Raw genomic sequence first — 144,179 nt, forward strand, 5'->3', positions numbered from 1 at the left:
TCATTCCACCAGAAAGAAGGTACACGGCTCGTGTTGCCTGTATTTCAACCATGCTTAGACGATCAATACCGCGGTTCGATCGCGTCCGCATTGTTACTTTCTGCCAGGAAGGGCTCCCAACGAGGGAAGTGTCCAGGCGTCTCGGATTGAACAAAAGCGATGTTGTTCGGACGTGGAGATGATACAGAGAGATAGGAAGTGTCGATGACGCCTCGCTCAGGCCGCCCAAGGGCTACTACTGAAGTGGACGACTGCTGCCAACGGATTATGGCTCGGAGGAACCCTGACGACAATGCCACCATGTTGAATAATGCTTTTCGTGCAGCCACAAGACTTCGTGTTAAGACTCAAACTGTAGGCAATATGCTGCATGATGCGCAACTTCACTCCCGAAGGCCATGGCGAGGTCCATCTTTGCAACCATGACACCATGCAGAACGGTACAGATGGGTCCAGCAACATGCCGAATGGATCGCTCAGGATTGGTACCACGTTCTCTTCACCGACGAGTGTCGCATATGCCTTCAACCAGACAATCGTCGGAGATGTGTTTCGAGGCAACGCCTTAGACACACTGTCCAGCGAGTGCAGCAGTGTGGAGGTTCCCTGATGTTTTAGGGTGGCATTACGTGGGTTGAACGTACGCCGCTGGTGGTCATGAAAGGCGCCGTAATGGCTGTACGATACGTGAATGCCATCCTCTGACCGATAGTACAAGCATATCGGCATCATATTGGCGAGGCATTCATCTTCATGGACGACAATTCGCGCCTCCGTCGTGTGCGTCTTGTGAATGACTTCCTTCAGGATAACGACATTGCTCGACTAAAGTGGCCGGCATGTTCTCCAGACATGAACCCTTTCGAAATGCCTGGAATAGGTTGAAAAGGGCTGTTTATGGACGACGTGACCCACCCACCACTCTGATTGATCTACGCCAAATCGCCGTTGAAGGATGGGACTGGACCATCAGTGCCTTAATGTACTTGTGGATGGTATGCCACGACGAATACAGACAAGCATCAATGCAAGAGGACGTGCTGCAGGGTATTACAGGTACTGGTCTTTACAGCAGTATGAAGCACCACCTCTGAAGGTCTCGCTGTATGGTGGTACAACATGCAATGTGTGGTTTTCATGAGCAGTAAAAAGGGCGAAAATGATGTTCATGTTGATCTCTGTTCCAGTTACCTGTACAGGTTCCGGAACTCTCGGAACAGAGATGATGCAAAACTTCTTTTGATGCGTGTATAATCAGTGTAGTGTATCACAACTGCCAAGACTGGAGAAAGGGAACAAACATTTCAGTGACCGGACGGACAGGTCATACTGTTGTGGAAAATAAATAAATGGCACTAAGTAATTCGGAACACGGTTCGCCCGCTTGGCAGTCCAACACGATAACAGCTTACCCACGACGCCGTTGCTATTTTACGCTGCTCTTTATTGCTCCTTTTGTAATTCGACCGTTTACTTTTTCACTTTTCTGTTTTGCTTTTTTTCACATTCCAGTCCACCTTCTTCCTGTTACCATGCTTGACCTGTGTTCAGTTTTTGACGGGCTATCCCCTGGGCCACTTTACCTCTAAATCTGAGAGGGGTGCGATGGGGAGTTTCGCTTGTGAGTAACAGGTTCATGAGACACATTTCAGTACTTCTAAAACTGGCCAAGTCGACGGTTGGTAATGTTACCATGAAGAGCAAACGTGAAGACAGAATCGCAACTATACAAAGACTAGAAGAATTCGTGAACTAACGGACAGGAACCGTACAGTATTGCGGAACATGGTTGAAAAAGATCGCAAGAAACGGGCGTAAGGAATTAGTGGAGCGTTTCAAAGTGCCATCGGTAGAGCAGCTGGCACAATGACTGCGCGTTGGGAGCTCCACATAAACCACAGATTTCTATAATCAATGCTAAGGGACGCTTGAGGTAGTGTCACTGAACACTGGACGATTGGAAACGAGTGATTTGGAGTGATGAGTCACGCGATACCTTCAGGCAATCCGATGGTAGAATTTGGGTTGGGTGGATGCCTAGAGAATGTTGGCTGCCTTTTTGGGTAGATGTTTATTTTTTAGCCTTTAACCATGTTTTCCATCTAACAGGCTTCGTCAATTAAAGTTACGCATGTACATGTACTTTTTAGTTAAATACATGCAGTTTTTAAGACATTTCTAAATTGATATTTTTCGTTACATAATTTACATTCTAGTATATATCATTACATATCCACACATCATACATAAATAAATACAGAATTTCTTCCGTGATATATTATTTGCATATTAATTCTGTAAGCACACACATGTTCTTTTAAAGGTCGGTACCATTAATAAAATGGTTTTTTGACGATAGATAAATTGTGTGCTTCAAAGTAACTGACCACAACTTCTGAAGTTCAAGTACTGTAAGACAGCCGTTTCATTGCGTACATGTTTTCTCCCCATCTTCAGTAATATGGCCGAGCGAGGTGCCACAGTGGTTAACACATTGGACTCGCATTCAAGACGACGACGGTACAAAACCGCGTCTAGCCATCCAGATTTAGATTATCCTTGGTTTCCCTAAAGCACTTCAGACGAATTCTGGGATAGTTCCTTCGAAAGGGCACTGCCGATTTCCTTCCCCCAGCCTTCCTTAATGTGAGCTTGTGGTCCGCCTCTAATGACCTAGTTGTCGACTGGACGTAAAACACTAATCTCCTCCTCCTCCTCCTCCTCCTCCTCCTCCTCCAGTAATATAAAACAACTGCTCCTATTTTTGCTTTTTACCCGTTGCTACCAGTCACCTAGGGCTATTCAAGACACGTTCATCAACTGCCACCTGACACCCACTGTTGAGTGTAGGTTGCCACTACATTTCTCCATTCACTTCAATTATAGAAACCCATGTTGCTCGTACATGTTTTCTTGTTTCACCAATACATTTAGTGATAGAATGTATACTCAGTCTTTGCTTGCCTTTTGGAATCCATTAAAGAGCATCCTTGTTCCAGCTAACCACCAATTTTACCTGGAGCTATAAATCTCACCGCCCTAATTTCATTTTCAGTATAGTTACACTTACCTCTATCGTCCCAAAAAATGTCTCTGAGCACTATGGGACTTAACATCTGTGGTCATCAGTCCCCTAGAATTTAGAACTACTTAAACCTAACTAACCTAAGGACATCACACACATCCATGCCCGAGGCAGGATTCGAACCTGCGACCGTCTATCGTCCCAGTCTGTATCCTAATACATTATTGTAGTGCCAGCAGAGAAGTATGGAAGATGTGCTACTACGATATGCGTCTGCTTTCTGTAGTTAGGGTACAGTCCTCTTAGTGAGTTCAAGAAAAAAAACGCTAAATGCGGAAAGATAGGAACACGTTAGACAGCGCAATGTGCTGTGTGTGGGAGAGGAACGATACAGAGGCTATGATAGTATCAGAAGTACTACGCGACCTGCCACAAAACACCATTTGTGAGGCAATGGTTCAAGGATACTAACATTCCCAGAATGGACTGGCCTGTGCAGAGCCACGGCTTAAACTCAGTGGAATACATTTAGGATGTATTGGAACGGTGACCCACTCGCCTTCCCTGGATCAGGCTCGTGAGGAAGACTGGGCCACCGTTACTACACGGACAAGCAGACACCTCGTTCCCCCGCAGAGTTCAGCCCTCATATAAGCGAAAGGTGGACACACACCATATCAATGTCTGCTAATAGATGTCCAGACACTTCCGATCACATAGTGCACCTGTGTGTGTGATGAGGATGGTCTCGCCACTTTCACGAATGATGAGGACAACACAGACACCCAGGCCCTGGGCGGAGAAAATGGCCGACCCGGCCGGGAATCGAACCCGGGACCCCATGATCTAGAAGCAGCGACGCTAGCCACTAGACCACGAGCTGCGGACGTGAACGTGTGGACTCGAGAACCGTTATACGGAATGTGCTGCTGTCAATTTCGCAGAGTTGGAGTTGCAGAGGACCCGTGCTTGAGTCGTGTGCAGGGGGTCGGTGCGCGCCTAACAGACTAGGGGCCTGCGGCCACCTGCTGAATGGCTGGAGGCGAGGTACAGAGCTAGTAGCTTGCTAGCTAGCTCGCGCGCGCCAACAGGTTTATTTAGGCGTCCGCTGCCGCTGCCGGCCGCCGGCGCGTTAATGAGCCCGCGGCTCTGCCCGGCTCTCGCCTGGGCGCGCGCATTTGTATTCTATTTGCGTGGCTAATAGCGGCGCGCCGGCTATTCCTGGCGCTCTGCCCGACACCGCCGCTGCCGTCCTGTTGTTGTCTCCTCTCCTCTCCTCTCCTCTCCTCTCCTGTCGCACCGTGTCGCTGTCTGCCCTGCTAACGATGCCACCTCGCGAAACAAATGTCCGCCGCGCACCGCCTGTTAGCAGGCGCGTAGCCAGTCGTGTGTGTTGCCTCCCTCCCTCCCTTCCCCCCCCCCCCCCCCCCCACACACACACACACAGACAGAGAGAGAGAGAGAGAGAGAGAGAGAGAGAGAGAGAGATGGTGAGTTTGATGATTTTGATAAATGGGGACAAACTGCAGGAAACGATCCCTGAAACAAAGAGAAAAAGAAGTCATATGGACGGAACGGAAATGCGTTCCAGGGGCGGTCTATCCACTTGAAGGTGAAGATAAGATCTTACACAGTTTAGATCTCAGTGATACACTGCCGGAAGAAAAAAAAAACTACGCTTTGATAGACGACGTCGAAATTGATCCGATGACGGCATATGCAAACTGGGAGATAGTAGATGTACTGATAATACGAGGGTCACTCCAAAAGAAATGCACACTATTTTGGTAAAAATAGTTTTCATTTTGCATGTGTGAAAGTTTTACAGTTTGTAGATACATCCTTCCCGCTGGTTTTCAAACTTAGTTCAACCTGTTCCCGTAAGTGGCGCCGTCACAGCAGGTCTTCAAGATGGCTACACTTGACGTTCATCAGAAGCAACGAACCGAGCGAGGTGGCGCAGTGGTTAGCACACTGGACTCGCATTCGGGAGGACGACGGTTCAATTCCGTCTCCGGCCATCCTGATTTAGGTTTTCCGTGATTTCCCTAAATAGCTTCAGGCAAATGCCGAGATGGTTCCTTTGAAAGGGCACGGCCGATTTCCTTCCCCATCCTTCCCTCACCCGAGCTTGCGCTCTGTCTCTAATGACCTCGTTGTCGACGGGACGTTAAACACTAATCTGCTCCTCCTCCCTCCTCCTCAGAAGCAGCGTGCGGTCATAGAATTCCTGTGCTGTGAAAACGAGACAGTGGGAAATTTCCATAAGAGGTTGAAAAAGGTATATGGAGATGCTGCTGTCGATCGCAGTACATTTAGTCGGTGGGCAAGCAGTTTACGTGATGAAAGCGGGCACGGCAATATTGAGGATTGTCCTCGCAGCGGGAAGCCTCGTACTGCACACACTCGGATCAATGTGCAGTGTGTTTACGAATTGGTGACTGCTGACAGACGCATCACAGTGAACGAATTGTCACGCTACGTTGGGACAGGGGAAGGAAGTGTTTGCAGAATACTGAAAGTGTTGGCGTTAAAAAAGGTTTGGTGCAGTTGGGTTCCCAGGATGTTGACAGTGGCTCACAAAGAAACAAGAAAAACGGTATGCAGCGAACTTTTGGAACAGTACGAGAATGGTGGAGATGAATTTCTTGGAAGAATTGTGACAGGCGATGAAACATGGCTCCATCATTTTTCACCAAGTGGCAATCAGTGGAGTGGCATCATGCAAATTCACCGAAAGAAAAAAAAAAATCAAAACCACACCTTCTGCTGGAAAAGTTACGGCTACGGTGTTTTTCCATTCCGAAGGACTCCTGCTTGTGGCCATCATGCCAAGTGGAACCACCATAAATTCTGATGCATATGTGACGACATCGAAGAAATTTCAAGTTCGACTGAGTCGTGTTCGAGCACATCGGCAAAAGCAGGATGCTTTTCCTTATGCACGACAATGCACGGCCACATGTCAGTCAAAAAACTATGGAAGCGATCACAAAACTCGGATGGACAACACTGAAACACCCGCCTTACAGTCCTGACCTGGCTTAACGTGACTATCATCTCTTTGGGAGACTGGAAGACTCTGTTCGTGGAACAAGGTTTGAAGATGATGACTTCCTTGTGCACGCTGCCAATCAGTGGCTCCAACAGGCTGGTCCAGAATTTTACCGTGCGGGTATACAGGCGCTGGTTCCAAGATGGCGTAAGGCAGTTGAGGGACATGGAAATTATGTGGAGAAATGAAAATATTGTTCTTAAAGGATGTATCTACACAATGTAAAACTTGCAGACATGTAGAATAAAAGATGGATTTAAAAAAAAAGTGTGCTTTTGTTTTGGAGTGACCCTCGTACTTTTATCGTCGTCCGCCAACAGATAGCATAGTGGAGGTGCTACCAGAGCGCTGTCTGTGGCTGCCCTTCGACAGGGAATGTTCACAGCCAGAAGGCTCAATGTGGTGCGAATGTGTGAGGGAAGCAGGCAACTATGCCACAGAGGCGCATTCGTCCTTCCTACAGCCAACTGGATGAGTCTGAAAGGCGTCTAATTGTGGCATTTCTAGTGGCGGAACCGTCCTGTCGAAGAATTGCCACACAAACTGGATGTGTGCTGCGTCAGTTGTGCAACGACGCTGGTATCAATAGTCACGTGAACATTTTCACACACGTAGACTACGTTCTGGACGTCCGCACAGCACAGACGGCCGCCAGAATCGTCGTGTCGTAACGGCAGCTGTGCCAGATCGTACAGCTACCACAGCACAGATAAGGGGGCTAGTGAAGCCGGGTGTATCAATGCGGAGTTTTGCGAAGAAGTTATTGGCGGTGAGACTACAGGCACGCACATCTTTACCCGTCTTCCTCACACACCACAGCAGCGACTGGTGCAATCAGAGGAACACTTACAAGGAAACCTCCCCATCGCACCCCCCTCAGATTTAGTTATAAGTTGGCACAATGGATAGGCCTTGAAAAACTGAACACAGATCAATCGAGAAAACAGGAAGAAGTTGTGTGGAACTATGAAAAAAATAAGTAAAACATACAAACTGAGTAGTCTATGCCACAATAGGCAACATCAAGGACAATGGGAGGTAAAGAGCGCCGTGGTCCCGTGGTTAGCGAGAGCAGCTACGGAACGGGAGGTCCTAGGTTAAAGTCTTCCCTCGAGTGAAAAGTTTAATTTTTTATTTTCAGTTTATGTGACAAACTCTTATGCTTTCATCACTTTTTTGGGAGTGATTATCACATCCACAAGAAAACCTAAATCGGGCAAGGTAGAAGAATCTGTTTACCCATTCGCTAAGTGTACAAATTAGGTGGGTCGACAACATATTCCTGTCGTGTGACGCACATGCTGTCACCAGTGTCGTATAGAATATATCAGACATGTTTTCCTGTGGAGGAATCGGTTGACCTATGACATTGCGATCAAATGTTTTCGGTTCCCATTGGAGAGGCACGTCCTTCCGTCTACTAATCGCACGGTTTTGCGGTGCGGTCGCAAAACACAGACACTAAACTTATTAAAGTGAACAGAGACGTCAATAAACGAACGGACAGATAATAAATTTGCGAAAATAAAGTAAGTAAAATTTTCAGTCGAGGGAAGACTTGAACCTAGGACCTCCCGTTCCGCAGCTACTCACGCAAACCACGGGACCACGGCGCTCCTGAGCTCACAATCTCCTTGATGTTGCCTATCTTGCGCATGGACTACTCAGTTTGTATATTTTGTTTATTTTTTCCATAGTTCCACACAACTTCTTCCTGTTTTCATGATTGATCTGTGTCCAGTTTTTCAAGGCCTATCCGCTGTGCCAACTTATAACTATGAGGGGGGTGCGATGGGGAGGTTTCCTTGTTAGAAGATTGTATGGCGCAATGTGGTGTTCAGCGATGAAAGCAGCTTCTGGCTGCACGCAAGTGATGGTTGGTTGTTCGTACGACGTAGACCTGGTGAGCGCGTTGCCTCGTAGAGTGCATTCGTCCAAGACACAGTGGCCCTTCCCCAGGCCTTATGGTCTTGGGTGTGGTAAGCTACAACTCTCGTTCTTCTTCGGTGTTTCTGGAGGGGACGCCAATCAGCGCTCGGTACGTGCTGAATGTTGTTAAACTAGTTATTTTGCCGTTCTAGCAGTAGGAAAGATAATGCTCGTCCACATACTGTTCGTGAAACTGAACGTGCTCTGCAAGTCGTGCAGCAGCATCCGTGACGAGCACGATCTCCGAACTTGTCTCCAATCGAGGAGGTGTGAGATATGATGGGATGGCAAGTGACTTGTGCGGCTCGTCAACCAATGACTCTTCCATCTACATGTCGAGCAGGCGAGAAATATCATATCCCAGTCTCGTATTGTTCGTGGAAAGGAGGATTGTCGGTATGCTTCTGTGTGGGCTCTAATCTCTCTGATTTTATCCTCATGGTCTCTTCGCGAGATATACGTAGGAGGGAGCAATATACTGCTTGACTCCTCGGTGAAGATATGTTCTCGAAACTTAAACAAAAGCTCGTACCGAGCTACTGAGCGTCTCTCCTGCGGAGTGTTCCACTGGAGTTTATCTATCATCTCCGTAACGCTTTCGCGATTACTAAATGATCCTGTAACGAAGCGCACTGCTCTCCGTTAGATCTCTCTCTCTTCAATCAAGCCTATCTGGTACGGATGCCACACCGGTCAGCAATATTCAAGCAGTGGGCGAACAAGTGTACTGTAACCTACTTCCTTTGTTTTCGGATTGCATTTCCTTAGGATTCTTCCAATGAATCTCAGTCTGGCATCTGCTTTACCGACGATTAACTTTATATGATCATTCCATTTTAAATCACTCCTAATGCGTACTCCCAGATAATTTATGGAATTAACTGCTTCCAGTTGCTGACCTACTATATTGTAGCTAAATGATAAGGGATCTTTCTTTCTATGTATTCGCAGCACATTACACTTGTCTACATTGAGATTCAATTGCCATTCACTGCACCAGGCGTCAATTAGCTGCAGATCCTCCTGCATTTCAGTACAATTTTCCATTGTTACGACCTCTCGATATACCACAGCATCATCTGCAAAAAGCCTCAGTGAACTTCCGATGCCATCCACAAGGACATTTATGTATATTGTGAATAGCAACGGTCCTGTGACACTCCCCTGCGGCACACCTGAAATCACTCTTACTTCGGAAGACTTCTCTCCATTGAGAATGACATGCTGCGTCCTGTTATCTAGGAACTCCTCAATCCAATCACACAATTGGTGTGATAGTCCATATGCTCTTACTTTGTTGATTAAACGACTGTGGGGAACTGTATCGAACGCCTTGCGGAAGTCAAGAAACACGGCATATACCTGTGAACCTGTGTCTATGGCCCTCTGAGTCTCGTGGACGAATAGCGCGAGCTGAGTTTCACACGATCGTCTTTTTCGAAACCCATGCTGATTCCTACAGAGTAGATTTCCAGTCTCCAGAAAAGTCATTATACTCGAACATAATACGTGTTCCAAAATTCTACAACTGATCGACGTTATAGATATAGGTCAATAGTTCTGGAACCGTGCGACTGCTACGGTCGCAGGTTCGAATCCTGCCTCGAGCATGGATGTGTGTGATGTCCTTAGGTTTAAGTAGTTCTAAGTTCTAGGGGACTGATAATCACAGCTGTTAAGTCCCATAGTGCTCAGAGCCATTTGAACCATCTATAGTTCTGCGCATCTGTTCGACGTCCCGCCTGTCCAGACTATACCAAGTATTAATGTGGGTGTTTTAGCATGGCTCGAGACCTGGTGCCTAAGAACCTCTTGTACTATTGATCTGTAAAAGTAATAATTTCGTGTGCACTGTTGCAACAGTAAATCTTGACTGAGCTGGAAACCTCTATAAGGCAGTACTATTTTTTTTACGGTAGTGTAGTTAGCACACATCAGAAGACGACTAGGCAGTTGGCAATTTTCTGTCTGTGTAAAAGTGTTTCACACCCACACTCCAGAGAGCAGTAATGTTGTCCATGACGACGACGGGCTCACACTTGCGTGCTAAGGGCATCCATCCGCCTCATTGCTGTTGCCGATTCACTGTGTCACGGACGTGTCTCATGTAGTATAGCGCTGAGAGGCGGCGGCTCGGTATACCAACCAGGAACAGGTGTACCTGTTCTTCGAATACAGATAGGCAAATGACAGTGATCGGGAGGCAACACGACTGTACCGGGGAAGGTGTCTATATCCGCCAACAGCAACTTGAACATTAACTGTTTGCAACAGTGTTTCGTCCTTTGTGTGGCACAGACTCACTTATGGGAACAAATGGGATAACTTCATACCAAACACAACTGTACTTAAGAAGACGAAAACGAATAGTAGACTGTAGAAGTCACCGTCATTGGCCACCATCTCTGATGGATTGGTGATCTCCAGCAAATGAGAAACGAGTCTTCCTCCACAATTTTTTTTTTTTATAGTGAAGGAAGCACAGATCACGTGGTGCTCTTCTGAAGCGCTATGAGGATCAGTTAAAGAGGAACCTAAAGGAACTTCCTGGCAAATTAAAACTGTGTGCTGGACCGAGACTCAAACTCGGGAACTTTGCCTTTCGCGGGCAAGTGCTCTACCATCTCAGCTACCCAAGCACGACTCACGACCCGTCTTCACAGATTCAATTCTGCCAGTGCCTCGTCTCCTATCTTCCAAACTTCACAGAAGCTCTTCTGCATACCTTGCAGAACTAGCACTCCTGGAAGAAAGGATATTGCGGAGACATGGCTTAGCCACAGCCTGGGGGATGTTTCCAGAATGGTAAAGGTCCCGAGTTCGAGTCTTGGTCCGGCACACAGTTTTCATGTACCAGGAACTTTCATATCAGCGTACACTCCGCTGTAGAGTGAAAATCTCATTCTGGAAACATCCCCCAGGCTGTGGCTAAGCCATGTCTCCGCTCTGCTAAGCCATCAAACGCATACACACACACACACACACACACACACACACACACACACACACACACACACACACACACACACTCACACTCACACTTGAAATGCGATGCAGTAAAGGAAATACAAGAGATAAATGAAAACTCGGATACGCGTATCAGCCAACTACGTAAGTCTCAAAAGTCCTCGTCGTTGATATACTCGGGCTACTTCACTTTCCTTTAACAGTTAAAGTATTTCAGTAACACTTATAGATACTGAAACAAAGTGTTGGGCAAGTGAGACTTCTCAAAGAGCTGGCTGGTTTTCTGAGTTGTTACACATCTAATTTTGATAGCTACCTTGACACGGAATCACTTCCCCATCTTATTTTTGTATTCATACTCTGAAAACTACTTATGCTGGGGAATAACGATTGACTCCATCCTTCAGCGCAATCTGGACTTTCTCTGATCGTCACTGTCATCTTTGCTGGGCGAGATGTAAGTAGGAGAATCCTGATCCTCGACTCTCCTTGGAATACACGTGTTAGGAACTTTCAACTCCATAACGCACAACGCCAGTCGTGTAGACTCTGTTGCCCACATTGATGAAACACATTCATGAAACATTGCATAGCTATTCTGCGCATCATATCCGTTTCTCGTTAATTGAGTCTGGTTAAATTAGCACACCGACGGATAATTCTAAATTGAAGGGGATCACTGCTGTCGGCTATAGCGGGACATTACACGGAATCAGCGGCGACGAGTGAAACTGTGTACCGTACTGGGATTCTAACCCGGGATCTCCTGCTTACTAGGCAAGTGCGTTAACCACTGCGCCATCCGGGACACAGCGTTATCCCAACTAGGCGGACTATCTCTGCACGCCTCGCGTTCGATCCACATTTCTGCCGAGCGCCACCTACCTGCAGTCCCTGTCCATTATACTCCCATTCGCCACTTTGAAATTCACACAGGTCACATGTATTTCTGCATCCGCAGTGAAGAAGGTAGATCAATTGTCCAGCTAGGCATATCAATTATATGAATGCATGGTGTCTGTACTTTCGGACATGGACGACAGAACACACACCACACTTTTCATATGAAGGATAATTCTCCGAAACGGATCTGCTGGGAACTTTGAGGGGGCGTTCTTCGTGTGTCAGCTAAAGATTCTCGGATTCTTAAAATGAGTTCCTCTGACTTCAGCCTTCCGCATGAGTGATTCATATGATCGTTCTTCAAATTATTTCAGTTGAACCCTCTTGGATAAAAATCGAAGGAGGGACGGGGAATGGCATGTACGGAGTTGTCAAAATAAAACTTATCCAGAAAATATTTGTCAATGGCCTTTCGGCAGTGGTAACATCGGTTCCAGTGAGATCACCGAAGTTAGGTAACATTGCCATTTCGAAGTTGCTGATATGTGAAAAAACAGGCAAGGGATTTTAATTTGATGCCATAAAGTAGCATCTCTTTGAAAATTCTTTGTAGTATTTACATACTGGTTATGACACACGCATTAAAAATAAATACATGAAGTACCATACTTCATTTAACAAAAAGTAAATTTCATTTTATCCCTGTTGGATCTTCTGAAATCTGCAGCTGTTAATTATAGTTGGCGAACGATGCAACCAGTCACAAATACTTTTTGAATGTTTTATTTTATTGCCATAACCAGTTTTGGGCTACCATACCCATCACAAGATAACTAACATATTTCGTTACGTAGATGTTTCCGTTAACAGCATGTTGTCTGCTCCACAATAAATTCCAGTAGATGGCGGTTCTTTTTGTTGTGGTCCATTTGGTTTTTATAGCTTCATGTACATGTTCTTGAATACCACCACAACACACACATTGTGCCAGCCGCTGTGGTCGAGCGGTTCTAGGCGCTTCAATCTGGAACCGCGCGACCGCTATGGTCGCAGGTTCGAATCCTGCCTCGGGCATGGATGTGTGTGATGCCCGTAGGTTAGTTGGGTGTAAGTAGTTCTAGGTTCTAGGTTCAAATGGTTCAAATGGCTCTGAGCACTATGGGACTCAACTGCTGTGGTCAGAAGTCCCCTAGAACTTAGAACTACTTAAACCTAACTAACCTAAGGACATCACATACACCAATGCCCGACGCAGGATTCGAACCTGCGACCGTAGCAGCAGCCTGGTTCCGGACTGAAGCCCCTAGAACCACTCGCAAACGCTGTCGGGCTGGGTTAGTACTTGGACGGGTGATGCACTCAGCCTTTGTGAGGCAAACTGAGGAGCTACTTGATTGAGAAGTAGCGTCTCCGGTCTCGTGAACTGACATGCGACCAGGAGAGCTGTGTGCTGACCAGATGCCCTTCCATATCCGCACCCAGTGACGCCTGTGGGATGAGGATGACACGGCGGCCGGTCGGTGCCGTTGGGCCTTTCAAGGCGCGTTCGGACGGAATTTTAGTTTAGAAAATATTTACAACAATACTGACGCGGGATTGAGACTCATTAATGAACTTCATAGAAGATGGAAGCTTCGATTCAGCGCTGTTCTCAGTTTATCAAACGGTGAAACACACGTAGGAGCTCTGTGCGAGGGGTAGCAGAAATAGCGAAATAGCTCTTCCTGTGTGTGAGGAGTATTTGAGTACACACGACCCTCCAGTTTAGCCCACAGGTAAAAATCACGGTGGAGAGGTCAGGCGATCGAAGAGGTCAGGAAAGTAAACTGCCTCTGCCGCTTGCCCTCTCATCACCGAACACGTAATGGATTCGCGACGATGTTGCCAAGTCGGTGCTCTGTCTAGCTGAAAATCATCTTCTGGCAGTTGATCCACGTATGGATTAAACAGTTCCTGGACATAAAGGTTAGCATTAACAGTGTGGTGAAAGAATTGTGTTACTGCGCGGACGCTAGACATTGCGCGCCGTATACCAACCTTGAGATTATGCAACGGCTCCTCGAAATACTAATGGGGACTTTCTGGTGCATAATGACGCATGTATTGTGAGTTCACATTCCCCGACAGGCTGAACCAGACATCCTCTGAAGAAATCGAAAAACTAAGGACCTCAGTAACCACCAGCAGACGTGTGACTGACGGGTTGGGGCATGAAATCGCGGTGCCCCTCATTTTCTGTTACGTGTATTTCTCCTGTTTGTTAACAAGGGACAGTTCGGCGTCAGTCTTATAAGTACTACGTTGAGGCATAGGTTCGTAGTGTTTTTGCTGGTATTCCGGTTGCCAAGTATTTATTTTTTTATTGTCATTTTTTATTTGTAGTTCACGCTTGCCATATGAGATGACGTATTTTGTCGATTGGAGATAGAGGAGCTGTGAACGCTAGAAAAAGGAGTGGCAAATGGAGAAATTGGAACATTTCTGACAAAGCGAGTTCGTTTTTATTTTAGTTTGTTTACAAAACAAATATTTCCGACATACTCTTCTGTTAGAGTTCAGTAGAAGAATGATAGCAGTGGAGGAAGCCAGAAACATTTGCGCCGTGTATTGGAATAATGCCCTTGGAAAGGGCACGACAAACAATGGTTTTCTCGCTTGAAAGAGGATCATTCTGACATTAGTGACTCTCCACGTTCAGGAAGACCTTCGGATTTGAAGAAGATCATTAATCCACAGTGGCCCACTTCAGTGTACTCGAGAACTGAGAAAAACGGTGAGCTGTGATCATTCCACCATCGTGCGACATTTGCATGCAAAATGGGGAAGGTTCAAAAATAGGGTGTAGGGACGCCGAATGCTCTAAGCCAAAATTACAAAAATCAGGTGGTGGCCAAATTGCGTCTCTGTTTGCTGATCATCAACTGGCTCGTGAACAGCACCCACCAGCCGGCCGTTGTGGTCGAGCGGTTCTAAGCGCTTCAGTCCGGAACCGCGCTGCTGCTACGGTCGCAGGTTCGAATCCTGCCTCGGGCATGGATGTGTGTGATGTCCTTAGGTTAGTTTGGTTTAAGTAGTTCTAAGTTCTAGGGGACTGATGACCACAGATGTTAAGTCCCATAGTGCTGAGAGCCATTTTGAACCATTTTGAGCACCGAACATTGCTGTCTTTACTGACGACGGAAAATAATAAAAAGACCTGCGCTTATCCACGAGAGATGATTTTGTGCATCTAATAGCACAGCGACGGTGTGGTGTACTAGAAATTGCTTTTCCAAGGTGTAACCATCACTAATGACATTTATTGGCGACAAATGAGTCGTCTAGCAGGCGCAATCCAATAGCAACGACTCAGAAGACTGTGTGAAGTAATGCTACTCCACGATAGCACTCGCCCGCATTCTGATAGAATGTCAAACGTCATACAGGAGCTGGGTAGGAAAGTCATTCTGCATCCATTTGATCTTGTGTCCTCAGACTTTCACCTCTTCCTCTCTCTATCGAACAGCCTTCAGGGAACTTACTTTCCGTATGAAAATGCGCTCCGTACCTGGCTTAGCGCATTCTTCGCCTCAGAAACAACGTGGTTTCTGCAGCCGCGGAATCGAAAAGTTACCCCACCGTTATAAGACTTGTAAATGGTCAAGGAGAGTATAATACTGATGAGTAAAGTGTCAGTCATGTGTATCTGCTGTGTTTATTGAACTTAAGGAAAAACGCACCAATCTAATACTTTTCGGGCCAATTTCGCTAAACCTGCATTAGGAAGGAAAATGAAATGTTTTGGCATATAGTATCGCAAGTCATTGCATTTTCTCTACAGATATTCAGATTTTTTACAAATTGTCAGCGAGAAAAGCCAACTATCGAAGTACTGCTTCGGGAAGACCGGCGTGTTCGTGTTAGAACGTGTCTAGATCCCATTTCACTGCTGACACGAATCAAAGACGAGTTTAAAATTAATGAATAAGAGATCAGGTCGTTTGTCACGAAATCAAGAGAAGCTCGCATACCGAGCAGGATGGGCCTGGTGCACAAAGCTGTCTACGACATAGTGGCCTTAATAATAGAGAATGTCACCTTGCACGCAGCCCCGTGAATTGGAGTTGGCACCGCAGCGCGAAAATGATACATTACAGTCCTTCCGAGAGACCTCGGCAGTAAAGATCGGCCAACGGGCGACTGCTAAATAAAGCGCGGAGGAACGCAGGAGTGGAAGGCATTTCCCGGAGGCCCTGCTGTCAGCGCGGCAGCGCCTGCTGTGTTGAGGAGCGGCGTGGAGCGGTTCCGCCAGCTGGCAGCGACTCACCGTGCCGGGCCCAGCTGAAGAGGTATGCAGGCCAAAGAGCGAGTCCAGCCTCCAGGCGGCGGTCAAAAGTGTAGGGGACGAAGAATTTCTTCTAGACATCCTTAGGTACGGAATGCACCCTTCTGCAGCTGTGGCCGTAAAACGACAGACAACAGAGCGATTGTTTGTCCGGTAAGAGAACGTGTTTGGGTGTGCGTATCAGTGAGGTTTCACCCACTAATGTTCTGCTGTATTTCTCGAGATTATTAGCATTATTATTATTATTATTATTATTATTATTATTATTATGTTGTTGTTATTGTTGTTCTACATCTACACGCATACTCCGCAAGCCATCTGATGGTGTGTGACGGAGGGTACCTTGAGTACCTCTATCGGTTCTCCCTTCTGTTCCAGTCTCGTATTGTTCGGGGAAAGGAGGATTGTCTGTATGCTTCTGTGTGGGCTCTAATCTCTCTGATTTTATCCTCATGGTCTCTTCGCGAGATACACGTAGGAGGGAGCAACATACTGCTTGACTCCTCGGTGCAGGTATGTTCTCGAAACTTCAACAAAAGCCCGTACCGAGCTACTGAGCGTCTCTCCTGCAGAATCTTCCACTGGAGTTTATCTACCATCACCGTAACGCTTTCGCGATTACTAAATGATCCTATAACGAAGCGCGCTGCCCTCCGTTGGATCTTCTCTATCGCTTCTATCAACCCTATCTGGTACGGATGCCACACTGCCGAGCAGTATTCAAGCAGTGGGCGAACAAGCGTACTGTAACCTGCTTCCTTTGTTTTCGGATTGCATTTTCTTAGGATTCTTCCAATGAATCTGTCTGGCATCTGCTTCACCAACGATCAACTTTATATGATCATTCCATTTTAAATCACTCCTAATGCCTACTCCCAGATAATTTATGGTATTAACTGCTTCCAGTTGCCGACCTGCTATATTGTAGCTAAAGGATAAGGGATCTTTCTTTCTATGTATTCGCAGCACATTACACTTGTCTACATTGAGACTCAATTGCCATTCCCTGCACCAGGCGTCAATTAGCTGCAGATCCTCCTGCATTTCAGTACAATTTTCCATTGTTACAACATCTCGATATACCACAGCATCATCCGCAAAAAGCCTCAGTAAACTTCCGATGTCATCAACAAGGTCATTAATGTATATTGTGAATAGCAACGGTGCTACGACACTACCCTGCGGCACACCTGAAATCACTCTTCCTACGGAAGACTTCTCTCCATTGAGAATGACATGCTGCGTTCTGTTATCTAGGAACTCTTCAATCCAATCACACAATTGGTCTGATAGTCCATATGCTCTTACTTTGTTGATTAAACGACTGTGGGGAACTGTATTGAACGCCTTGCGGAAGTCAAGAAACACGGCATCTACCTGTGAACCCGTGTCTATGGCCCTCTGAGTCTCGTGGACGAATAGCGCGAGCTGGGTTTCACATGACCGTCTTTTTCGAAACCCATGCTGATTCCTACAGAGTAGATTTCTAGTCTCCATAAAAGTCATTATACTCGAACATAATACGTCTTCCAAAATTCTACAACTGATAGACGTTAGAGATAGAGGTCTATAGGTTTGCACATCTGTTCGACGTCCCTTCTTGAAAACGGGGATTACCTGGGCCCTTTCCCAATCCTTTGGAACGCTACGCTCTTCTAGAGACCTACGGTACACCGCTGGAAGAAGGGGGGCAAGTTCCTTCGCGTACTCTGTGTAAAATTGAACTGGTATCCCATCAGGTCCAGAGGCCTTTCCTCTTTTGAGCGATTTTAATTGTTTCTCTATCCCTCTGTCGTCTATTTCGATATCTACCATTTTGTCATCTGTGCGACAATCTAGAGAAGGAACTATAGTGCAATCTTCCTCTGTGAAACAACTTTGGAAAAAGACATTTAGTATTTCGGCCTTTAGTCTGTCATCCTCTGTTTCAGTATCATTTTGGTCACAGAGTGTCTGGACATTTTGTTTTGATCCATAACACCAAAATTTCTTCAGATTTTCTGCCAAGTCAGTACATAGAACTTTACTTTCGAATTCATTGAACGCCTCTCGCATAGCCCTCCTCACTCTACATTTCGCTTCGAGTAATTTTTGTTTGTCTGCAAGGTTTTGGCTATGTTTATGTTTGCTGTGAAGTTCCCTTTGCTTCCTCAGCAGTTTTCTAACTCGGTTGTTGTACCACGGTGGCTCTTTTCCATCTCTTACGATCTTGCTTGGCACATACTCATCTAACGCATATTGTACGATGGTTTTGAACTTTGTCCACTGATCCTCAACACTATCTGTACTTCAGACAAAACTTTTGTGTTGAGCCGTCAGGTACTCTGTAACTGCTTTTGCTAAACAGAAAAATCTTCTCACCTTTCTTAATATTTCTATTTACGGCTGAAATCATCGATGCAGTGACCGCTTTATGATCGCTGATTCCCTGTTCTTCGTTAACTGTTTCAAATAGTTCGGGTCTGTTTGTCACCAGAAGGTCTAATATGTTATCGCCACGAGTCGGTTCTCTGTTCAACTGCTCAAGGTAGTTTTCAGATAAAGCGCTTTAAAAAATTTCACTGGATTCTTTGTCCCTGCCACCCGTTATGAACGTCTGAGTCTCCCAGTCTATATCCGGCAAATTAAAATCTCCACCCAGAACTATAACATGGTGGGGAAATCTACTCGAAATATTTTCCAAATTATCCTTCAGGTGCTCAGCCACAACAGCTGCTGAGCCAGGGGGCCTATAGAGACATCCAATTACAACGTCTGAGCCTGCTTTAACCGTGACCTTCACCCAAATTATTTCACATTTCGGATCTCCGTCAATTTCCTTAGATACTATTGCACTTCTTATCGCTATAAACACGCCTCCCCCTTCACTGTCCAGCCTGTCTCTGCGGTATACATTCCAATCTGAGTTTAGAATTTCATTACTGTTTGCATCTGGTTTCAGCCAACTTTCTGTCACTGGGCCTTGTGATCGTTTATTAATGAGAGCAGTTCTGGGACCTTTCTGTAGACGCTCCTGCAGTTTACTATTAACACATAAATATTGTTATTCCCTGTTGCATTTTGCCTACTCCTACCTTGCCGCGTCTCAGGAGGCGTCTTGTCGGGCCTAGGGAGGGAATTCTCTAACCTAAAAAACCCACATGTGCACTCCACACGTACTCCGCTACCCTTGTAGCCGCTTCCGGCGTGTAGTGCACGCCTGACCTATTCTGGGGGACCCTACATTTCTCCACCCGATAGCGGAGGTCGACAAATTTGCACCCCAGATCTCCGTAGAATCGTCTGAGCCTCTGGTTTAAGCCTTCTGCTCGGCTCCAAACCAGAGGACCGCGATCGGTTCTGGGAACGCTACTACAAATAGTAAGCTCAGATTCCACCCCGCGAGCGAGGTGGTTATTGTCTTCAGTCCTGAGACGGGTTTGATGCATCTCTCCATGCTACTCTATCCTGTGCAAGCTTCTTCATCTCCCAGTACATACTGCAGCCTACATCTTTCTGAATCTGCTTAGTGTACTCATCTCTTGGTCTCCCTCTACGATTTTTACCCTCCACGCTGCCCTCCAGTACTAAATGGGTGATCCCTTGATGCCTCAGAACATGTCCTACCAACCGATCCCTTCTTCTAGTCAAGCTGTGCCACAAACTCCTCTTCTACCCAATTCTATTCAATAGCTCCTCATCAGTTACGTGATCTACGCATCTAATCTTCAGCATTCTTCTGTAGCACCATATTTCGAAAGCTTCTATTCTCTTCTTGTCTAAACTATTTATCGTCCATGTTTCACTTCCATACATGGCTACACTCCATACAAATACTTTCAGAAACGACTCCCTCAAACCTAAATCTATACTCGATGTTAACACATTTCTCTTCTTCAGAAACACTTTCCTTGCCATTGCCAGTCTACATTTTATATCCTCTCTACTCCGACCATCATCAGTTATTTTGCTTCCCAAATAGCAAAACTCCTTTACTACTTTAAGTGTCTCATTTCCTAATCTAATTCCCTCAGCATCAACCGACTTAATTCGACTAAATTGCTTTATCCACGTTTTGCTTTTGTTGATGTACATATTATATCCTCCTTTCAAGACCCTGTCCATTCCCTTCCGCTACTATACCAAGTCCTTTGCTGTCTCTGACAGAATTACAATGTCATCGGCGAACCTCAACGTTTTTATTTCTGCTCCATGGATTTTAATACAGACTCCGAATTTTTCTTTTGTTTCCTTCACTGCTTGCTCAGTATACAGATTGAATAACATCGGGGAGAGGCTACAACCCTGTCTCACTCCCTTCCCAACCACTGCTTCCCTTTCGTGCTCCTCGACTTTCATAACTGCCATCTGGTTTCTGTACAAATTGTAAATAGCCTTTCGCTCCCTGTATTTTACCCCTGCCACCTTTAGAATTTGAAAGAGAGTATTCCAGTCAACATTGTCGAAAACTTTCTCTAAGTCTATAAATGCTAGAAACGTAGGTTTGCCTTTCCTTAATCTTCCTTCTAAGATAAGTCGTAAGGTCAGTATTGCCTCACGTGTTCCAACATTTCTACGGAATCCAAACTGATTTTCCCCGAGGTCGGCTTCTACCAGTTTATCCATTCGTCTGTAAAGAATTCGTGTTAGTATTTTGCAGCCGTGGCTTATTAAACTGATAGGTAATTTTCACATCTGTCGACACCTGCTTTCTTTGGGATTTGGATTATTATATTCTTCTTGAAGTCTGAGGGTATTTCGCCTGTCTCATACATCTTGCTCACCAGATGGTAGAGTTTTGTCAGGACTGGCTCTCCCAAGGCCGTCAGTAGTTCTAATGGAATGTTGTCTACTCCCGGGGCCTTGTTTCCACTCAGGTCTTTCAGTGCTCTGTCAAACTCTTCACACAGTATCATATCTCCCATTTCATCTTCATCAACATCCTTTTCCATTTCCATAATATTGTCCTCAAGTACATCGCCCTTGTATAGACCCTCTATATACTCCTTCCACCTTTCTGCTTTCCCTTCTTTGCTTAGAACTGGTTTTCCATCCGAACTCTTGATATTCATGCAAGTGGTTCTCTTTTCTCCAAAGGTCTCATTAATTTTCCTGTAGGCAGTATCTACACTCCTGGAAATGGAAAAAGAACACATTGACACCGGTGTGTCAGACCCACCATACTTGCTCCGGACACTGCGAGAGGGCTGTACAAGCAATGATCACACGCACGGCACAGCGGACACACCAGGAACCGCGGTGTTGGCCGTCGAATGGCGCTAGCTGCGCAGCATTTGTGCACCGCCGCCGTCAGTGTCAGCCAGTTTGCCGTGGCATACGGAGCTCCATCGCAGTCTTTAACACTGGTAGCATGCCGCGACAGCGTGGACGTGAACGGTATATGCAGTTGAAGGACTTTGAGCGAGGGCGTATAGTGGGCATGCGGGAGGCCGGGTGGACGTACCGCCGAATTGCTCAACACGTGGGGCGTGAGGTCTCCACAGTACATCGATGTTGTCGCCAGTGGTCGGCGGAAGGTGCACGTGCCCGTCGACCTGGGACCAGACCGCAGCGACGCACGGATGCACGCCAAGACCGTAGGATCCTACGCAGTGCCGTAGGGGACCGCACCGCCACTTCCCAGCAAATTAGGGACACTGTTGCTCCTGGGGTATCGGCGAGGACCATTCGCAACCGTCTCCATGAAGCTGGGCTACGGTCCCGCACACCGTTAGGCCGTCTTCCGCTCACGCCCCAACATCGTGCAGCCCGCCTCCAGTGGTGTCGCGACAGGCGTGAATGGAGGGACGAATGGAGACGTGTCGTCTTCAGCGATGAGAGTCGCTTCTGCCTTGGTGCCAATGATGGTCGTATGCGTGTTTGGCGCCGTGCAGGTGAGCGCCACAATCAGGACTGCATACGACCGAGGCACACAGGGCCAACACCCGGCATCATGGTGTGGGGAGCGATCTCCTACACTGGCCGTACACAACTGGTGATCGTCGAGGGGACACTGAATAGTGCACGGTACATCCAAACCGTCATCGAACCCATCGTTATACCATTCCTAGACCGGCAAGGGAACTTGCTGTTCCAACAGGACAATGCACGTCCGCATGTATCCCGTGCCACCCAACGTGCTCTAGAAGGTGTAAGTCAACTACCCTGGCCAACAAGATCTCCGGATCTGTCCCCAATTGAGCATGTTTGGGACTGGATGAAGCGTCGTCTGACGCGGTCTGCACGTCCAGCACGAACGCTGGTCCAACTGAGGCGCCAGGTGGAAATGGCATGGCAAGCCGTTCCACAGGACTACATCCAGCATCTCTACGATCGTCTCCATGGGAGAATAGCAGCCTGCATTGCTGCGAAAGGTGGATATACACTGCACTAGTGCCGACATTGTGCATGCTCTGTTGCCTGTGTCTATGTGCCTGTGGTTCTATCAGTGTGATCATGTGATGTATCTGACCCCAGGAATGTGTCAATAAAGTTTCCCCTTCCTGGGACAATGAATTGACGGTGTTCTTATTTCAATTTCCAGGAGTGTATCTTACCCCTAGTGAAATGCGCCTCTATATCCTTAAATCTGTCCTCTAGCGTTCCCTCCTTAGCCATTTTGCACTTCCTGTCAGTCTCATTTTTGAGACGTTTGTATTCCTTTTTGCCTGCTTCATTTACTGCATTTTTGTAGTGCCCTATGCACATATAAGAAACTGAAACACTTGGCTTTTAGATTTATTCATTAACAACATTGCAGCTACAGTACAACATGTCGACTACATTACTGCAGTGTTATTTCTGCAGTGTAGTTTATTATCTTCACAAATTAATGGCAGCATGGTAATTTTAGTGTAGTTAATTTAATAGGTAAGCTGTACCCAAGGTAATGAGCAATGAATAGGAATTCAAAGTATGCCTGGCTTTGATTGCTAAGCTGAAAGTATTATCTTCACCTCCTTAGCATAACACGTATTAGGTGTGGCATGGTAGTTTAATTGCACACCATTCCGCGTGTTCGTCGAGGATGGGCTGTCGTTTTATGGCCTTAGCTCCACACGCTGCTTTTACGACTGGTGGTCATTTGGAAAATTTTGCCTGAGTCGAGGCCCCTCTAGTCGGGTCTAATCTAAACAGGCTGTTTTTCTCCAACCTGTAAAATACCTGCTGTCTCTCATCGACGACAAGTTTGAAAAAGGCTTCCCAGTGTTAAGGAACTCCGAAATTGTGCAGCGTGTGGCGAGCTGTGGGCTGTAACGTGCTGGGAAGTAAAATTTGACGTTTGCACCAGAAAATACTCTTACTTGGAAACATCAGTTCAAATGAATTACCATAAAAATTCAGATATTTCACCTCGCTTTTTATCAAAAAAAGATTTATCATGGGAGCAGAATGAATGCCTCTTACAGCTCAAAAAATTTTTGAAAAATGGAGAGGTTGAGAATGCTGCTTAGTGAGTAATATTAATTTAGCGAAAAGACTTCCCTATTAAAACAGTATTCAAGCAAATGAGAAACAACTTAAAAACGTTGAGATATCAATAACATAATTACAGGAAGTATGTAAAGCGAAATTTAATTAGCTGTTGTGTTCGCTGTCCACTAGTTCAATCTGTTTCAGAAACACAGTATTAAAGCAGAGAAAAAAATTAGACATATTGATGAGGAAAAGCATTCAGTAAGGTTTAAGAACTGGCTCAGATCAACCAGTGAGCCATCACACCCAACGATTACAACAAGTGGACCCAGTACGGATTCGGAAGGAGGACGGTTCAAATCCGCGTCCGGCCATCCGGATTTAGATTTCCCGTGATTTCCCTAAATCGTTTCAGGTAAATGCCGGGATGGTTCCTTTGAAAGGGCACGGCCGATTTCCTTCTCTAATCCGATGGTACCGATGACCTCTCTACGCTATTAGTTCCCCTCCCCTAAATCAACCAACCAACCCAAAGCAACTTATAAGTACGATTACGAAAGTGAGACCCCAGCTATTTCACTAACAAGTGTGCTCAAAATACTGAACTTCAAAGTCCAAGAATCGTAAACTGCAAGCAAATGCCCATATTGTATCGAGAAATTTAAAAGTGACGATTATTGGTCAAATAAAATGTGCATTAAAATTTTTTCTGTTTAAACAAATCAGCAACATTAAAAGCGGTACCAATGACTTACTGACTGAAAGACTCAGCTGCCTCATTAATGGACTTAAGAAATAAATGAATAAATCAATACGTAAATAAATAAAGAACTAGGAACCTTTATTTTACCCTTGCACTGTACTCGTCTAGCAGACACTTGTTAAACGCATGCACACTAAAAGGCAAGTGCTACCGTTGCACGTCGGTAAAACAACGCAGTTGCTAGTACACCTCCCTTTCAAGTGAGTGCGCTTGGAAACTGAGAACAAGCACGCCACAGGACCAAGGAAGCAGCTCACGTAACATACCCATGTGCGTTCGCTATTGCACTCTAACCGTATACCCACAGACCAAGCAGAAAAGGCGAACCAAGGCGTATTGGAACTCCAGTGTGGTGCTTCTCAGACAAGTGAGCTTAGCAGTCCAAGACCCACTCGCAAGACGGCGAAGTGCCAAGAAATGCTCGTAGGTTCACAGCGCCACGGAATGACCAATTGTGACTCGCCAGGAACTTTCTTCTTCCTACCGGCAAGACTGAACTGACCAAGAGATAAAGCAGCTCGGTATCAGTCACCACGCGCGCCCTCTGTAGAGACGCCAAAGATATAGCGTCGCACTTCCGATGAGCAATCAATAGTCTGAACGGTACACTTCCGCTGTGGTAGCATGCCACGGTGCTTAGTACCAACGCGAAATTACGTACATTATTTACGTACATGTATTCAGTGCGAGACTAACTTCTGCAAACATTAACAATAACGATCAGATGGATTATCCTGAAGGATCTTTTTTATTTTATAGAGTGCTGAAAAAAGGAAACTTCCATAAGGGAGCACCTTGATAGAGCGACCAATATTAGGAGAGTGAATGTACCGGGTGGTTATAACTAAACTTTCCGTATTTAATACATCATAACACGAAAACTAATTACCATTCGATTACCAAACTTCGCAGCATTAATTTTCAGAATATGGGGTGCATGATTTTCATGCGTCACAGCGCCACAATCCAGTTCCAACTATAGCCATCGTGATACATAGTCTAACACACCTGACCAGACGGCGTCCACTTGTTGACGTGTCAACATGATCTTGGACAAAACTAGCAGGGCATTATTGGCGAAGCTCTATTAGCAAAGCGACAGTAATGCTCCAGCCGTACTTACAGAATATCGCCGTCTGAAAGGATTACGGTAGGGTTCTCTTTCTCCACCTGCTGTGCGGAGCATGATGTAATAGTTCGAATCAACAAAAAAATTTAGAAATTTGCGGTAAGGTCTTATGGGACCAAACAGCTGAGCTCATCTATCTTAAACTAACTTACGCTGCCGGCCGGTGTGGCCGAGCGGTTCTAGGCGCTTCAGGCTCAAAGCCATTTTAACTTACGCTATGGACAACACACACACACACACACACACACACACACACACACACACACACACGCGCGCGCGCGGAAAAGGCGAACCAAGGCGTTTTTACATTAATGCTATCAAGTTTCGTACTCGTACGGTAATTTCCGTGTGATCAAATAGTCCGTATAAATTTGAAAACTTAATAAACCACGGAATAATGTAGGTAGAGAGGTAAAAATTGACACACATACTTGGAATGACATGGTGTTTTATTAGAACAAAAAAAGTTGACAATGTCCGACAGATGGCGCTGGACAGCAAAAAGTCAGTGACTGCGCATGACAATCGTGTATAAAAGGAGCTGTAATGAGAGAGAGAATCAGCCTGGCTGATAAACACCTGCTGGAACGCACAATGTTTATGCAGGATGGCGCTCCACCCTATATTGCTAGACGCGTGAAAGACCTCTTGCGCGCGTCGTTTGGTGGTGATCGTGTGCTCAGCCGCCACTTTCGTCATGCTTGGCCTCCCAGGTCCCCAGACCTCAGTCTGTGCGATTATTGGCTTTGGGGTTACCTGAAGTCGCAAGTGTATCGTGATCGACCGACATCTCTAGGGATGCTGAAAGACAACATCCGACGCCAATGCCTCACCATAACTCCGGACATGCTACACAGTGCTGTTCACAACATTATTCCTCGATTACAGCTATTTTTGAGGAATGATGGTGGACATATTGAGGATTTCGTGTAAAGATCATCATCTTTGCTTTGTCTTATTTTATTATGCTAATTATTGCTATTCTGATCAGATGAAGCGGCATATGTCGGACATTTTGTAAACTTTCGTGTTTTTTTTTTTTTTGTTCTAATAAAACCCCATGTCATTCCAAGCACGTATGTCAATTTGTACCTCTCTATCTACATTATTCCGTGATTCATTCAGTTTTCAAATTTATACTCACTTTTTGATCACCCGGTACTTTCCGTGTAATAACGTGTTAAATAGAAAAACTTTAATTATAACCACCCGGTACACTGAAGTACAGAGTATTTCACATGTGATGCAAGCAATGGTGGAACAGCTCTTGGTAGGTAGGCGCTGAGCATTGCATGACACTTTGGCCAGTGTCACTGTTAGCATATCGGTTGTAGCCAACATGGAGAAAATCGTTCAACCATGCAGCTCTACAGGCTGTTGTCATTAGCACCTGCTCACACTGGTGTGCACAGACCCAAACTGAAACATCAAAAAGTATCGACTGACCGATTCAAATGATATTGCTCGGCGTCAGCACTGCATCTGGCTGTTGCAGTCTTTGTGTGATGGGGAGGTTGATGTGAAATGTTCTTTTTATATCTTTGTCAGTCACATCAAAAGCCATTGTTTAATGTGAAAAGTGGGGTGCGGTGTCCAGTTACTGGACAGAACATTTTCTACTAAATCAGAACATCTTAAAGTACGTGAACAACATAGGGCAGCCATTTTTCGAGAACTAACATATAAAGAAAAGTCCTACGATTATTTCATGCAGACCAGTGCAAGAGCATTCACTTTCAGTGCGTCTGTGACATTACAGACTCGGAAAATACCGACACATGCCACAGTATCCGGCAATGTCAGAGCAACAACTGTAGTAAGGTGATGCAGTTTTACCTGCTGGTCTGTTGCTTACGTGCAACGCCGGAAACGGCGCTTGTGATGTCCATGAAACAGATGATGGAATCATTCAAATGTAGAATCTATCTGGAAACTAAAACGATGGTGCGAAACAAAGTAACAGTTCTGTCGATGTAGCGCCTGCGAAGCCAGGCACCTATAACGATTATTGCGACGTATTGAGTTATTCACACTTCGCAAATACCAACAGACAACAACTGCAGCTACGACTCGTGTAAAAATTACTTCGTTGCTGATGCAACTCTACATCGAATTATGAAGTTAGTACTTCGGTAAAAACGCTGCCTGCCACAAACCTGAAATACGCAGAAGACAAGGTCGGATGTTAATATAACTTCGTACATATAGACACCATTGACGGGTTTTGAAACGATTAGACTTCCAGTTCTCTGTTATTGCTGATCCGTCACCAGCTTGAATTAGCGTTGTTCACCACAGTGTGGGTCTCCATCTCAGATTAATATCGCCGGCGAGTAAGGCGGAGACATGTGTACATTTCTCATTCGGCCAGTGTTCTAGAGGGGCACAGTGCAGTTACTCCTTGCCTTATGGTGTGAAGAGCCATCGGGTATGACTTCAGGTAACAGCTGGTAGTGTTTGAGGGAACTCTCGCGGCCCAGAAATTTGGAAATTGGTGTCAAGTTTTTATGGGGCCAAACTGTGAAGGTAATCAGTCCCTAGACTTGTAAACTACCTTATCCAGCTTAAAGTAAGTTATGCTAAGGACAACACACACACCCATGCCCGAAGGACGACTCGAACCTCCGACAGGGGAGCCGCGTGGACCGTGGCAAGGCGCCTCAAACCGCACGGCTGCCCCGCGCGGCGCTCACGGCACAACGGTATGCCGCGGACACTCTGCGTCCTCATGTGCTGCCTCTCAAGCGACATTGTCGTAGTGCCAGTTTTCAACAGGACAATGCTCGTCCACACACGGCACGTGACGCCATGAACTGTCTGTGCGATGTTCAGATATTGCTGTGGCCAGAAAGGTCTTGAGATCTGAACCCGATACCACATGTGAGAGATAAGCTTGGGACATCAGCTCCGCCACAGTGCAACATACACTGCAGAGCCAAAGAAACTCATACACCTGCTATATATCGTGTAAGGCCCCCGCGAGCACGCAGAAGTGCCGCAACCCGACGTGGCATGGACTCGGCTTATGTCCGAAGTAGTGCTCGGGCGAATTTACACCATGGATCCTGCAGGACTGTTCAAAAATCTGCAAGAGTACGAGTGGGAGGAGATTCTTATGAACAGAAAGTTGCAAGGCATCCCAGATAAGATCAATAATGTTCATGTCTCGTCAGTTTGGTGGCCAGGAAGCCATTCTGTAGCCACTCAGAAGAGTGTTCTTGGAGCCACTCTGTAGCAATTCTGGACGTGTGGGGTGTCGTATTGTCCTGCTGTAATTGCCAAAGTCCGTCGGAATGCACAGTGGACATGCATGGATGCAGGTAATCAGACAGGATGCCTACGTACGTGTCACCTGTCAGACTTGTCTACACGTATCAAGTGTTCCATATCACTCCAACTGCACACGCCCTACACTCTCACAGAGCCTCCACCAGCTTGAACAGTTCTCCGCTGACATGCAGGGTCCATGGATTCATAAGGTTGTCTCCATACCCGTACACGTCCAACCGCTCGATGCAATTTGAAACGGGACTCGTCCGACCACGCAACATGTTTCCAGTCATCAACAGTCCAATGTCGGTGTTGACTGACCTAGGCGAGGCGTAAAGCTTTGTGTTGTGCCATCTTAAACGGTACACGTGTGGTCCTTCGCCTCCGAAAACCCATATCGTTGACGTTTCGTTGAAAGGTTGGCACGCTGATACTTGTTGATGGCCTAGCATTGAAATATCGGCATTTTGCGGTAGGGTTGCACTTGTCACGTTGAACGATTCTCTTCAGTCGGCGTTGGTCCCATTCTTGCAGGATCTTTTTCCGGCCGTAGCGATGTTGGAGATTTCATGTTTCATCGGATTCCTGCTATTCACGATACGCTCGTGAAATATAGTACGCGAAAATCCCCACTTCATCGCTACCTCGGAAATGCTGTGTCCCATCGCTCGTGCGCCGACTATAGCACAACGTCCAGTTTCACTTAAATCTTCATAACCTGCCGTTGTAGCAGCAGTAGCCGATCTAACTGCTCCGCGAGACACTCCTCGTCTTACAGAGGCGTTGCCGACCGCAGCGCCGTATCCTGACTATTTTCATCTCTGTATTTGAATAAGCATGCCTATACCAGTTTCTTTGACTCTTCAGTTTATATGAGACCGCGGCCAGATACAACATTTGTGGGGCAGTTTCTCTTTAACATTCGCCCCAAACGAATGAGTGACGTTTGCATTCAGGCCATAGGGAGTGGAACGTCACACTGGTAAACTGTCTTGTGCTGCCATCGTCTTTGTAAATCACTGAAATAACAATTCATACCATCTCTATCAGGGAAGTTTCATTTTATTTCCTCCCCCCTTTTTTGGCGCTGAACTTTTTTGTCAGGTGTGAATTTTTTCTATAAAATATTAAAAACAATTTCCGTTTAGTAATCATTTTTCGTTCCCTGTTTCTCATTCAGGTAACAGTAGACGACTCGGATGGAAAATTTCCGTCGGTTGCTTCTGATAGTTCCATATACAGCTCCATGAACTGATATCATTGTTTTAGGTATAGAAATAATGTCACCAATCGCGTACAATTCTAAAATTTATAGGACCCTCGTAACTGACTAGATCAAACAGCTCAAAACTCATAGAGAGGCAAGGGTATACCATCGCCCGACAGTCCGTTCTTCAGATGGAGGACAAGTGTACTTCAATAGTGAAGTACAATTATATACATCGTATGTGGTCGGTAATGTACTACTGCAAAAGTTTGTTATTAATGACCATCATAGTGCTGCTTAGCTCGCATAGACTGTATGGTCTGCAAGGATTTTTTCCTATTCTTTAATGGAATTTTTATATTGTTCACAAATTGCAACATCATATAACTTTTCACGCTAATGGAGGCCACAAAAGTTTCATCTTTTCCTAATGTACTTCTCACCAAAAAGCTGTTGTACAAGCTGACGTCGAAGGTCTTTGTTAATCCTGCCTTGAAGAGTTCTTGTGGTGATATTTCCATAGAAACTTATTTCTTCACAGGACAAACACCAACTTTCATAGATTTAGGTTCAAAAATATTTTAATATAACGAAATATTTTTATAAAAATTTTCGTCCACTATTTCAGTTCGTTATGGGTTGAACTTTCAAAAATACTGGAACAAGTAATTTTCTATTTCTGTCGGAAAGCCAAAATCAAAGTTTCATAGATTTACCTTTAAAAGTGATTTCATAATGTAATATTTTCGTGAAACGTTTCATCCCCCTTATAGGTTGAATTTCGCGTTTTGGGCTGGGCTATGATTACCCAGTAAGTCATGAAGTTTCCTTTTATATGTAGAGACGGATACATAAGGGTTGTGAGCAATTTTTCACAGGCTTAGCTGAGACGGTATTACTCACCGGACATGTTGCCTGCATCCAAGTGCTGGATACTTCTGCCGATGGTTTTCACCTTCAAAAGAAATTCGCATCGATTAGTCATTTGCTGCACACCAGTTATCCACTCTAATCCGAACTGCCCCCCCCCCCCCCAAAAAAAAAGGTTCAGTTTATTAGTAACATTTCTGCAAACACTGATGATTCTTTTAGTAGCAGCAAATGGCTATGCAAAAAATTACGTTCAGTGCTTCTTGATGTTTTCGTGGCGCAATAAATGGTATTCAGAATTTCAGGAGTGCAACCACAGAAACTGTGCTTCTTCTTCTTCTTCTTGTAATATTTCGGCCTTTACTCTTCTGCTGTCCCCGACGGAACCGGTTTCTACAGTACTCGTTTCGCCATTTTAAATCAAAGGTCGACAAGCGCCAGAGACGTTGATCGTAGGCAAAGAGCCTGCTTAAATGGAATCTGTGGTTATGCGGTCGACCACGCTAGGTTATCGAATCCCTGTTAGCTGCACTGTAGCATCGTCTTTGCGAGTTCATTAAAGAAAACGTCGGATTCCATGATCTGTCCAGGATGAAACCACTATCGCTGTTGAATAACTTCTTCGCCAGTGGAATTTCAACTGCTTCTTTCACCACCCAGTCTCGAAAAGATGAAATCAAACCTACAACTTCGAAATTATCATACAGCATCGAGTGACCGGTGTCAATGTAGTGCTTCGCCACAGGTGATTTATTGTGCTGTAGGAGCTGGAGGTTCTTAATGAACTCCACGCATGTTTAATGGACTGTGCGAGTCAAAAATCGCATTTTCCAGAGCAGTACATCGCCACTGGTTACTCTGTGCGGTATGAAATTGTAGCGTCGACTTGTTCTTTTTGGACTTCGTGGCGAAAAAAGCAGTTACGAAGTGTTGAATTAATAGAGACGGCGGTTTCAACCTGTAAGACTCATGGAATCGGGCACTTTCTTCAATAAACTCGCAAAGACGTCGCTGCAGTCCAGCTACCGCTAATATTGATACCTCAATATCGCAGGATGAAACGACCGCGTAGGGATAAATTAAATTTATGCGTACTCTTTCCCGCGGATTAACGTCTCTGGCTTTTGCATATCTGTAGCTTAAATGTCGTAGCTAAAGTCTGTCGGCTCACGCTCAAAATGACCGATAGGTATACGATCGGAATATCGGATGGAGGAGGAGGAGGAAGAGGAGAAGAAGAAACGTTTTTCTGGTGCTGCACTTCAGATGCTTAATGAATCAGTTATTTTCTGACTTTTTTTGTACCTTGCTACTGAGTGTAATTATTATTATTATTATTATTATTATTATTATTATTACTGTTATCCGATTTCACAATATAATATTTTAAATTTTCCGATACACCAAGACTACACATCAAATTTAATTTGCATCCTCCATATTTGTCTATCTGTCCATAAATTTTCTTCAGTATTTCTTCTTCTTTTTCTTCTTCTTCTTCTTCTTCTTCTTCTTCTGATAGATTCCTTGAATCCATATGGTCGGCGGTCTCACCTTTTCTTCTTCCAGGTGGCTCCCATTCCATAATTCTCTGTGGTAATCTCACCTTTGACATCCTTTTTGCATGTCCATACCATAACAGTTGTTTTTCTTCTATAAAATCTGGTATTTAATTTTTAACGTTCATTTTCTTCCTGATGACTTCATTTCTGATTCTTTCTAGTCTAGATATCCCTGCAGACCGCGTCCAAAAGACCATCTCCGTTACCGTCAACGTTCTTACTGCTTGCTAGTTAACTGTCTATACTTCAGATCCATGTGTCATAATACTTCTGTGAATAGTTATGGTGTGGAATTTCCAACCCGGGTATTCCGATTTGGTGTCGTCGGTTCCGGAGTGTGAAGTCTCGATGACAGCAGTTACTCATTATGCAGCACTTTTGTGAGGTTTCGGAATAATGTTCGTTCTGCGGACTACCTTTTACTTTTGAAGGTGCCTAACAAAGTATTTCCGAAATACACCGATCAGAAACAAGAACCCCTGTCGGAGAGATCAGGGACATACATGACAAACTGGATTACTATGCAGATGACAGCTGTAAACACTTGTTAGACAACAAGAAGACAATTGCTCGTCCGTCGTCCTTCTCGGAACGAAGCCACGCGATCGGCCATATCCATGAATTCATATCCCCTCGTTCGTCGTCGGCTGACCCGGAGACGCGGGCAAACGGTTTAAAATTAACCGTGCCGGAGGATTAAAGGACGGCGACGAAGCCAGCGTACTCCAGGGCTTAATAACGGTAGCGTACGCCGTGACGTGACCTCTCGGCAGCAATTTACATGTTTTATTTCCAGCAGAGATTACAGCAATTCATTAGCCGCAATCATCCAATTCCGAACCTGCTTCTTACGGCAGCAGACTGATTTACATACTCCAATAGAGATTCATTTGTCAGCATCTCCTGCGGCTAATCGATTGTCTCGAAACTGATTGCGTTCGAGCAACGAAGGCAGTTTATCATCGAGGTGCAGTCACAGGCACGCGCGCTAGTCTCCTCTCCAGTGTTGTAAATAAACTTTCCACATTATTGGAGACAACTCTTTTTTTTTGCATTTTGGCTGTACTCCAAACCACATTTGAATGCCTGATGTTTCGTCTCTTGTTGCTGGAGAACGCCTCAGGTCCTGTGGACAGATAGTTCGATTATACGACGTGAAATGCCTTAAAAAGCCAAGTACAATTCACGTTTTTGTTTCCACAAAAAAAAAGATTGCGATCTATAAATATATTTTGCACAACTCGATAGTGCAACAGTCGACTGTAACTTCAGATGGCGTTCGGATACTGTATCTTCTTGTATTGTGACCTAACGGAGATGTACAGTCTCAGTTTGAGTTTCATTTCCCTAAGACTTCGTCGGTAATATGCTTAAGAAGAAAGATGATACTGCAAGTATTGAGACAAAACATCAGGGCTTCTGTTTATTTTATGTGGTAATCTGTGCCCTTCTCGTGAGTACGCGTGGAACCATACGCATTCTGCAGAGGCTAATAAAATAATTTTCATACTATAAATAGTGGCTGACTGCTATATATCATTCTTCAATAACACTATTTCTTTCCGAATATGGCCAACTGTGGACTGTGTAGAACATTTGGCTTCGTGAGCTTACTTTTGCTCTCTTCCTAGAACCTTTTCATTATTTCGCTTCTTTTCTTTCTCTTCTCTTTGGAAATGTAACGTATGGACCAACCTCTTCGTGGCATCTCTTCAAATAATTTAATGCTGTTGACTTTGTTCCTGAATTCGTCTCTGTTTTGGATTGTCTCTATTGTAACAAATGTTTCTTATGCATCTCTTTATACCTCCTCTTCCCATTTAGAGGTAAACTTTATTGATGTGATGTAACTGAATATCTTTTTGCTCGGTCGATTTTCGTCCCTTTAAAACTTCAACCGTCGTTTTTTTGTTGAGCTTTTCGTTTTCCTTTTTCTTCAAAGTCCCACTAGTAGTCTTCTGAGGTACCAATATTTTCCCGACAACTGTATTTTCCTTTTCAAGTTCACCCAATTGTCGGCACTTTTTATTTAAAACGAGACTCTCTGAAGCATAGAATTCTTCTGGTTTTTAATTGAATTATAGTGCCTGATTTTGGCTTCGTAGAATATAGCTTCTTTGTTATACCTTTTCTATGTTAGTAAGCGAGTTCTCATTCTGGCTCTTCCTTTGACTGGCTTTTTAGCCAGTCCACTGGGATGGACCCATTCTCCTAGTTATTTGAATTTATCTGTCTTATTAATCTTCCCATACTTTACTTCGAAGTACGCTATGTGATCTAAAGTATCCAGACACCACCAAAAACATGTTTTTCGCATTAGGTGGATTATCCTGCCGTCTATTGCCAGGTACTTCACATCAGCGATCTCAGTAGTGATTAGACATCGTGAGGGAGCAGAATCGGGCACTCCGCGGAACTCAAGGACTTCGAACTTAGTCAGGTGATTGGGTGTCACTCGTGTCATCCGTCTGTACGCGAGATTTCCACACTCCTAAACATCCCTAGGTCCACTGTTTCCCATGTGATAGTGGACATGTGAAGGGACAATTACAAAACAAAAAGCGTACAGGCCGACCTCGTCTGTTGACTGTCAGAGACCGCCGACAGATGAAGAGGGTCATAATGTGTAATAGGCAGACATCTATCCAGACCATCACACAGGAATTCCAGACTGCATCAGGATCCGCTGCAAGTACTATGACAGTTAGGCGGGAGGTGAGAAAACTTGGATTTCATTGTCGAGCGGCTGCTCATAAGCCACACATCACGCCGGTAAATACCAAACAACGCCTCGCTTGGTGTAAGAAGCGTAAACATCGTCCGATTGAACAGTGGAAAAACGTTGTGTGGAGTGACGAATCACGGTACACAATGTGGCGATCAGATGGCAGGGTGTGGGTTTGGCGAATGCCCGGTGAACGTCATCTGTCAGCGTGTGCAGTGCCAAAAGCAAAATTCGGAGGTGGTGGTGTTTGGTGTGGCCGTGTTTTTCGTGGAGGGAGTTTGCACCCCTTGTTGCTTTGCGTGGCACTATCACAGCACAGGCCTACATTAATGTTTTAAGCACCTTAATCCTTCCCACTGTTGAAGAGCAATTTGGGGATAGCGATTGCATCTTTCAACACGATCGAGCATCTATTCATAATGCCCAGCCTGTGCGGAGTGCTTACACGACAATAACATCCCTATAATGGACTGATCTGCACAGAGTCCTGGCCTGAATCCTATAGAACACCTTTGGAATGTTTTGGAACGCCGACTTCGTGCCAGGCCTCACCGACCGACGTAGATTCCTCTCCTCAGAGCAGCACTCCGTGAAGGATGGACTGCCATTCCCCAAGAAACCTTGCAGCACCTGATTGAACGTATGCCTCTGAGAGTGGAAGCTGTCATCAAGGCTAAGGGAGGGTCTACACCATATCCGATTGAAGGTGCCATATACTTGTAAGCCATTTTCACCCAGGTGTCCGGATGCTATTGATCACATAGTGTATTTCTCCTCTTGGTGTCCGTGTTTTGTATGTTCCGTCTTTTCATATGAGACGTCGACTCGTTTGTTCAGGGATTTCATACAAGATCTGCAGTATTCTATGCGCATGTTTTCGGTTTCCGGCTAAAAGGGCTAGGTTATCGGCAAACGCTAAACGCCTGATTTCCAGGTTTTTTCTTTACTGCCGAAGACGTATTTCAGTTATTTCATCGAACTCCTGAGATTCTTAACAAGTTTTCTTTTTTTTCTCCAGAACGATACTGAAGAGAATTACGGACAGACCGTCTATTTGTCTGACCCTTTCTTTATTTCAAATAACTCGGAGATTTGTTCAAAACACTTTCACGACAGTGTCCGTCAGGGTTTGTTTTACGATTTCCCTCCTTTTACTATAAATTCGGAATTCCTCTAAACCGTAGAGAATGATTTTCTTTCGGTAGAGTCGAATGCTTTTTTTATTTTTTAAGCCTTCAAACACTTAAACATTATAGATACCGCTCAATTGTAAGGTCTTGGTTGATGAGTATTTCGTACCTTTGCAGTCTCACCCACACCCATCTCTGTGCCGGCCGTTGTGGCCGTGCGGTTCTAGGCGCTTCAGTCTGGAACCGCGTGACCGCTCCGGTCGCAGGTTCGCATCCTGCATCGGGTTCAAAATGGCTCTGAGCACTATGGGACTTAACAGCTATGGTCATCAGTCCCCTAGAACGTAGAACTACTTAAACCTAACTAACCTAAGGACAGCACACAACACCCAGCCATCACGAGGCAGAGAAAATCCCTGACCCCGCCGGGAATCGAACCCGGGAACCCGGGCGTGGGAAGCGAGAACGCTACCGCACGACCACGAGATGCGGGCCCTGCATCGGGCATGGACGTGTGATGTCCTTAGGTTAGTTAGGTTTAAGTAGTTCTAAGTTCTAGGGGACTGATGACCTAAGAAGTTAAGTCCAGTAGTGCTCAGAGCCATTTGAACACCCATCTCTGTGGAATAATAGGATGGTACAACAGCGAAAAAAAATTATAGCTCAGGAAATAAAGATCGTAGCATAATTCACTTACCCCTAGCGTTTATTGTGGGCGCATGTTTCCTTTGTGGAGAGAGGACTGTGGAGGGGGGGGGGGGGGGGGGATGTAGCAGGTTACAGCGCCGAAGTTTGACAGGCACAAGTTGCGTAAGTTAGTAAGAGGACATAAAAGGCTAATCCCAGTGGTGATCGGTTTGTCGAGCAGTTACTTGCATGTACTCACTCCATGGAGACCATGCTTCCAAAAAATAGTAGTACCTTCGTCTGTTTGTGGCCGAGGTGGCATGGAGGTTCAGACACTGCATTCACGCTCGACGGAATGAAGTTTCTGTGGCGTCACCGCCAGACACTACACTTGCTAGGTGGTAGCCTTTAAAGCGGCCGCGGTCCGTTAGTATACGTCGGACCCGCGTGTCGCCACTATCAGTGATTGCAGACCGAGCGCCGCCACACGGCAGGTCTAGAGAGTCTTCCTAGCACTCGCCCCAGTTGTACAGCCGACTTTGCTAGCGGTGGTTCACTGACAAATTACGCTCTCATTTGCCGAGACGATAGTTAGCATAGCCTTCAGCTACGTCATTTGCTACGACCTAGCAAGGCGCCATTACCAGTTACTATTGATGCTGTAAAACATGTACCGTCAAGAGCGATGTTCACCAATTATGGATTAAAGTTAAGTATTCTCGGATCTACGTACGTTTTTTGCTAGTCTCAATTCCTTGTCCTGTTCCAGACCTCACGCCAGCCTGCGTGAGTTTAAACGCGTGCCTTTCGGCTTCCTCATAGTGGGTTGGCTGTCTTGCCAATCCACAACAGTTTCTATCAACCACCTAGAAAATATTTCCCTAAATTATTTCAGACGAAAGCCGGAATTGGTACTTTGAATAGCTCCCGTACGATTTTCTTCCGCATCCTAGACCAACTGAGTTAATGCTCCGTCTCTAATAAAGCCGTCGTCGACAAGATGCCGCTGTCTGAAATCTTCATTACTTTCCTGCTTGTCTCCATGCAAATTCTGTGGTAGTATCATGTCCAGTTTATGATGTAATGGGGCGAGTGTTTAATGCAACGTAAGAGGAATAAACTGCCCACGCTAACAACTTGATCGATCAGCAGCGAACCATTAACACTACACGTGATGCTAGTGTAAACCTGTAATCTGCAAAGCAATCGCATGCTTAAGTGGGAAGTGGGGCTCAGTTAGACTGTAAGCAGATCATGGCCGTGGTCAATCTATGCACCGGACTAGCCACTGTACAAGCTAAAATATTCAGTTACTGTAATCCGATTTCGTCACTGAAATAAAGTGTAAATCAGTGTTTTAAAGTTACGAACCTCAGGAAACTCTGCAACGCTATAGTGTCTCACTGTGTTTTAGCTCCATTGTAATTTGATAATAAAAAAAATGGTTCAAATGGCTTTGAGCACTATAGGACTTAACATCTGAGGTCATCAGTCCCCTAGAACTTTGAACTACTTAAACCTAACTAACGTAAGGACATCACACACATCCATGCCCGACGCAGTATTCGAACCTGCGACCGTAGCGGTCGCGCGGTTTCAGACTGAAGCGCCTAGAGCCGCTCGGTCACAGCGGCCGGCCTTGATAATAAAGAAAAAGAAAACAAAATAACGTTGAAAATTTACTGAAGTTTACTAACAGAAGCAATCAAAACAACAAATGCCATCGGTCGAAGCAACGACGATTCGTTCCCGTTCCGACGCGGATTTCAGTAAGTAACCGACAATCGTGACTAAAATATAGACAAAGAAAATCAAATTTCGCAGTCATTCATGTCAACATTAATAAAAGACATATAAAATCGGCAATAAAAACCAAAGGTATACCTGACAGAAACGTTTATCATCCACGACTCGATAGGGTAATGACTCGAGACTTCTCAAGATTTAGTATCTGGTGGCCAGTATAAAGAAATTAATAGGTAGCGGTACTCTTACGTTGCGAATCTGATACTAGTTCAAATTTAAAAAAAATTTTTTTGGCAGTTACAATGAGCTATTCGCACAAGTGATTGGCAAAAATACGGGAACAGCGGAAACACTATAGATTACCGTTGGCATTGAAAACAGCGTCCTGTCGTCCAGCAATGGATAAATAAATGTCCTGTATGGTTTTCAAGGGAATCTCTTCCATCCTTTTTGCAAAATAGTGGGAAGTTTAGATAAGGATAACGGGGGCCGCTATCACACACAAACCCTTCTCTCCAAAGCAGACCACATAGCCTCAATAATGTTGATATCTGCCGACTGTGGTAGCAAACACGAAAGCAACAATTCATACTCGTAGTCACAAACACAAATCCTGGACGATGCGAGATGTGTGAATAGTGGCTCTGTCGTCTTAGAACTGAGAATCACTATTGGGAGACAAATATTGTACCGTGGGATGGACGTGATCAGTTAAAATGATCGCGTAATCCTTGGTAGCACTGCAGCCTTGCAGAGTAACCAGAAGTTGGAAACAATATGAAACAAAACACATCCGACCAAATTACATTCTTCCATTATGCTTAGTCCAGGTTTATGGCTTCGGCACCGATATTTTCTGTTATGAGCATTTGCGTCACCGATGAGCAGCAAATGCAAAATTTCTAGGAAAGAATATTGATTCTCAGTTGAAGTGGTGTGAACACATAAAGCTACTTGCAAAGAGAATGTCATCAACATGTTACGCCCTTAGGATCCTATCATCAGTGCGTAACATGCAGTGTCTTTTAGTTACATACTGTTCATATGTACACTCAGTTCTTAACTATTGTATTCTTTCTTGGGGAACAAATGCACAAAATATGAACACAATTTTCAAACTCCAAATAAGAGCCATCAGAATAATAACCAAAAATACTTGTCGAACTCATTGTAAAGATCTGTTCAAAACACTGAGGATTTTAACTGCTCCATGTGAATACATTTACCAGTCAGTTGTATACATCAAAAATAACACTGGTAATTACTGCACAAACAGCTCTGTCCATGACCATGTAACAAGAGCTAGACTCAACGTGCATTTACCAAGAAAAAATAAACATAAAACTAAAAACAGCATTTTCTTCAAGGAATAAAACTGTACAATAAATTACCGAAAGAGATGAAAGAAATTGCAAAAATACGCTTATTTAAAAGCCAGCTAAAAAGTACCTGTTATGCAGTACATTTTATACATTGAAGGATTACTTAGATAAAACAGTAGGAGTCCGGTAAAAAAAATAATAAATAATAATAATAATGATAATAAAACATCCAACATTTCACGTAACACCTTCACACTACGTTTATTCCTTATTTTTTCCTTTTCTAGAAAAAATTACCCTCAAGCTACGCGAAGCAAAATGCTAACACCTCTTCCTCTTTCTGAGCCACTCAATAGAAAGGGATGCTGTCTCACTTTTTCAGGATAGCAAATGGGAATTTTCGGTACAGAAAATGGCCCAGAGATCACCATTGTGTGTGTGTGTGTGTGTGTGTGTGTGTGTGTGTGTGTGTGTGTGTGTCTGATTATCTGATAAGTTACTTGTAAAAAAAAAAAAAAAAAAAATTATTGTATACCAGGAGTACATCTAATGATTGTCTCTAACTAGAAGTCTGTAAGTGTATGTTTATACGAATTAGCTTATTTTAAATTGGTCTAAACTTGTAAATACTTTGAGATGACCTATATCCTTGTAAAAGAAAGATCTACGGATGAATAAAGCTACTACTACTACATCTATAGTAAATACAGGCCAATGCAATGAAACAAAATTTATACGAAGCTTGGGTACAAATTTTAATTCCTTGCTTCAGCCTATATTTTTAATTAAAATAGTTTTTTACCGTTCATCAAACAGAATTGACATAGACTCGGAAAATTTTTTAACTAAAATAATGGTAGTAATTGTTAAGTGGCAGTCTACAACCAGGAATATCATTTGGCGTTGTTACTATGATGCCCCTTTAGGATTTTTTTAATTAGGCGCAAGAGTTCACCAGTGTGTCTTTTGATTAAGGTAAGACGTATCAGCTAAGAACAGCTTGAAGTGGATCGAAACTCTCTGATGCAATAACATCCGAGATAGTCAAAGAGGACTGTCGTACGTCCACACTGGCGAGATGAAGAGGCGATGTCCAACTACATGCCGGGAGGGGGGGGGGGGGGGGCTGGATTCATACCGCCTAGAAAAGACCGACGTGGAAGTATCTGGAAGAGGCTTCTGTCCACAAGTGGACAATTAGAGGCTGAAGAAGAAGATCCAGTTAAAAACTAAACCTTGTTTCTCTTCTTATTTATGAAGATTGTGCAATACGGGTAGTGGCAGTCATATATGCTGCTTTCATTCCTCATGCAACATTTATAAAATTCATTTGGTAGTTGTGTTAATGAAATGGGTTTCGACGCTGAGTGGTAGCCTTGTGAAAATTTGTATCCCTTACAAGCGCGGGAGGGGGAGGATGAGGATGAGGATGTGGTGGTGGTGGTGGTGGTGGTGGTGGTGGTGGTGGTGGTGGTCTAGAGTGACTGGAACTTTAGCGAGAGAGTGTTTACTCGTGGATCGATTCGTTAAGCAGGCGTGTACTCGGTTGGCAGTGTGTTAGGTGCCAGAGTCGGCATCACCACTAGCAGGGCGCAGGCATTGCGGTCCAGCCGCACAGCTGCGAGATGCGAGCTGGGAAGCAGAGGCCGCACGCGCGCCTTCCGGGGGCGGATGCCCGGATGACGTCACCAGGAAGGCGCCCATTTCACGCTAGTGTGGACCAGCCCGAGGGAGAGAGAGAGAGAGAGAGAGAGAGAGAGAGAGAGAGAGACGCATTTCTGTTGTGGCCGACGCCCCATTTCCCCTCTGCCTGTCAGCATACAACACACCGCCATTCATCCTAAACGTTTCTCCACCATATCGTGCCGCTCGTCGTCTTATCTACTGTGCATGGTCTTTTCTTACAAAAACATAATTCTTTTGTATTTTCTGCTCAGTAAGTATTCCGGTTGATGAATTCTCTCTCTTCTGTGTGATCCACATAGTATGTAGCAGTAGCCTACCTTATTCCCGCCGGAGGGGCTGGTTCTTTGGGAGACAAACATTAATTGTGTGGTACTTAATTACCTGCACTTCGTGACACGCATAAAAATCAATCTCCAATCGCTGAGTAAGCTCAATAATTTCATTATAAGGGGTGAAAAAAATGCACGCACTCTGATTTCACAGCGCTATTCCTCACGTACTAGGAATACAAAAATGTCTGTCACAAACTTTCGTGCTGCTCATATTTCCAGCAGTAAATGGACGTTAAAGATAGACAATCTGGCAACACAGTAACCACTTGTACGGCAACTACCTCTGTCAGCATGTGTAAGTACCGCTATGCAGGTGGTGCAGTGGACAGAGTTTTCGGTTAGCATGCAGGAGGTTGAGAGCTCGATTCTGAGTCGAGGTGTGTTTTCGTTTGCCAATTTTGTTCTGCCAAATAATACTGTAGTATACACCTTTACTCAAGCCACATGTATCTGACTTTTACACAGTACATTGCTAACGAAATACAGTGGACCTGAACTTGGTAAGAATAATCGTTGGTACTAATACACGCGACCATTAGACGAAGTTGCACAGAAAACAGGTTTGGAATCTAGTAGATGCAGTGGTGCGAAACAATTCGCTTCCATTACGTGTACAAGGCTTCTTTAAAAGATGACCAACGAAAACGATCGTACTTTTATTTCTGTGTTTTAGTACGTAACTGCATACGTTTTGTAGAAGATGCACTGCAATAGGCTGTATGACCATTAAGACGCCAGTTACCGTACCACGCGGACTAAATTTAGCAAATAAAAATATATTCGCCTCGATCCAGAATCGAACCGTAGACCTCCCGCATACTAACCCAAAACGCTACCCACTGCACCACATGCACAGAAGTAGTTGCCGTACATGTGATTACGCTTTTGCCAGATTGCCAATCTTTGACGTCCATTTACTGCCGGAAATACGCGCAGGATGAAATTTCATGGCAGATTTTTTTGTATTGTTAGTATGTGGAGAATCGCGTTGCGAAGTCAGTGCTCCAATTTTTCTTCACCCTGTATACAGGATGTCCTAGGAGGAATAGTCAGTGTTCAGGGATATGACATGAACGAGCATTCGAAGCAAGAAGCTCCAGTAAACATGGAGTCTGAAATGCATACCTTAAGAGCTATGAGCACTTGTCCATCATCGATACTGTGAAACAAATCTCTTCTGCTGCAAGCTCTTTCCTTTCTATATTTTCGGAGGATGTGTTTCTGTGTCATACTATGGACTGATCTGGCGGTAAACCAGTGGTCTTAATTTGTGATTCTGGTTAAGAATAGGCAAAAATCTGACTCGAATACATTAACCACTAATCCCTATTTTTTTTATAACATCCACTGAAGCTGGTGTTACGTCCCGTAAGTGCAGTGGACACACAGTGGTTAATTAAAGTAGGAGGAATTTCTGTCCTGAAAGCATCTAAAATAATTTCTTTACCCCAACGCAACAGAATCAAGCAGCACAGTATGGCCTTATGGGGACGACACCAAGTTGAGCATCACCTCAAATAATTCTTAATCTGTTGCCTGATGCACCTAAAAATGACCTGGGAGTCTTGAAGTAAAAGATTTAGTTTTAAACCCTGGGATATAGTACAGTTATTTGTACCTGAATGTCAACTGCCTTGCCGCAGTGGTAACACCGGTTCTCCACAGATCACCGAAGTTAAGCGCTGCTGGGCTGGGCTATCACTTGGATGGGTGAACATCCGGTATGCCGAGTGCTGTTGGCAAACGTGGTGCACTCAGCCCTTGTGAGGCAAACTGAGGAGCTACTTGATTGAGAAGTAGCGGCTCAAGTCTCGTAAACTGATATACGGCCAGGAGAGCGGTGTACTGACCACATGCGCCATCGTACCTGCATCAACTGACGCCCGTGGGCTGAGGATGACATTGCAGCCGGTCAGTACCAAATGGTTCAAATTGCTCTGAGCGCTATGGGACTTAACAGCTGTGGTCATCAGTCCCCTAGAACTTAGAACTACTTAAACCTAACTAACCTAAGGACATCACACACATCCATGCCCGAAGCAGGATTCGAACCTGCGACCGTAGCAGTCCCGCGGTTCCGGACTGCAGCGCCTAGAACCGCACGGCCACCGCGGCCGGCCCGGTCAGTACCGTTGGACTTCTATAGCCTGTTCCGGCGGAGTTTAGTTCAGTTTACTTGTACGTGAATGAAGTTTAACTGCGTAATAAACTGTGTTCTCACATGCCGCTGTATCTTATGAAATGCAGACTTGATAAAGTGATCTGCATTGGGGTGGGGCAGAGGATGCCTCTATGGCAACGAGGGAAAGGATTTTATCAACTTGTGCGTTATCCAACAGGCTTCAAAAGAGATAAGCGCTGCTGAGGACAAAGAAGAAGAGAGAAAGTTGTTATTCTATGATGTATTGTATGTTAACCGGGGACCTAGAAACGACGGAGAGGCTCCGTCCCCGCCGCAACCGCAGTGGTCCACAACCCCACGACGACTACCGCACTCCATTTCACCCCTCCTCCGCCCCCACACCGAACCCAGGGTTAATGTACGGCTCGGCCCCCGGTGAACCCCCCAGGGAACGTCTCATACCAGACGAGTGTAACCCCTGTGTTTGCGTGGTAGAGTAATGGTGGTGTACGCGTATGTGGAGAACTTGTTTGCCCAGCAATCGCCGACATAGTGTCGGAATAAGGGGAACCAGCCCGCATTCGCCGAGACAGATGGAAAACCGCCTAAAAACTCTCCATAGACTGGCCGATTCACCGGACCTCGACACAAATACGCCGGGCGGATTCGTGCCGGGGACCAGGCGCTCCTTCCCGCCCGGAAAACCGTGCGTTAGACCGCACGGCCAACCGGGCGGACCAAGTTGTTATTACCGGTTCACAGAAATTCGCGATGCTGATAAGTGAAAACCTCGTTAACCGATTTTCACGGGACCAGATCAGGGTGAGAGAAAAACTCACGCTAATTACAGTCATTGAAACAAGAGTACGAGCACACTGCTCAACCTAAAACAAAGCTGTGTAAAGACTTCAGAAATTCGGGAAGATGTTGATACAAAGAATTGTAACTACGGACAAGCTCTGATCGCGACATAACTAACGGTACGCCAGCAAGCAATTGCGTTGTCTCTCACCAGTATTACCGCATGGTACAGCTGCACAGCGTGCCCCTATCAGCCAACAGCGGCTCCAGTCGTTCAGCCTGTACACGTGCAGTGTTAAACTGTTTGTTCGCTTCCCCACACTAGTGAAAGGGCCCACTTTTTAGCACACCTTCTGGCCAGTAACAACTCTAACTTCCAGGCGCAACACGACGACCCAATTACGTCGCGTCCGAAGCGTGCCTTATGGATTCCTTGTCAGCTCCTTTTAGCGGACACTCTCTCGAAAGATCTCGAAACTTCTACCGCAGACTTCCAGCAACCAACGGAAAAACTCGTCCATGCATGAGGCGGGAAAGATAGTTGTCAAATGTGCCCTAAGTCTAATACGCCAAGACAGAGAGAGTGCTGATGTCCTCTGCCTCCATCTCTCTCCTTATTCATCGTCTCCTCCCCCTGCTACTGTCCTACGCATTCCAACGCTTCAGCCCACCGTTTCTAACCGTGGAGAGAGCAAAAAATTCTCCTTAGCCCACAGCCTGCAGAAGAGGAAGAATTTCATGGAATACAGGAGACTGTTGATCATAAGGGGGAAGTTAGGATTAAATAAGACATACCCCGCACATCACATCCTACAGGCATACGTCCGAGTAGAAAATAATAAAGAAGATACATGAAAATGATAAAATACTTTATGGAATTGATAGTCTGGACTCTAATAACAGATGTACTCAAATGAGCTGCTTTCAAATTGTCCAATATAAATAGACCGTTAAGTGCATACGTTAACACTTACGAGCACCTTATGTTCGCAACTGTGAAACACATTGTGATATAACTGGTCATAAATCAGCTTGTAGTTGCCCGGTGTCAGTGATCACAGCAGAAAAATTGACTGTAAATACGGGTGGGTACAGCACTACCTACGTCCAATAATGCGGTACACACACACACACACACACACACACACACACACACACACACACACATATGTGGTTTCACAGGTTTTACTTACATGAACGTCAGACCCACCTCACCGAATAAGTTACGGTCAGTCCGTGTCTTAATTACATAGTCAAGTCTCATTTACCAGGTATGCACGAACTGCACCTTCCAATTATACGACAACAGTCTCTGTGCAGTATAGTCTAATCAACCTATAACAATGTCACACAGATGAAGTGATAAGTGTGGCACTTTAATATCTAAGTTAATCACTAATCATTTTTAACTGCCATTTTTCACTGTCCATCTTCGTATTCACAACAACACGTCATGGCATCATTTCATTATTGCTGTTTTGACTGGCGCGTGTTCCCGATCGAAATCTCGGAACACACTGTCTTTCATGTTCAAGTCAATTCGCATATGTTACCGACAGTACTAACTCACAGTCCGGTTTCATGTTATGTTAAAGATATTATTGTACAGAAACAAGCTCATTATGGCTGTTTTGGATGACACGGGTTCCACGCTCAAAATCTCGCAACAGACTGACAAAAAAATGGCTTTTGGTCAAGTGCTTGTGTAGTTTTGCAAAAATGGCTACATCGTTAAATACCTAACTTCAGTAATTTACAATTAGAATTCTACGTTTCATATTAATTGAATAGAGCAGAAAAATTGGTTTTGGTCTAAACTTTGTTACAATAAGAGTTTCGACTGAGGGAAGCATTCTTGATGATGAAAACTGCAGATATAGAAAAATAAAAAATACCATACACGGAAGTGTTAATTACCCGAAACTCATTAAGTGCCGATGTTCCTACCATATTTTGTAAATTAGCTACGTGAATACTTAAAGGGTTTCTATAGGTTATTTTCTTAACTTTATCAGTAATACGGTAATTACATCTGTTTACATAACAACAATGTGACAATAGGAAATAATTACTGTTAGCTGATTGAACTGAGCTTTAACAAAATTAGTTACTTGAAATAGTTCAAATTAATTAGGAAATTATTGTGACTAATGTAATTTAGCCAAATTGACCCTGGTCTTATACTCCGAATTACAGAATTACAGCTTTATCTTATGGCACATCTCTTACTAACCCTAATGATAATTAAGAAAGCAAAAACACATTTAATGAGGCAAATAACAAACAAAAAAGTAATGGGTCCCAGCTCGCTTTTCTGCAACATCTTTACTACTGAACAAGTTTTCGTAAATCTTAAGCTATTCATTTTAGAGCCCATGTTTAGTAGATAATTTTTTTTCTTCTTTTGGTCCTCACTACCTCCTCCCAAGATATCCAAAGCAAAGAGCTGGCAGTAGAAGAGATATATTTCACAGTATCCAAGACGAACAAGTTCTCATAGCTCTTAAGGTATGCATTTTAGAGCCCTTGTTTACTGGACATTTTTCCCTCGAATCATCATTCCTGTCATATTCCTGAATACAGGCCTTTCTTCCTAGGACACTGTATACTCTACCTGCTTCTGTCCAAACTCTCTTCTAAATTAATTTCAAAAGACTGTTGTTTCTTTTATCGAGACGAGAGAGCAAATTTGTCAAGAGGAAAAGCAGGGGATGACGACAGTGCCATAGTTCTTCTGCACGTACTGCTGTTAGTTAAAAATGTTCAAATCCGCCGGGACCAGCCGCACAGTCCATGACAGCAGCGCAATAGACCGCTCGGCTAATGCCGCGCGGCGCTGTTAGTTAATTCACGTGTGTCCTCTGATCAGCCGAGCTGCCCACAACGTTAAGTAAGAAAATTTAAACTGGTTTTTTTTTTTTGTTTTAATGGTCCAGCTGTTCTCCCACCTCAGTACGATGCAGAGAACGTTAACAGAACCATGTGAAACTCTCATAAAAGTCGCGCGCTTCTTTGACTTCAATGTCGGTTATGTCGTCATAGCGTTGAACCCTGAAATGAATTTCTTCAGTTTGTCATTTTGTGATTGGTTCGTCTTTTTAACACAGTGTTATCACGCGTTATGGTTTTTTCAAACAAAAAAAGTATTGTCCGGGTTTTGCACTGCACTCGAGTCGCGCCAGGGCGTCCACTCCTCCTTTTTGGTCGGGAGTCAAAGCGTCGGTTACAAACTTTGCACACATTTTTCTCTTCTGCTAAACGTTCTGAACAATCCCTTGAACACTTGATTTAGAGCCATTCAGCCAGTTGCTCCTTTGCGAACTGTGCCACAACGCCTGCTCATAATTGAGCGGTCGAATGCACATCTGTTGCTTTGAGTTACTGGCTCTCGCTGCCTCTGTAGTTTTACCGCGATAACGTCGCTTATACGCTAGGAATGAAATCATTCTCGGAACGTTTTGGACGAACGGTGTATGTAAAACTCCACAGAAAATTCTCAGTAGTAAAATAAAACCTCTGCGTAAACATACGGTTACACTCGTCACCAAAATAAATCTTCAGTTCCAGTTAAAATATTCCGTAAGGCTTCCTCCAGCTTCCAGGCAGGCGAAACTATAAATAAATCACTTAAATATTCTGCACGTACATGGACATCATGAGCTCTAAAATCCATACCTTAAGAGCTATGAGTATTACATCTGCTATTTGCTATTGACACGAACTTTTATTCGCCTCGAAATAAATCTGTTCACAGCTCAAAAAGATCACAGTCATCACTCAGCAACTTTCCTCCATCAGAGAAGTATAAAATGTACGTATATATAACATTGTCATTAGGAAATAACAGTTAAAAGTTTTAATAATGAACGGAACTTCCGAAGACCCCACTCGCCCGCTTCTTCGACGAACGATGGTCTCGGGCGCATTTGCAACAGAAGACCCTATGCTCGACACTGTCAGTGTCTTATCTAGGGGTCCCGTATCACTCCAACTGCACACGCCCCGCACCAATACAGAGCCTCCTCCAGCTTTAACAGTCTCCTGCTGACATGCAGGGTCCATGGATTCACGAGGTTGTCTCCATACCCGTACACGCCCATCTACTCGATACAATTTGGAACGAGACTCGTCCGACCAGGCAACATGTTTCCAGTCATCAAGAAAGAGTCCACTGTCGGTGTTGACGGGCCCAGGTGAGGCGTAAAGCTTTGTGTCGTGGTGTCAAGGGTATACGGGTGGACCTTCGGCTCCGAAAACTACTACCGATAACATTTCGTTGAATGCTTCGCACGCTGACACTTGATGGCCCAGCATTGAAATCTGCAGCAATTTGCGGAAGGGTTCTACTTCTGTCACGTTGAAAGATTCTCTTGAATCATTGTTGGTCCCATCCTTGCAGGAGCTTTTTCCGGCCGTAGCGATGTCGGAGATTTGATGTTTTACCGGATTCGTAGTATTCACGGTACACTCGTGAAATGGTCGTATGGGAAAATCCCCACTTCATCGCTACCTCGGAGAAGCTGTGTCCCATCGCTCGTGCACCGACTGTAACACCATGTTGAAACTCACTTAAATCTTGATAACTGATCTAACAAGGGCGGCAGACACTTGTTTTATGGTCTAGCGGTTCTAGGCGCTTAGTCCGGAACCGCGCGACTGCTACGGTCGCAGGTTCGAATCCTGCCTCGGGCATGGATGTGTGTGATGTCCTTAGGTTAGTTAGGTTTAAGTAGTTCTAAGTTCTAGGGGACTGATGACCACAGATGTTAAGTCCCATAGTGCTCAGAGCCATTTCAACCATTTTGAATTTATTTTATATAGGCGTTGCCGACCGCAACGCTGTGTTCTGCAGGTTTGCATGTGTCTGTATTTGAATATTCACGCCTGTACCAGTTTCTTTGGCGCTTTAGTGTATATAAATCATGAAATAAATTAAAATGTTACTTGCTTTACCGTGAGTATCTATCTTCATCGCCTTCATTGCAGCGTGTACGCAGACTTACCCTGGACTCCATGCCTTTTTGTGAAGATTGTAATCGGTGGTAACCAAACCAGTTTGACTTTCTCGAAGAAGAATAACTTTATTAGACTCGCAGACCTTGTTGAATTCTCTCCTGAACTATGATTGTCAACCGTGTGTTTATTCTCTTTGTCATTTTTTAACATTTTCCCCCAAATTCTTCACAGCATCCCTCCTTTGACTTCCGTTTTTGTAGTCTTGGAATGTCACATCCCCAAGACATGAGAGGGCCTGAAAATCTTCAGTTATCTCCAATGTTGTTGTAGTATCGATAGCTACGATGCCATGGCGTACGTACAAGTTCTTAGGTTGGCACTACGACACCGACACCGACGACAGCGCCGTCTAGCCGTCGCTGTGCAGTTCTACGAGCGCCGTTCCAGATTCACCCCATTTGATTCCGAGTAGACGACCAAGCTACATGGTTTCTATTTCATATTGGGCGAGCCACTACAGATTTTTTCCTTTATAACTTCCAGCCGATGTTAGCGTTGATATCTGTACGGCTTCGCACTTACGTGCTCATCTCAGCCAAAGTTAAGTAAGCCTAATGTAATCCTAACTCTGACTATAGTAAAGCCGGCCGAGGTGGCCGAGTGGTTCTCGGCGCTACAGTCTGAACCGCGCGACCGCTGCGATCGCAGGTTCGAATCCTGCCTCGGGCATGGATGTGTGTGATGTCCTTAGGTTAGTTAGGTTTAAGTAGTTCTAAGTTCTAGGCGACTGATGTTCTCAGCTGCTAAGTCACATAGTGCTCATAGCCATTTGAACCATTTTTTTGACTATAGTAAACATTTCACCTTTTCCTGCTCCTACTCACTTCCTACATTCGGCCTACCTTTCAGTTTACAGCAGCAGACACACGCGCCGGCTTCCGGGCGGGATATAAAAGTTGTTTTAATGGCAGACCAGTAGAAACTGATCCGGTAAATGTGCTGACTGCCGTAACGCGCTCCATTGCTGCGTATTCCCCTTTTCGATGGAGAATCGAAGACTTGCGAATTTTGTTTTGCGACAGCCGCTCATGTCTAGAAATATGTTGCAGAACAATTCCTGTTTCGCAAACTTGTTACTAGATGTGTACGCGTGGCCAATGGTTGTACATGCCAAAAAGTTAACGTCATTATACCTGCTTTGTTGTCGACGTTTCAAAAAATTTGCTGAAAGATGTTTGATGCCTTCCCTCTCCCCTCCCTTCACAGCCCCCCCCCCCCTCCATCCACTCACTCATTGTCTTTATCTAACTCATCGCTAGGTCTTTCGATCCTTCTGTTTATGTAATGCGTAAAACGAGAAAGCGACACTGAGCTACTGTTGTTTTGTAGCTGCACTTGGGTTCCAAGCCGAATGGAGTGTGAAACACGATATGTTCTCGCGGAAAATAATCGCGCCTGCAATCGAATACGAATTAGAGGATTAATGAGACTGTCAACTGGAAAAATGAAAGCAAGATGTAGTACACGTCGACCAGATTTGTGTGGCTAATCCTCTTAAAGGATTGGCAGAGCGCCGTGCGTTCCTCTCTGATGTCGCAACCGAGCGGTATGGGGGTCGCTGGTGCGGAAGACGGACTCGTGCAAAGTCCGGCCTCTGGTCAGCAGAGGACTGGACGCCGGCGCCGCCGGAAGCTGCGCGTGACAAAGAGGCGTACACCACCTGCTCTCTTCTTCCTTTCTGCATCCTGTCACATCATCCATTGGTAACGGACAGCAGCGCTGCCGACGACACGCCCACTGTCGGTGTCAATACCACCACAAAAATGACGCCTAGTTCCAGAATGGATCTTTTAGTGCAGAATATCCGCTCTTGTTGAACATCACGACAAATTCAAAATTTCACGACAGCTCACATTTCGCTGTAGAGAGGGAGTCTGGAAGCGTGTACGTGGTTCTATGATCCCCGCTGTGTTAAAACATTTAACTGTGTTGTGTATATCCATATGTAACACCTTACGAAGTAAGTAGGCTGTTTAGGTTTTTATGTTGGTAACGCCACGTAGCGCTCTGTATGAAAATCACTGACTGTGCTGTGTGCAGTCTGTGGCTGGTTGGAATTGTTGGAATATTTGCTATTGTAGTGTTCAGCAGTTGGATGTGAACAGCGCGTAGCGTTGCGCAGTTCGAGGTGAGTCGCCAGCAGTGGTGGATGTGGGGGGAGAGATTGCGGAGTTTTGATAACGGCCGATCTGGACGTGGGTCCATCAGAAAAAGGAAATTTGTAAGACATGGATGTCATGAACTGACACACACACACACACACACACACACACACACACACACACACACATATATATATATATATATATATATATATATATATATATTACTACTGGCGATTAAAATTGCTACACCAAGAAGAAATGCAGATGATAAACGAATATTCATTGGACAAATATATTATACTAGAACTGACATGTGATTACATTTTCACACAATTTTGGTGCATAGATCCTGAGAAATCACTACCCAGAACAACTACCTCTGGCCGTAATAACGGCCTTGATACGCCTCGGCATTGAGTCGAACAGAGCTTGGATGGCGTGTACCTACCTGTCCATGCAGCTGCAACACGATACCACAGTTCATCAAGAGTAGTGACTGGCGTATTGTGACGAGCCAGTTGCTCGGCAACCATTGACCAGACGTTTTCAGTTGGTGAGAGATCTGGAGAATGTGCTGGCCAGGGCAGCAGTCGAATATTTTCTGTATCCAGAAAGGCCCGTACGTGACCTGCAACATGCGGTCGTGCATTATCCTGCTGAAATGTAGTGTTTCGCAAGGATCGATTGAAGGGTAGAGCTACGGGTCGTAACACATCTGAAATGTAACGTCCACTGTTCAAAGTGTCGTCAATGCGAACAGGAGATGACAGAGAGGTGTAACCAATGGCACCCCATACCATCACGCCGCGTGATATGCCAGTATGGCCATGACGAATACACGCTTCCAATGTGCGTTCACCGCGATGCCACCAAACACGGATGCGACCATCATGATGCTGTAAACAGAACCTGGATTCATCCGAAAAAATGACGTTTTGCCATTCGTGCACCCAGGTTCGTCGTTGAGTACACCATCGCTGGCGCTCCTGTCTGTGATGCAGCATCAAAGGTAACCGCAGCCATGGTCTCCGAGCTGATAGTCCATACTGCTGCAAACGTCGTCGAACTGTTCGTGCAGATGGTTGTTGTCTTGCAAACGTCCCCATCTGTTGACTCAGGGATCGAGACGTGGCTGCACGATCCGTTACAGACATGTGGATAAGATGCCTGTCATCTCGACTGCTAGTGATAAGAGCCAGCATGGCGTTCCATATTACCCTCGTGAACCCACCGATTCAATTTTCTGCTAACAGTCACTGAATCTCGACCAATGCGAGCTGCAGTGTCGCGATACGATAAACCGCAATCGCGATAGGCTACAACCCGACCTTTATCAAAATCGGAAACGTGATGGTCCGCATTCCTCCTCCTTACACGAAGCATCTCAACAACGTTTCACCAAGCAACGCCGGTCAACTGCTATTTGTGTATGAGAAATCGGTTGGAAACTTTCCTCATGTCAGAACGTTATAGGTGTCGCCACCGGCGCCAAGCTTGTGTGAATGCTCTGAAAAGCTAATCATTTGCATATCACAGCATATTCTTCCTGTCGGTTAGGTTTCGCCTCTGTAGCACGTCATCTTCGTGGTGTAGCAATTTTAATGGCCAGTAGTGTATATATTATGACTTCTGAACACTATTAAGGTAAATACATTGTTTGTTCTTTATCATTGTTTGTTCTCTAACTATGCCTATCAGTAGTGTTAGAATCTTTTAGTTAGAATCTTTTATTTACCTGGCAGTATTGGCGCGCGCTTTATTGCAGTAGTTTGAGTAATTAAGATTTTTGTGTGGTAAGTGATTCATAAAGGTATAGGTTATTGTTAGTCAGGACCATTCTTTTGTACGGATTATTGAAAGTCAGATTGCTGTGTGCTAATAATATTGTGTGTCAGTTTAGTGCTGATCAGAATAAGTAAAGAGAGAAAGGTCTGAGTACATTCAGTTTTACTCAGCTGTCTCAATGTAGTTCACCAGCAGTGTCATTTATAAAATTTTCAAAGGAATCTTTTAACTCATCTCTGAATGTTGTACACATCGTTTCTAAAACTGTGTGGTATTATTCGCGCAGTATAAACTGACATTCGGCGCAGCTGCCGATGGGAACTATTGCAAACGGGAAACGCTTTTAGAGTGGCTTCCATCGGCCACCGCGCAGTGTGTTAGTTTGGAATGCGCGAATAGTACGTGAGCAGTATTGCGAATTTCCGACGGTGTTACACAAGATCAGAAACAAGCTCGAGTACATTCTAACAACGCTACAATGAATTCAGCAAATTACACCGTACTTGTTAAAACGATTACGATTCAATTACACAGTTAATTATGCGTATGCAACCAGGCGTATTAGTGATAATTCAGTGAACACGTAAGCGCTACTTTGCAGTCTTGCACCGAAATATTTCGTATAAATACCGAGATCGTACTGTTGAAACATCCGCTTTGAAAAATTATGAATGACTGTGCAGGTAAACTTCTACGTTATATGATTTTCAAAAAGCTGGTCCGGCCCCGGTAGCTGAGTGGTCAGCGTGACGGAATGTCAATCCTAAGGTCCCGTGTTCGATTCCCGGCTGGGTCGGAGATTTTCTCCGTTCAGGGACTGGGTGTTGTGTTGTCCTAATCATCATCATTTCATCATGACGAGCAGGTCGCCGAAGTGGCGTCAACTCGAAATACCTGCACCAGGCGAACGGTCTACCCGACGGGAGGCCCTAGCCACACGACATTTCATTTCAAAAAGGTGAGCAAAACTCAACGTACTCCAACAGTTTTCTGTTCACTTATTATAATCATGACCAAAGTGACACACAATATTTTTAGCGCAACGCGATCTGACTTTCAATAGTCCCTACAAAAGAATGGCCCTGACTAATAATAACCTATACCTTTCATGAATCACTTACTTCACAAAAATCTTGGTTACTCGAACTACTGCAATACAGCGAGCGCCAATACTGCCAACTAAATAAAAGATTCTAACGACTGAGGGCATTAACTACTTATAGGCGTAGTTGGCAGATGAAAGATTTTGATAGAGAACAAACAATGTATTTATCTTAATAATGTTCAAAAGTCCTTCATATATCTATCAATTCATGACAAGCATCTTTACAAATTTCCTTTTTCTGGCGGACACACGTCCAGATCGCCCGCTTATATTAACCTCTCAAAAGTCTGGCATCTCTCTCTCCACATCCACCACTGCTGGCGGCTCACCTCCAACTGCCCAACGCTACGTGCTGTTCCCATCCAACTGCCCAACACTACACAAGCGGATATTCCAACAAAGAGTCCAACTAGCCACAGACTGCACACAGCGCAGTCGGTGATTTTCATACATAGCGCTAGGTGGCGTCACCAACATATAAACCTAAACAGCCTACTTACACTGTCAGCTGACGTTTTCTATTCCAGAGGTGCGATTTAATCTGATATTTCTGAACGATCGCGTACACATCATCAATGCGGCCGAAAATACTCTGCAGTTTTAAAGGATACACCACCATGCAAAGATTATTTCATACGGTTCTTAGTATTATTTAACTCGTTCAGAAACAAAACGCGTTATTAACAGAAACGCTACAACTCGCGCATAATGCGTTCCGCGTTTCGATCAGCACTGTCTCGCTACAGACCCACATCGACTGACAGCGAAAATTCGTTTTGCCAGTAAAGACCAGCTCTGACAACAATACTTCAAAAATATAAATCCCTAACGTCTGCGCACTGCGTTAAATGTTCACACTCTGAGAAAGATCGAATTACATTACGCTGATACACTTCATTTTGAAAGGAAAAAAAGACTCTTTACGTTGTGGTTAAGCCATTCTTCACTGTATCATTCCCTTCAGTATTGTTAACGTAGCAATGGGAAGTAGATGCACTTCTGGAGCTTCCGAGAGTAGAAGAGAGACACCGGCAGAACTGAAGCTGAAACAGTAATTCGCGAGTCGTTCCTAGATAGCTGTCTGCAAGAGCTATGCCCTCGAAAGCCGAGAGTAAGGATTGCAGTCCCTCTTCCAGGTACAGTTGTTACCTATTTGTGAAGTTTCAGTTGCCATAGTCATCGGAATTATCAGCCTTCTGCCCCTTCTTCCATGTGCTCTCGCTTTCAAATTCCGAATCTGTTTTTGAAATTGTAGTGATTATCTGTTTGTTGCACATTTTTTCCCCTTTATCTCCATTTGTTTTCTATATTTCCTCCTTAATCGTCCACTTCGTTGTTTCTGTTTTCGATTTTTCTCCTTTCGGCCTCTCCTACACTTCCGCAGTTTTCCGTCATTCTCGGTGTTAATTTTTCCCTCGTTCCTCAAAAGATACGACAAAACGAGGAATTCATGTAATTTTACGCTTGCATGCTTTTTATGAGTTCCAGGAAGTCGTCTAAGAGCCCCTCTGCCATTCGTCCACTCCACAGATTTGTTAACAACGTCGAGAAGGATATGTTCTGGGTTGAATGTTCCATGTAGAGATTACAAATTGTATCTAAACGCTCATAAAACTTGCAGCTACACTTTCAGTAGGTGGCTGTGTTTTTTCAAAGATTTTCACCGTTTGTAGTTCGAAAAACCTCACCAAAAATGGGAAACGAACCTTGAAGGGCAATTTCTGTTAAAAGCGGTGCCTCCTCGAAGTTCTTGAGATTGTTATCCGTATGTAGGCCCATAGCGTTACGTAGTGTGACAGAGTCGATAGAACTCCTTACGTCATAAATCTAGTTACACGAAGAATTGCAGATGAGTTGTTAGGTAGTTGGACAGTTCATTACTGGTTTTGTTACAGAGGTACCGTTTTTTTTTGTGTCCACGTGCTTTTCTCCCTGGCTGCCATCTTCGGATACCGCCGCTTGTTCACACCCTTACGATGCGAGCTTCAGTACGGAAAACTCTTTTCAGTTTAAGAGGAAGTATCAACATCTCGCGTTTTACCTTCAGTCTTCTGGCATGGTTTTACGTTCATGCCTTGCGTATGGCTACCATTACTTGTAGCAATTATTATGTAATCTATTGTTGCTACCTAAGTAGCGGTCCTTGCATGCTTACTCCCTGGTGTTACATATAACACAAAAACTTCTTTATTTTTGTTAAGTGTAATGATCTATGCGTAAGGTACACAAGCAGTACTTCCCTTTATGAACACTTCGCATCCCATCACGATATGTAATGTACCATTAATATCTGTGTATTTCATACTTAATTTTTTCTTTGGTTGTCATATTCACTTATCACGTGACGATTACATAAGAAACAGGAAGTCATGACTACATAAATATAACTTCTCAGTACATTACACGAAAGCGTTTCGTTTTAAATTTTATAGCCATGTTTTTTCAAGCATCCACAGAAAATTCAGTTGATCTGTATAGCAGTTTCGCAAATTAAGAGTTGGTTTAAACATAAGGTTGTTAAATTAAAGAGTAATGAGGCAAACGCATGTGTACTTGGCACAGCTTCATCGCTACCCTAATGTCGGAATCGCTTGGTGAACACTCGGCCTCACTGAATGTATCTGAGACACAAATGGGGTCTGGATGTCTTCTGAACACTCTGGAGCCCACACCACATCGCGTGGCCGCCGTAATCAAGGTGAAAGGGTGCGCCACTCGTTATAAGAGAATTGTTTCTAATTCAGCTGCTCAAGAGTTTAGCCAAAAGTTCTCATTAGTATTATTCTTTCATAAAAAAATTTCTGGAAACGAAAATCTTTGGATATATTTATGGAGCAGCATAACAGGATAGACGAGGGCAACAGTCATTATGCCGGAATCCGCTGAAGCATTAATTCGATCTGCTCTCTCACGCTTTTTAGAGCGCTAATGGAATGGAAATGCAATCAGCAGACTATTTGATAAATTGTACGCAGACACGTATGCTAAAAGGCACCCGGCTCGCGACCCATTTTGCATGCAGTATCGGACACTCACGAACATCAAGCCACGGACCTGGAAATACTCTGCAATATGCCCGCTCTTGCATTCAAACAAAGGCCGCATTATTATTTTTTTTTATGAACTGATTCGCGTCTCTCGTTACGGACTGCTCGACAACGACATAAGGATGTTCTTGTGGGGATGAGAAAAGGAGGTAGTCACGTCATTACGAAATCAAAGAAGAGTTAGTCTCTCAAAGTAGACACGAAATGCCGTATATCAGGGAGAGAAAATCGAACGTACAACACATTTAGCGAGGGTTAAAATTAAGGGTATGCACTACTGGAATGTTAAGGCATTTTTATGGAGAGGCTGGTGAAAGAGGATTAGATAAATACGTTAAGTTTTGTTCGTCTGTTCGATACTGTTCGGTGTTACTTATTTGTGTTAAACTTTGTGGCAGGTCAGTCATGTGCTTCGGGTCAGGATTCGGGCCCAGAACATCCGCCTTTTGAGAGCAAGTGCTCTACCAACTGAGCTACCCCAAGCACGACTCACGTCCCGCACTCACAGCTTTACTTCCACCAACACCTAGTCTTCCACCTTCCAAGCTTCACAGAAGATCTCCTGCGAAATCGTCGGATTAGCATTACTGGAAGAAAGAACATTGCAGAGACATGGCTTAGCCAAAGCCTTGGGGACTGTTGTCAGAATGAATTTTTCACTCCGGTGCAGAGTGAAAAATTTACCCCGAGAATTTCTTTGTGTGTTCGACAATATGCTATACTAGGTGTCTTAAAAATTGCTCGGAGTTTAGTTTTGGTCAAATTTAGAGAAAAGTCGTATCTACTACATCTATCTGTAACAGTAAGTGGTCATCACAGTTAGTGTTCATTGTTGCTACCACCTATACCCACACAGGCCTTTTTTTGAAACAATAACGAACTCATGCAAACACACATGGTTGGCCACACACAAGGGACAGGCACCGGTTCAAATATTTGTCCGACCATTCTGATGTAGGCGTTGTGTGGCTTCCCTAAATCACTTAAGGCAAACACTGCAAATGGTCTTAACGACATGACAGGGCGTTGTATCTCCTCATACTTCTCCAGTTGGAACTTACCGTACCTTCTTTTCAGTATCTTCATAATCAGAAGTCGACAGGAATATAGTCCAGGTGAGTCAGTAGGCCATACAAATGGATTTTCACGACGAATCCATTACTCATCGCACTTTTGCGAGATATACCGTGTTAGCAAGCGTAGAAAAAGGAATGGTTCCTCGTCGTCCATAAACTGTCCTTCGCCTTTTTACTTTTGTCACATTTTCAGACAGCGCTAATAAATTGCCGAAGTGCATCTTCGTGTTTTCGCAGTGCAATAACTGATGCACTAAATTTTAGGAGTGCAGCTGCATAAACTCCCTTTCCTCCTCCTCTTCCTCCTCCTCCTCTTCCTCCTCCTCCTCTTCCTCCTCCTCCTCTTCCTCCTCCTCCTCTTCCTCCTCCTCCTCTTCCTCCTCCTCTTCTTCCTCCTCCTCTTCTTCCTCCTCTTCCTCCACTTCCTTTTCTTCCACTTCCTTTTCTTCCACTTCCTTTCCCTCCACTTCCTTTCCCTCCACTTCCTTTCCCTCCACTTCCTTTCCCTCCACTTCCTTTTCCTCCACTTCCTTTTCCTTTTCCTCTTCCTCTTCCTCTTCCTACTCCTCCTTCTTATATTGCCGCCGTATGCTTTTCGACCACCTTCAGAGTGATCCGACAGACTTAAGCTACAGTACTCGTTACGTCGTTTTAAGCACAGATACACAAGTGCCAGAGATGCTGATCGGCGGGAAACAGTGTGCATAAATTAACTCCGTGGTTACGCGGTCGATCGTTACTCGCAAATCGAAATACCATTATTAGCAACAGTCTAACGACGTGTTCGCGAGTTGTCAAAGAAAGCGCCTGATTCCATGAATTGTCTAGATTGAAATCTCTGCCTCATTCAGCTGAGACACATGGTAATTACCGACGCTGGCTGCGAGTGGGCATTGATTGAAATCAATGAGGAAAGTTGAAAATTTGTGCTGAACTGGGATTCGCACCCTGGGTCTGCTGCTTACTAGACAGATATTCTGACCACTGAGCCATCCAGTGGTCATTGCGACTGCATGGACTACCATAGCACTCCTTCCATCAGACACAAAAACCTCAACTTACCCACACACTACTGACGCAGTGTTCTTTGACTATTATCCTCACTGTTCGCAGTATTTTATCGATTCCTGTAGGGATTCGAGAATGGTGTCATCTGACGGATGCTCACCAAGCACAAAGTTAAAGCGATTTTTTGTTCTCCACAGAAGACAGCAGCACTGTAGTGTTCCGTCAAAGAAATCTTGATGCTCTGCAAAGCTGGCGTTTACAAGATCCCATGCGATTGTGGACTTCCATACGTTGGACAGACGACTCACAGAATCCATGAAAGATTGAACGCCGTAGGTACCCCCGGCTATTACAGCCCAGTAAAACGGCTGTGCCAAAGCACATGCGTGGACGATATTCACGCTGTGCAGTACGACAGTGTCGAAATTCAAGCACCGACTTCACGGGAATGAGGTTTCATGTGCCATTCATCATTTCTTTACGCACTTTATAATCGCAGGTGTTTATTTGTTCGTTACCGTAAGAGTTTGGCATTATCATTCTTTGTTTAATCAAAAGAACTCTGAAGCCATCCGGGAAGCGCCATTGGCGTTCGTTTTTGTGCTCAGGCGATCGCTGACAAGTCGAAATTCAACTCCTTAAAATTTTATCAGCGAACGGCGTCGATACGCAGTGTTGTGCCCGACTGCCCATATAGTTTTGTATGCTGATTAAAAAGAGCAGAAAGACGGGCAGAGGGCTTGAACCGCTGTCTGCTCTCGAGTATCATTTCACTACACTTTACGGTGAGTAGCGGATGGTAATTGGGGTGACATTATCTTAGTCCACCCCCCCCCCCCCCAACCCGCCTACCTGCTCCATCTCCATCTCCTTCCCTGTTCAGTTCAGGAATGGTGCGTGGGAAGAATGATTGTAGGTAAGCCTTTGTATGAACTCAAATTTCTGATTTTCTCATTTCGGTCACTTCGCGACAAGCTCCTATGTGGGAGGAAGTAACAGGTTGCCCTACTCTTCCCGGAGTGTACGCTCTCGGAACTTTAAAAGTATGCTTCTCCATGATGCACATCATCTCTCTTGCAGCGTGTGCAATTGAAGTTCGTTGACATTCACCCCACCGCTCGCGCGCTAAACGAACGAACCCGCGAAGAAACGAGCCGTACTTCGTTGACTCCTCTGTCTCTCTTCTTTTAATCCAACTTCGTAATCGTCCCAGACAAATAAGCAATACTCAAGAGTTGCGGATGTTATTTTTCATTCACATTTCTAGGTCCGAACAGAAGGGGCCGACTGAATGGTATATTGGCTCGGTGCATACAGGCGTGTGGAAGGTCACGCTTTCCTTTGCCCATAGAAACCCAAGTGGAGCGAATCGAGACATTAGGTATCCCACAAAAGCCAAAATAAAATATCAGACAGGATTATGTTAGCTTTCTAAAAACAGACTAACTAATAAAGAAAATGAAACATCCGGAAGATACGGCGCGATGTCCGTGTAACTTCTACACACACTGATCGATAACACATCGCAATATCAAAAAATAATTAATGTGAAGTAGTGAAATTTCAGGAATACATCTGTCTAGGTAAAATATTTAAGTGATGGCAAGATCACAGGTTAATGTAAGCGCGAGATAAGCCATTGCAAATGTCAAATGCTGGTACATTAATAACAGGTGCAATCACCAGTATGTTGAATGTAAGCATCCAAACGTGCATACACTGTGTTGTAAAAGTGATTGAAATCAGTTTGTGGGGTGGAGTTCCGTGCCTGTTGCACTTGGTCGGCGAATACAGGAACGGTTAATGTTGTTTGTAGACGATGCAGAGTTGTCGTCCGACGATATCCCACATATGATGGACTGGAGATCTGGTGACCGAGCAGGCCAAGGCAATACGCGGACTCTCCGTAGAGCATGCTGGATTACAACTGCGTATGTGGTAGAGTGTTATCCTATTGTAAAACACCCCCTGGAATGCTGTTTATGACTACCAGCACAACAGGTAGTATCACCTTCTTTATATTCTTTACGTTATCATAAAGACACCATTTAACGTCACCAGTAACGATACAGGATAGGAATGGTCGATGTTGTTCACAAGTAATTGATGACTAGCAAGCAGATATTCTCTTATGCCCACCCGCCGATTTTTGCGATTTTGGCTTGGAACAGGCGTTACCCGTACACCCGATTTTTGAACCTTCCCTACTGCGTGCAAATGTCGCACAATATTACATTTGTCGGTTCTCGAGTACACTGACGTGAATTATTGTGGGTTAATGCGTTTAAACGATGTTCAAGCCCGAATCTCTTCCTGAACGCGGAGAGTCACTGATATCGAAAAGATCCTCCGTAAAATGAGGAGGCCATTTCCTTGCCGTGCTCTGTCCAATGGCATTATCGCCATACACGGCGCAAATGTTTCTGGATGCCTCCGCTCTTTTCATCCTCCCCTCCTCCGCCCTATTGAACTCAGTTAAAAGTATGTGTCGAAAATGTTCCGATTTCTCGACTTGGCGGTCCATTTGCTGGCGTCCACAGCTCCACTCACTGTCTGCAAATGACATAATGACAATATGTAATTTCAGACAGCAACAGTGAACTACAAAAAAATGACAGTCGATAAATAAACCTATAGCAATCGGAATGCCAACCCGCACAACAAAAACGCTACTGTAGCGGCACCACCGTTTATGATAGGGAAAGTTAGTGTTGTGCTATATTCTGAGCACTAGTTACAGCCAGGTGTGGGCTGGATTATGCATACCAGCAATTGTGAAGGCAAACAGAGACCACAGGGGCGTAGAACTGCAGGATAAGGCACACACAGCAGTTCGCATGGCCCAAGTCACAAGCAGAAGGGGCCACTGGCCAACCTAAGTGTTTTGAATACGTGACGCAAAGCGGTGTGCTTGGCAAAACAGGCGCACAGCCGAGTATAAATAGGTGCCGTTTTCCAATGAGATTCATTCAAGTGCGGCAGCTCTCCTGGACGGTGGGGCGTGTCACGCCACCGGCTACACACAACAACAGATGGGGCGCCTGTGTTCCAGTCCACGGCAGGTCGTTGGTTCGATCCCCTGAGGCCAGCCAGCGGCAGGCAACTCCATGGCTCGCTAGCACAGGCAGTCGTCTCGGCTCCCGACACAAGCCGGAGACATCGTGAGGCAAGGACCGCAGATTCGGACGCCGGATTGTTGGCGCTCGTTGATGTCGCGATCTCAGCCACGCTGGCAAGAAGAAAGACGCAATTGGCCGCCTGCAGCTCTCACCGAGCGGCGGTGAGTCGGCAGGGGCGCAGAAGACCACTGAGCCAACTCCCAGCATCCTGACGAAGCCGCAACTCCACTGACGTACAATGCCTGCTCGATACAGCATTGCATTACACGGGCCACTGGGGTGCTTCCTGAGCATTGCGGGGCCGTGCGACGCAGACCAAGAGGAACGAGGGCACTGTAGCTGAAAAAACAATAAATCACTTGGAAAGTTCTCGCCGAGTTTTAATACGGCACCTCCTGGCACCCATCTTCTATACTACAAACTTGCGCAGTACCAGACATCAAGAAACCAGCTTAGGTAAACAGTTCTAATGTTGTTGCTTTAATTTGTTCTGTAAGCGGTGCTGATATTCAAGACCATAAAAGTGGGTTAAAAGCTGTGAGCTATCTGAGGAAGTTAACCTTGCATTACTGCGCAACTGTTTCACCAGGTATCCAGTCTAGCCTACCAAATTCCCAACCAGGCTAACATTAATTATAATCTTTTACTACCACCTTACGACCACCCAGCTATCTTGTCCACCCAAAATATCTCTGGAACAATAACAGCTATTGGAAAACGACTTTCACCGGTATCAATGTAGGGCTGGGGCCCATGAATGTACATATTTGGAAACATTTTAAAACGAAAGCATATGTGTTTTTTAACACAAACTTATGTTTTTTTAAATGGACCTCCTATATATTTTCTTCAGCAATCCATAGAGTGACAAACCACATACACAATGGCGTTGATTGCATCGCAATATTCCCATTACATCCCGAGATATTTAGACGCGAAGTTGACGCTTGAAACACCCGACATGCGCTGCTAGCGCACGTCCTGAGGCTCGGGCGTGAACCCCATGCTGCCCGTAATCGCGATGTGATTGACATGTGTAATCACACGTCCATACTTATCAAGAGGTCCGAAACGAATAATACGATCTGCTGCCATCCTGCATTAACGTCGTACATTCCAGCTGGTATTTACCCCATAGGCTAGGGGTGATGCGGTTCTGTACCGCAACGTTAGTCACAAAGTTAACTTCGCTTATCGTTAATCCGTTACTAAAAAGGTAATGCCGTTCAACGTTAAAAGTTTACTTTACTGTAGATCTAGCGCAAGTGACAGTTAATCATTCACTCGTAATAGTAAAATTCATGTTGATGGTTTAGTGAAACGAGCAAGTGGACTAAAAGTTTTAGCGTTGTTTAGGCAAAAAGTTTTGATTTGGGAAGTTCAGGTAGGACACAGAAGATGAATGTAAACATGTTTAACCAATTAGTTTTATTATCACATAATTATGTTTATCTAATGCGTTTTGGGTGGACAAGACAGCTGGGACACCCTGTATATAAAAAGACAATTTAAATAAAAAGAAATAAATCAGTTTATATTTGGACATTTATTTTAACATTGATCATTGTTCCGTTAAAATTTCAGCATATCAAACTTGATTCATAACTAAACTGGTGCCTTATTTAGGATTGTGAAAATGTGAGTTTGTAATCTTACGGAACACATCAAATAGGGAGCCAAGATTGGGAGACTACATACAACACTGCATTCATAAAATAACACACAAAGAACGTTGAAACGTATCCAAGAGGAAATTAACCGCAACCAACCGATTCAATTTTCACCCAGAGAAGTTACGTTCGTAGCGCAATCCTGTCCGTCATGAAATTACCACATACTGCTATACTAAATTCATATTAACTCTATGTGAAATCTTCCCGAAAAGAATAGCTGAGGGCTACTTTGATGCTTACACCACATGCTTCACGTGGTCGACTTGGTTTACACAAAGAGTGTAACTCCACAATAATTTTGATAATTAAAATAAATCGAAACGCAATTTACAGAAGAAAAACCTCGAACTGGTTACTATCGTCTTACTATTAACCTGATGGGTCAAACAATTGTATAAGCACGTGGTACTGGTCTCACAAAGTACACCCCACGTGGGTTGAACATAAAGAAAAGTTTCTATATTGAAAAATATTGTGTCAAGACGAGACGTTATAATCTCACGCACATTCGCATTTAAGATTGATGATTTTAGTTAGAATTACTGATAAACACGTGGTTCCACTTTACTCACAAAGTAATGACAAAGCAACTACCGGAAGATATTCTGAACTTCACACTCGAATTACACTGCGTTGCAATTTAAGATAACATTAGATATTTTAGAACTAAACCTGAAATAAACGTGATTAAATTTTCAGTTAGGCTGAACTTAAGAAATCCATTGTCCTACGGACTTAGCAGACACGCGCTTAGCTGGAGATCTTACCACTTCAGACGCTCGCCGCGGACAGCCTGACTAGGCCCCTACCGAGGGTGCTTAACAGATACAAACGGAAGTGACCAGAGAGGCAGCTTCCTATACCAACATGACAAGGAACGGACAGGACCATACTACGAATAGAAACCTCTCTACTTTTAGAAAGCGTAGCTACCTGTTCCGACGTTGGTCCTACTGTTCTCTAGCAGACAGGCTTGTCTGCTACCATCAAGCATGCAACTAGAAATACATTTGCTCATTCATCCTCTCACACAGAAGGGAAGGGGGATGACAGTATCTTATCATATACAGTATATAAAAGAAAGCGGATGTAGGTTCCGAATGAGACTATGTGACATGAATTACATATAAACTGTGTTTTAAAGTGTAGTAGTGTGCAGATCGTTCTTGTTTATGTGTAAAAGTAACACGTTTCACTGCTCAGTCTCCTCCCAGATAGAAACAACACAGTAAATTTAGAAGAGGAATTTATGCCGTAAATGATAACAGATTTAAGAAATTAACATGAAAGGAATCCATCAGAGACCTTTCACAGTATGTACGAAAGTAGAAGTTGATGGCTCGGTACAGCCTGGCACCTTACACCTTGCTTCGCTGACTGAAACATAAATGGAACGTAACCAAGGACTTCATCAGTTCTGTTGTAAAATTATTTGAGCCTGCTGCTGGTTTTCGAAATGTGGGAGGGAATCCAAGACGCTGAGGCGGTGACGGTAGACACCTGTTGTCGGCAGCGACGGTCGCGACTTGGCGACCAAGAGGCGGCGTGGGTGAAGCCAGGCAGCCGCACAGATTCAGGCCTACTGCAGCGCCGCCCCGGTAGGGGACGGCGTAATTAGCGGCCGCTCGTAAACGCGGCTCGGCGCGCCTCGGACCATTACCGGCGCCGAAATTACGTGGGACAAAGCGGGCAGGCCAGACCGCGACCACGCGCTGCTGCAGCCGGCGCTGCCGCGCCGACGTCCGTCCGTCGTACGGCCGACGTCTTCGGCGGCAGTCAGACAACTACCGAGCTCGGCTGGTATACACAGTGGTTATAACTGAAGTGCAGCTACTCGTGGAAGCCCAGTGTGAGATGTAATCGTCGAATGACTGCGTAGCTTGGTACATTCGCTAATGCGTTAGTATGTAACCCATTTATGCTGGGAAAAAAGTAGTCCCAATGTTAGCCACCAGGTGCAAATCTGGCGCTGTAAGGCATCTCGTCGATGTGTCCGGTGCTCATGTTGAACGAATTGTCTGAGGACGGTTGATAATAAAATCAAAATTATGCCTTTCTCACTTGTTTGATCTTTTCTGCCCACATCTCGTTCGTAATCCATTACACATGGAAGCATTTCTACGCGTCTTTCCTGCATTTACAGCGCCAGATTTGCACTTGGTGGCCAAAACTGGAACTAATTATTTTCCAGCGTAAATCGGTTCCGCGTTAACACATTAGGATATCTGCCAAGTTTCACTGTAACACGATAATTACAGTCTACACTGGACGTCTGTGAGTAGTTGGACTTAATTTATATCTACCCGGTACTAACAGAGTGAGCTGGCGCGCTGGAGTCGCATCCGAGAGGGCGGCGGTATGGATAAGGGATTCAACGTACCTTCTCCTCTGACTGAAAAGCTTGGAACTTCCGACTGAAATTTGACCTCTGGTTCCGAAATTCATAGTTCAAAAATCTAAGTACCAAGCAGTTGCCGTAGCAATAGCACCAAAACCACCACCACAACAACAGCAAAAACAACAGTCGTCCACCTCTTGCTGGATTGCCCACTTTTAACCGCTCTTCGACGGACATTTAACTTTCCCAGCTCACTACCTTCTGTGTTGGGCGACGATGCCTCAGCAGAAGCTTTAGTTTTAAGTTTTATCCGTGAGAGTGGGTTTTATACTTCTAGTTCGCTCCCTTCCCCCCTCTTTTAAACCAACAACAACATTGCGAACCTTATACCTCAGACAGTCAAAGGGCGTTCTTGTTACTTCCAGAACTGCCTCAGCCAACCACATAAGAATGCCGTTGTTTACAAATTGTCTCAGATGTGTCTGCTTGTGAAACTACGTTTATTTTATTAGGAATTGAAGTATCCATGTCTACACGATTTTTCTGCAGTTCACACTTAATTGCGTGGCAGAGGGTTTATCGAACCACTTTAAAGCTATTTCTCTATCGTCCCACTCTCGAACGGCATGCGTGTGGGTTCTGATTTCACTCATTTTGTTACGATAACCATTCCCATGTAGATGCGCGCCAACAAAATATTTCCGCAGTCGGAGGAGAAAGTTTGTGACAGAAGTTTCACGAGAAGATGTAGCCGCTACAAAAAACGCCTTTGTTTTAATGATTGCCATCCGAATTCACGTATCATGTCCACTGCGGTCTCTCCCCTATTTTGCGATAATACAAAACGAGCTGCCATTCTTCGGAGTTTTTTATGTCCTCCTTCAGACCCATCTGACGCGGCTCCGACAGTGCACAGCAGTACTTAAGAAAAGGGCGGACAAGCGTAGTAAAAGCAGTCTCTTTAGTAGACCTATTACATTTTCTCGGTTTTTTGCCAATAAGTCGCAGTCTTTGGTTTCGATTCCCCACAATCTTATCTACGTAATCCTTTCCAGTTAAGTTATTGGTAACTGTAATCCCTAAGTATTTAGTTCAATTTTAGACCCTTTAGATTCCTGTGATTTACCATGTGACCGAAATTGAGTGGACATCTTCTAGTACTTACGTGGATGACTTAACAGTATTCATTATTTAGGGTCAATTCTTACTTTCCGCAATGTGCATATATCTTTTATAAATAATTTTGTAATTACTTTGATCATCTGCTGACTTTACAAGATCTGTGATCTAAGTTTGGTTAAAACAAATGTCGAGATCGCATTAACATTTGTTTTTTATGACCGGTTTCGGCTTACGTTAAAGCCATCCTCAGATTTTTTGAGCAATGCAAAGGTAGGAACAGCAAAGTTACAAACAGTACTACTGTACCCCTATGGCTGGTGCTGGCGCCTTTTCGGTTTTCCGCGTGATACCACGATCGTGTACTGTGGCTGATGGCTGTGGAGCCACAGGTTAAATAATGTCCTATTCCCGCACCGGCTATGGATTACGTTAGCATCAGCCAATGGCAAACCCTTCACAGGAACTGAAATGTCATTGCTGTATGAAATTTGCAAAGAAAGTTCTCATTGACCAAGTAATAGTACATCATCATCATCATAATCATCATCATCAGTTATATGCTATATTAGCAGATCCTTTGCCTCTTCATTTTCTGCGATCCATTGCTTCCTTCTTAAGGCTGCTGTATGTTGTACCGTCCATCATGTCATCCTGTATCTGGAATCTCTTCCTCCCTCGCTTCCTTTTCCCTTCTACATAACCCTCTAAAACTGATTTTATCAGTCTGTCATTGTTTCTTAATATATGCCCAATCCAATTTCTTTTTCTTTCCTTTATTACATCTAGTAACTGTCTTTTCTCTCCCACTCTTCTCAGTACCTCTTCATTTTTTACTCTGTCCATCCAACTTATTCTTTCCATCCTCCGCTATGTCCAAATCTCAAAAACCTCCAGCCTTTCTCTGTCTTTCTTCCTCATAGTCCATGTTTCAACGCCATACAACAGAACATTCCATACAAGACATTTTATGAGTCTCTTCCTGAGTTCTCTGTCCAGACCACTGCAGAAAAATTCTCCTTTTCTTATAAAACGCCTCTTTTGCCATTGCTATCCTTAATAGTACATAAGAAGTTAATATTTGCTTTTCACTTCCTGCATTTTCCCTCTGCTACTCTGAGAATTTTAAAGAGAGTATTCGAGACAACATTGTCGAAATCTTTCTCTAAGTCTACAAATGCTATAAATGTATGTATGTCTTTCCTTAATCTATCTTCTACGATAAGTCGTAGGGTCAGTACTGCGTGCTCCTACATTTTTCAGGAATCAAAACTGATCTTCCATGAAGTCGTCTTCAACCAGTTTTTCCATTCTTCTATCAAAAATTCGTGTTAGTATTGTGCATCAACGACTAAGTTAACAATGGTTCGGTAGTTTTCACATTTGTCAGTGCTTAAACGGAAGAGTTTTGTCATAGCTGGCTCTCCCAAGGCTATCTCTAGTTCTAACGGAATGACGTCTACCGCCGCGATCTTGTTTCGACCTAGGTATTTCAATCCCCTTCTGTATTCTTCTTGAAGTACTATGTCTCCCATCACATCCTCATCTGTGTCCTCTTGTATTTCTATAATACTGATTACAAGTTCATATCCCTTGTATAGTGTATCTACTGTAGATATTCCTTCCACCTTTCAGTTTTCCCTTCGAACTGGTTTTGCTACTGTGCTCTTGATATTCATGCAGGCGTATCTCTTTTCTCGAAAGGCCTCCTTACTTTTCCTGTAGGCTGTATCTATCTTTCCCCTAGAGATATACGCCTGAGCTAGAAGGCAGAAACCGCTGCATACTTAATCGTCCAACATCAGTACAGGGCCTGGTTTCGGCTCTTTGGGAAGAATGGACTGCCAGTCTTCCATAGACATTCAGACACTCATTGAATGCGATCTTACCAGAGGTGAGGCCTTCATAACACGGTCATTGAATACATCACATATGCACTGAAGTGCCAAAGAAACTGGTACAGGCATGCCTATTCAAATGCAGATAAATGTAAACAGGCAGAATACCACGCTGCGGTCGACAAAGCCTATCTAAGACAACAAGCGTCTGGCGCAGTTGTTAGATCGGTTACTGCGGCTACAATGCCAAATTATCGAGATTTAAGTGAGTTAGAATGTGGTGTTACAGTCGGCGCACGAGCGATGAGACACAGCGTCTCCGAGGTAGCAATGGCATGGAGATTTTGCCGTACGACCATTTCACGAGTGTACCATGAATATCAGGAATTCGGTGAAACATCAGATCTCCGATATCGCTGCTGCCGGCCTGAGGAACGGGACCAACGACGACTGCAGAATATCGCTCAGTGTGACAGACGTGCAACCCTTGCGCAAATTGCTGCAGATTTCAATGCTGGGTCATCACTAAGTGTCAATGTGCGAAGCATTAAACGAGAAACATCGATATGGGCTTTCGGAGCGGAAAGCCCACTTGTGTACCCTTGATAACTGCAGGATACAAAGTTTTACGTCTCGCTTGAGCACGTCAACACCAACATTGGACTGTTCATGACTGGAAACAGGTTGCTGGTCGGACGAGTCTCTTTCCAAATTGTATCGAGCGGATGGACGTGTATGGGTGTGGAGACAACCTCATGTCAAGCTGGTGGAGCCGGCCGGAGTGGCCAAGCGGTTCTCGCCGCTACGATCTGGAACCGAGCGAACGCTACGGTCGCAGGTTCGAATCCTGCCTCGGGCATGGATGTGTGTATCAGGTTAGTTAGGTTTAAGTAGTTCTAAGTTCTAGGGGACTGATGACCACTGCAGTTACGTCCCATAGTGCTCAGAGCCAAGCTGGTGGAGGCTCTGTAATGGTGTAGAGCGTGTGCAGTTGGAGTGATATGGAACCTCTGATACCTCTAGATACGACAATTACAGGTGACATACGTAACTATCCTGCCTGATCACCTGCATCCATACATGTACATTTTGCATTGTGCATTCGGACGGACTTGGGCAATTCCGCCAAGACAATGCGACACCCCACACGTCCAGAAATGCTACAGGGTGGCTCCAGGAACACTCTTCTGAGTTTAAACACTTCCGCTGGCCACCAGACATGAATATTATTGAGCATATCTGGGATGCCTTTCAACGTGCTGTTCAGAAGAGATCTCCAGCCCCTGGTATTCTTATGGATTTATGGACGGACCTACAGGATTCACGGTGTCAGTTCACCCCAGCACTACTTCAGACATTAGTAGAGTCCATGCCACGTCGTGCTGCGGCACTTCTGCGTGCTCGCGGGGGACCTACACGATACTACGCAGCTGTACCAGTTTCTTTGGCTCTTCAGTATAAATGTCCAGTAAACCAACATGAGGAATGTTACATAAAGGTTACGTGACGTGCGGCCGTCGGATCAGTTGCGACGCTGAGGAGAAGGAAAATTTCGGACTCTCTGGCTATCTCAGAGACCTCTTATGACGTGAAGAGCACACACGGGAAAGGAATAAAGAAAAGGAGAAAAGTCAGAGGTCTTCTTGTAAGGAAGCAGCCTGCCGCAATTCATTTGGGTAGCGCACGAAGTGGGATTGGCAGCCACGTGTTGTGAATTAAGGCGGAAAAAACAAGAAACCCGAGACACATCTCGGCAGCCGGAGGTCAGGAACTACAGTGTGGCGTCTGTATGAGGCGCGGAGCTGCGGCGCAGAGATGAAGACGTGGCGTGGCACGGCGCGGCGTGGGCCGACCGCTAGCGCCTGCGCCTCGCAGCGCACAGGGCGTCAGCCTGCCCGCCGTGTGGCGTGTGGTGCGGGAAGGCTGTGGGTGCGGTGTTAATTAGGCACCTGTTGTTAGCGCCCCGTCCCTCGCGCCCCTCCCCCCCCCCCCTCTCTCTGCCGCTCATTCACCTGCTAATGCCATTCATCCGGTGCGGACCCGACCCGGCCCTACACGTCGGATACTATCGGAATGTACAGTCGCGCGCTGCAACACGGCCCACGCACCGCGACGTTCACTCCCCACCCACTTCCCCCTCTCTTCCCCCCCTCATTTCCGTGCACCACCACTCACCGTCATCCCCATCGTCGACAACGATGGCGTATCCAACGCCATTGGAGACCAATGTTCATATGTTTTTCCTCTAGCCGGAAATATATTTTTTGCTCTAGAGCTAAATCTCAACTACCTACAACTACATACACATTTGATGATTCTGCTATTCACAATAGTGTCTGGCATAGGGTTCAGTGAACTGCCTTCAAGCTGTCTCACTACCGTTTATAATGGTCGCCCAATCGTGGATATTCCTATATTCGCACTATATCACTCCAATATACGAAGCTTGTTAGCACTTGATGTAGAGAAGTGGGTTGGCGCCATTAAATTCTATTGTAGTACTTGCTGCTGCTGGCTCGTTCAATGTTGTATCTTGATGTTAATGTTGGCTCTATATGTATTCGTCTAGGGGTAAAAAGATGAGGTCCCGTGTTGTTGCCGGCCGCTGGTGGCCTGGCGGTTCTAGGCGCTTCAGTCTGGAACCGCGCGACCGCTACGCTCGCAGGTTCGAATCCTGCCTCGGGCATGGATGTGTGTGATGTCCTTAGGTTAATTAGGTTTAGGTAGTTCTAAGTTCTAGGGGACTGATGACCTCAGATGTTAAGTCCCATAGTGCTCAGAGCCATTTGAACCAGCCCGTGTTGTTGATGTGCTTGTTGATAAATAATGCACGACATCATAAGTGAACTCCAACTATTTATTGGCATGGTAGCCACCTTAACTCCGCTGACCACCCAAAGACATTGTCACAGTACAGAGTAACACTTCTTTTACAACATCTTTGCATTGTTTTTCCACATAACACAATAACATACACACTTTACAGCAGTTCTATCAAGACTGAGCTGACGAGGCTTCTTGCTGCTTGTATTTATAACCTTGTCAAAGAACTGCTAAGAAGAGATGTGGTTTATAAGTCGGGCATCTATCTGTTATCGTAATTTGTGCAAAAAAGTTATTAATTTACATCGAGTGACATAATTTAACAGGTCATTAAAATGACAGATTTGTCAACTTGTCAGAACAATTTTTTGTTGCAAAAAGGCCGTTTTTCAAAGGTACATCTATTGACTTCTTTCATTTGCATACATAAGTAAATAACGTGAATGATTAAAAATTACAGTGGTTCTCGTTTAAAATAGATGTGTTTACGTGAATAGTGAGCGAAAACAGTCCTAGTGAATAAATAGGTTTCACTGGGTAATTCTTATTTAAGGAGATCCAAAATGCGTAAGTTGACCAATATTATTCATATTTCATATTAATTAATTCAGATGAATATAGTGTTTTTACATAATGATATCTACTGTATCAGTGTTCAAGTGATGTTAACTTTTGTGTGGGTCAGTTATTAATTATATTTTAATGGGTTGACTGTTTATGTAGACATGTTATGCAATCACTGCTAACATACGCACTTACTTTTCTATTATCACAATTGTTAGTTAAACTGGTTGAATTAGGAGGGTATCGCATACGTCGTTATAATAAAGCCTTAAATAGGTTCCGTTACACGTTCCACTCTCGAAAGGTGAGCGGGAAAAACGAGCGCTTAAATTTTTCTGTGCGAGCCCTGATTTCTCTTACTTCATCGTGATGATCATTTCTCCCCATGTAAGTGGGTGCCAACAGAATGGTTCAAATGGCTCTGAGCACTATGGGACTCAACATTTGTGGTCATAAGTCCCCTAGAACTTAGAACTACTTAAACCTAACTAACCTAAGGACATCACACACATCCATGCGCGAGGCAGGATTCGAACCTGCGACCGTAGTGGTCACGCGCTTCCAGACTGAAGCGCCTTTAACCGCACGGCCACACCGGCCGGCCCAACAGAATGTTTTCGCAAACGGAGGAGAAAACTGGTGATTGAAATTTCATGGGATGATCCCGTCGCAGCGAAAAACGCCTTTGTTTTGATGATTGCCACTCCAATTCACGTATCATGTCTGTGACACTATCTCCCCTTCTTCGCGATAATACAAATCGAGCTGCCCTTCTCTGTACTTTTTCGATGTCATCCGTCAGTCCCACCTGATGTGGAAGCCACACCGCACAGCGATACTCCAGAATAGGGCGAACAAGAGAGGTGTAAGTGGTCTCTTTAGTAGACCTGTTGCACCCTCTAAGTGTTCTGCCAGTGAATCGCAGTTGTTGGTTTGCTCTACTCACAGTATTATTTATGTGATCGTTCCAGTTTAGGTTATTTGTAATTGTAATCCCTAAGTATTTAGTTGAATTTACAGCCTTGAGATTTGTGTGACTCATAATATAACAGTATTCTCGGAAAAGACATTAAACGGGGTGATACACCTGACTAGGAGACCTATACTTCCGTAACATAGCACCACAGAGATTGCAAAGTTTTCATGTTGTGGTTACATTACTGCTGACTATTAGACGTGCAGCAGCAAGCACATATTCCAATCCATTGTTGTGTCTCGCCCATGTGTGTCAGGTAAATACGAGTAGCTTTGACAATCTCATACTTAGCGTGACGTTACAAAAAATGGATGTATCTAAATAGCAGAAACCAGCTTAACAACCTGCTAATGTCCCTAATGGATAAACGGGGAGAAAGCACAAGAATCTCTCTCTGAACGCCAGAGGAACCAATTGTTCTCAAAGAAAGTGATGTACACGTGTTCCCCTAAACAATAAGCCTAGTATGGGCAAGAAGGTGGTGTCAATGACAGCCTTCCACGCGTCATATACGGTTGTTAAGAAGCTAGACTACTGACTGTGTAACATGCATTAGTAGCCAGCAGAGGCTGCGTATAAGAGTGTTGCACTATGTGAAAACATATGTTATTCGCTGTATTTCACAATTCTGACTTACGAAATCCTAAAACTGACTGAGATCTCGGAGCGGCGCTGTTCTGCCTTCTCAGAATTTCTGTGATGTGCCCACACATGCTGGGAGATGAGTGCCGTTATTAAGTGTGTGTGTATTGCATACAATAGAAGTGGCATTGGAAAAAAGGTTTTCTCATCTGCATGATTACAGATGTAAATAAGGACGCAGGGTAAAACCAATTAGCACTGCATTATTATAATGACTGTTGTATTCCGCATGCACAAGTTCACAATCACTGGAGCTCTTCGCAGAATCATCAAATGATTTCGGCATCAAGATCATGTGAGAACAATTCAGACCGCCTTGTTTCGGAACAGATGAAAACTGACTTTAATACTATCTATCGTAGCTTTCGAAAATTACAAGGCGACATACTTGCTACAGCCGCATCTACACGAGACAGTTTCAAAAGATAGCATGGATAATACAAGACGAGACAACGAGTATCACATTCGTAAATGAGGAATAACGAGTTAACCAGAGTATTTCTGTAATAATAATGATCACAAAGCTTTATACAGAAACCCTCCTTGCAATTCTTTATTGCATATACTGTCAGTATTTCACCCTAGGACAGCCACCAATATTGATTCTTGGTTTCCTGTAACTTGACAAGCTTACTATTGTTGACTTCAGTCAGAGTTGCTGCTCTGCTATCTCTCACATAGTCTGCTGATTCATTCTTCTCCTCTTCCAGTGCCTGCCTCAATAGAAAGAATCTGTGCGTCACTCGAAAGATTCCTCTGCCTCACTAGAAAGGATCTTCCACTGCCTGCTTGCCTGGGGAAATGCAGCCCGTCGACATCACTGCGAGGGTGGAGTGCATGGTGAACTGTTTTATTGTTTTCCTGCCCAGATTGTCAAACTCTACTTTGATGCTCAATTTTCCCAGTGTATTTGATGACTGATATACCCAGAAATTAAGTGCGTTGATGCCGCTATTCAGTTTTCTTTTAAAAAAATTCTGACCATTTGAGTGTACTATTTGCTGGCCACATTTTTTTTGCGTGTCCATGGTTGATGTTGCCAACTGCAAAATGCTTAGATATTTGTAGGCTTCTGGTTGGTAGCACTTGATTGTTTGTCTATTTGGCCTTTAGATACCTTCAACTCCTGAGATTTTGCCCGTCTTTAGTGCCAATGGGGTGTACTTAGCTAATCTGAATTGAATACTGCTACCGTTACTGAATATTCAGACTGTATTTTTCAAGGACTAGATTTCATTTCCAGGCTTTCCAGAGAGCTTCAGGTAATCTCTATGCGGTAAGTGGGATATTTTCTGAGAATTCCGCACTGTCTGATACCTCAAGTTTAATCTCTCTAAGAGAGTTGACAGTGGTATAGAGGCAATGATGAGGAGCAATGGCTTCAATGAGTTCCTCTAGAAAATACCTCTCTTGATCTTGATCGGTCCGTAAATTTTTTTCCGGAAACTAGTCCTGCTTTCCGTTGTTCCTGCCGACACATCAAGCAGTCCTAGACGCTTGGGAAGTGTCCGACTAGTGATAAATACGAAAGGCAGCATAATAGACTCATTGGCTTTGTTTGCTGTTGTTATAACACGGCAGTTTTCTTCGATCCATCACATAACAAATTCCTTCTTCCATTTACATTTACTAATCACTTTGGTGTTGATTACGTGATATTTCTTGATATTCTCGTTGATCTTCTCCAGAAATCCAACTCCAATACTTCCAACGTTTTTATACAGTACGTCTCTGATCCGTAGAGGACTGTACTCTATAGTATCGACTTGAATAGGATGTTTTCGTTCTATTCATCACATTCCTGCTCCATAAGATAGAACTAAGTACCTAAATGACATTGCGTCCATTGCTAACTCTTTCACTAATTTATAAATTTGAATTTCCCTCTCAGGCGCTCAGTCCGGAACCGCGCGACTGCTACGGTCGCAGGTTCGAATCCTGCCTCGGGCATGGATGTGTGTGATGTCCTTAGGTTAGTTAGGTTTAAGTAGTTCTACGTTCTAGGGGACTGATGACCACAGATGTTAAGTCCCATAGTGCTCAGAACCATTTTTCAATTTCCCTCTTTTTCTAAAATGTATCCCTAGGTAGCAAAATCATTTGACCTTTGTGGTTATCCTCCCCTCTACATACAGCTCATCCAGGTCATTGGTAAGATACTCTGTTTCCTTGTAATTAATCTGCAGACAGCAGTTTATATATTGCACACTAGCCGATAAGTTATAGGGCGATTCAGGTACCCCTAGCGCTCTCGTTCTATGCAACCCGCAATGTAATACGCCTTCATAAATCACAATCGAGATATTCGTATTCCCTCGCTGTACCCGCCACGTTAGCCGAGAGCGCTAATGCGCTGCTTCCTGGACTCAGGTAGGCGCGGCAGCCCCAGATCGAATCCGCCCGGCGGCTTAACGACGGAGACCGGTGTGCCAGCCAGCCGGGATGTGGTTTTTAGGCGGTTTTCCACATCCCACTAGGTGAATACCGGTCTAGTCCCCACGTCCCGCCTCAGTTACACGGCTCGCAGACATATGAACACATTCGCACTATTCCATGTATTACAAAAATGGCTCTGAGCACTATGGAACTTAACTTCTGAGGTCATCAGTCCCCTAGAACTTAGAACTACTTAAACCTAACTAACCTAAGGACATCACACACATCCATGCCCGAGGCAAGATTCGAACTTGCGACCGTAGCGGTCACGCGGTTCCAAACTGAAGTGCTTAGAACCGCACGGCCACACTGGCCGGCCCATGTATTACACTAGACACAGACAGTTGGGGTACACTCATTCCGTCCTGGGGGGTACAGGGTGGCGGCAGGAAGGTCATCCAGCCACCCCTTAAATTACCCTTGTCAAATCCCATTAATCATGCCGACTCTGCGTCTTCGTGGGAAACTGGCACAAGCGAAAGAAAGAAAGAAAGAAGGAAGGAAGGAAGGAAGGAAGGAAGGTAGGTCTTCATTGGCTGGCCTTATTAAGTCACTGGCGTAGTCGAGAACAATTTATAATATTAACATTTGTGTATATTTTACCTAACAATTTTGTGAATTTTAACAGCATAAAATAAAAAATTACATCCTTGTATTTGTAAGGCCTTCTAACTACGAAACTACTGTGCTTGTGAGGGTAAAGTTTGGATCGAATTGTCAACGTAATTGCTTTTAGCGTAACGTTTACAAAATTCGTTTCTCGTTCATTAATCTCACAGGCACGCTTAAATTAATATTGTCTGCAAAGTACCCAGTTACGCTGGTGATGTAATAGCCTAATCTGTAGAGACGAAAAAAGGTCGAATACTTCTTGTAGTAGGAATTACTGTACAGTGTTAGGAGGGAGTGCCACGAAAAACATACTAGAAATCCTAACTAGTGAGGGATGAGTGTGGGGGTGGACAGGCATTTGAATGTCACTTTTGTACGCTGTGTTTACTAATTCGAAAACCGTGGCTTCTAGTGAAAACGTATTCTAGTCCAAAATTTTACATTAAATTTCCTACAAAAAGGTCCTGTCACTTTTTTTCTGTAGGATAAGAGTTTGCGCGTAGTGAGCGAGAGAATATGAAAATCTCGCGCATGGTTTTGAAGGCTAGCAATAACGTTGTAGGTTGCATAAAACGACAGCGGTAGGGGCAGCTGAATCACCGTGTATGTAATTTATATCCTCCCCATCTTGTGCTGTGACGGCTTGATGATCAGCAAATAGTAATGTTGCACATGTGTTCCATCTGCAGCCTCTACGGCCATTCTCGAACATTCATGTGACCAATTCCTGAGCCCAACATCTGTACGTATTTTCAGTGGCGCTGATGACACGAAGTAGTCTTATAACAAGGCCTTTGCTTGTCCTACATTTCTGTGAAAGTTCCGGGTTTTATTTGCCAGATATCGTCTTTGCACATTCCTTGTATTATATTAACTATGAGACACTCTACGTCATCCGTAGGTAATGCTTTCAAAAGCAGTTTTCTTGGAATAGTGACGTATGTCTTATAATGATAATCGTAGGAATGATAATTATAATAGGTGCACTGCGTTCTTCAGCCATGTGAATCTTCACTGCCGCTGCTTGTTTTACAATATAACCTACGCGCCTTGCGTGAAGTCGTCGTCTCATTCTGAAAGAGTTTCGTCGTTCTACCTATCGTCCATTTGCGTGGTTTCATACCCTACCCACATCAGTTTCGTTTCTATTACTGCCATAATTACGCCTTCCACTGCTGTTTGCCGGCCGGGGTGGCCGTGAGGTTCTAGGCGCTATAGTCTGGAACCGCGTGACCGCTACGGTCGCAGGTTCGAATCCTGCTTCGGGCATGGATGTGTGTGACGACCTTAGGTTAATGGCTCAGAGCCATTTCATTTCTACTGCTGTTTGTTCCCTGGACAATTAGTTTACTTTTGTGTATCTCCCAGAAATTTCCAACACGTGTTCCCTCAGTTTTTGAAAGGTTTTTGTTACTGAAATCTGCATCTCTCTACCACACGGAAGTTTAAACTGGTAACACCCACAGAAAATCACTATATATCTGTATCCTACAAACATCAGTTTCTTGGCCCCTGTCAGAGTCTCTGTCAGACTTGAAAGTGTCTATAGTTTCTGATTTTAGGTTCCTGCAGAACATAAGGTGGACAGAAGGTATAAATATCTTCGGAATCACTATATCATCGTATTCTATTCACGAACGTCACTTTCCTTCCATTGCGTTTATACTTTTAGGAATAAAAAAAGAAGCACCACGAAGGAAACATCGGAATTGGACGGAAAACTATAGAAGTGATATACAAGTACAGAAAAACAAATGATTCCAGTTTCAGAAAAATTGGAGTATTTATTCAAGCGAAAGAGCTTCACATATTGAGAAAGACGAAAACTCGTTGCTCCACCTCCGGTCCTTACGCAAGCAGTTATTTGGTTTGGGATTGACTGATAATAGTTGATTGGTCTTCCTGAGGGATATCGTGTCATATTCTGTCCAAGTGACGTGTTAGATCGCCAGCTGGTTCGAGGTCGCTACTCATAACGCTCCAAACGTTCTCAGTTGGGGAGGGACCCACCGACCTTGCTGCCCTAGGTAGGGTTTGGCAAGCACGAAGACAGGCAGCAGAAACTCGCAGTTTTGCTGAAATGTAAGCCCAGGATGGCTTGCCATGAAGGGCAACAAACCGGGGCGTGGGTCCAGTGCGTCTTCAGACTGCTCATCGGGGCTCGATTCAATAGCTGGATGTTTTTAGCGGCCACCCGTTTCTGCTGTGACAGTTATAGACTCATTCACAGAACGTCAGTAGAGCGTAAATACAGGGCTATTACAAATGATGGAAGCGATTTCATAAATTCACTGTAGCTCCATTCATTGACATATGGTCACGACACACTACAGATACGTAGAAAAACTCATAAAGTTTTGTTCGGATGAAGCTGCACTTCAGGTTTCCGCCGCCAGAGCGCTTGAGAGCGCAGTGAGACAAAATGGCGACAGGAGCCGAGAAAGCGTATGTCGTGCTTGAAATGCACTCACATCAGTCAGTCATAACAGTGCAAAGACACTTCAGGACGAAGTTCAACAAAGATCCACCAACTGCTAACTCCATTCGGCGATGGTATGCGCAGTTTAAAGCTTCTGGATGCCTCTGTAAGGGGAAATCAACGGGTCGGCCTCCAGTGAGCGAAGAAACGGTTGAACGCGTGCGGGCAAGTTTCACGCGTAGCCCGCGGAAAATTGGCTCATGCCACAACTGGAGACCGACAGCGCCGACTTCATCTTTCAACAGGATGGTGCTCCACCGCACTTCCATCATGATGTTCGGCATTTCTTAAACAGGAGATAGGAAAACCGATGGATCGGTCGTGGTGGAGATCATGATCAGCAATTCATGTCATGGCCTCCACGCTCTCCCGACTTAACCCCATGCGATTTCTTTCTGTGGGGTTATGTGAAAGATTCAGTGTTTAAACCTCCTCTACCAAGAAACGTGCCAGAACTGCGAGCTCGCATCAACGATGCTTTCGAACTCATTGATGGGGACATGCTGCGCCGAGTGTGGGAGGAACTTGATTATCGGCTTGATGTCTGCCGAATCACTAAAGGGGCACATATCGAACATTTTTGAATGCCTAAAAAAACTTTTTGAGTTTTTGTATGTGTGTGCAACGCATTGTGAAAATATCTCAAATAATAAAGTTATTGTAGAGCTGTGAAATCGCTTCAATCATTTGTAATAACCCTGTACTTAGATCCTGCATTGCTTGTTGGAGGTGACTTTAACCTACCGCGTATAGACTGGGATGTCCATGGATTCACTGTAGGGGTTACAGACAGACAGTCGTGTGAAGTACATGTAAACACGTTTTCAGAAAACTTTCTTGAGCAACTACTTCGGCAGCCAACACGCAATGGAAATATCTTAAACCTTGTTGCTGCAAATAGCCCAGACATCATCGGTAACGTCAGTATAGAAACGGGGATTAGCGATCGTGGTAGTGTTATAGCAACTATGGTTACCAAACTTAATAAATCACTCAAGCAGACTAGGAGAGTATTTCTGCTAGAAAGAACAGATACGCAGTTGTTAGAATCTCACTTGGTGACTTGACATCACTTAGTTCCAGTAAGATGGACGCAGACGAATTATGGGCCAAATATAAGGAGATTGTAAATCGTGGTCCAGAGAATTATGTGCCTAGTAAGTGGATTAATGACGGAAAAGACCCACCATGGTTCAGTAACGAGATTCGGAAACTGCTGACGAACAGAGGTTGTTGCACTCCCGGTTCAGAAGAGAGCGCAAATAACGACAAGCAAAGCTTGGTAGAGATTCGGGCGTCTGTGTATAATCTATGAACGAAGCATACAACTACTATAGTCATACCCTAGCAAAAGATCTGGCAGAGACCCCGACGAAATTAGGGCCCTATGTACAATCGCTCAATGGGTGTAAGGGTTCCATCCAGTCACTTATGGACCAGTCTGGTGTGGTATTTGAAGACAGCAAAACGGAAACCGAAATTTTAAATTTCACGTTCAACAAATCGTTGAAGCAGGAGAATCTTACAGACATATCGTCGTTTGACGGCCGAACAGGCATCTGTACAGACGACATAGTAATAAGCATCCCTGGCGTAGAGAAACTGAAGGAGTTGAAAACAAATAGATCAATAGATTCGGGTGGAATCCTAGTTCAGTTTTTCATTGAGTATTCTGCGACACTGGCCGCTTACTTATCTTGCATTTATCGCGAGTCTCTCGCCCAGCGCAAGGTCCCCAAGCCGCTGCGAAAAAGCGCATGTGATCCTTGTGCATAAGGAGGGCGAAAGAACGGACCACCAAAATCACAGACCAATATCCCTAACATTGGTTCGCTGCAGAATTCTTGAACGTATTCTCATTTCGAATATAACAAATTTTCTTGAGACCGAGAAGCATATGTCCTAAAATCAACACGGTTTTAGAAAGCATCGCTTGTGCAAAACTCAGCTTGCCCTGTTCTCACACTACATGCTGCGAACTATGGAGGAAGGGAAACAGGCAGATTCCGTATTTGTAGATTTCCGTAAAGCTTTCGGACACAGTGCCCATTAGCAGGCTGTCAAAGAAGGTACGAGAAAATGGAATACGCTCTCTGCTATATGAATGGCTCGAAGACGTCTCAAGTAATAGAACCCAGTATATTGTTCTCAACGGCGAGTGTTGATCAGAGACAAGGATATCGTCAGGAGTGCCCCAGAGAAGTGTGATAGGATCGCTGTTGTTCTCTACATACATAAATGATTTTGGCCGAAAGGGTAGGCAGAAATCTGCAGTTGTTTGCAGATGATGCTGTGGTGTACGGTAAGGTGTCGAAGTTGAGTGACTGTAGGAAGATATAAGATGACGTAGACAAAATTTGTAGTTGGTGTGAAGAATGACAGCTAGCTCTAAATGTAGAACAACGTAAGTTAATGCGGATGAGTAGGAAAAGTAAACGTGATACAGCATTAACAGTATACTACTTGACGTAGTCAAGTTGTTTTAATATCTAATCGCAACGCTGCAAAGCGGTAAGGAATGGAACGAGCATGTGAGAACTGCGGTGGGGAAAGCGAATGGTCGACTTCGGTTTGGCGGGAGATTTTTGGTAAAGTGTGGTTCGTCTGCAACGGCGACCGTACATAAGACGCAGATGCGATCTATTCTTGAGTACTGTTAAAGTGTTTGGAAAGCGTACATGTCGGATTAAGGAAGACATCGAAGCAATTCAGAGGCGGGCTGCAAGATGTGCTACCGGTAGGTTCGAAAAACACGTAAGCGCTACGGAGATGCTCCGGAAACTCAAATGGGAATCCATGGAGGGAAATCCACGTTCTTTTCGAGAAACACTATTTAGAAAATTTAGAGAATCGGCATCTGAAGCTGACAGCCGAACGATTCTACTGCCGCCAACATACATTGCGCGTAGTGACCGCGGAGGTAAGATACGAGAAATCAGGGCTCTTACCGAGGCTTGTAGAGAGTCTTTCTTCCCTCACTCTATTTGCGAGTGGAACAGGGGACGGAATGACTAGTAGTGGTACAGGGTACCTTCCGCCGCAGGCTGGAAGGTGGTTCGGAATGGTTCAAATGGCTCTGAGCACTATCGGACTTAACATCTGAGGTCATCAGTCCTCTAGAACTTACAACTACTTAAACCTAACTAACCTAAGGACATCACACACATCCATGCCCGAGGCAGGATTCGAACCTGCGACCCTAGCGATCGCGCGGTTCCAGACTGTAGCGCCTGGAAGGTGGGTTGCGGAGTATCGATGTAGATGTACATGTAGAAGTGGGAGTCATCGCTGAAGACAGTCGTACTTCAGTCAGTGACATTCCAGACCAAAGACGTGTCTGGAGACGTCCTGGACATCGGTTGCTGCCCGCCGTACGGCCCGACAACCAAGTGCAATGGTCTGGGCTGCCATTTATTTTCATAACAGGACCACTGTGGTTGTCATCCGTGGCACCTCTACAGCACAGTGGTATTTCGACGGTATTCTACGTCCCATTTTGTTACTCTTCATGGCAAGTCACCTGGAGCTCACATTTCAGCATGATAATGCCCGCCCGCACCCGGCGATAGTTTCTACTGGTTATTTTCGTGTTCGTCAACCCTACCTAGGCCAGCAAGATCGCCGGTTCTCTCCACAGTTGAGAACGTTTGGAGCATTATGGGCAGGACTCTCCAATGAGCTCGGGATTCTGAAGATCTGATGCACCAGTTGGAAAGAATGTGTGATGATATACCTGAGCAGGACATACAACTACTCTGTCAATGCCAAGCCGAGTAAATGCTTGCATACGGCCAGAGATGGGCCAATGCATTATTGACTTGCTCATTTTGTGAAGGTCTTCCTCATGAATTTATCACCCAATTTTTCGGAAACTGTAGGCGTTTGTTTTTCTGTGGATATAAATCACATCTACCGATTTCCGTCCCATTCCGCGCGGTACGTCCTTTTTTTTTTTTTTTTTTTTTTTTTTTTTTTTTTGTCTTGGAGAGTGTTTTCACAGGCAAAATCACTTCTTACAATGGCTCGAACGCTAGATAAAGATGTAAGCCTGATATTGTGAAAAGAAGTCAGTGATACAGAAGGAATAGGTGCTGGGTGTATAACATTACTCCAACGTATGATGGGTCCTTCTTCCGTTAAACCACTGAAGCGGCTGACGAGTTTCATTACACGCCCTGTATTCCATCACAAACACCATTCAACGAATGATTAGTGCCAAGCAAGTAGAAATGGTGCCTCCCCCCCCCCCCCCTGCAACTTTCCTAGCCACATTGTTTGTCCCCTCCTCCACGTTCCCCCGTTAGAGGTGCCGCTCATTAGTTACACTGAATCATATTGCTGCTTCTCGCGTCATTTCAATTCCCACATTTTATTACGTGATTACCACGCCTTCATATGGTAATTAATTTAGTAACTGACTATGAAAACACTCACTAGAAAGATGGTCGCAAGTACTGCGTATTAAAAGGCTTTTCCATTCTCTTCTCACGTTCCGTGACCACCCATGGGGACATTTACGGAGGCGTTAACGAGATATCGTAAACGCCGAAGGCATTAGTCTGTAGTGTCGCTATTAACAGCGTTAATACTGCCACCTAATTTTCTCGAATATTTACGCCGTCGAGCTATTGAACATTTTGACTGTCCATTTCAAATTCTACGATTACTCCGCCGTCATCGCCGCGTATTTTACAACCCTTCCGGTTGCCTCGTTACTGTACGCGAGTACTTTGGATGTTTCGTCGAGCCGATTCCTAATATCCATTGCTCAGAGTCTGTGGGGCTACAAGATATCGCGGCCGGCAGTTAGTCGGGGGGAACAAGATGGTGTTCGGCGTTGTAGGCGCGCTTGTATTTAAGGCCTGTGCGCAGAGGTTAACAAGGTGGCGAGAAGGGCGGCAGGGCCCGGCCCTTATAAGGGCCCTCGGCGCGCCGGCGCTCGTAAAGCGGCGCGCCGCAACTACCGGCAGCCGGGCCACAAGCACCCTCCGCCACTCGCCCGGCGCGGACCGGTCGGGCCGCGGCCGGAATTTCTCCTCCGTCCCGATAAATCATCGCCGCCGTCCGGATCGCACGAACCACGGCAGAGGGGCGGCGAGGGCTCTGCCGCTCTGGGCCAGAGAGAAACCGTTCGAGCGTGATGCACAGCGCAGAACGCGCGGAGGGACGCGATACCCAAACAGAGCAGCACGACACCGTAACGCCCCTACACGGCTCAGACAGCAGGCGCGAGCCATCCGTGGGCCGTCGCGGCGGTGCTGGGAACTGGGACGAACCGCTCAATGAGAGTGCGTAGGTGCTAGGGATCAGCGTGAATACACTGACACTACACTACTGGCCATTAAAATTGCTATACCACGAAGATGACGTGCTATAGACGCGAAGTTTAACCGAAAGGAAGCAGATGCTGTGATATGCAAATGATTAGCTTTTCAGAGCTTTCACACAAGGTAGACGCCGGTGGCGACACCTACAATGTGCTGACGTGAGGAAAGTTTCCAAACGATTTCTCATACACAAACAGCAGTTCACTGGCGATATCAGGTGAAACGTTGTTGTGATGCCTCGTGTGAGGAGGAGAAATGCGTACCACCACGTTTCCGACTTCGATAAACGTCGGATTGTTGCCTACCGCGATTGTGGTTTATCGTATCGCGACATTGCAGCTCGCGTTGGTCGATATCCACTGACTGTTAGCAGAATATGAAGTCGGTGGGTTCATGAGGGTAATACGGAACGCCATGCTGGATCCCAACAGCCTCGTATCACTAGCAGTCGAGATGAAAGGCATCTTATCCTCATGGCTGTAACGGATCGTGCAACCACGTCTCGATCCCTGACTCAACAGATGGGGACGTTTGCGAACAACCATCTGCACGAACAGTTAGACGACGATTGCAGCAGTATGGACTATCAGCTTGGAGACCATGGCTGCGGTTACCCTTGACGCTGCATCACAGACAGGAGCGCCAGCGATGGTGTATTCAACGATGAACCTGGGTGCACGAACGGCAAAACGCAATTTTTTTTCGGATGAAACCAGGTTCTGTTTACAGCATCATGATGGTCGCATCCGTGTTTGGCGACATCGCGGTGAACGCACATTGGAAGCGTGTATTCGTCATCACCATACTGGCGTATCACCCGGCGTGATGGTATGGGGTGCCATTGGTTACACGTCTCGGTCACCTCTTGTTCGCATTGACGGCACGATGAACAGTGTATAAAATAAATAAAATAAAAAATATTATTTAAATATTAATTATTCTATCTGTATGATGGTGATTGTGATTGTAATTGTAATAAATATTTGCTTATCTGGAACGTGGACGTTTAATTATTCGGTATCAGACGCTTGACAATGGCTTTCTCATAAAGGCAATGTTACTCGTAGTTGACCGTGAAATAAAACTGAAATAATCGGACTTCGTAAATAAATCGTTTCCAAAGACTGCTGCGGTAGGTGCGGACTCATAATCTAAATCTCAATATTTCAATAATTTGCCAGCCATGCCAATACGTCGTACAGAGGTGATTGTCTACTAAACATAAAAAAGTTACACAGTTAGTTAAATCAGATATATTCAATGAATAAGCCTACAGTTCATAATCCTACTTAATTTTATAAATATAAATTCTTTACAGAATCGAGTGCCTAGTCTGGTTGCAACTCGCAGTATTCTTCTATAACATGAAATATGGCGGTGTGCCAGACAATAGAATAAAATACGTGCTTCTCGCACCACTTCTACCAGAGCTCTCTCCATTTCTTAATCAAACATAAGAGTAACGTAATTGTGCTTTTGTTTTATCAGCGACACAGCGCTGCAGTTGTGTGCCATAGGCTTTATTTATTTGTCACTGATTATTTATTTAATTAATATTTCGCGTTTCCGAGGAAACCCACGCTCGGCATGCAAATGTGCCTTTATAAGTGGACGTTACATTTCAGATGTTTTACGACCCGTGGATCTACCCTTCATTCGATCACTGCGAAACACTACATTTCAGCAGGATAATGCACGACCGCATGTTGCAGGTCCTGTACGAGCCATTCTGGATACAGAAAATGTTCGACTGCTGCCCTGGCGAGCACATTCTCCAGATCTCTCACCATCTGAAAACGTCTGGTCAATGGTGGTCGAGCAACTGGCTCGTCACAATACGCCAGTCACTACTCTTGATGAACTGTGGTATCGTGTTGAACCTGCATGGGCAGCTGTACCTGTACACGCGATCCAAACTCTGTTTTACTCAATGCACAGGCGTATCAAGGCCGTTATTACGGTCGGAGGTGGTGGTTCTGGGTACTGATTTCTCAGGATCTATGCACCCAAATTGGGTGAAAATGAAATCACATGTCAGTTCTAGTATAATACATTTGTCCAATGAATACCCGTTCATCACATGCATTTCTTCTTGTTATAGCAATTTTAATGGCCAGTAGTGTAATAACCCTACGACTACCAAACATCGTAGCATTAACGCCCAGAGTACGAGGTGCACGATTTCCATGCGTCACTGCGCCACTGTCCAGTTCCAACTTTGGCCACCGGGTGCCGTGATCACTCATCGTGATTGCTAGTCTCACACACCTGACTAGTTGCAGTACACTTGTTGACTTGTCAACTTGAGCTTGGACAAAAGCAGCAGGGTGAAGCTCTATTATCAAAACAACAGTAATGCTGCAGCTGCACATGGAGAATATCGCCGGCTGAAAGGATTGCTGAAGGGTCCTCTTTCTCCATCTGCTGTGCGGAGCATGATGAAGTTCGAATCAATTGGAGGACTGGGCGTCGCTCCGGAAAGAAGCCGACGGCCGGTTTCACCACATGTGGTTGATGAAATCGATGTTGCTATGGCAGACAATGCTGCACGCAAATCCCGATCTTCAGGCAGTGCGAGAGCTGTGTCACGACAGTTGAACGTCCCGTCGTCCACTGTACAGAAAATGCTTCGAACAATTCTCAAATGGTATCCGTAGTGTACAGCAGGTTGCACCACAGGACGCACAACGACTTGTTGACTTCGCTCTCCACTTTCTCTCAAGAATTGGAGTTGACAGGCCTGGCCCTAGACAATCCTATGGACAGATGTTCATTTTTCTCTGACGGGTGAGGTGCACACACAGAACTGCCGAGTGTGGGGATCTTCACCTCCAGTCACTGTGCATGAAGTTCCTGTGTATGGTGAACGTGTCACCGTATGGTGTGGCTTCACGGCTACGTTCATCATTGCCCCATTCTCTTTTGAACAGGTCGGCACTCAAGGACCATCTACATCTACATGGATACTCTGCAGATCACAGTTAAGTACCTAGTAAAGGGTTCCTCGAACCACCTTCACAATTCTCTATTATTCCAATCTCGTATAGCACGCGGAAAGAACGAACACCTGTATCATTCCGTACGAGCTCTGACTTCACTTACTTTATCATAGTGATCGTTTCTCTCTATGTAAGTCAATATCAACAAAATATTTTCGAATTCGGAGCAGAAAGTTGGTGATTGGAATTTCGTGAGAAGATTCCGCCGCAACGAACGACGACTTTGTTTTAATGATGTCCACCCCAAATCCTGTATCACTTCAGTGACACTCTCTCCCCTATTTCGCGATAATAGAAAACGTGCTGCTCTTTGAAATTTTCGACGTACTCCGTCACTCCTATTTGGTAAGGATCCCACACCTCGCAGCACTACTCTAGAAGAGGACGGACAACAGTAGTATAGGCAGTCTCCTTAGTAGATCTGTTACATTTTCTAAGTGTCCTGCCAATAAAACACAGTCTTTGGTTAACCTTCCCCACAACATTTTCTGTGTGTTCCTTCCAATTTAAGTTGTTCGTAATTGTAATTCCTAGGTATTTAGTTGAATTTACGGCCTTTATATTTGACTGATTTATCGTGTAACCTACGTTTAACGGATTCCTTTTAGCACTCATAGGGATGACCTCACACTTTTCGTTATTTAGGGTCAACTGACAATTCTCGCACCATACATGTATCTTTTCTAAATCGTTTAGCAATTTGTTTTGATTTTCTGATGACTTTATTGGTCGACAAACGACAGAGTCATCTGCAAACAACCTAACACGGCGGCTCAGACTCTCTCTCAAACCGTTTATAGAGATAAGGAACAGCAAAGGGCCGATAACACTACCTTGGAGAACGCCAGATATCAATTCTATTTTACTCGGTGACTTATTGTCAGTTACTACGAACTGTGACCTCTCTGACAGGAAATGACGAATCCAGTCACATAACTGAGACGATATTCCATAAGCACGCAATTTCACCACAAGCCCCTTGTGTGGTACAGTGTCAAAAGCCTTCCGGATATCCAGGAATACGGAATCGATCTGAAATCCTTTGTCAATAGCAGTCAGCACTTCATGTGAATAAAGAGCTAGTTGTGTTTCACAATAACGATGTTTTCTAAATCCGTGTTGACTGTTTTTCAATAGAACGTTTTCTTCGAGGTAATTCATAATGCTCATACACAATATATGTTCCAGAATGCCGCTGCATATTGACGTTAATGATATGGGCCAGTAATTTAGTGGATTACTCCTACTGCCTTTCTTGAATGTTGGTGTGACGTGTGCAACTTTCCAAAAACGTGTAGTGTAACTGGCCGGCGATATGCTTCATCTGGAAGAGCTGCCCAGAGCAGATAAATTGGTTCTGGAATACTACAAAAAAAGGACAAAAACAACAAACAGGTCATAACTTTTGTAAACTTCAGAAATCTTATTATTGTATCCACTCAATATCCAGTGATGAAGATAGTAAGGAACTTCAGTTTTCATCCCAAATTAATTAAAACCATAAATTTAGTTCTAACACACACCAAATCTTAAAGTAAAGTTCAAAAAAGAAATATCTGAGACATTTACAATAAAAACAGGTTTAAGATGGGGGGGGGGATAGTTTATAGCCAACACTTTCCAACTGTGCTATGGAGTACCTGATGAGGGAACGGTACAAGGAAAAATCGTAAAAAGTAAGAGTTCAGCCCAAGGAAGATAAAATAAACTGAATCTACCTGGGATTTCCAGATGACTTAGCATTACTAGCTAATAACATTCAAGAAAGCAGAAGTCAAATAATAAGCCTACAAAATATACCACAAAAAACAGGACTCCAGATACCGTTCGAAAAGACTGAGATAATGGTAGCAGATCCACGAGTAATCAGCCATGTAACACTGAATAACAGGAAAGTAAAAATAGTGAAACAATTTAAATACCTAGAAGAAATTATCACACACAAGTTGGACGGGAAACCTGCATTTCAAGAACGAACGACCCCCCCCAGGGGGTCCACAACTCTTTTGTGGATACGTGCGTAGCGAGCACGGGACCCCGAGCTAATGTGGCCTTCCTTCCTTTCCGGGCTGCATACCTTCCCTTTCCGCATCCTTCCCCATCCCTATCTTCGCCCCTCCTCCCCTCACCTCTGGCTCTTTCCTTCCCTTTCTCCCCATCTGGGAGTATGGTTTGTGCCTACGTCCGGAGACGGACGCTCGTAAATGTACTGCATTCTTTGCCTTCCTTGCTTTTATGTCTTCTTCCTTCCTTTGTCCTTCTCTGTCTTCTTCCTTCCTTTGTCCTTCTCTGTCTTCTTCCTTCCTTTGTCCTTCTCTGTCTTCTTCCTTCCTTTGTCCTTCTCTGTCTTCTTCCTTCCTTTGTCCTTCTCTGTCTTCTTCCTTCCTTTGTCCTTCTCTGTCTTCTTCCTTCCTTTGTCCTTCTCTGTCTTCTTCCTTCCTTTGTCCTTCTCTGTCTTCTTCCTTCCTTTGTCCTTCTCTGTCTTCTTCCTTCCTTTGTCCTTCTCTTTTCGTTACCTCTTCTCTTTCTCTTTTCTCCGCTGCGGCGTTTGAGACCTCTCTTCCTTCCTTTCCCTTTCCCTTTCTCTTTCTTCCTCCCTGTGCGTGTCTGAAGGCCGACCCACGCCCTTCGTGCGTAGCCGGTGACGGGGTAACGCGTAATTCCCCGCCCCGGGTAGACAGGTAGGACACGTACGTACCCCCTGGTAACGGCCAGGCCCAGGGAGGGGTGATTACCCGAGCTGATACCTTCCGAAAGTGCCGATTGGTCCCTCCGTCCGTTTGTCGGGAGGTGTGACCTGAGGTGTGAACAATCACCTAAGGCGGGAGTGCCCTCAGAGAGGGCCCCCACAAGGGAGGAGCGCGCCATCGGAGACGCCGGTAATCATGGGGGATTCTTCCGCAATGGTTTCCTCACCTTCTACTAAGTCTGCTCACAAACGTAAGTATACTGAGTCTCAGCCACAGACGAGTCTCCCATCGTTGCCACAGTTCCTTGTTGTTTCTCGGTCTGATGAAGGTCAAGACTTCTCCACGGTCAACCCTTTCATTATTCAGAAAGGAGTCGACGCAATAGCAGGTCCTGTAAAGTCTTGTTCCAGATTACGAAATGGCACCCTGTTGTTAGAAACACACAGTGCCCTCCAGGCACAAAAATTGCTGCGTACTTCTCTGCTCCACACCTTCCCTGTCCGGGTGGAACCGCACCGTACCTTGAATTCCTCGCGTGGAGTCGTTTATACACGCTCCCTCGATGGATTGTCTGACGAAGAAATTCAGCACTATCTGTCTGACCAGGGCGTAACGGCAGTTCATAGAGTAATGAAACGGGTTGACACGAACATCATTCCAACCCGCACTGTCTTCTTGACATTTGACACAGTTCAACTCCCATCGACAATCAAAGCAGGCTATGAGATAATTTCAGTTCGCCCTTACGTCCCAAACCCTACGCGTTGCTATCGATGTCAGCGGTTCAATCACACCAGCCAGTCCTGTTCCAATCCAGCCAAATGTGTTACGTGTGGCAAGGATGCCCATGAGGGTGCTTGTCCACCTCCATCCCCTCGCTGCATCAACTGTATGGGTGACCACGCTGCTTCCTCTCGAGATTGCCCCGTTTTTAAGGACGAGAAGCTCATCCAGGAAATAAGGGTGAAGGAAAAGGTGTCGACCTTTGCTGCTCGAAAATTATTCGCCAGTCGCAAGCCCACCGTGCCTCAGACAGGAAAATACAGCACTGTCCTTGCTTCTCCTCGGCCAACAAAGGAGGCGGCCACGCAGACTTGCGACCTCACCTTTAGTACCACGGTCGTCAGATCGGCCAGCGCAAAGATCGCTCGTTCAACCTCACCACTTTCGCCTGCCCACTCTATGGCTCACCCTTCGTCGGGTTCTGCTACATCTCGAGCCCAAAAGTCGGACGCCAAGTCTTCGAAAAAAGAGCATACTCGTGAAGAGTTTTTACGTACCGCAACTTCACAACCATCGGTTCCTCCTTCATCTAAACAACATTCTTCCAAGAAGGCTACAAAGAAACCCAGTTCCTCTCCTTCTCCGCCAAGGCGTGCCCCCTCTACAGCACCACCTGGCGGAAATCGCCCTCGGCCATCTTCTGTGTCGCCGAGGCGCACTGCTGGTGGCCGGTCAACCGGCCGATCGCTGGTGGCAGGGACTGCTCCTGCCCAACCTATGGATCAGGATCTTCTGCCTTCGGCTGAATGCCATTCCATGCTGTCGGTTGCTAGCTCCGAGCAGTCTTTGAGTTGACAGCAACTTTGGTCACATTCCTCCATTTTCTTTTCACCCCATGTCCATTATCCACTGGAATATCCGCGGCATTCGAGCCAATCGGGATGAATTGTCGGTCCTCTTACGCTCCTACTCGCCGGTCATTTTCTGTCTTCAGGAAACAAAGCTGCGTCCCCATGACCGCTTTGTTCTCCCTCATTTTCAGTCTGTCCGCTATGATCTCCCCTCTGTTGAAGGCTCTCCAGCCCATGGAGGACTCATGATTATTCTCCATGATACTCTCCATTATCACCCAATCCCCTTAAACACTTCCTTCCAAGCTGTCGCCGTCCGTCTTTCACTTTCCGGATACACGTTCTCTCTTTGTACTGTATACATTCCATCGTCCACACCAATGGCACGAGCTGATCTCCTTCATCTTCTTGGTCAGCTTCCACCCCCCTATTTGCTGGTTGGGGACTTCAATGCCCACCACCCGCTTTGGGGATCTCCACACCCTTGTCCACGTGGCTCCGTATTGCTAGACGTCTTCCACCAAGCGGATCTAGTTTGCCTCAACACTGGGGTCCCCACATTTTTGTCTGCCTCCACGACAACCTTATCTCATTTGGACCTTGCGGTCGGTACTGTTCCGCTCGCTCGGCGCTTCGAATGGTTCGCCCTTGATGATACAGACTCGAGTGACCACTTTCCATGTGTCCTCAGACTGCAGCCTCAACTGCCATATATGCGCCCGCGACGCTGGAAGTTTGCCCAAGCCGATTGGACACATTTTTCGTCTCTCGCGACATTCGATGACCGTCGCTTTCCCAGCGTCGACGATGAGGTCACACACATTACCGACGTTATCCTTACAGCTGCGGAACGTTCAATACCACGCACCTCCGAATTGCCCCGGCGCCCCCCAGTTCCTTGGTGGAACGAGGCATGCCGTGACGCAATACGTGAGCGACGACGTGCTCTTCGCATTTTCCGTCACCATCCTACTTTGGCCAACTGTATCCGCTATAAGCAGCTCCGTGCGCGATGCCGTCGCGTCATCCGCGATAGCAAGAAGGCAAGCTGGAAATTCTTTATTAGCTCCTTTAACACCTTCACTCCCTCCTCGGAAGTTTGGAGTCGGCTTCGACGGTTCTCAGGCGCGCCTAGTTTCTCCCCGGTTTCTGGGCTCACTGTCGCGCATGATACCTTAGTGGACCCCGTCGCAATTTCTAACTCGTTGGGTCAGCACTTTGCTGAGATTTCGAGCTCTTCAAATTACCCGCCAGCGTTTCTCCCGAAGAAACGTGCAGCGGAAGTGCGACCTCTTGCTTTCTCCTCCCAAAATCACGAAAGCTACAATACTGTTTTCTCCATGCGGGAACTCCAACATGCCCTCTCATCTTCTCGCTCCTCCGCCCCAGGACCGGATGGTATCCATGTCCAAATGTTGCTGCATTTACCAACCCCTAGTCTGCGTTACCTCCTTCGCCTTTATAATCGAATTTGGACCGACAGTACCTTTCCTAAACGGTGGCGGGAAGCTATTGTCGTTCCCGTTCCGAAACCTGGAAAGGACAAACATCTCCCCTCTAGCTATCGTCCCATTTCTCTCACGAGTAGTGTCTGTAAGGTTTTGGAGCGTATGGTGAATTACCGTTTAGCTTGGTGGCTGGAATCCCGCAGTCTTTTAACACCAGCCCAATGCGGATTTCGGAAGCATCGTTCTGCAGTTGACCATCTTGTTGCTCTCTCCACTTATATCATGAACAATTTTCTCCGGAAACGCCAAACGGTAGCAATATTTTTTGATCTGGAGAGAGCATACGATACCTGTTGGAGGACAGGCATCCTTCGCACACTGTTCTCTTGGGGCTTTCGAGGCCGGCTGCCCCTTTTTCTCCGCGAATTTATGGCAGAGCGCACTTTTAGGGTGCGGGTGAACACTACTCTCTCTCGTACTTTCTCCCAAGAAAACGGGGTACCCCAGGGATCCGTGCTGAGTGTTGTACTGTTTGCCATCGCCATAAATCCAATTATGGATTGTCTCCTTCCTGATGTCTCGGGCTCCCTCTTTGTGGACGATTTTGCGATCTACTACAGCTCTCAACGGACCAGCCTTCTTGAACGACGTCTTCAAGGATGTCTTGATCGCCTCCACTTGTGGAGCATCGAAACCGGCTTCCGTTTCTCACCCAGTAAGACCGTTTGTGTCAATTTTTGGCGACGGAAGGAGTTTCTTCCGCCCTCCTTACATCTAGGTCCTGTCAACCTTCCGTTTTCAGACGTCGCTAAATTCTTGGGTCTTATGTTTGACAGAAAACTGTGCTGGTCCTCCCACGTTTCCTATCTTTCGGCTCGCTGTCTGCGATCGCTTAACACCCTCCGTGTCCAGACTGGTACCTCCTGGGGAGCGGACCGAGTGGTCCTTCTCCGCCTCTATCGCGCCTTAGTGCGCTCAAAATTGGATTACGGAAGCATAGTCTACTCCTCTGCTCGGCCGTCTATTCTTCGGCGTCTCGACTCTATCCACCACCGTGGATTACGTTTAGTGTCTGGAGCTTTTTACACTAGCCCTGTGGAAAGCCTTTATGCTGAGACTGCTGAACCTCCGCTGTCCAATCGGCGAGCAGTCCTCCTGAGTCGTTATGCTAGCCATCTGTCTTCCATGCCTGCTAATCCAGCCCATGACCTTTTTTTCGACGCCTCCTTTGATGTAGGGTATGCAGGCCGCTCCTCCTCCCTACTACCCCCGGGAGTCCGCTTCCGTCAACTGCTCCATTCTCTTTCCTTCCGCTTTCCTAAAACCTTCTTGACAACTTGGGGTACAGCACCGCCTTGGCTCCGTCCCCGGATCTGCCTGCTCCGTGACCTTTGTCAATTTCCCAAGGATGGTACCCCTACACTTGTTTATCGTCGGGCATTTGCTGCTTTATGTGCACAAATGACGGACGCCACATTTATTTACACCGACGGCTCGAAAACATCCTTAGGTGTAGGGAGTGCCTATATTGTTGGCGACACCCCAAATCGCTTTCGACTTCCCGACCTGTGTTCGGTTTATACTGCGGAGCTTTACGCTGTTTTCCAGGCTGTCCACTACATCCGCCGCCATCAGCGGATACAGTACGTTATCTGCTCCGATTCTCTCAGCTCTCTCCTCAGTCTCCAAGCTCTTTACCCTGTGCACCCTCTGGTCCACCAGATTCAGGACTGTCTGCGCTTGCTCCACCTGGGGGGCGTCTCGGTGGCGTTCCTCTGGCTCCCGGGACACGCTGGTATCTGTGGGAATGAGGCGGCCGATATGGCAGCCAAGGCTGCAGTCTCTCTTCCTCGGCCAGCTATTCAATCGCTTCCCTTCACCGATCTACGGAGCGGTTTATGTCGCCAAGTTGCTCATTTATGGCATGCGCATTGGTCAACACTTCCCCGTAATAAATTGCGGGAAGTGAAAGCCCTTCCTTGCGCTTGGACCTCTTCCTCCCGAACGCGTCGTCGGGAGGAGGTAATTTTAGCTAGACTCCGGATAGGGCACTGTCTTTTTAGCCATAGACATCTTTTAAGCGGTGATCCTCCTCCACTCTGTCCCCACTGCTCTCAGCCGTGGACGGTCAGACACCTTTTAATTGAATGCCCCTATTTTAATCCGTTACGCTCCCGTCTACAGCTATCGCCTGATCTATCGTCGATTTTAGCAGATGACACGCGCTCAGCCGACCGCGTTCTGCAGTTTATTAGTGACAGTGAAATGACGTCAGTCATTTGAAGTTTTTTTTTTTTTTTTTTTTTTTTTTTTTTTTTTTTTTTTTTTTTTTTTTTTTTTTTTGACAATCACCCCCTGTCTGTAGTGGATTTTTAAGCATTCTTTCTACTTTTAGTTTCTCCAATTTTATGAGTTTGTTCCCATTGCTGCTGGTTTTCAATTTCGGTTTTTTACTGTCTTAAGTCACGGGCTGGGCGCTAATGACCATAGAAGTTTTGCGCCCTAAAACCACAAAAAAAAAAAAAAAAAAAGAACGAACGAACAATACAAGACCTCAAAAATTAAATTGTCTACATACAATAAAAACGTCTATCAATGAAAACCAAATTAAAACATTTCAAGACAGGCGTTCAACTAGAGATGAAATAAGAAAGTGGACCTCTTTTCAAAGTCATTCAGAAAAAAAGAATCTACAAATTTCTCAAAGCACAGATAGGAATAGCTAGAACATGCATAAATAAGAAATAGCAAAAAGGTGGACAATGGTGGATAGTGCCAAACGAAGTGGTGTACAGTAAACTGGAGCCCATTACAGATAGTACACAAAAATGATCTTTTTAATCAGAGTAAGAGGGGACAAAAAACCAGATTCCCAAGAAAAATTATACAGAAACTTTGGAACATGAAGCAACAAGTAGGATGGTTAAAGGAAATTAGGGAGGATATGAAAGAGATGGATTTACAAAACAAAACAGAAAATGTAAAGAAACTGAAAAACATAGAAATGAGATTCAAACAAAAATAGACAAAAGACAAACATTGAGAATTGTGTTTACAGATGAGGAACGACGAAAAAGATCAGTACGAATGATAAGATACTGGCAACTCGGATAGAAAACGTAATGAAGATGGCCACAAAATGATTGACAGAAGTGGTTCAATGAGGCCGTAAAAGCACAAGCTTGTATATGATGGAGACACTTAGCATTTATAATGTCATCTCTCTTGGACGCCTATGTGCTACTTACGGCAATTTTGTAAGGCCTGCGTGGTACAGGCAACTATTAATATCACCATTGTTTGCCTTGATGTTGTAACCTGTATGTGTCCTAAGATCAGATGATGTCGGCTTTAGTTTCGCCGAAACCGGTAATTATGGAATAAAAAGAATTCGTGCCATCTTGGCTACCAGTTTATTGTTTTACAAGCATCTAGATCGCTCACACATGTGCTCCCTACATTAAAAAAATTGAGTATACGAAAGGTGTGAGCTGGCACCCTATGACGAAAAATGTAGCCAAACATTGAGACCGGCCACATCTCTGGGCCACTCAGTTAAGCTGGGTGTAACAAATATATATTTTTTCGTACGGTAGCACATGGGGTCGAGCAAAACTAGTCAGACTTCAAGGTTTAGTGCCCAGGACCGTCGTAACACGAAACTCGTTTTGTAAGTCTTTGCTGTGGTTGTGATGGAAAAACGGAATGGTAAAACGGAAGGCAAAATTCTAAAGTAAGGAACGCTAGTCCCGTATACATATTTGGTGTGGTAAATTTATGTGGAAATTTTTCATGCATGCTAAAACCACACAAAGACCTAAAGAGATTTACACTCTACGTAATGATGACAGGAGACCCTTACCACAAAACCTGGGTGCGATATGAGAACGTCACAGCAAATTTTGTTGCAGCAGTTCGAACATTTCTGGATCCAACTTCTCTGGAGGGTTTCTATGTTCTTGGCTGATGTTTCGTTGACAAGAGTTGTCGTCTGATGGCAGAAGCAACAAATAGTGTAATGTCAGATTACTCGAACGATCAGGTAAAAAAAAAATAGGATGTCTTCCTACTGTACGCCTTCATTGACCAACCTAAGAGTGGGAAGGGGGTGGGGGGCTGGTTCATTAATTAGGGGAGCGCGCTTCTCCTACACGGGGCGTACCGTGATACACTCAAGGGTAGAGGAGCGGATACGGGCATATGAAGTAGCAAGTCATTAAGCACGCCCGCATGTTGATAGTTAATCTTACTTAACTGTTGGTTGCTTCTAGCTGTACTCACAGTTGCCCATGAACGGCTGCTTTCACATAAATTACTCGACCGATGCGATTGAATATCCTGATTGGTTACCTCAAATCAGTGCTGCAGCATTGCTTTATCGTCTGTCTAAATTTGTGACACAAGCAGTCGCTACATTACACTTCGTAAATTTAGGCGTCTTCAGTTGCGCAACACTAAGACACATACAGCAATAATTAAATAAAAATAAATAAAGAAATAAATGTTATCACAACAGTGTCTATAAGGAGGGAAAAAATTTCCCTTACGTGCCGTGCCATCAGCCTTTCACTGTATTCGTCACCAAAATGGGGCAATAATTGCGCCTCTGTGACCTCCTCTGCTCCTATTACACTCGCGCGTCGTGAATAATGCAGCAGAAGACTGACCTCCGTACAAATTGGAATTCCTGTAATTAAAGTCATGATTGTTGCAAGAGACTACGTTAGAAGAAATCACGTAGTAATTGAACGTCTTGGAACTTTCACTGTTTGAATTCAAAGTGCAAACTTACCTGTGGTGTTTGTCTTTTCCGTAGCATCGTCCACTGGAGCTCGTTGAACAAAGTCTTGAAGCTTCCCAGTTTAGGGAAACGTAACAGTATGCTCTGGACGTAATGAACAGCGCAACTTGAACGACGGACTGAAAGGAACGCAACTTACTAAATTATCACAAAGGCAACAGGTGGTAAAATATTCCAGGATTTACATAAAAAAAAGCAGTCAGCATTACTAACTTCCAAGGACAGTAATCTTAGTCGGTTGCAACAGTCATACAAGATTCATTGTTAGAAAAAGGCAACCAAACTCTTCGGGAATTACAGAAGAGTAGGTAGTATTTGATAGAGGAGAATGATTTTGCGAAGTTCGAATAAAGCTAACACTCTGCAATGTGAAAATACGGCCTCTAATTTGGCGAGGAAAGAAAACGAGGAAGGGTTAGACCAATTGGGATTTGGCACAGTTCATTCACTGGTACAACATACAAATTTATTTTGCACAGACTGAATTATATTAAACCCAATTAAGAATTTAATAAAACAACAATCTGAATACTGAACAATACTCAGTGATGGCAGAAAATGTCAGTTATAACTTGCACGAAATCACTGTTTGCCAGACCGAAAGATGAAGGAATAATGATCCAAACTTGTGCCAAATTTAAACATCCGTAAAAATTACCAAAAGTTCATGAGCAGAAAACACCAATAAAAATTTAAGAAAACTGAACCGGGCACATAATAGGCCGCTGCCAAAAACTTCTTATACTTAAAATGACCAAAGTAGGACAACAAGCGGACATTACAGCAAGGCTTACAGGATTCGACAGTGATATTCAAATAATTATTATTCACATTAAATAAGAATGACCGTAGAGATCTCAATATCTGGTGAATCGTTTAAGTAATGTAAAAGAAACGATAAGGTTATGAAAAAGGAGCCTCGTTTAATTAACAAATAGAATGACTCAGAACTGCTTTAAAATATCAACTAGATTTTTTCCGAACACTGCGGTGGCCTCCAATGCTGCTGTTTAAAATTAACACTGCAGAAGGAGGACAGAGTGAGCTTTTGCTGCCCAAGGCTTGTGCACAGAACCGCATGAACAGGCGGCTGTGTAAACCAACTGGGCACAGAATGATTGGGCCTGACAAGGGTTGATAAACAGTTCCGACGCCAGAGCACAAGCAGTCTTCGCAAAATTCCCTTTTTAGCACACACATTCTTGCTCATCAAATTCAGCCTGCTAATTCCATGGAGGCGCGGACCTCAGTACCAATAAACAGAACCGGAGCATCCATAAATTCCGGTAGACACGCCTCTGACAGCTCGGCGGGTTTTCAGTAATCCACTCCAGAGATTTCTCGGCACTGCAAGCTAAACGCAGTCAAATATAATCCCTGCATATGCCTCCCATTTCACACCAACACAGAAACAAATGGGTGGCAGCAAAAGGCCTCCTTCGCGCTTTATTGTTCAACTGATAATGCCATCCATCATCATAGTAACTCTCGTATTGCCCCTGCGGGCCCACCAAGCCTCCACTACAGGCCACACCGGGGGGATTGTAATCTGTGAGCCAAATATGGAAACATACCTACACTCCTGGAAATTGAAATAAGAACACCGTGAATTCATTGTCCCAGGAAGGGGAAACTTTATTGACACATTCCTGGGGTCAGATACATCACATGATCACACTGACAGAACCACAGGCACATAGACACAGGCAACAGAGCATGCACAATGTCGGCACTAGTACAGTGTAGCAATGCAGGCTGCTATTCTCCCATGGAGACGATCGTAGAGATGCTGGATGTAGTCCTGTGGAACGGCTTGCCATGCCATTTCCACCTGGCACCTCAGTTGGACCAGCGTTCGTGCTGGACGTGCAGACCGCGTGAGACGACGCTTCATCCAGTCCCAAACATGCTCAATGGGGGACAGATCCGGAGATCTTGCTGGCCAGGGTAGTTGACTTACACCTTCTAGAGCACGTTGGGTGGCACGGGATACATGCGGACGTGCATTGTCCTGTTGGAACAGCAAGTTCCCTTGCCGGTCTAAGAATGGTAGAACGATGGGTTCGATGACGGTTTGGATGTACCGTGCACTATTCAGTGTCCCCTCGACGATCACCAGTGGTGTACGGCCAGTGTAGGAGATCGCTCCCCACACCATGATGCCGGGTGTTGGCCCTGTGTGCCTCGGTCGTATGCAGTCCTGATTGTGGCGCTCACCTGCACGGCGCCAAACACGCATACGACCATCATTGGCACCAAGGCAGAAGCGACTCTTATCGCTGAAGACGAAACGTCTCCATTCGTCCCTCCATTCACGCCTGTCGCGACACCACTGGAGGCGGGCTGCACGATGTTGGGGCGTGAGCGGAAGACGGCCTAACGGTGTGCGGGACCGTAGCCCAGCTTCATGGAGACGGTTGCGAATGGTCCTCGCCGATACCCCAGGAGCAACAGTGTCCCTAATTTGCTGGGAAGTGGCGGTGCGGTCCCCTACGGCACTGCGTAGGATCCTACGGTCTTGGCGTGCATCCGTGCGTCGCTGCGGTCCGGTCCCAGGTCGACGGGCACGTGCACCTTCCGCCGACCACTGGCGACAACATCGATGTACTGTGGAGACCTCACGCCCCACGTGTTGAGCAATTCGGCGGTACGTCCACCCGGCCTCCCGCATGCCCACTATACGCCCTCGCTCAAAGTCCGTCAACTGCACATACGGTTCACGTCCACGCTGTCGCGGCATGCTACCAGTGTTAAAGACTGCGATGGAGCTCCGTATGCCACGGCAAACTGGCTGACACTGACGGCGGCGGTGCACAAATGCTGTGCAGCTAGCGCCATTCGACGGCCAACACCGCGGTTCCTGGTGTGTCCGCTGTGCCGTGCGTGTGATCATTGCTTGTACAGCCCTCTCGCAGTGTCCGGAGCAAGTATGGTGGGTCTGACACACCGATGTCAATGTGTTCTTTTTTCCATTTCCAGGAGTGTATATCAATATAGTACGACAAGCCGCAATTCTGCATTTTTTTCTCGTACGGTCCGAGCTGTTTCAAATTTGTTGTCACTCTTGAGTGTGTGTGGCGTGCGAGTATTGTGGTTTGACTGCGTGTTGTACAATTTCAGCAAGATTACAATAATACTAGTTACTTATTATCAATGTAACATGAGGTTTTATTTAAACACTGCTTTTCCCGGCTAATGATAGCTATTTTGTTAAAGAGATCTCCACCTGGGAACGTGTAGCAATGTTGTCTGTCAAACAGTGTAAATGGCACTAAGTTGCAGATCGTTTATCGAATTTAACGCTACTGTTATTCGAGGTAGCAGCACGTCTCTTTAAGCAAAGTGAACACTTTTGTCACACAATACTACACGCACACAACACTAATGTGTTTTTCCTGTGAAAATATTTCATAAAAGATCTTACGAAATAACCAGGCTTCTTACATCAACAGATAAGAATTTATATCACGTAAGATTCTATTTGCACTATATTTAAAGATTATTCACTATCTAAGTCGAATTTACTTCCTCAAAGTGGGTTCCGGGCCACCAATACACAATTATTATCGCAATTATGACCAACATCATTTATGTCCGTATAGAAAATAAATTTAAAACTGTCGCTGCAATATTTCACTAAGATGGCGGCTAACATAAGACAATCACTTATCGATTCTGCTTCAGGGCCCTGTTTTACTACTAACAAATAATATATATATTAAATCTTTTTTATACCTTCACTATATGCATTAACATTTGAAAATATTTCTCGATGTTAATCGCTTATTATATAGCATTTACCGATGAACTGCGCTGTAGATCAATAGCGCTAATGGCTACGCTCTTTTGTAGCTGAGCAGAAAACTTAAGATTTATATAGGACGAGAATTACAACGAAACAAAACTTTAAACAAAGAAAATTCATTTCAATGACACAGAAACTCTATTTTTCAAATATTAATTAGCAACATAATACAGCTTTTCTATAGACCTCAGTGTTACAAGACATCAACCACGTTTGATCTCTATAATAGTTCGAACAGAAAGAAGAATTATTCTAGAAGAATCAAAGATAACAAAAGATGAATGTTTCCATTATCTCTTTCCATGAGTATTGCTTGAGATATGATTTCCACAGAAAATTAAATTATGTTACTGTTAATAATCATTTATTATTATTTTAGTATCGATGAAGTCCGTTTTTTTTATTAATATCACGAGAATGTTCGCTCAAATTCCACACACAATGCTGTCGTGAATATTATTCTGAATAATATAGTCGTGGATATTACAACTGACATAATAGTAAAATATTAACGTCTTTTGCCAGTGTGCAAAGTTCTACAAAATTCCATATACGAGCTAGTTGGGGAGCCAGAGTATCTGTACTTGTTTCAGTCAATCGGTCGAATTTTGGAATCGTTGGACTGTGGTTACGTGGCTGCATGTGGTCCTGGAGTACGTAAGCATATCGTGAAGACGATAAATTTTGTTTGTCTATTTTTATTCAATTATTGCTGTATACCTCCTACTGCTGCTCAGGCGGGATATTCCAGCTGACAAGCTAGGTAAAAAAACCACACAAATATCCTCACTATCCCATCATATTACATGACATTAATACAGACTAGTGATCGATTTAGTTTGACATCCACATGGCATACACAACGTAAAAAAAGAAATTGCAACTGCTTATGTAATCTAAACAACGAAATAAAAACTCTATCAGCATATTTTTTTTTCCTAATCCAGGTAACTTTTTCAGAGATACCGCAACTGTGTTAAACATGTTTGGTGAATAAAACGTAATTGTGTTCCTGCAAGAAGGCGGGATGTTTTAAGTAACCGCGGAGCGAGAAAGTAAGTTGTTGGTGATTAGACTTCGTACGATTAAGATCAATCTCGCTTACCTGGAATTCGATATTGATCTCTTTAAACTTCGTGCCATACACTACTAAGAGGATATGGTCAGTGATGCAATAATACCCATAATTTGTCTCGCGCAGCCGGCCTTGGTGGCCGTGCGGTTCTAGGCGCTCCAGTCCGGAGCCGCGCTGTTGCTATGGTCGCAGGTTCGAATCCTGCCTCGGGCATGGGTGTATGTGATGTCCTTAGGTTAGTTAGGTTTAAGTAGTTCTAAGTCTAGGGGACTGATGGCCACAGCAGTTGAGTCCCATAGTGCTCAGAGCCATTTGAACCATTTTTTTGTCTCGCGCGGCGTAGAACTGCGTAGATTTGGGATGCGGACGTGCGTTAGACGTCGTAGACGCTACGACATTTACGAGAAAGCGTCGACGTGTCCGGAAAAATGTCGGAACCCTGTTAGCGAGCACTCTTCAGCGACACTGAAGAAAACCACGTCTACTCTCGCGTTCAGGACGCCTACACCCTTTGGCAGCCAACCACGACGTGCGTACAGTTACGCATGTAGTTAGCTCTCAAGCTCTCACTTAGTCGCGCACACAGTACGGTGTACGATGCTTAGAATACGTCTGATACATCTTGTTAAGTTGCCTCGTCGTTTCAGCGATTCGATTTACTATCATATTGCGTTTAAAGTTAGTTGCGACTTTCGTCGTTTGGTTCACCGGAGGGGACACGACACCGTTGCTCAGTTAACACCAATGGCGAGCCGGCTTTCCCTACCAAGCCACCAGCTTCGGTTGGTAAAGCGTTCGTGTTGCCACGCCGTAGATAAACAGTACCACATGGTGTCATGCATTAGAGGCACCTAAGTTCATTAGCTCTCGTTGTTAAATGATATTTGGTGGCCTTGAAGTGCTATACTGTCGTCAGGTATTGTGAACAAATGTTTCGTGCGGCGCTGCATTAATAACAGTAGCGCAGCACGTCTGGACACGAGACTCTCAATAAAAGTGGTCGTCCAAAATATGTTCACCTTGCGGGCTTTCAAAAACACTACGCACCCTCCTCCTCAACGTTGCAATATTAAACATTTTGGCTGGTTTCGTTGTCTAGGGGTTGCCGCATTACAGGCCAAATACTGCTGAGTCTACAGTATATGATGATGAGAATAGACACATGAATCGAATGGTCGAAGGTTTCTGTCACTCGGCAATTGCGAATTATGAATGTAGCATATAAATTTATAAATGAAAGATTGCAATTAAATAAAATCTGCGGGTTCTATCTTAACGACTTCAAATGATGGGTACAATACTGGAAGTACTTTTGAGAATGCGGTATATTTCTGCCAAACACTTAGTGGTGTCGATGGTCCAACAATTAAATAAAATATAAGTTAAATAACAGGGAAACAATAGATTCTGACTACACGTAACTAGTTATGAACGACAACACAGCTTGCGAGATATTCACTTCTAAACGCACACTACGTCTCCACTGTAGAAGCCACGGAAATCTCCCAAGTGCACAAGTCGACACTCCGAAGTATTTCTATCTTTCGCGAACACGTGGTAACCGTTCCACACTCTCCAAGTCTCTCCACGACTGCCTCTCGCGCCGCACTCCCCCGAACTAGCGATGGTCCTCACCAGCCTCCATACGTCTGTCTGTGATTGGCTAGAGCGCTCCCTCCATGTCTCCAACCCAACGTACACTCACAAATATGTTGAAACACATACCTAATACTGGATTTACATTTAAGTAACTTGAAATTAAATAAATATTCCTACGGCTGGACCATAGACACGCTCTAACACACATATTAAATACATAAACAATTAAAAAAACATATATCAAAAGAAAAGAAGCAAAAGGTAGGCCAGGAGCCTAATGTCTCTATGATTTCTAACACACAGTAAATATTTAACCAATTTCTTGATGAATAGTCTATATCAGATATAAACAAAGACGTAGATGAATAAATATGTCTATAAGCATGCTGCTACCGTTTTTTCGTGTAACTCGAGTACTCATGGCCTGACGCTATTGATAGAAATCGGCCACTTTGACCTCCAATAAATCATGTACTATTTAAGTTACATGCCTGTAATTCATACCAATAAGTTTACACTAATAGCTTTCTAAAGACACGTAGATCGACGAAATCGGATGAAACTTTTAGATTTTGGAAATTCGTTGCTGGGTGTTATTTGTATAATGTACCGTCATATACTAAACTTTAAACTAATAAATATATTGAAATTATGTTTACACCATGAGAATCGTCGTGCAAATAATAGAAATGTACAAGTTTCTGAGTCATCGTTCATGATTCATCTGGCTACTGTTAATTTCTATATTTCGTTATCCGTCATACTTAGTGCGGTGCATCAAATTAAATAAAACATTGCACGAAATTTTAAAGAGCTAAGAAAGGAAAAAACGCTTTGTGTAAAGTCTGCTTATGGTTGATTTTAGATCATGCATTGTAGTGAATGAAATGTAGATACGACACAGAAATTTTATTTAAAATTGAGAGGAGAAGGGTATCTCATTTCGCTCTAGAGTTAACGGGTTTTATATCCGAACGACGTTCGCACGTGATGCGTCTACTCAAGTCGACGCACATCGTGAATCATATATGGTCATAACATCCGTCATATTTCATAAACAATTCAAGATAACGAAACGAGGCTTTTTGCAAATGATAGCGCGCAATGGCTCTCATATGTTGTATGATCAATACTCGAAACGTTTCTGTTCACCGAGATGTGGAGGTAACTCGACCGCAGCAGTGAGAGGTCGGCGGCTTTCAGACGTCCATAGTGGTGTGCCGAGTCGACACAGGTGCCTCTCGCGATTCGCGACTTCACCTCCGGCGGGCATCGGGTTCGTGTCCGACGCAGGCAGAGGACGCGGCTATTCACCGGTGCGCGGGGCGTACGAGACGAGGAAGGCGGTGGGACGTTGCGCCTCGACCTCGGTTACCATGGCGCCTTGGACGAACTCGGATTGTTCATGTTTGACAGTTTCTGGATTGGAACATGCATTGTGGACTATGCGCCCAAGCTCTGATTATATCCAAGGGGATAGGCAGTGCCGCTGAGGATGCTAAGTGTTTCTGATATCGGAGATTGTCATTGGTCGCGGTGTTATAGTGACCCACTTAAAGCGCTTATCCTGCTTCCAACGAAGTGGACTAGCGGATTATTGTGGAATTAGCCCTATTTCAACATTGTTCCTGAAAGTTATTAATTCAGTTTTGTTACAGGCGGCATCTTATTGCTCTGTGTTGTTCCCCAAGCACTAAGGCAGATGTGTATGAATGTGTTGTCTGCGACAGAAGTAAGAACCAAGAGGAAAGATGTGACGTCGTACCTAAGTATTTGACTCCGCAGCAACACACTGATAGAAGGAAGACACGTTGCTTTATTTCATTATTAGTTGTGTCATAGGGTTTTTTTTATACAGGGTGGTCCATTGATACTGACCGGGCCAAATATCTCACGAAATAAACATCGAACGAAAAAACTACAAAGAACGAAACTTGTCTAGCTTGAAGGGGAAACCAGATGGCGCTATGGTTGGTCAACTAGATGGCACTGTCATAGGTCAAACTGATACAAATGCGTTTTTTTTTAAATAGGAACTCCCATTTTTTATTACATATTCGTGTAGTACGTAAAGAAATATGTTTTAGTTGCACCACGTTTTTCGCTTTGTGATAGATGGCGCTTTAATAGTCACAAACGCATAAGTACGTGGTATCACATAACATTCCGCCAATGCGCACGGTGATACATTACTTCGTGATACATTACCCGTGTTAAAAGGGACCGTTTACCAACTGCGGAGAAGGTCGATGTGTTGATGTATGGCTATTGTGATCAAAATGCCCAGCGGGCGTGTGCTATGTACGCTGTTCGGTATCCTGGACGACGTCATCCAAGTGACCGCACCGTTCGCCGGATAGTTACGTTATTTAAGGAAACAGGAAGTGTTCAGCCACATGTGAAACGTCAACCACGACCTGCAACAAATGATGATGCCCAAGTAGGTGTTTTAGCTGCTGTCGTGGGTAATCCGCACATCAGTAGCAGACAAATTGCGCGAGCATCGGGAATCTCAAAAACGTCTATGTTGAGAATGCTACATCAACATCGACTGCACCCGTACCATATTTCTATGCTCCAGGAATTGCATGGCGACGACTTTGAACGTCGTGTACAGTTCTGCCACTGGGCACAAGAGAAATTACGAGACGATGACAGATTTTTTGCACGCGTTCTATTTAGCGACGAAGCGTCATTTACCAACAGCGGTAACGTAAACCGGCACAATATGCACTACTGGGCAGCGGAAAATCCACGATGGCTGCGACAAAGGAACATCAGCGACCTTGGCGGGTTAATGTATGGTGCGGCATTATGGGAGGAAGGATAAATGGCCCCCATTTTATCGATGGCAATCTAAATGGTGCAATGTATGCTGATTTCCTACGTAATGTTCTACCGATGTTACTGCAAGATGCTTCACTGCATGACAGAATGGCGATGTACTTCCAACATGATGGATGTCCGGCACATACTTCGCGTGCGGTTGAAGCGGTATTGAATAGCATATTTCATGGCAGGTGGATTGGTCTTCGGAGCACCATACCATGGCCCGCACGTTCACCAGATCTGACGTCCCCGGATTTCTATCTGTGGGGAAAATTGAAGCATATTTGCTATCGTGATCCACCGACAACGCCTGACAACATGCGTCAGCGGATTGTCAATGCATGTGCGAACATTACGGAAGGCGAACTACTCGCTGTTGAAAGGAATGTCTTTATACGTACTGCGAAATGCTTTGAGGTTGACGGACATCATTTTGAGCATTTATTGCATTAATGCAGGTAATCACGCTGTAACAGCATGCGTTCTCAGAAATGATGAGTTCACAAAGGTACATATATCACATTGCAACAACCGAAATAAAATGTTCAAACATACCTAAGTTCTGTATTTTAATTCAAAAAACCTACCTGTTACCAACTGTTCGTCTAAAATTGTGAGACATATGTTTGTGACTCCTACAGCGCCATCTATCACAAAGCGGAAAAAGTGGTCCAACTAAAACATTCATATTTGATTACGTACTACACGAATATGTAATAAAAAATGGGGGTTCTTATTTTTAAAAAATGCAGTTGATATCTGTTTGACCTATGGCAGCGCCATCTAGCGGGCCAACCATAGCGCCATCTGGCTTCCCCCTTCAACCTAGACGAGTTTCGTTCTTTGTAGTTTTTTCGTTTGATGCTCATTTCGTGAGATATTTGGCCCGGTCAGTATCAATGGACCACCCTGTATATGCCTATTTGCAAGATTTCTTTTTGTTCAGTGCTACTGATACTGTTTATTTTGAACTGATTTTAATGCACGGTAATTAGATGCTGTTCTGTATTTAATGTGGTGCTGTTAATGGTATCATTCAACGTACATACAGTGGCTGACTCTTGCACAAGGGAGCACTTCCTCTGTCGAGTTTTGTACTGTTATTACGTTAGATTATGCAGAAATCGCCAAGTCATTTCAGGGAGGAGTGTGTGTAAATTTTCTTATTGCCAGCTGGCTATTTTTCATGCAATATCAGTTTATACTTAATACTTGGAATATTTTCTTATTTACCATTTGCGGATGTTGACGAGCCTGAGGGCTGAAAGTCTATTGTTTAAAAGAGATGGGTTTACTGTTGTGTTTTTCTAAATTTGTAGGTGATTTTTGTTAATGAATGATTTCCGACACTTGCATGTTGAATGTTATTGATTATTGGAGTGTCTTTTTGTTTTTAAATAAATACATTGATAACTGAAGACCCCCTAATCGTTCGGCCCCTTTACTTCCAATTACCCTGTTAAACTGGAACAACGTGACAGGACGTGTATACACGGGCACGGCAGCGAAAGGGCCAGGACTGAACAAATACAGTCTCCGTCTCCTCAGTTGGATTCGTAGTTCTGCGGTCACATCAAATGGACTGCATTTTGCAGTGTGTTCAAAAGCTTGCGGTCTATAATAAATGGCTCTGAGCACTATGGGACTTGACATCTGAGGTCATCAGTCCCCTAGAACTTAGAACTACTTAAACCAAACTAACCTAAGGACATCACACACATTCATCGCCCGAGGCAGGATTCGAACCTGCGACCGTAGCGGACGCGCGGTTCCAGACTGAAGCGCCTAGAACCGCTCGGCCAGCGCGGCCGGCTGCGGATTATATTTAGGCAATGTTCTGTGGAGCTCTCCGTTCTCCATGTTTAAAAAACGGTGCCAAAATCGTGGCCCCCTGCCGAGGTGACGCTGTAATTTACTGTAAACTGTCCGACAAACGAACGAACGCAAGTTATTTACAGCTCTCTACAGACGCAGTGCTCCCCGTCGCTCTAGACACTCCTAAATCATTGGTTTAGTCCCATCACACGCAATCAATTCTACAAAAGAGCGATAATTCTGTAATGAATAAGGGTCGGTATTCCAGCAGGTGGCAGTTGGCCCCTCTTGCATCCCTCCTCACCCCTCTCCTCTCCTCGGAGACGGCCGCGGTCTCGGATTAGGCCGTCCTTTCGTGCCGACGGCCGCACTGTGGCTGGGATCGGCGCCTCGCTTGTGCGGCCGGACTGCTACGCCGCCATTTGGTAATGCCATTATAAATTTCCCGGGCGGCCGGCCGGCAAGGCGGCCCTAATCCGTGATTTTTATCGGCGGCGTGTCGCCACTTGTCGGGCGCCGCATTCCTAATTGTCGGCCCGGCTCGACCGGCCGTGGCGCTCCTTTTTGTTCGCTTCCCGGTTCATTACCGGCGACGCGCCCGCGCCCAGCACGCTAACCAAATTACCGCACTGGCCGCGCTCCGCCGTGGCCAGCTTGTTGCGGCTACGAGCCTCGCCGCTTTATATTATCATCATGCGGACACACACATGATGTGCGTGCGTGCGCGCGCCTGTGTGTGTGTGTGTGTGTGTGTGTGTGTGTGTGTGTGTGTGTGTGTGTGTGTCTATGTGGATTTGTACCGATGCGTGTGGATTTGTACCGATGCGTGTGGATTTGTACCGATGCGTGTGGATTTGTACCGATGCGTGTGGATTTGTACCGATGCGTGTGGATTTGTACCGATGCGTGTGGATTTGTACCGATGCGTGTGGATTTGTACCGATGCGTGTGGATTTGTATTGATGTGTTTGGATTCGTGCTGGTGGCTGCTGGTTTCTGGTTGGTGTTCGTGTGTCCATGTGTACTGGTGTTGGGGTGTGTGTGTGTGTGTGTGTGTGTGTGTGTGTGTGTGTGTGTGTGTGTGTGTGTGTGTGTGTGTGTTAGCAAGCTGGCACATTTATGTGTTGTTTGTGTTTATTGTGTCTCTGTGCGTGTTAGGTCCGTTTCACACTGGGTCACTGGTGATGGTCACCAGCGATGGTCACCGACAGAGATACATTCGTTTGAACTGGAGCGTTCACACCGGGGCACTACACTGCCTCACAGAGCCACTGTGACCCAGCCGTGACTCACCGTCGTCACATGTGACAGACAAGGTCACTGTCTTTACAGCAGTCACTGCCAGACGTGCATTAGTTCGAATTGGAGTGTTCACACTGGCATACCGATCACAGACACAGCGCTGCAGATTTGCCGACCGACAGGCAGTCATTTTTGAGAGAGTGATGCGAAACATTCGTTGTACATATACTGTACACATTGTAGTCATGAGTTTGCATTTGATTAACACAGAAGATTTTGTAACTGAAGTAGAAAGTCGTCCTGCTATTTGGGATATGAAAAGCGATGAATATATCAACAAAGTGATGAAAACGAATGCGAGGCAAGAAATTATAATGAAGTTTGTGCCCGATTTCAATTAGAAGAGCATGGATGAGAAAACAAAACTGGTAAGTTGTATGTTCATTCTCAAATTTAATACCTTATTTTTCGGACCATAAAAGGCTCGCGAAATTTAGTGTTTGCTTCACCGAACGTTCCGTAGTTACAACACATACCGAACTCAAATGTGTCATTTCTGGAACCAGCTAACATTTATAAAAGACTTCACTTCGAGAAGAAGAACACTTTTGCACTGGATACCCCTCGTTTCAAACATGTGAAGTACTTATTTTATCAAAAAAGGAGCGAAGTCTCGATTTCCTTCAATATTAAATCAAGTTAAAATGTTAATACTACTACTCACACGGCATATATGCTCGACCTTTTAAGTTCAGTCTCACCATTGCCTAGACGGTTCATACATTCATAGTTTCGTTTCCACTGATTTCCGCTGTAAGTGCTTATCCGCACCTAAATTGTGAAGCGACTATCTCGGAACCCGTATATCAGTTGCAGGTTGCCCAACAAACGGATTCCATGGCCCACAAAAATTTAATTTCCAGTATTTCTCGTAACTACTGACCAAATTCAAAAGTTTAATCTACTCATTAAGAGGTACAACAACAGGATAAGACAAGTAATACAGTTAGGAACTGGGTGTTCCCCTTACGGCAACGCAACTGACTGTGCACAAATACCCGAAATTCATTTGTCGAGTATTTTGGAATGAAGGCATTTAGCGATTTCCAAAAAACTTTGCACACAATTTCAAGTCTTCACGAAACTTTTGGCCGCTCTCAAACACCTCCACTCACCTCTTCGCGCCTTCCCCGCCCCCCCCCCCCCCACACAAAATGATTAAAGGGAAAAACTTTATCGGCTATTACATTTTCGCTGTTCATGCAGTAAAACTGCAGCGTAGGACATGACGTTTTAATTTAGTGCTTGTTGAGTGTATTCGCAACACAGTTTACACAGAGTGACTACATATATCCTGCAAAATTATAACATTGTACGACACACAGTTCAGGAGATATGATGTGATAAAACACTGAATGCGTCAAGAACTCGCTTTTTCTTAAAATGGAGCTCAAATTAAATTACCCAGATATATTGATTTAGTGTTTCTTAATGAGAGCACTTACCGATTTTCAACGATTTAAAAAAAAAAAAAAAAAAAAAAAAGTCTGTTCACAGGGTATGTATATATGATTTATGTTAAAATTAATGAACACATTCTTTTACTCCTAATCATCCAACTGCATTAAAAAGAAGTTTTTTATTACAGCCTATGAGTTTTCAAATAGTTCATTAATGGTATAGGAGGAGTCGTCCAGAAGAAATGATTTTAGGGTAGATTTAAAACTTTTGTTAACTGTGTGACTGTTAGATACAAACCTGACTTTACTGGGCATTCATGCAGGCCAAATATTGCGAAAATTGTGAGAGATCTTTCTCGCAGAAGCCATAATAATGACATAGCCAATTCGGCATTTCTCTAAAGTGAGACGACTGGTGTGCGAGACAACTGATTGATAGCACATTACTGTACTTCACATCAAAGAAAGAATTGAGTTGCTGCTCCGTTTCATTTTCTAATGTCCTTTCTCTTTCTTTTTTTTCCAGGTAAGTGCTGTGCCTTGACCAATTGCATGATTGCTGCCAGTCACGTTCTATTGCGGGACTGGAAAATGTGGTAAGTGTTACGCCGATCTTTAAGCAATTACAAACCACGAACAGACAATCGCTCGGAAATGTGATAGCTCATAATGTCGACTCAGTCATCCTAACAGTGTTCCTGAAAAAAGTGCAAGATGTTAATGAGTTCGCGACGGAGTACTCAGAAAAGACCTGAAAGACATTAAACATGTTAATATACGTCGTATGTCAAACATCCTTCCTATTCTTCCGGATGTGCAACAGCTTCATGGTATTACAATTGGCATTTCGACTACTGTAGTAGACACCCTTCATCAGAGTGACTTCTTAGCGTTTTTCGGTTGGTGATATACATGAACTATTGCGTTCCTATTCCTACTTTTGTAAGTGACTGATATTCCTGGAGTACTGCATGCTGAGATAGCATCCTGATTTCTTATGACATTATGTGAATCAGAATTTTTCAGAGGCAGTTCGCTGTCGTTGCAACTCGTTCTTGACAGTCTTGCTTTCAAACACAAAATTACTTTGTCGTACAAATTTAGTGGACCGGACAGCCATAGCCATATGGCGATTCTGATTCTTACGGGAAGTGAAAGACGTTAATTTCGAAGACATAATTTTGATCACCGAAAAATGGGAAAATGCTAACCATATTGAAATAAAACTGTAGAGTTGAGATATGAGGGGGAAGTATGGCACTTGTGACGTTACTTACGCTGGAGTCGTTAAAAATAGTGTGAGCTGCCATTAAGTCTTGCCAGAAATCCAACTTCTGGATTTCATCTTCGTCGTGCGATGTAATGACCTCAATGTCTGCAGCCGATACCAGGTCTCGAGTCTCAAACTTCACTTGTACTACCAGGTACTTGTAACCAAGGACAGTATAAATATTGATAAACAAAAACATGTCTTCGCATCACAGTATTTATTTCATAAACAACACACAAAAGACACTCACAGTCACAACTGACAAAGGACATGTGTTAGTACCGTTATCAACCTACATTTGATTGGCATTCAGGAGAATTAAAAGTACTGCATGTTTACAAGGCCGAGCACATCATCAGTTCACTCTGAAGCGACGCTTGGTGTCTAGCAAAAACATATTCAACCCTAGATTCCTAAACCCTCCTAAAATTTAAGATTGCAGTAGGGTATAAAACAGGATATTTCGTACTTAATTTAGTATGTAACATAGCCTTGGAGATCTAATAATTGTGACTAATGCGTAAACTGTAAATTATGACTTCCTCTGAATAAATCTGGATCAGTACAATTTACGATGGTTCACTAGCAGTGCAATACCCCCCCGCCAGTCAGTAAGTACAAATATTTAATAACAGAACTAAGCTGCCTGAAGGCTACCGTTATTTTGATTTACAAAGAGTTTTCCTGTTGCACATTAAATTGTTTGAATGTGTATTGCAACAAGAACCATACTTGAGTGTACTATAATTTCCAACAACTTGTCTGATATCTTGGCATAATAAAATAAATGCAGTTTTACGAAAGTTAAAAGGGATAGAAATGACGTGTAAAGAGCCTCCATCTTGATTCCAAAACTACTACAAAATTTGGTGAGCCTGTAATATTACTGAAGTTACGGAGAATTTAATGTTACGATTTACATTTTAGCAATATTAATTCACCTGATGTGTTTGAATTACAATTGTATGTGTGGAACACGATCTTTTTTCCTCCAGACTCTGCTGAATAAATGACACTTCTCAAAACAGTCGATTATCTGAATTTTAATATTGCGCACAACCTTCGTTTGTTAATATCTGATATTTTCTTGGAATTTGCCAAATGAGTTGGACCCTCGTGAAACCTGTTACCCTATAATGCTCTTTAATTCTTATACATCTTCAGTTTACGATATTAAAATAGGGGATGATGAATCCAACTGGTTTCAACATTCTAAATAAGCATTTCTAACAGGAATCCTAAAATACACTACTGCCCATTAAAATTGCTACACCAAGAAGAAATGCAGATGATAAACGGGTATTCATTGGACAAATACATTATACTAGAACTGACAGGTGATTACATTTTCACGCAATTTGGGTGCATAGATCCTGAGAAACCAGTACCCAAAACAACCACCTCTGGTCGACATAACGGCCTTGATACGCCGGGGCATTGAGTCAAACAGAGCTTGGATGGCGTGTACAGGTACAGTTGCCCATGTAGCTTCAACACGATACCACAGTTCATCAAGAGTAGTGATTGGTGTATTGTGACGGGCCACTTGCTCGACCAGCATTGACCAAGACGTTTTCAGTTGGTGAGAGATCTGGAGAATGTGCTGGCCAGGGCAGCACTCGAACATTTTCTGTATCCAGAAAGGCCCGTACAGGATCTGCAACATGCGGTTGTGCATTATCCTGCTAAAATGACGGGTTTCGCAGGGATCGAATGAAGGTTAGAGCCACGGGTCGTAACACATCTGAAATGTAACGTCCACTGTTCAAAGCGCCGTCAATTCGAACAAGAGGTGACCGCGATGTGTAACCAATGGCACCCGCATACCATCACGCCGGGTGATACGCCACTATGGCGATGACGAATACACGCTTCCAATGTGCGTTCACCGCGATGTCGCCAAACACAGATGCGACCATAATGATGCTGTAAACAGAACCTGGATTCATCCGAAAAACTGGCGTTTTGCCATTCGTGCACCCAGGTTCGTCGTTGAGTACACCATCGCAGGCTCTCCTGTCTGTGATGCAGCGTCAAGGGTAACCGCAGCCATGGTTTCCTAGCTGATAGTCCATGCTGCTGCAAACGTCGTCGAACTGTCCATGCAGATGGTTGTTGTCTTGCAAACGTCCCCATGTGTTGACTCACGGATCGAGACGTGGCTGCACGATCCGTTACAGCCATGCGGTTAAGATGCTTGTCATCTCGACTGCTAGTGATACGATGCCGTTGCGATCCAGCACGGCGTTACCCTGCTGAACCCACCGGTTCCATATTGTGCTAACAGTCATTGGATCTCGACCAACGCGAGCAGCAATGTCGCGATACGATAAACCGCAATCGCGATAGGCTACAATCCGACCTTTATCAAAGTCGGAAACGTGATGCTACGCATTTCTCCTCCTTACACGAGGCATCACAACAACGTTTCACCAGGCAACGCCGGTAAACTGCTGTTTGTGTATGAGAAATCGGTTGGAAACGGTCCTCGTGTCAGCACGTTGTAGGTGTCGCCACCGGCGCCAGCCTTGTGTGAATGCAATGAAAAGCTAATCATTTGCATATCACAGCATCTTCTTTGTGTCGGTTAAATTTTGCGTTTGTAGCACTTCATCATCGTGGCGTAGCAATTTTAATGGCCAGTAGTATATATTTTCAGAAGGATTGTATGGTGTCTATGGACGTAGCAAGCAGTCTTTCATTTTTCGCTGTATCTACAAATATGTTGTGCTCTATCTGTGAATATATGTTACGTATAAGGAAGAAAGTGTGTGTTACTTAATATAAATTTTGATTTGGTTCAAAGTGCTTTTGTCAGATGTTGCGTTCGACTTCAATTCGATTATGTCTCACTCTCTCTACTGGTAAAGTGGTACAATTATTCATCACATGCTGATGCAAGCCAGGACAGTATTATCGACTGAGAAACGCATCTCGGACAACAGAAGACATCTGAGTATCAAGAAACAACGAATCATGATACATTTCGAAATTGGCTTGAAAATTCTTTGCTTCCAAGTCCAGGAAAATCATTAGTAATTGCTATAGATAACGTTCCACACCAGTCTATTAGGATAATGCTTGAACTCTCCCCTTTACTACATGGAGTCGTTGTTCAGTGGTTACGTGTCACGAAGCTACTGTTGAAGTGTTAGCAGAAAAGTGACTAGTCCCATTTAAATCAGCTGGCAGTTGACAGCGAGTATGCTCTACTGCTGCCACTAGTAGTGCGCCAATGAAAATCTGGCGGTGTCAGCTGCCAGTGCGTGCCACTTTAAGATGTGTGAGGCGCTGTGCTTGCCCGTTGTTAATTAAGGAGCTGTTTTGAAAGCGAAACGTCCGTCTACTTAAAAAAAATTAAATTAAGTCCTCACTAGAATTACGAACAGATTTTTGACGTACTTTGAGATGATGTAGAGATCGACACAATACGTGGATGCCAAGTTCTCTACAAAATTGTCGTAGGAGACACATGTTAGGTTACGTTAACCGGGGACCTAGAAACGACGGAGAGGCTCCGTCCCCGCCGCAGCCGCAGCGGTCCGCAACCCCACGACGACTATAGCAGTCCACTTCACCCCTCCACCGCCCCCACACCGAACCCAGGGTTATTGTGCGGTTCGGCCCCCGGTGGACTCCCCAGGGAACGTCTCACATCAGACGAGTGTAACCCCTATGTTTGCATGGTAGAGTAATGGTGGTGTACGCGTACGTGGAGAACTTGTTTGCGCAGCAATCGCCGACATAGTGTAGCTGAGGCGGAATAAGGGGAACCAGCCCGCATTCGCCGAGGCAGATGGAAAACCGCCTAAAAACCTTCCACAGACTGGCCGGTTCACCGGACTTCGACACAAATCCGCCGGGCGGATTCGTGCCGGGGAACCAGGCGCTGCTTCCCGCCCGGAAAGCCGTGCGTTACACCGCACGGCCAACCGGGCGGGCAGGAGAGACATACTTAGAAGCTACACTGTGGTGACAAAACTTGTGGAACACCTCCTGATGTCGTGTCGGACCTCCCTGTTCCCGGCTTAGCGCAGCAACTCGACGTGGCATGGAGGCCACATGCAGAAATAATGAGGCATGCTGCCCCTATAGCCGTCCGTAATTGCGAAAGTGTTGTCGGTGCAGGATTTTGTGCCCGAACTCACCTCTCGATTATGTCGCATATATGTCCGATGGGCTTCATGTCGGGCGAACTGGTCGACCAAACCAATATGTCTAATTGTCCAGAATGATCATCAAACCAATCGCGAACAACTGTGGCCTGGTGACATTGTTGTTTGGGAATACGAACAAGTAGCCGAACATAACCACCTCCAGTCAATGATTGTTGCAATTGGACCAGAGGACCCAGACCATTACATGTAAATACACCTCACACCATTTTGGAGCCACCAACAGCAGTCACTGTGGCTTGGTGCAAGTAGGGGCCATGGTTTCGTTGGGTCCATGGTTTCGTGGGTCTGCGCCACACTCCAACTGTACCATCAGGTCTTACCGACTGAAATCGACTCATCTGACCAGGCCATGATTTTCCAGTCTTCTAGGGCACAGTCAATATGGTCACGAGCCCAAGAGAGACACTGCAAGGGGTTTTGTGATAGCAAAGGCACTCGCGTCGGTCGTCGGCTACTATAGCCCATTAACGCCAAATTTCGCCTCACTGTCCTAACCGATACATTCTTCGTACGTTCACATTGATTTCTGTGTTTATTTCACGCAGTGTTGCGTGTGTCTTTGCACTGGCAACTGCTCTCGGACGTTTAGTAAAGGTTGTAGGCCACTGCGTTGTCGGTGGCGAGAGGTAATGCGTGAAATGTGGTATCCTCGACACAATCATGACATTGCGGATCTCGGACTATTGAATTTCCTAACGGTTTCCGAAATGGAAAGTCCCATTCATCTGGCTCCAACAACGATTGTGCGTTCAAAGTGTGTTAACTCGCGTCGTGCGCCCATAATCACTTACGTAACCTTTTTACATGAATCACCTGAGTCCAAATGAGAGTTCACAACGTCACTTCCCCTTTATACCTTCAGTACGTGATACTACTGTATTTTTACATGTGAAAATCGGTATCCCATGGCTTTTGTCACCTGAGCAAGCGGAGCGCTGTCACGGTTGACTACAGACACTACTTATCACTACAACGTCGTATCTTAGGACGTTAAATGTCAAGTGCCAGTTAATTTAGTCTAGAGAACTTGTCATTTCGCAAGATACAATTCACGACGTACGTAATTGACGAGGTGACCTATTAATAAAGACATTGTTCCCATTGATGAAATCTTTTCGGATTATTAGCCGAATCGTCACGTCGTGTTGACGTGACGTTTCGACGAGTTTCCTACACGTCATCTTCAGGCGAAATGTCGGGTTTGTGTACAGTTCGTTCCTTACAGCAGCTGGACCGCAGATTCCGTTGTCAAGGGCGTAACAGGGTGCCAATCCCATGTATCCAGGGTTACGCTATTGACGTATCCGTTGGGCTCTCGGCAAAGTAGTCCGTGGCAAGCAGCTGGAAGGAACGAACTGGACACGAACCAAAATTGCGCCTGAAGACGTCGGCAGGAAACTCGCCGAGAAATTGCGACAGCACGACTCCACGGGTGGACTGACAACCCGCGAAGATTTCATCGATGGAATTCACCGAGAAAGCCTACTTTGCCATCTCGATCCCATTGTAACAAACAATTTCTTGGCCGCTGCATTGTGCGCATCCTGTCTGTTCTTGTGGCCGCTAGAGCCTGTCTCCAATATCTAGGGACAGAGGGTTTTGTTAAGTCTGGAGATGATGGGCTGGTGGTGTTCTTATTTTTTCTAAGAGGGTTGTGGTCAAGACATACTAGGCTGGCTTGAAGGCTTAAGACTTTCCATGATGGCCGATGTTTTCTCACACCTGTTGGAAAGAAACTTCTGAAAATCCTCTCAGGAAGGCGAGGAAGAAGCACTTCACATAACAGTGCTGTTAATGAGGGTGGGCCCGGTATTCCTAGAAACTATCGGCACACTAAGTCAGGGCGGAAACGCTCCTTGGGCCCGCAGTGAGGGCTATGGCGCTCTATCCGGCCCGCGTCGCGGTCGCCAAGCAACTGACCAATAACGTAAACACTCTGCTGCCGTAAGAGGGTCACCACCACTGGTCTACATGACGTTCTACGACGTAGACTCTTACTTATTGCACTCATTCCAATGTTAAATCCAGCTTTTCCTTCTTTTATGATGAATGCTCTGTCCTAACGTGTAAATGTGTGATGGTTGCGCTGTTCTTTTAATGTACTATTTTGTAATTGTCATCTACCTTTCACTTGGCAATAATGATAATGGAATGGAGAATTAAAGTTATAAACAAAATTATTTTCACGGTTTGTAGTCAGATAGAGGAGAGTTGCAAGAGAAGCTACGTAGAGACACATTATATTACCTATATGCATGTATAATCCTGCCCCCTTATTTAGCACGACAACACATATCATGTACATACACAAAATGGAAAAAAAATCACAACACCAGTAGGAGATGTGCGGCATAAACGAAAGTTGGTAGGCGTGTTTCTGAAAGATGACGTGTATTTATATTTCAAACAAGTCGCATAAGAGTAGCGTTAGTAACGCCACTTTGAGGATGGAAATAAGGTTTGCTTTAAGTATACTCTGTAATGGCAGTAGTGACTTGGTATTAGTGAAGAATGCCTTTAAGGCGACAAGACACCATCATCAACACATCGCAGAGTTTCAGTGAGGTCGTGTTAGACGGCTACAAGAAGTGGGATATTCCTGCTGCGATACTGCAGAAGGACTTGCCAGAAATGTAGACGCTGTACGTAATGGCTCGCAGCGGTGTCACAGGAATGTACGGTCGCAAGAAGACCGGGCTCTCGGACGACGACATGGCACTACCGAGAGGGACGACCATCGTTTCCGGCATCGTATAGTATGCATCTGCAGCAGCGATTTGATCAACGAACTGTTACAAACTGGCTACTTAAAGGCAGCTCCGAGCCAGAAACCTTGTACTGGGCATGCCACTGACGCCAAACCACCGCCATTTAAGACTTTAGTGGTCTCAAGCGCGAGCTCATTAGACGGCAAGGTGGAGGCCTGTTACGTTTTCTGATCAAAGCTGGTTCTGCCTCGGTGCCAGTGATGGCAGTGTGTTGATTAGGAGGAGGCCAGTTGGGGGCCGGCGATCAACCTGTCTACGTGCCAGACGTGCTGGACCTACACCTGGAGTTATGGTCTGGGGTGCCGTTTCGTATGACAGGAGGACCACTCTCGTTGTTATCTCACGCAACCTGAACGCAAATTTGTACGTCAGTCTGGCACGGCCGGCCGGTGTGGCCGAGTGGTTCTAGGCGCTTCAGTCTGGCACGGCGCGTCCGCTACGGTCGCAGGTTCGAATCCTGCCTTGGGCATGGATGTGTGTGGTGTCCTTAGGTTCCTTGACTTCCGGAAAGCGTTTGACTCGGTGCCTCACTGCTGACTCCTAACTAAGGTACGAGCATATGGGATTGGTTCCCAAATATGTGAGTGGCTCGAAGACTTCTTAAGTAATTGAACCCAGTATGTTGTTCTCGATGGTGAGCGTTCATCGGAGGTGAGGGTATCATCTGGAGTGCCCTAGGGAAGTGTGGTAGGTCCGCTTTTGTTTTCTATCTACATAAATGATCTTTTGGATAGGGTGGATAGCAAATGTGCGGCTGTTTCCTGATGATGCTGTGATGTACGGGAAGGTGTCGTCGTTGAGTGACTGTAGGAGGATACAAGATGACGTGGGCAGGATTTGTGATTGGTGTAAAGAATGGCAGCTAACTCTAAATATAGATAAATGTAAATTAATGTAGATCAATAGCAAAAAGAATCCCGTAATGTTTGAATACTCCATTAGTAGTGTAGCGCTTGACACGGTCACGTCGATTAAATATTTGGGCGTAACATTGTAGAGCGAGATGAAGTGGGACAGGCATGTAATGGCAGTTGTGGGGAAGGAGGATAGTCGTCTTCGGTTCATTGGTAGAAATTTGGGAAGATGTGGTTCATCTGTAAAGGAGGCCGCTTATAAAACACTAATACGACGTATACTCCAGTACTGCTCGAGCGTTTGGGATCCCTATCAGGTCGGATTGAGGGAGGACATAGAAGCAATTCAGAGGCGGGCTGCTAGATTTGTTGTTGGTAGGTTTGGTCATCACGCGAGTGTTACGGAAATGCTTCAGGAACTCGGGTGGGAGTCTCTAGAGGAAAGGAGGCGTTCTTTTCGTGAATCGCTACTGAGGAAATTTAGAGAACCAGCATTTGAGGCTGACTGCAGTACAATTTTACTGCCGCCAACTTATATTTCGCGGAAAAACCACAAAAGATAATAGAGATTAGGGATCGTACAGAGGCATATAGACAGTCATTTTTCCCTCGCTCTGTTTGAGATTGGAACAGGGAGAGAAGATGCTAGGTGTGGTACGAGGTACCCTCCGCCACGCATTGTATGGTGGATTGCGGAGTATATATGTACATGTAGTTAGGTTTAAGTAGTTCTAAGTTCTAGGGGACTGATGGCCACAGCAGTTGAGTCCCTTAGTGCTCAGAGCCATTTGAAATTGAGTTCCAGTTGGTGTGATGGCTCCCCAACTGGTCGGACCTGAACCCGATCGAACACATCTCGGATGTGATTGAATGTGGCGTCAGACTTGTATGTGCGGTCTATCAAGGCCTCGTTGCTCCAATGCCAGGGCGCGTCGCGACTGTTATCCGTGCGAGGGTGGAAGTACGGCAATTAGGTAAGTGGTCTTAATGTTGTGGCTGATCAGTGTATAGTGGTCTGCCCCCGGTAGCTGAGTGGTCAGCGCGACAGACTGTCAATCCTAAGTGTCCGGGTTCGATCCCCGGCTGGGTCGGAGATTTTCTCCGCTCAGGGACTGGGTTTTGTGTTACCCTAATCATCATCATTTCATCCCTATCGACGGGCAAGTCGCCGAAGTGGCGTCAAATCGAAAGACTTGCACCAGGCCAGCGGTCTACCCGACGGGAGGCCCTCGTCACGCGACATTATTAGCGTATAGTGAATTGTAAGGGTCCTGTCGCCATTCTCTCAGCTACACTCAATGCTACTTTGGCGCGTGGCGCTTTGCGACATGGCGCACAGCTGGGCAACAGTATCGAGCTCTGGTCCCGCAACGCCGGTGCTGTCGTCCTCCCAAAACACGTCCCGTGCCTTCCCTCAGCGACGCGCGCCGCGGAGCGCATGCAGATCCCGCCATCCGCCGCCGGAATGCAGAGAGAAGGCCGCTGGGCCGGCGGGCGGATCGCGGATCAAAGGCCGCCATCTCGTCCCCTGGTCCCGTACGTGACGTGACGCCAGTCGCTGACGTTTCGCTGGCGCGCCACCGAACTGTGCACGGCCCGCTCTGGCGCGCTGCCCAATCCCGGAGCCAGCGGCGTTCCGGGGAGACTCGCGAGTGCCACCGCCATCGCAACAGTTTTCGTATCAACATGTGACCACCTCATCCCCCCCCCCCTCTCTCTCTCTCTCTCTCTCTCTCTCTCTCTCTCTCTCTTTTCCTCCTCTACCTCTCCACCACTGCTTCATTCTCGCTGTCCATACCCCCTCGCTTGTCCCGCCATCCCTGTCTGGCAGCCCCTCCCTACAGTGAAAGATTACCTCTGGAACCTAGACGTCGGATTGCAGAGCACATTGCGTCAGAAACAGCAGCAGCTGAACTCCCTGCGCACAGTCAGAGGTGCTCCTTAGTCTAGCACTGAGTGAGATGGCACAAAGAACTCGTATTCCATGACACTGGAGTTTTAATTCCTATAATAATATACTACCATTTATTTGTCTGTTGTGACCCTAATCTAGATCTCTAATGACCTCTAGGCAGTGGAGACATGGAAATTGTACTATTAATTGAAGACATAAAGCCAGCGACGACGACACTGGGCCTTCCTCCGCCAGTTCCGCTGAAGGAAAACCAGGATATCATGCAGAGAAGCTACGATCCGCTGCCATTGAGATCCCACTCCAGATGTATTACCGACTACCGATTCTTAATTTTTTAATTTAATAGTCACTTTTCGTTAATTACCTTACACTTACGGGTACTGTAATCCTTTGTCATGCTGGAAGATTCAAATGGCTCTGAGCACTGTGGGACCTAACATCTGAGGTCATTAGTCCCCTAGAACTTGGAAATACTTAAACCTAACTAACCTAAGGACATCTTACACATCCATGCCCGAGGCAGGATTCGAACCTGCGACCGCAGCAGTCGCGCGTTTCCGGACTGAAGCCATGTTGGAAGTTTGCGTTTTTAGATTTGATTGTTTTCTTAACTTTTTATACTGGCTTTTACACAATTGTATGTTTTACTTTCCAGACAACTTCACATTATTAGTATTTGCACTTCTTATGTAGGGTTTAAGTTATGGATCTAATTCCACGTATAGTATGTCAGTACATGTTTTATTGTCAGAAGCTCGTTTTGCCATGTAAAGTAACTTTAGTTAACAACTATGCATACTGCACTGTGAGCATTACATTTGCAATACCGGCTAATCATATACGCTACCTATATTGTCCTCTACTGGCCTCAATTCTTTGTATAAACACCAGACGCATTCTGATCATCACCAGCACTTACTCCGTATCTATATGCTTAGTTTGATGTTGATACTACATCAGAATAATTTATGGTATATATGGCTGGTATAAATGGCTGTTAATCGTGTAAACACTTTCTATTTTTCTTGTGTAGCATCAGGCCTTTTATAGATTTAGCGTCAGCAAACTGAACTTTGTTGGTTACACGCTGTCTTAGATCTTAGTAGCCGATACCAGTAATACAGTCGTGTAAAAGTATGTGTAATCAATAAATAAAATACAGTGGAAATTGAACTCCCATAGTTACTCATTCCAACTTCCCTTTCTGTCGGTGGCTTTCGTACAGTGAAACGTTCTGCATTGCTTCTGTATCCGACAACGACGTTTATGAGGCAGCATAAAGTTTTTAAGTTTCGTTCCCCGTGGTTTTGAGCTTTAACTAATTTCCCATTGTACGAATAAGTATATATCAAAACTCACGTGCCATGCGCATTTCTATCAGCGACACAATCTAAAATCTAATATGTGCGGAATATGCAGTATGTACGGGAAAAACAGCTGAACTGCGAGGGTTGCCCAGAAAGTAATGTACTGCATTTTTTCTTCAACAGTTCTTTATTCAACATAAAGAGAATTACACACACACACACACACACACACACACACACACACACACACACACACACACAAGAATGTTGTTACCTCCACACCCCTATTTTCCCCTGTAATCTCCATTCCATTCTATGGGCTTTCTCCAGCACGAAACAAGGGCGTGTATGCCCTTTCGGTAGCAATCCTTGCCCTGGTGGCGGAGCCAGTGCTTCACTGTGTGAATCACCACCTCATAGTCCTCAAAATGTCTTCCACGAATGGCATCCTTTAATGGCCCAAACAAGTGTAAGTACAAGGGTGTTAGATCAGGTGTGACAGCCGTGGATGGTCTCCCCGACCGCTGCAAATCGTAGAGCTCCACGGAACCGCTTTCTGATGATTTCAGTCTCCGTGCCCAGCGAGTAACTATACTTCTGTCGACAGCAGATACTCCGTAGGCTTTGCACAAGCGTTTGTGAAAGTTCCCCACAGGTTCTTTCTCTGCGTGACAAATCCAAAGTCGGCTCGTTGCTTGTAACGTACATCACCCACAGACGCCATTTTGAAACTGTCCTGGAGCTACGTTATCTGTCGGAAGTGACGGAAACTTGTCGCGCTATCTGAGACTTCAAATAATATTTACGTAACGTTTCGCATTCGTAGCATTGTTTTCGGCTGAGAAAAAAAGGCGGTGCATTACTTTCTGGGAAACACTCGTATATAAAACCGAAATAACAATCGCCAAAAAAGCGAGAAATAACCTGAAATAAAGGCACTATTTCAACCAGACGGTTGTTCTCGTACCGACTACATAATCCGTAAATGTTGTATTTCAAATTGTGTCCGTTGATGACAGTTATATCGGACCTGCCTTTCGTATTAATTCATATTTTTTAAACGACACGTGCACCTAATGTTCCCTATTGTTAGGTAAAGACATCCATTCCGAGGAATAATGGAAATACAGAGAAGTGCAGGTACTGTTATCGCGTGACTTATTTTGCAAAAATTGACAAAAAAAGGAAAAAAAAAGAAATAGTTGGTGAAATTCAGAGTAAATAAACTGAGTCTGTCATAATTTTAGATTGCAAATTACTTAAGAACGGTCACCAGCTCACCGCATGAGCAAAAATTACTCTATTATTATTAATTGTCTATAAACTGTAATTTCGAACTAATCATTGAATTGTAATCTGGTGAAAACACAACCAAAGAGACTGACTCGAGCTCAGACGAAGAAATATTGGGACAAGTTTTAACCTTTTTCAGTAGTCTGTGCTCCGTTTTCTACAAATACAAAGAAAATCAGAGTCCACACTCCAGGTAACGTAATACCGCTCCGTGCACAAAACCACGTCTGCGTTCTATACACGCAGTTTACTTACAATTAGTTATACTACATTCACTGGAAGAGAGCAAAATTTGTCACTGTTCATTACATCGTAACTTTGTCCACTTCCGAAACCAGTTATCACACACTTCAGTAATCTCAGTATATTCCTAACCTTTCCATGCATACATTGCTCTAGTTTTCACGCCACATTCCTGTATGCAAAAATTACGGCTGCAACAATGATTCTTGTTCTCTCCTTCCACATTACAATAAACCGAATACACATATTTACTGTATGCAACAATGAGCAAACCTTAAAATTCAATTTATTACAGTTTCGAATTGTATTAGATTTTCCTACTTAGGCTTTTTTTATAAAAAAGTGATCTTCCCTAAAATCCCAGTTGGAGTTCGGAGATGGCATAAAAATTACTCAGGAAGATGTCGGTATCTATGTTACACTGCTTGCCGCATTGACTGATTCTTGGCCCTAGAGAGGACTATCGTTCCATTCCCCTTTTCAGTAAAAGTGAAATACGTGATACCAAGAGCATTTAAATAAAAGAATGAAAACCCAAGCTACGTCTACACGACTATCCTTCAATGCACACGCCAGTACTATGCGGAATGTTCATAGAACCACTTTGACTATTTCTCGGCGGGTCCACTCTCGACAAAACGATCACACAAACCTTACCGTGCGAGCTCAAATTTCTCTTACTTTATTACGATGGTCGTTCTTCCCTATGTAGGTGGGTGTCAAAATATTTTCGCGTTCAGAGGAGAAAGTCGGTGATTTAAATTTCGTGAAAAGATCTCGCCTCACGGAAAAATGTATCTGCTGTACCAACACGTGTATCATGTCGGTGACACACTCTCCTCTCCCCCTTTTTCACAATAAAACGAAACAGGCTGCCCTTCTCTTCCGTCAATGCTAAGGTTCCTATAACGCGCAGCAGTACTCTGGCAGAGGAAAGACAAGCGTAATTGTAAGTATATTCTGCAGCTAGATTTGTTGTATCTTCTAAGTGTTGGTCTACCCCACTACATTTTCTATCTGATGGTTTCAATTTAAGTTATTCGTAATTGTAATACTTAGGTATGTATTTGAACTGACAGCTTTTAAATTTGTCTAGCTTCCCATGTAACAGATGTTTAACGGTTTCCTTTTATTACTGAGAACACCCTTACACTTCTTATTGTTTAGGGCCAAATGCTACATTTTGCAGCATGCAAATAACTAGTCTAAATCGTTTTGTAATTGGTTTTGATTTTGCTATTACTTTTCACAATAGTAAACTACGGCGTGATGTGGACGCAATAAGACAAGGGCTGCTCATATTGTCTCAGAAATCGTTTACATGTAGTCAGTGAACAGCAGATGGCCCACGACACTTCCCTGAGGAACCCCAGATATGACATCCGTTCACTCGATGGTTTCCTGCCAGTTACTATGAACTATTAGCTATGTGAAGGGAAACATATCAATCATTACTGCGTGTGAACAAAGAGTCAGTTCTATTTGGGGCGAACGATGGTTTATGAATCCGTACCAACCGATCGTTATCTTCGAGGAATTGAGGTGAAAGGAACCGAAAGGAATCGGGATAGGAGAGACATAAGAAGGAAATAACGACTTCCAGCCGCATAGGGCATTATGGCAATTCAACGGCGAAGGTTGAAAATTTGCGCCGGACCGGGGCTCGAACCCGGTTGCTCCACTTCTCTAGAACGGTTCCCTTAACCGCCTCGGCTATGCGGACACCCGTCTGACCCAAATTCCCAACTTCCCGCTCGCCACTCGACAGACGAACCCCGCCCATTAATCACCTACTCGCAGATTTCTGATTGTTGTAGGAGTTCGGACGTTGGTCGTGCATTCGCGCTGAAGCGTTGAGACATCTGTCGCGCCCGTAGAATTGTACAGGGTATTTCCGTAAGAGCGTGCAAAAATTTAACAGGGCAGATAAAATGCTCCACTGAACAATTTGAGGTAGGGAATCGGAGGTCGGAGAAGCCAGCTTCGGGAGATAATAGGAATAAAATCACGTTATTGTGTACCTTTTTATTTACATTAATTACAGTTAACTGCAAATACCACCATTCTCACAATGAACGTACCGTTAGTACTGTGCCTTACTAAATGTCCTGAAACTGATAGCCACTAGCCTTAGTGCAGGCATGTCATCGGCGAACAAGATTCTAACCCATCCTGACAAATATCCCTGCTGTGTTTCGATTCACATCCAAGGCTGCTACAATTCTGGCAACTAGTCCCATCTCCGTATCCACTGGGGCCTCACAAACAACAGGCTTCGGATACCCCCTTGGGATATAATCAGGAGAATTCAGGTCAGGTGACCTTGCAGGCCATAGAGTAGGACCACCTCTTCCAGTCCAACGATCAGGAAGCACAGCAGAGAGATGGTTTCGGACATCCACACTGAAGTGAGGCGGTGCATCGTCCTGTTGTTGATTCATAGCACGTTCTGTCATGGGACAATGTAAATACGATACAACACAGCCACCTTATGGACAAGTAAAGTAAACAAAACCTGCATCATGACTTCCTAGCGATCAGGCTCGTCCTCTTCGATACCGGAAACAAAGAACGTACATGCATATAAACAGCACAGTACGTGTAAACTTGTACGCTTGTGAGTTATAAATAAGCTGGAAAACAGTAATACTAGGCAAAGCGGTAGACAAGTTTACTTCCATACCTCTTTAAGCTGGCTCGTCCGACCCCAGGTTTCCTACCTCAAACTGTTCAGCGGGACATTCTCTATGGGCTGTTACATTCTTTCACGCTCTTACAGAAACACGCTGTAGATATGAGTTGTGTCTGTACGGTCGTACATTTCCGCCAGAACAGATGAAACGTCCCCTTAGAAAAATTTATGAATTACTGTTCTGATAAACCTCTCACATTATTTGCTTTTCAAACAGCTGAGCAGAACTGCACGTACTCGGACATTACTCTCTTTACTTATTCTGATCAACACTAAACTGACACACAATATTTTTTGCGCAACGCAATCTGACTTTCAATAATCCCTACAAAAGAATGGCACTGACTAACAATAACCTATACCTCTCATGAATCACTTACCTCACAAAAATCTTCGTTACTCGAACTACTGCAATACAGCGAGCGCCAATACTGCCAGCTAAATAAAAGATTCAAACTACTGAAGGCACTAACTACCGATAGGCATAGTTAGCAAATGAAAGATTTTGATAAAGATCAAACAATGTATTTACCTTAACAGTGTTCAAAAGTCATAATATATATATATATATATATATATATATATATATATATATATATACACCCCTGGAAATTGAAATAAGAACACCGTGAATTCATTGTCCCAGGAAGGGGAAACTTTATTGACACATTCCTGGGGTCAGATACATCACATGATCACACTGACAGAACCACAGGCACATAGACACAGGCAACAGAGCATGCACAATGTCGGCACTAGTACAGTGTATATCCACCTTTCGCAGCAATGCAGGCTGCTATTCTCCCATGGAGACGATCGTAGAGATGCTGGATGTAGTCCTGTGGAACGGCTTGCCATGCCATTTCCACCTGGCGCCTCAGTTGGACCAGCGTTCGTGCTGGACGTGCAGACCGCGTGAGACGACGCTTCATCCAGTCCCAAACATGCTCAATGGGGGACAGATCCAGAGATCTTGCTGGCCAGGGTAGTTGACTTACACCTTCTAGAGCACGTTGGGTGGCACGGGATACATGCGGACGTGCATTGTCCTGTTGGAACAGCAAGTTCCCTTGCCGGTCTAGGAATGGTAGAACGATGGGTTCGATGACGGTTTGGATGTACCGTGCACTATTCAGTGTCCTGTCGACGATCACCAGTGGTGTACGGCCAGTGTAAGAGATCGCTCCCCACACCATGATGCCGGGTGTTGGCCCTGTGTGCCTCGGTCGTATGCAGTCCTGATTGTGGCGCTCACCTGCACGGCGCCAAACACGCATACGACCATCATTGGCACCAAGGCAGAAGCGACTCTCATCGCTGAAGACGACACGTCTCCATTCGTCCCTCCATTCACGCCTGTCGCGACACCACTGGAGGCGGGCTGCACGATGTTGGGGCGTGAGCGGAAGACGGCCTAACGGTGTCCGGGACCGTAGCCCAGCTTCATGGAGACGGTTGCGAATGGTCCTCGCCGATACCCCAGGAGCAACAGTGTCCCTAATTTGCTGGGAAGTGGCGGTGCGGTCCCCTACGGCACTGCGTAGGATCCTACGGTCTTGGCGTGCATCCGTGCGTCGCTGCGGTCCGGTCCCAGGTCGACGGGCACGTGCACTTTCCGCCGACCACTGGCGACAACATCGATGTACTGTGGAGACCTCACGCCCCACGTGGTGAGCAATTCGGCGGTACGTCCACCCGGCCTCCCGCATGCCCACTATACGCCCTCGCTCAAAGTCCGTCAACACTGACGGCGGCGGTGCACAAATGCTGCGCAGCTAGCGCCATTCGACGGCCAACACCGCGGTTCCTGGTGTGTCCGCTGTGCCGTGCGTGTGATCATTGCTTGTACAGCCCTCTCGCAGTGTCCGGAGCAAGTATGGTGGGTCTGACACACCGGTGTCAATGTGTTCTTTTTTCCATTTCCAGGAGTGTATATATCAGTTCATGACATCCAGTCTTAGAAATGTACTGTCTCTGATGGACACAAAACTCCGCCATTTCTGTCCCCACATCCACCACTGCTGGCGGCTCACCTCCAACTGCGCAACATTACGCGCTGTTAACAGCCAACTGCCCAACACTGCAATAGCAAATTCAAACAATGCAAACCAGCCACAGGCTGCACACAGCACAGTCAGTAATTTTCACATAGAGCGCTACGAGGCGTTACCAACATAAAAACCTAACAGCCTACTTACACAGACGCCACTCGCAACTGAATTTCGTAATGTTGGAATACAGTAAATGTTCCAAAATCTTACTGCAAATTGATGACATTGATGTGGACCTGTAGTTCAGCACGTTACTCCTATTTCCTTCAAAATGTTCAAATGTGTGTGAAATCTTACGGGACTTAACTGCTAAGGTCATCAGTCCCTAAACTTACACACTACTTAACCTAAATTATCTTAATGACAAACACACCAGCCATGCCCGAGGGAGGACTCGAACCTCCACCGGGACCAGCCAACTCCTATTTCCTTCCTGGTGTTGTGGTGTAACCTGTGCAGCTTTCCAGTCCTCGGGATCTTTCGTCGACGGAGCGGTTATGTATGATAGTTAAATATGGAGCTATTACATCAACATACTTTGAAAGCAACCTAATTGGTGTACTCTGTGGACCAAGACTTGCATTTATTAAGGCGAGGTTTACTATCTTTGGCCCGAAAAAGCATGATCATTGAGAATTTTTTTCTCGGGCTGTGTAATACATATCAATGTCAAATTTGGGCAAAATGTTTATTGATATTTCCTCTACAAACTGGATTTTTTTTGACGAGAAATGTCGAAGAGCAAAGGCGGAAAAGCCGTCGCAACGAAACAAAATTTCGATGTAGACTTCTACGCACGGTATGTCACAGGTTAGCCGGCTCGACTGGAATCAAAATTGTGTTGACGTTAGCGAAGTATATAAGATTCTTCAGGAGTTGTACCTCGCTTAAGTTATTTGGACCATACGAAACAAAATGGGGGCCATTTGAAAAAAAGTGTTTTTTCATCGATTTTTCGACTTCTTCGGCCAAGTAAAAATATTTATTGTTGATGGAACGGAATAAAAGTGGTACAACTCCTAGACAGTTTATTTAGCTTCGTCAGAAACAAAGAATCATGCCAATCGGTTCAGTAGATTTGAAGTTACCATACCGCGGGATAATAAAATGTCATTTAGAGAAAAACGCGTTTGAAGTTCTGACTGCATATAAAAGCAATATTATGCACCGTACGTTCAATCTGCTATTCCGAGTCCTTCCTCTTCCTTTTAGGGAGCGTTCTGCGCTATCTGGGCCATCCTGCGCTGCTCCAGAGCCGCTCGCATGGCCGGCCGGTGACAAGGGGGTTTTCGGCCGCTTGAATCCGGTGGTCGTCCGAATTATTGGCGAAATGCGTCGAATAGAGTCCCAGGGTGACGTCCATCGTTGTCATGGTCTTCAGAATTGCTGAATACCCTTCGCTGAAGCTGCTCACTGCCAGGAAAGTCGCAATCTCCACAGTCTTTGCACCAGAATGCAAATGCTTGGGGGCTAACATCCAAACACACTCGTTCAAACTTTCATTTTAATTTTGTGTGTTTCCTCCTCCTCCGATATAAAAAAAAACTGGTGTGAGAAAAAAGCCGATTTCAGGCTGGTGCATTTTCTTGTTCAACCGCGAATAACAAACATTTCCGTTCCGTATTCGGAAAAACCGTTTCAGGGGTGGATTGTAAACACTTTTATGGATCCAAGAGTGAAATTTTTCAAAAATCGATTTTTTGAACCAAAGATAGTAAACCTCCCCTTAAGTGATTTGAGTTGCATCACTACGCCGAGGATATCTATTCGTAAGTTAGTCATGTTGGCAGCAGCTGTCCATTCAAATCCTGGAATATTTACTTGGTCTTCTTTGATGAAGGAATTGCGGAAAATTACATTTTGAAACTCGGCCTACGACCTTGTCGCAGTGGTAACACAGGTTCCCGTCAGATCACCGAAGTTAAGCGCTGTCGGGCTTGGCTAGCACTTGGACGGGTCACCGTCTGAGTCTGCCGAGTGCTGTTGGGTTGCGGGATGCAATGAGCCCCTTTGAGGCCAATTCAGGAGCTACTTGATTGAGATGTAGCGGTACCAGTCACGAAAACTGACAACGGACGGGGGAGCGGTGTGCTGACCACATGCCCCTCCGTACCCGCATCCGGTGACGCCTAAGGAATGAGGAAGACACGGCAGCCGGTCGGTGCTATGGGCCTTCAAGGTCTATTCGGACGGCGTTTGCTTTTTAAGGTTAGTAACTTCGCTTTAGTGGCACCTGTCGCAGGCAACGTTACCACCACTATCGCGCTATGAAGGCCTTGATTGTACACTACTGTCCATTAAAATTGCTATAGGACGAAGATGAAGTGCTACAGACGCGAAATTTAACAGACAGGAAGAATATGCTGTGATATGGAAATGATTAGCTTTTCAGAGCATTCACACAAGCTTGGCGCCGGTGGCGACACCTACAAAGTGCTAACATGAGGGAAGTTTTCAACCGATTTCTGATACACAAACAGCAGTTGACCGGCGTTGCCTGGTGAAACGTTGTTGTGATGCATTGTGTAAGAAGGAGAAATGCATACCATCACGTTTCCGATTTTGATAAAGGTCGGATTGCAGCCAATCGCGATTGCGGTTTATCGTATGGCGACATTGCTGCTCGCGTTGGTCGAGATCCAATGACTGTTAGCAAAATATGGAATCGGTGGGTTCAGGAGGGTAATACGGAACGCCGTGCTGGATTCCAACGGCCTCGTATCACTAGCAGTCGAGATAACAGGCATCTTATCCACATGGCTCTAAGGATCTTGCAGCCACGTCTCGATCCCTAAGTCAACAGATGGGGACGTCTGCACGAACCTTTCGACGTCGTTTGCAGCAGCATGGACTATCAGCTCGGAGACCATGGCTGCGGTTACCCTTGATGCTGCATCATAAACAGGAGCGCCAGCGATGGTGTACTCACCGACGAACCTGGGTGCACGAATGGCAAAACGTCATTTTTTCGGATGAATCCAGGTTCTGTTTATAGCATCATGATGGTCGTATCTGTGTTTGGCGACATCGCGGTGAACGCACATTGGAAGCGTGTATTCGTCATCGCCATACTGGTGTATCACCCGGTGTGACGGTATGGGGATGCGATTGGTTACACGTCTCTTGTTCGCATTGACGGCACTTTGAACAGTGGACGTTACATTTCAGATGTGTTACGACCCGTGGCTCTACCCTTCCTTCGATCCCTGCGAAACCCTACATTTCAGCAGGATAACGCACGGCCGCATGTTGCAGGTCCTGTACAGGCCTTTCTGGATACAGAAAATGTTCGACTGCTGCCCTGGCCAGCACATTCTCCAGATCTCTCACCAATTCAAAACGTCTGGTCAATGGTGGCCGAGCAACTGGCTCGTCACAATACGCCAGTCACTACTCTTGATAAACTGTGGTATCGTGTTGAAGCTGCATGGGCAGCTGTACCTGTACACGCCATTCAAGCTCTGTTCGACGCAATGCCTAGGCGTATCAAGGCCGTTATTACGGCCAGAGGTAGTTGTTCTGGGTAGTGATTACTCAGGATCTATGCACCAAAATTGTGTGAAAATGTAATCACATGTCAGTTCTAGTATAATATATTTGTCCAATGAATACCCATTTATCATCTGCATTTCTGCTTGGTGTAGCAATTTTAATGGGCAGTAGTGTATTGTGCCGCTGGTGGACGTCGCATACGACCAGAATCTAAGAGCATTTCAGTCAAAGATGAGAATCGTGACACCGCGAGGATTTCCCTCAGAAAATGACGTCCTCGACGGGACGCCGAACGCTGATCTACCTTCGGGCAGTTAAGATCGTACGCGGCGTCGATTGCTAGATGGAGTGAGTGCCTCCTTCGTTGTCGTAGTTCTCTAGCGGCCAGCTGTCAACAGGCTCAGCGCAGCCGAGCAGTCGTCGTGGTTTCCTGCGGTCCCCGGCAGCCGCGCCGACAGCCGCTGTCACCGGCGTCGCGCGCTCAGCGCCGGCCTCGCCGCCGCTCCAGAGGTCGCCCGGCCGCTTTCTAAGGCGACGCCGTGAATGAAGTCCGGCTTTCCACGGCCGCGGGCCGAGGCGCGCAACAACAACAACGGCGCCGGGCCTGTCCGTCTCGGGGGTCGGACGCGGTACATCCATTAGGAGACGGGCGGCGGAACTGCTCCATCACTCTTATCGCTAACACGCTCATCTCGACCGGTTCCCTGTGTTCTACTTAGACACAGCTGACGCAACTCATTCAAACGGCTCTTTGTTCCTGGACGTACTGGCTGCTGCCTCGTGTTTACCATCGCTGCCAAGTCAGTTCATGTCTTGTAGGGAGGGGGGTGGAACGGAGTCATCAATTTTTCTCATTATTAATAAAATTTTCTCGGGCTTCCTGCCGCGTCAGGTGGTTAAAAAACCACGTGCTTTCGACCGAGCTCTCCCCGGTCATTGTCAAGTGGTAGGACTCACTGCTGTGGCCGCGTCGTTATATAGCCGCGCTGCTGGCTGTGACGTCACTGGTGCTCTCTTCCTCGTCATATATGGTAATGTTTTCATTCCGCGCCCTTCGCGCCCGTTTCAACATCGCGATAGCCAGGTCCCAGACTGTGCTGAGCGGCAAACCTCCGTCCTTGTTGATGGTGTTTTCAGAGGTTTTTATTTCATAGCTTCCTCTATGACGTTATCCCAAAATCCCTTCGTCTTCATAGCGACAGATGTTTCGTCGAATAGAATTCGGTGTCCGTTTTCTAAGGCGTGATCTGCCACGGCTGATTTTTCTGGATAGCTTAAGAGTAAGCACCTCTCGTGTCCGGTCCGGCGTTGCTCCACCGTGCGTACTTTTTGGCCGACGTAGTAACAGCCACACTGACATGGTATCTTGTACACTCGAGGCGTTCTAAGACCCAGATCGTCCTTCACAGGCCTCATGAGCTGACGAATTTTTGCTGGGGGCCTGAACACCAATAAAATGTTATCTCTTCAGCACTCCGTCGTCAGGCCACGAGTGGCCTACCGGGACCATCCGACCGCCGTGTCATCCTCATGGAGGATGCGGATAGGAGGGGCGTGGGGTCAGCACACCGCTCTCCCGGTCGTTATGATGGCATTCTTGACGAAGCCGCTACTATTAGGTCGAGTAGCACCTCAATTGGCATCACGAGGCTGAGTGCATCTCGAAAAATGGCAACAGCGCATGGCAGCCTGGACGGTCACCCACCCAAGTGCTGACCACGCCCGACAGCCCTTAACTTCGGTGATCTCACGGGAACCGGTGTATCCACTGCGGCAAGGCCGTTATCTTCCCGACACTGCACCACAGAAAGGTAAAAACACAAGTTTCTTGCTTTCTTCTTCGGTGATGTTCTCTATTGGTGTGTTTCTTGCGTGTCACGCCAGATACAGCTTGTGACACCTGTCCATGGCTGTACCCGTTTTCCCTGAAGACTTTTCGGAGGTGGCTCAGTTCTGGTGGCAGATTTTCTGTGTCTGAGACGACTTCAGCACGATGGACGAGGCTATTCAGGACGCCACGTTTTTGTTTTTGTCTTTATTGTCTGGATAGCAGTGGCAGTGAAAAGCGTGCATTCCGTCAGGGAGGCGCTCGGCTCAAAATCAGCATTAGCGAACACTAAGAAGCAATGGGATCGACTTTCGGAACCCGACTGTATGGTGAGGTTGGTAAATATCCCACGTATCTCACCCTTCAGCCATTCGCCCTGGTGGGCCTTCGTTTGAGAGTAATCGACGAAAACAATTTCAGAATTTTGCGTGATGCTTAATAGCGTTAAATAGGTGGTGTTACATAGACTGTTCGCGTGGTGTAATGGGTAGGATAATAGTTTCACATTCAGGAGGTTGAGGGATTCGAATCTTGTGAGGTGCAGTAGATTTTTATATTCTTTTAACTTTATCGAAAAGACTTAGATCATTATTTTTATTCTGTTAATTGGTTTTAGTGTAATTTTTTACTTCTATTCCTTTGTCACGTTATTTTAATCACTGTATAATCTGAAACTTCGGAGACGAGGACTGTTCGTATCAGCATGACAACGCACCATGTTATAAAGCAACATCTCTGCGGCAATGGTTTGTGGACGGTAACATTCGTCAAATGACTAGCTTTCCCATAGTGCTGGCTTGAACCCATTTGAAAACCTTTGGGATGAAGTAGAACGCCTAATTGTCCCCGGACCCCGGAGTCCAACGACACAACCTTCTCTGGTTTCGGCTCTTGAAGAACATTCCTCCACAGATATGCAGACACCTCATAGGAATTTTCGCTAGAAGTGTTCAAGCAGTTATAAAGACGGGGGATGGACACATCGTATATCAATAACTACCGTAAATGCCCCCATACTTTCAATCAGTCAGTGTATGCTCACTTAAAATCTGTTTCCTGTGTCGTGCTCGAACAACGGGATATCTCGCTCCAAGACAATAAAACACAGAACACCATATGGGTCACGGTTACCGCAAGTTGGCTGCGGCTTTCTCTCGTACGACACGTAATGAATACAAAGCAAATTCTGCTAATTTGCTGATGTAAACTTCCTGAGTCTGAAGAGACCAGTTTTTGTAACCATAAATAAATAAATAAATAATCCCAAAGTAACTTGTCAGTTAAATTTAATTGTTGACAACGCGTTTCGGATGCTGGGCTCCATCTGACTGTAAGCTCCCTCATGACTTGTCACCTAATGCGATATATAATCACAATTGCGCGTGCCTAACGAATTTAATTTTTTCCGAGGCTATCATCTCCGGGACCGAGCGAGGTGGCGCAGTGGTTAGCACACTGGACTCGCATTCGGGAGGACGACGGTTCAATCCCGTCTCCGGCCATCCTGATTTAGGTTTTCCGTGATTTCCCTAAATCCCTCCAGGCAAATGCCGGGATGGTTCCTTTGAAAGGGCACGGCCGATTTCCTTCCCCATCCTTCCTTCACCCGAGCTTGCGCTCCGTCTCTACTGACCTCGTTCTCGATGGGACGTTAAACACTAATCTCCTCCTCCTATCATCTCCGAAGAAATTTTGACCGGTTAGATAAGAGAAGTATACAACAATTGTTATAATGAACAACATGTTCTACTTCTGAACTTGTTACTTATATGGATTATGTTTAGTACTTAAAACAGTGGCATTACACAGATGAGATACGAAACCAAAAGGGGCACCACATGACTCAAGAGTCCACAACGAAACTAATTGAAATAATGCAGCAATTAAGTAATATGGTAGCCATCCCGATTGGGCACTGTCTGTCCATTATCTCACCATTAATGCGGGCAGCAATAAACAATCGTTTGGCTGTCCGTGTAGCGACACAATACACAACGAATCAATAATGAATAAAGAAAGCAGTGGTCTTATAACGTTAATACTTAACTGTGTTACTTTTGGAGACAGGTATTTAAACTCGTTATTGACAAGTAGATGACTGATCGGAGGTAGCTCTTTTGTTTCGACAGTGATTTACGTAACCTCAAATTAACTTTTACTTAAGTGTACTACATTCCTTTACATGGCAAGCTATGTACGTTAAATAGATGGTAATCACTACGAGAATTTACTGTATGAAATAAGCAACTGTTGGCGTCCAACAGACTGCAGACGCCAAGATACGAATCACGCCAGTACGCAACAGCATGTTTCCAATAGACATTGCTTTGAAATAAGTGAACTTAATTTATTTTTTTCTTTGATTTGAAACTTCCAAAATTAATTTTAAGCTATTTTGCTGTACATTGTCTTCTCTAAATTATCAAGAACGACTTTGCCTCGATATACTATTGAACAATACTGATAACTTACAGACGCTTCGTTATTAATTACTTTCAGTTATTCTTTTAGCAAAGAAAAAAACCGGCAATTATCTTTAGTACTTTCCTGTTATCTATTTAAACATCGACACTCTATTATTCAGTAACTGGAAAGGAAGAGGACGTTAAGTGCATGACAATGTCTGAAGATAATGACCTGCAGTTTTCACGTACAACACTCATTATTGTAATAAATTTCGCTGAGAATGTCACTGGGTAATGCCTCACAAAGTTCCTGACATTGACGTACATAAATAACCTCACAATTCGTTGCAGATGTTAAGCTGTCGTCTCTGTTGTCGTGTATAATGCTCCCATTACTCCATGTAATTTTGTGGACACACTTCGATACGCAATGAAAAATTATGGGTCAGGATGTTAACGTTTTTGAAGCCTCTCCTATCCCCACTCCCGTCATGCTCCTAATGCCTAGCTAGTAACAATTCCGGCTTACATAGGCAGGACAGTGGACGCCACTTGCACATTTGGGTTCAGCGACAGCACTCCTAGACAAGTTATACTCCCAGCCAACGTTTTGTTTTCCATAATGGCATTAAACCAAAATAAGTACATCATAATACAAAATAACGCATATTTGTATTTAACATACAGAATGAAAATACAGTGAGGTAATAAAAGCCATGGGGTAGTATCGTGCACAAATACAGATCGCGGTAGTATCGCGTAGACAAAGTATAAAAGGGCAGTCCACTGACTGAGCTATCATTTATATTCAGGTGGTTCATGTGAAAAGGTTTCGACATCATTATGGTCGCACGACGGGATACAACAGACCTTGACGCAGAATGGTAGTTCGAGCTAGATGCATGGGACATTCTATTTCGGAGATCGTCAGGGACTCAAATATTCAGAGATCTACAGTGTCAAGAGCGTGCTGAGAATACTGTCTCTCACCACGGACAAGGTAGTGGCCAACGGCCATCGCTTAACGACCGAGAGAAGCGGCGTTTTCATAGAGTTGTCAGTGATAACAGACAAGCTCCACTATTGGAAATAACCGCAGAAATCGATGTGGGACGTACGACGAACGTATCCGTTAGGACAGTGCGGGGAAAATTGCCGATAACGGTGTATGCCAGGAGACGACCGATGCGAGTGCCTTTGCTAACAGCACGACATAGCTGCAGCGCCTTCCCTGAGCCCGTGACCACATCAGTTGGACCTTAGACGACTGCAAAACAGTGGCCTGCTCAGGTGGGTCTCGATTTCTGCCGGTAAGAGCTAATGGTAGGGTTCGAGTGTGGCGTAATCCCCACGAAGCCATGGAGCGATGTTGTCAATAAGGCAGTGTGCAAGCTGGTGGTGACTCCATAACGGTGTGGGCTGTGTTTACATGGAATGGGCCGTGTCCTCTGGTCCAACTGAACAGAACTTTGACTGGAAATGGTTATGATCGGCTACTTGGAAACCATTTGCTTTCTTGTACTTCATATTCCCAAACAACGATGTCGCTACGCCACAGTTGTTCGCGATTGGTTTGAAGAACATGCTGGACAGTTAGAGAGAAGAATTTGGTCACCCAGGTCGCCCGATATTAGTCGCACCGAATATTTATGGAACATAATAGAGACGTGCGTTCGTGCACAAAATGCTTCGCCGCCGACACTTCCTCAGTTATGGACAGCTATAGAGACAGCATGGCTCAATATTTCTGCAGGGAACTTCCGACGACTTCTGGAGTCTGTGCAACGTCGAGATCCTGCGCTACGCCGGGCAAAAGGAGTCCCGACAGGATATTGGGAGGTGTCACATGATTTTCGTCACCTTGGTGCATTTAAAAAATTGAACTAGGATACCATATTTGAATTCATAAAAATCAGAAACCCCTTACGCTCAGTACCACAAATTTTTCGGAAGAACCAAAAATTTGATTACCAGAAGGACAAATAATTGAAAGATGTTGAGAAATATCCCACATTTTCTACTTCATGCTATGTTATTGTAGACCCAAAAGGTTGTATATACCCGGTATAGGAACCAAAACGTTAATAAATATGATAACTATTGGACACCAGGGACGTAAAGAGTTCCAACATCAAATAAATTGCAACAAATGGTGTTTTCGCGCGATTTGTTTATGTATTGATAGCAAACTAGTGTACAATACGTGCTGCAATGTAAATCAAGAGGTTTGGGCGAAACGTCCTTGCCCTTGTAGTTCATGTATTTTCTATTTTTCTGTCTCGCTTCCTGTATAGTATTACATTTACGTTTGATGCGAACGCGTATCCTTCTCTCTCTCTCTCTCTTGGTGGTTCTGCATTACCCATATTAGAAATGCCTTAACAAGAGAGAAGTAATAATTAAACAGTGTAATAATGCAACGAAAACAGTATAATAGTACTTGAACTACACTCATGTACAGTTTATGTATATTATTGAGTGTCATGAGTTTATCAGTCAGGTACAACAACCTTAGAGAAAAAAGTAAACTACGCAGGAAAACAATGAGAAATCAAAGGGAGTGATATCTCCACCCATTAAGTGTAGAAATGCCACTTTCACTGGACATGAGGCGTTTCTGAACAAAAGAGTAAAATTTACCATCTCATAACATGGAAACCATTAAAAATAGTTCACATGGCTCTAAGCACTATGGGACTTAACTTCTGAGATCGTCAGTCCCCTATAACTTAGAACTACTTAAACCTAACTAACCTAAGGACATCACACACATCCATGCCCGAGGCAGGATTCGAATCTGCGACCGTAGCGGTCGCGCGGTACCAGACTGAAGCGCCTAGAACCGCTCGGCCACCCCGGCCGGCTGGAAACCATTAAGCCGACATGAGGTATTTTTGTCACAGTCACTATCGCTAGCTTCAAAGATACACAATCGACCATTATCTCATTTTGGCGTTCAACATCGTGGTCATCAGCACCGTTACAAGTTCCCAGACTTTCCATTTCCAGTCTCGCCACGTCTAGAATGACGATATGATGAAGACTACACAAACACCCAGTCGCCGGACGGAGAAAATCCCCGACCCGGCCGGGAATTGAACCCAGGACCCCGTAATCCAGAGGCAACAACGCTAGCCCCTAGACCACGAGCTGCGGACATTACCTCATTTTGCAAAAATGAGGAGTTTCTGATTTTTATCGATTCATTAACAACAAAAATAAAAGGCAAAATATGTTACTTAGCACGTCTATATTACAATGCTGCGAAGTGGCCGTTTTGATGTGCAGCTCGCTGGTAGTTCTATAGGGAAGCTGGCGATGTCGAAATTACAGCAGCCCTCTGCAGCACCGTCGAGTACGTTTCTCGAGAGTGCTGCGTTTGAGCTTTATACACACGTTGTGTACAGAAACGTTGCTTGATAATACGGTGGTAATGGTGTAACTCGACATCGTGTAGACGCCCGTGTGGCGCGGCAGGAATGAGAGTAAGTAGACTCTGCGTATCAGATGTCGCCCACCGAGACGGACCACCACGGACGGCCGCGCCCCCGCCGCCCACGCTGGCCGGCGGCCGCGTGAGAAGGGCCGGCACGCATCTGTCTGGCCCTGCCCTGTATCTTGGCCCTGTGATCTCGTTAGGGGCATCTCTGGCGGCGACTGCGGCCTCCGTCGTTATGGCGGCGCGCAGTTTTCGTTTCGCGGCCGCGATCGCCGACCGATATCCAGGGCCGCTTGCTTCCCAGCCGCGTAATTGGCTGGCTGGCTGGCTGGCTGTCGGTATTGTGTAGTTCCTCCGGAACATCTGGGCACAGCTTCTAACGTGGCGCTGTCAAGCAGCCAGTTTCTAGCTCCCAACCAAATCGCCTTACATCTACATGGATTCTGTGCAAATCGCACTTAAGTGCCTGGCAGGGAGTTCATCGAACCACCTTCACAATAATTACGTTAACTGAGTCTTCCGTCGGTTCTTGGTAGAACAACATTATAATACATCAAAAGCGCTACTCTCATTTTGTTCTGCAGTATTACGGTACTTTCAATATGTTAACCGCTTTTCGGGTTACAGGGCCATATTCAGACATTTACTGAGTATTGTCACCAAAGAAGTTACAATGTTTGTAAGAAACATCGTAAAATAAATTACACGTCTGGATTGAAGCGGAAATACACAGTAAATAACATCTTTGACAATGTGGTGATAATGCATTGTAAGAAGTAAAGAAAAGAACAGTAAATAAAAACGGAGTAAACAAAAATAAAATTTAGTGAGACAAACGTGATAGCTAGGATCTCACATTATTATACCCGCATGTATAGAGAAGCTATAGAGATCTACAAGCACGAAAATAATTTTAATAAAAAAGGAGGATTAAAACTAGACAAGATATGGCAGTCGCCTCTGTACCAACGAAGTGACTATCGATTACTTAAAGTCGGAAGCACGTGATGAGTCGTAGCCTCATCTAAGCGCTCTATATAAACGGGACCTCCAGCACATAGCAGCCAGTCGCAGACTCACCTCAGATGATATTGCCCGCAGTAGGCAACGAAACGCCAGGAAGGAGAAGCAGTTTTATATATGGACCACGGCAATTCAGCCCGGAAGATTTAATTAATGAAGACACCGG

General features: G+C 45.0%; 1 protein-coding gene and 1 pseudogene across 1 annotated transcript; both read right to left on the bottom strand.

Annotated features, from left to right (window-relative positions):
* Positions 1 to 4,122: 4,122 nt before the first annotated feature.
* On the bottom strand, positions 4,123 to 72,246 carry LOC126176309 (proline-, glutamic acid- and leucine-rich protein 1-like). The gene is made up of 5 exons (XM_049923459.1): positions 72,235 to 72,246; positions 59,247 to 59,524; positions 41,289 to 41,364; positions 30,811 to 30,862; positions 4,123 to 4,316 (listed from the first exon to the last, which is right to left on the bottom strand). Exons 1-5 carry the CDS (start codon positions 72,244 to 72,246, stop codon positions 4,123 to 4,125), a joined length of 612 nt encoding a protein of 203 aa, XP_049779416.1.
* Positions 72,247 to 136,987: 64,741 nt separating this feature from the next.
* LOC126177836 (5S ribosomal RNA) lies at positions 136,988 to 137,105 on the bottom strand (annotated as a pseudogene).
* Between the last annotated feature and the right edge of the window lie 7,074 nt (positions 137,106 to 144,179).

This window comes from Schistocerca cancellata, chromosome 3 (genome assembly GCF_023864275.1).
Source record: "Schistocerca cancellata isolate TAMUIC-IGC-003103 chromosome 3, iqSchCanc2.1, whole genome shotgun sequence".
Taxonomy (NCBI): Eukaryota; Metazoa; Arthropoda; class Insecta; order Orthoptera; family Acrididae; genus Schistocerca; species Schistocerca cancellata.

Excerpts from the sequence above, each read along its gene's own strand:
- LOC126176309 (XM_049923459.1), bottom strand. Across the intron at positions 30,863-41,288 it reads ATCCTCCCCCTCCCGCGCTT|GTGAAAACCATCGGCAGAAG; the intron begins GTAAGGGATACA and ends TTTCTTTTGAAG. Across the intron at positions 4,317-30,810 it reads GGATGCAGGCAACATGTCCG|GAGAGGAGAGGAGAGGAGAG; the intron begins GTGAGTAATACC and ends ACGGTGCGACAG.